The sequence below is a fragment of the Thamnophis elegans genome, chromosome 6 (assembly GCF_009769535.1).
Source record: "Thamnophis elegans isolate rThaEle1 chromosome 6, rThaEle1.pri, whole genome shotgun sequence".
Lineage (NCBI taxonomy): Eukaryota > Metazoa > Chordata > Lepidosauria > Squamata > Colubridae > Thamnophis > Thamnophis elegans.
In genome coordinates, this window is record NC_045546.1 from 50,933,960 (window position 1) to 51,055,315 (window position 121,356).

Genomic DNA, 121,356 nt, shown 5'->3' on the forward strand with positions numbered 1-121,356 from the left:
GAAAACTTATATGAAGAATGAGACATCAACAGTGGTTAATCTTTATAGCAGCATTAAATACCTATTTTAGGGAAGAAAAGTAAAAAGGGCTACAGTACTGTCTTGCTAGTGAATGTCCTAGATGCATTTGAACTGCCACTCATATCTTTAAGCTTTTCTTACATTCTTAATTGTATATATTAGACTACCCACAATAAGAAATACCACACCAGCATATGAAGTGCATTTCAGTTTGATATATCACACTTTTCATATGCTCACACAGGAATATTGTTTCTGTCAGATCAATACATTGGTATAAACTTAGTTTAAATATTTAAAAGCTCTTAAATTTTGTTGACTCTGAAATTGTCATGAAATATGAGAGCCAGAGTTATGTGTAATGTAGTGGTTAAGGCATCAGTTTAGAAACTAGGAGCCTTTTGATCTCTAGTTCTGCCTTAGACACAAAGTCACCTGGGTGACTTTGGGCTACTGACTTTTTCTCAGCTCTAGGAAGGTGGCAATGGCCAACTATTTCTGAAAACTGCAAGAACTTGTCCAGAATTGAACATGAATGAACTAAAGAAAAAAATATTGTTATTATACATTATACTCCAAAGTCAATACTGAACTATCTTGAATGGTTCCATGCTTAGAATGGACTCCCATTGAAATATAATAACTCTTTTCTTTTAAGCTGATTAAATACCTTATTGTAGTTACTTTATCAAAAACTATATCGTAAAGGTAAAGGTTCCCCTTGCACATCCATGCTAGTTGTTTCTGACTCTAGAGGGCAGTGCTCATCTCCTTTTCAAAGACGAAGAGCCAGTGCTGTCTGAAGACTTCTCCGTGGTCATATGGCTGGCATGACTAAATGCCGAAAGCATATGGAACACTGTTACCTTCCCACCAAAGGTGGTCCCTATTTTTCTAGTTGCATTTTTTACGTGCTTTCGAACTGCTAGGTTGGCAGAAGCTGGGATAAGCAACGGGAGCTCACTTCGTTATGCGACACTAGGGATTCGAATCACCAAACTGCAGACCTTTCTGATCGACAAGCTCAGTGTCTTAGCCACTGAGCCACCATGTTCCTAAACTATATGGTAGTCTTTTCATATTTTTTCAGATTCCACTTGCAGATTCCAAAAAGCCCCTCCTTTTTCTGGTTTGGCTCACGCTGGAAAAATGTTTACAAACCCTCTTTAAAGGAGTTACCATATGTGAAAGTATTTTCAGCAATGTCTGTGTGGCAACTGTAATGCTTTTGATTCAGTCTTTGGGATCACTCAACTGGAGGCAGATTTGTTGGATCCACAGATGTTCTCTTTTATTTTGTCTGGTATTAAATTGTTCTGACAGTTTCACATTTATTCATATTCTCCATTTTTATTTGTATAGAACAGTGTTTCTCAACCTTGGCAACTTGAAGATGTCTGGACTTCAACTCCCAGAATTCCCCAGCCAGCGAATGCATTCGCTGGCTGGGGAATTCTGGGAGTTGAAGTCCAGACATCTTCAAGTTGCCAAGGTTGAGAAACACTGGTATAGAAGTATGATGACCAAAGTACTCTAGAATGCTATACTTGCTATATTAGCAAGTTATTAAGCTAGGTTTAAGATAAAATACAAGATGTTGATAATGGAGACAAGTGCTCCAAATTAAAATAAAGTACAAGAAAAGGTGGGGCTTTTCTTTCAGCTGCTAGGAAAACTGCCATTTTCAGCTTCAAATCTTTATCCACAGAAAAGGGAGGCAAGAAGCATTATTCTTCTACTGGCAGAGCTGTCACGATTTGAGCTCAGAAGCTCATTTCACCCGCAGAAAACAGTAAAAACAAAGTGAAGTGCTTTTAAGCACAAAAGGTGTCATTAAAAAAAAAACATTGTCAGGATAAGAATAAAAGATCTTGAGAAAAATAAACTCTTTGATCGGGAAAAAGACATGCAAAGAGCCCAGGATACGGCTCGAATGTCCTAATTATAGAAATATGCAGCATCTTCGTGCATTTAAGGTAGCGCGTGTTAACGTTCTCTAGAAACGAGTTTCCTCGTGTTGTGGCTTAGCTTTAATACTGGAGACAAATCGCACTAAATAAAACGGCTCTGTGTGTGTGTGTGTGTGTTGTGTGTGTGTGCGCGCGCGCGCGCAGGGAATAACGGGGAGGACTCGCCCGAACTTCAAGATCTCGATCGTTGTCGAATGTCATTATTTCTTTTATTACATCTCTGTCCCTAACCGAGCGATCGGGTTACATTACGGCAAATCCAGCCTGAATGAAGTATTTGCTCCCTATTCCCCCTCCCTCTTCCCCAGCTGGAGGGGAAAGGAGCCCCAAGCAGCGGCATCGGGAGAGAGCGAGGCAGCTAGTCAGGCACGGTACAAGAGGGAGGGGACAAGTGATCGACAGATCCAATGAAGAAAAGGCAGCCAACTGGCTTCCAAGGAGGAGACAATTGATGTACGGGAGCTGGCTCGGATTCTCTCTTCAACGTGAGCAGCAGAAGGCTTTAGCGCTGTAGCTGTGCTACTCGCCCTAGCCGAGCCCGGAGCTTCGTGGTCGTCGCAGCTGCCCTGGAATCTCGGCCAAGCCAAGACTGGCCGCCCGGGGAAGCGGCTTCCTTGGGTTTTTTTCTTTTTCGGCGAGCCATCATTTCATTGACAAGAAGCAAAGCGCTTCAGTCCATCATTCAGCCGCCGGCAACTCCCCACGTGGACTCCCGGGTGCGGATCACATTGGCAAGCGGGTGCTGCAGACTTCAAGCAGCAGCAGCAGCAGAGAGAGAGGCGGCTTTGCAGAGGAGTTCGCCGGTGCCGCTGCGGCTTAGCGAGCGTGCAAGTTGCGGGAAGGGGCCAAGGGGAGAGGCGCAGCCCGAGCTTTTGATCCGGGACGCCGCGGTTGCAGCAAGAGCAGGATGCCGGCAGCTGCTGGCGACGGGCTTTTGAGCGAGCCCACAGCGGCGAGCTTCAGCGACGACGAACCCACATCGCCTCCCCTCAGTCCGGAGGGGACTTTCCTGGCCGCCTGGGTGAACGCTTCGGCCTCCCGGGAGCGCATCCGAGATTTTCAGCACACCAAACGGGTCGGCAACTTCCTTATCGGCCGGAAATTGGGAGAAGGCTCCTTCGCCAAAGTGCGGGAAGGGTTGCATGTTGTGACCGGAGAAAAGGTTAGCTTCTTAATCAACGCTTTCCATTCTTCTTCGCCGGGGCAATTTCCCGCCAAAGAACCCCAGGCAGTCTTTATTAGGAGGCATTGTGAGCCTCTAGCGCGGCTGCTTCCACTCCTCCCATTTTGGGAGGGAAGTGAGCCGGACGGGGTACAGTCCAGTTAGGTATCGCCCGGCTCCGAGCGTTTTGTAGCACCGCCTTTTCCACGGACTAAGTTGGGTCTTTTGTTTTTTTCAAAGTAGCCCGTAAAAAGGCCCGTTTTCCTAGCCCTCTAGCTAGTTGCTTTCAGCCGCCTCTTCCCATCCCGACGTCGCTGCCCATACCCCGTTCCTAATCCGCCTGCAAGGGCCGCTGTTCGCTGCCCCCCCCCCTCCGACGTCGCTGCTTTTACTTCACAATCGTTGAGGTGCTTCCAGACGAAGGGCGCCTGGCGCTTCCAGTCAAAAGATACTGCGTAGCCAGCTATTCTTCCCGTTGCTTCTTAACAAGGCTTCGGGGCGATCGCCACTTATGCAGTTATAGCTCACACGATATATTCCGGCTTCAAACCCTTGTGTCTTTTGCCATTCGTTCTTCATCTTTTTCCCCCAGTTAAGAAAGAAGAGTTGTTGCTGCACAATGGTCGTTGATTTGTAGTATTGGGGTTGCAATTCCGTGGGAAGCCCCCTCGAGGAGAAGAGAAAAAAAAGGTCAGAGGAAGCCGTGAGAACAGGAATGGTTACAAGTGGAAGGCTATGTTTTCACACAATCCTTTCATTGTTCCCAATATTTTACAGAAGGTCCAGATGCCATAATCTTTTGTTTGCAACCCTCCTGTCTTTCTCTGCTACTTGTTTATTTTTCTTTTTGGGATTAATTAAAAAAAGACTTTTAAAAAAGTCTACAATATATTTTAATTGGCAGAGCTAGAAACCTTCCCTGCTGAAGCCCTTAAATTTCCCCCTGAACACTTAGGAGTTCTCTATTTGACACAGGGTGCTTGCAAATCAAAGCCTTATTTGTAAACACCATCTGAAACATTTTAAATGAAGTAAGAATAGAAAGAGGGGGTGAGTATGTCAATATTAGGGAAACATTAGAAGACAAAGGATGCCTCCAGATATCTTTTACTGGTTCCAAACAATAGGTTCAGGATACCCATCCCATCTTTTGATCCTTCTCCAATCATCTCCTGCCCTCCCTTCCCCAAAACCTGGCAAATGTAGAAGTCTAAATTAAGAAAAAAACCTTGTTCTCCAGCATCCAAAACTATACAAGACACATGAGATATAATTCTAGGCCTGTGTACATAATAGTAAGACTTAGTGAATTTACTGAGGCTTAGTGGTAAAAAAATATGGATTTAATCTAAAATGTGATAGGCTATTACAGCCTTCCTCAACTTGTTTCTTTGGAATTTATTGGATGACATGCATAACTCCTACTCATTTCTTGTTGATTGGATTATGTGTTTCCAGAATATCTAGTTTGAGGAATCTAGTTTATTGCAGTAGAATTAATTAGGTGTGATCTCAGAGAAGCTTTTATTTTGCTGCCTTTCTGCCCCTTACTCATAATCTTGTGGCAGGGCAAAATTGCTAATTTATAATTGCTCTGCAGTTTTTCTATTCTTTTAATTTGTATGTATCAGGAAAAAAAAGAATAGTTTCATAGTTTATTTTAATTGACAGTGTAAAGGAGATATTTCATCTGAATACACCTTTCATGTTCTAAATCACCGGACTAGTTGCCTTTAGTCTGAAATTCAAGATAATAAATATATAATATTTAATAATCTGAAACTGTTCATTTTTTGGCTGTTGGAAACTCACTTATGGTTTTGTAACTTTTTGAGATCGTTAAATATATAGATTACTGTGTAAATGAGGTTACTCAAGAAATTTCCTATAATACTGTAAGAGGGCAGTAGGACTATTAAAGACAACTGAGATAAGTGAGTTGGTGATAGAAACTGTAAAACATTTTTTAAGTTATTTCTGTTACCTAATGTTGGAAAAATAATAACCAATTACAATACTAAATAATTGTTAAACCTTATTCAGTGTAGTTTTCTTGGCAATACTCTGGAAGTGGATTACCATTACCTTATTCTGCATGATTTTCAACTTCCTGATCTGGCATAGTTTTGGATTTAGGCTAACAGAGAAGTTGAAAAAAAGACAATTGCAAATAACTTTCCTGTTAGGTTAATTTATTTTTTTTAATCCAAGTACCTATCTAACATTTCATTGTTAATATTTTTTCAGGACTAATCTACTTCCTTTGAATTAATATTTAGGCCACATATTAAGTTTATGATTTACATAATTCTCATCTATGTCTGGAAAAAGTGGGCAAGGCCTCCTCACATCCAATCAGGTTACCATAATGCTTTAGATATTGCTTTGAAATCCATTGGTAATAATTTGTGGCAGTCAGATACTTTAATTATGCTGCATTTCCTATGCCTGTTACATTGAGTAATTAGTTTTAAGCTCTAAAATAATAGTCTGGAACATTGAAACCTTAAATCAAAGTAGTATAGCTCTGATGTATTCCTGAAGTAATAAAAAGTCTGTCTATATATATTTTGGCACAACAATAGTTTGATGATCCTAGAAGACAATATTTGTGCAGAAATTATCTAAGTCACATGTACCTCAGTAAATGTGCAGAATCTGATTTAGTTTTCTTATTTTCTATTTAACATTGTTGGTGGATACTGTATTTCTTAACAATTGCTCTAAAGCAGTGTTTCTCAACCTTGGCGACTTTAAGTCCTGTGGACTTCAACTCCCAGAATTCCCCAGCCAGTGCTGGCTGAGGGATTCTGGGAGTTGAAGTCCACAGGACTTAAAGTTGCCAAGGTTGAGAAACACTGCTCTAAAGAAATCTGAGCTTGTGCATACTTTCTAAAAACACCACTGGAGCTTATTCTAAATTAACTATGCATTAAGATTTTAGATGTGGAAGAGATCATTTCGGAATCCAGTTCCCTGCTCAGTGCAAGAATTGAAAGTAAAGGATCTTTAGCAGATAGCTGCTTGAATAGATTCAGTGAAGGAAAGCATACCATTGATTGATCCTACAGTGAGGAAGGTTTTTTTCTCCTAATGTTCTGTTGGAATTTTGCCTTTGTGTAACTTCTACATTATTCCATATCTATTACTCAGGTATCATAGCAAGCTAGTCTTGCTCTTCTACATGAGCTTCTTTGAGATATTTAAATAGTGTTCATCATATTTTCTCTTTTATCTTCTATGGGCTAAGCACATTCATCTCTCTATCTCCCCACTTTTCAAATTTTATATCTACGGTATGGTGAGATGTCTAAACAACATCCTGTCAAATCAGGAAATTGCGGCAAAGAATTACACTGTAATTCTTTTCAAAACACCAATATGTCTTAAAAGAGCTCTGAGAACTTTGGTCTAATACTGTAACAATGATAAATCAGAAAACCAAAATTATAGCTTTTGCCAAAAGGGCAAAGCTCCTCTGGAGCATTAATGGCAATGAAATAGAACAAGTGGCTAGCTTTATTTAGGATAGTCATGCATGCCACTGGATCAAGGAAGGCCCACTGTGTATATGCTGCTGTTACTGGACAAAGATCTTCCAATGCAATCCTCAAACTTTTTGATCCAAGGGAGGATATTATGTTCTACTACACTTAAGCATTTTTGGACTAAGTTACTAGTCCAGTTTCTCTATGGGACTCTGGTTGGCCCTCCTGCTTCTTGTTTCACCTCCTTGGAAGAGAATGCAATCTAAATTAATCATAGTAGCTCTCCAAATACTTCTCTGGATCTCAAATGCACATCTACGACTGGAGATAAGTATGATAAAAGTTGAGTCAAAAGTATGTCTAGATGCTATTAACCTTTGAAGCTTAATTTCTATCATTAATTTTTAAGGACAGTTTTCAGTCCACTTGGGTCAAGACTTTTGAATCTAATCTTTTCAATCTAGAATACCTCCTTCAGTTCTCAAGTGGAATCAGATCAGGCAAAACAAACCTTGAAGCAAGGGACAGAGGATACAGAATGGCAAGTAGTTATAGGGAAAATATTAGAGGTAGATTCCTACCTCTAATTAGTAGATAATCTGATCATCCAGAGTCAGTTTATGCCCAGATGCCTCATAAATGAACTACTTTTTGAACTGTTCATATAGCTAAGTCTTGTGCAGCATCATGGAAGATCCGTTGGACCCTAATGGACTAATCTTCTATAATGCACTCCGTATAACTATATTATTTATATTTTAGATATTACCATATGTAATATAATTTTAGTTTTTAAATTATAATTAAATATAGGATGCATTCTGAACCTAATTTTCAGATGGTAGGTATATATATATGTGTGTGTGTGTGTGTGTGTGTGTGTGTGTGTGTGTGTGTATAAAAATTAGATTTTTACAACCCCCGGTATGCCCAAATATGGGAGGAAGATCACTACTTCCATTCTCTGTCCTTCGGCTCGTCACAAGAGACCATCCAGGCAGAAACCCAATATTTTTACTGTTGCCTTTTTGTTACATTTTTGTTGTATTTGTGCTGATAAATAAATAAAGGGAGACTAGTATAGATGTATTTCAAGCTATTTAGCTCTCATCAGCTAGCCATACCCTTACTGGGATTTGAACCTGGGCTATATTACATACTAGGCAGACATCTTAGCCATTAGGCCACAGGCTAAGATGTCTGCCTAGTATGTAATATAGCCCAGGTTCAAATCCCAGTAAGGGTATGGCTAGCTGATGAGAGCTAAATAGCTTGAAATACATCTATACTAGTCTCCCTTTATTCATTTATCAGCAAAATTCAACAAAAAACATATATATATTCATATATATTCATATATATTCTCTTAAAAGCTTTTTGGAAAGTAGGCCACTCACTGGTGGTTCAGATTTGTGCAGCCTGATCTGGTAATCCTAATTATATCATGCTTCACTTATATAAACATCCAAACTTAGCATGTACAGTATATATTGGGACCAGGATATATTGGGACCAGGATAAGCTGTCCAATTCAGCACCACTCTTCATTTTTTTCTGAATTTTTCAGGGGCCTGTTCCCATTTGGAATGGGGCAAAAGAAATGATGTTAGGGTGATCAGAATTGGCCAGTAAAAATCTGGACAGCAGCAAATAGATTCAGCGGTTGCATTTTTGTAACCCTAATGTGGTTGCCCTAATTATATTTGAGGTGATTAACTAAGGACTAGGTTTGTAAACTTTTCCCGAGTCAACCCCTGTATCATGAATCTTTTTCTGTTAATGCATCTGATAAGACATTTTAGTTTTTGCCAGTACACAGTGAATGGAACCAAATCTTTGAATTATTATCATATGGCTACTAACAGATTGGGGAAAGTATGTAGAGAATGACTTCTGAATTTTTCCCACAATTCTAGGTTCAGCAGTTGCTGTGCAAATAATTTATATGCTCTTTTACAGTGGATTGAAAAGAATAACAAGCCGGAGAGTTCTTATAAACCTTATAGTTTCTATAATTCTTCCCCCCCTCCCTTACAATAGGCCTACTCTAGATACTCGACTGGAGAGGAGGAGAAAGGGGGGCTCAGAATGGAACAGTTGGCAATATTCCAAACTGCCTCTCTCATGGGGATTCATTGGGGAATTTTTTTCCTGGATTTTTTCCTTCTTTACAGCCTTTGTCTGGATGTAGCCCGTTTTCTTTTGTGAGTTCTCCAACAAAGTTTACTCCAGTTATGTTATGTTTTAGAGAGTTATCCTGATGCCAGAAAGACAGATAAATGGGATCCAATTACTTTATAGTTTCCCCCCTTTATTCCATGGTCTGAAAATAATTAAATGTAGGTGTTAATCCATAAACCTCTTTAATCTGAGAAAAGTCAAATTAGATCCAATTGGGCTTTTCAAAACTATTAGATAATCCAAAGTAGAATGGATAGCATTTCTCAATGAGAGTTCAGCATCTTTGTTTTGGATTGTATATGGATTAATGGCTAATCATAAATTAATGTGACTGTGAAATTCAGATTGTACTTTCCTAAATTCTGTTCACTTTTTAATTTGTGTCCCTAAATTATACCAAATGCTTCATTTATCTTTGAAGTAATCATTCTTAACAAATAAGATTAATGGCATTTCAATTTTGCATTATAAAGAAAAAAAGTTAACTAAAATAATCTAGTTTCTAAATTTTTTCCAACTGTATGACTAGTTTTTTCTAAAATGAATGTCATATTTCTTTAATTTTGTAAAATATATAATTGCTTCCATAGACTAATGAGAAAAGTTTCTTTAACAGATATTGCTATTTTAAAGTAGTGTTAATTTTTTAAAAATCCTTCCCAGGAGTATTTAAAAAATTGAGATGGTGACTGTGAATATATAATTAAAGTACTACTCCTTTTTTTATTAGTTGTATATAATGCACGTCAAGAAAAGCAGGGCCGAATGGAAGATGTTTTTATATGTGTTATGTTTGTTTATATTTGTTTAAAAAATAAAAACTTTTTTTTAAAAGAAAAGAAAAGCAGGGCTGCAGTCCCACCTGTTAGTTTGATCTTTTTTTTTTACATTGGTACTTATCAAATTTGTGTACCATCTAATCTAGTAGTTGAATGACAATTTAAAAAATCCCATTGTTACATGACAAAATGACTAGAATTGCTTACTATGTAGGATTGGATCCTGAGATTAAAGAATTACTGTGTTATTTGGAATATAAAACACACTTTTCCCCCCCTAAAAGAGGCTGAAAATTTGGGTACATCTTATACTCTGAATGTAGCCGTGCCCACCCACTGGCCCCCACCCTTTGGCCTCGGCCTCCCAGCAATTTGCCTCCTTACAGCAAACAGCTTCTTTCAGTTTCAGCTTCATCACAGCCTGATTAGCACAAGCAGCTGATTGTCGGTTGGATCAGCCTCCTGACTATCAGCTGTTTCAGGCTGCAGGGATTGCCTATTGCCGCCTCCGCATGCCCCATTTTCCGCCCTTTCTGATCCCTGCCGTCCAAAGCAGGCAGAAAATGGGGCGTGCAGAGGCTGAAAATGGGATGTGGAGGCCAGAAATGGGTCGCGCAAAGGCAGCAATAGGCTACAGCAATCCCTGCAGCCTGAAATAGCTGATCTTCAGGAGGCCAATCCAACGGACAATCAGCTGCTTGTGTTAATCAGGCTATGCGGAAACTGAAACTGGCTGTTTGCTGCAAGGAGACAAATTGCTGGGAGGTGGAGGCAGATTTTTGTTTCTTGTGCTAATCAGGCTGGGCTGAAATTGAAACTGAAACAGGCTGTTTGCTGTTTGGTGCAAGGAGGCAAATTGCTGGGAAGCAGAGGCAGATTTTTTTTTCTTGTCTTCCTCCCCAAAAAAGGTAGGTGCATCTTATAGCCTTATACTCCGAAAAATATGGTATACATTTCAGCCCATACTTTGGATTCTTTGATTTCAACTATTGAAAGATACGTTTCATTAATGCTTTCATTAATGTTTTTTTTAAATCAATTACTTGCTCTTTGGTATGAAATCAGATTTTGAAGTACACTACTTTGTAACTGCTAAAGATAATCAGGTTATGCTATAAAGACAGAATAATATTAGAAGGATCTTTTTGTGGAAAGGTCTTTTTATATTATTTTTTAAATGCAAACAGCTGCCATGCTCTGTATTTTAGAATCTTGGAAATGCAGAGGAGGCTTTTATAGGAAGAACAAGTACTGCTGAAAGCTGTAAATTCTTGTTAATCTTCCACAAATTCATAATGAAAGAAAAAACAGCTTTCTAAAAACAGCTGAGTACTGCATCTTTTTGAGTTTCTCAGTGGCTGATCATCTTCCATAGACGTTTTAAAAATGGCATACTACCATACTAAGTTTATTTTTTCAAACAATGTCTTGCTTTATATTTTGGTTATTTATAAATGTGGCATACAAAGAGTAATACAGTTTCAGATCTTTGCAGATGTAGAATTATCACCTATGTATCTGTTCCAGTGGACTTCATATATTTCATTCCTATAAATTATTTTAGCTAAACTGTATGGATGCTCCAAGAATAGGATTAAGTATAGGATTAACAACTATTTACATAGGGACTGCAAAAAATATTAGATTACATATGCAGGAAAATAAACATACTTTCCTTATTTGTTGAAGTTGCCATGGTAAATAGATTTCCAAAATATAATATTTATCACATCTGCTACTACATTCTTCTACATTTGTCATTTCAGAAGTATTTATAATATGTTTTACTTAATGTGTGGTATGTTTCTATGACAATATAACTACATTAAAATAGTTGCAATAGATCAGTGGTCCCCAACCCCTGGGCTGTGGCTTGCTCTCAGGCCATGCCTCTTTCTGAACTGGGCTACATAAGTGGTGGACGAGCACGTGCACATGCAAAGCTCCATATGTGTGAGCAGCAGGCATGCATGCAGATCAAGTTACACAAGCAGCGGGCGTGCACACACACTTGCACGTGGAGCTCCATTTTTGAGAGCAGTGGGTGTGCCCACCTGAATGGAGCTGTGCATACAACCATTCTCTGTCCCCCCAATCCTCACAAGAAAGAATAGGACAGCAGCAATAGATTACCATATTACTGATAATCTCTTCATTAGCTAGCATTCCTGGCCCATTCCAGGCAGCTGGGATTGCCGCCGCTGATCGCCATACATTGAGCAGCGATAGGCATGTGGCGGTGATAAGCAGTGGTGGCGATCCCCACGACCTGTAATGAGCCATAACGGATCACAGAGAGGCTGAAAATGGGGCATGCGGAGGCAGTGATAGGTAGCAGTGGTGATGGGTGGCAACAGTGGCGATGGGCGGCAGCAATCCCTGCAGCCTGGAACAGCTGGTTGGCAGTATTCTGGGAGGCCAATCCAAGCGGCAATCAGCTACTCGTGCTAAATCAGTCTATGCTGAAGCTGACCAGGCTGTTTCCTGTTTGTTGTAAGGAGGCAAATTGCTTGGTGACAGAGGCCGAAGAGTGGGCAGGGCTTCAACAACATTCACTCTATAAGATGCACAGACATTTTCACCCACTTTGGAGGAGGGAGGGGAATGCATCTTATTGACCGAAAATACGGCAACTTTGTTTAAACACTATTTTGAAGGTATTTATTCCAGTCATCATACAGATTTTTAGATTTTAGAAAAAGTCGGCATAGTCATACTCCACTCAGTATCAAGGTGGCAACTGTAGAGGTAGTCAACAGTATTAGATATCTGTGGGTGCAGATAATTAACAATCAGAACTGGTCTCTCCACATGTCATCCTTAGTGAAGCATGCAAACCAGCACTTGCATTTCCTACATCAGATAAGGAGAACATGCTTCTCCTTGTGTCCTGGCCACTTTTTACAGAGGCACAATTGAGAGTGTTTTAACAAACTGCATCACTCTTTGATTTGCTGGCTGCGGTGCCTCAGAGAGAAAGTCCATTTATAGAGTGATAAGGAGAGCAGAGACAATTATATAAAGCTTGCTTCCTGTCATTCAGGATACTGCTTATAAGTGCTATGTGCTTAAAGCTCAAAGGATTGTTAGAGACCCCCACACACTCACTTCACGGTCTTTTCTGTTGCTCCCCTCTGAGAGGAAGTTTCGAAGTAATTCTAGCAGGATTACCAGATTCTGTAACAGCTTTGTTCCTTATAGCAATAGCACTTAGACTTATATATCACTTCATAGTGCTTTTACAGCCCTCTCTAAGCGGTTTACAGAGCCAGCTTATTGCCACCAACAATCTGGATCCTCATTTTACCCATTTCGGAAGGATGGAAGCCTGAGTTAACCGTGAGCCAGTGAGAGTTGAACTGCTGAACTGCACCTAGCAGTCAGCTGACTTATGCCATCTGTCAAGTAAACTCACAAGGTTTGTTTATCTCACCATGTACATGTATACATCTGAACTTGACTGTGTTTTTTCTCCGTATCATATAATATATGTGGGTATATGCATAATTTTGTATTTATTTATTTTGTCATGTTTATGTAGTGTATATTGTTGGTGACCCTCTGAGAGCTGTATGCTACGAAATTTCATTTTAATGTACGCTGATGAGTGTAGATTCAAAGTGACAATAAAGTTATTCTAAGTCTAAGTCTTAAATAGAAATTCCCTAGTTTGAACGAGTAATTCTGTTAAAGATCATATTGTACCTTTCATTCCTTATCACTCCCATGTTTTTGTATACTGCTACTGTGATTGTGTTTGCCATGTACTTTAAAATGCAGCTTTTACATACCATTAAAAAAAAAGTTGGAACATTTGCTCCAGACCCTGCTTAATGCTGATGGGCAGTCTGATCACCAGATAACTTTGTTCCTTCAGATGAGGAAAGAGGTGCTTATTTTCAGTCAGAAATCCATTCTGTAATTCAGATGGGCTCAAATATTACTTTTCTTCACTTAAATTGAAAATCAAATGTCTAACTTGAAATCTACGTATTTTATCTTTCCTTTAACTTCATTAAAATGAAATGTTACTTATTAATCCAAAGCTTATAGCTACTTGATGTAAGAAAAATAATGCACCCCTAATTTTCAGATTTTGCTGTAAAGACCTAAAGAGCAACATCCGCATGCCCAAGTATTCTGCATTTGAAACAGTAGCACTCTTGTTCCCTGTTTTTTAAAGGAGGAGGTTTCTACTGAAGCAGAGCATTCTTAATTTTAGGTTCAACTTATCCAGCAGTTCTATAGTCAAAAGCAGAGTTCTTATAAAACTTTGGTGAATTTAAAACAATTCCCTGCTTCTTAACTCTACATGTAACCAGAGTACGTAGGAAGGTATAATTCTGAAGAATAAGTGCATAAATATTTTTCTACCCTGCCTGCCCTTTCACACTGTATTTAGTAGTTTCTGTCGCATTGATGTTGAATGGAAAACAAAATATACAGAGGTCTATTCATCAGCTGCTAATTTTTATTACTCTAGCTGAAAATCTGAGTGTTAAACATGAAAAAGATAGACCCTTTCAGCAAATGCGGGGTGGGAAAGAGTGGAATATCTGTGAAATAACTTGTTTTATTTTTTTAAAACAATTTTGTGTTACATTTTTGAAAAATGTAGTATTTCAATAGCAAATCCTATAGGTACAAAAAAGAATAAGAATTAAGCTTTGTTAGCAGAGCATGAAGTAAATTCATACCAAAGAATTTTAAGAGATTGAATACTTTGGATAAGTCCTGTACCATCTTTGTTAGAAGAGCTGTTTTCTTGGAAGAGCTGTATGAACCGAGTATATTTTAAATTGTTCTATTCCTACCACACTTCCTGGCTTTCTACATTGCAAATTTTGAAAAAGACAGATATTTTTTCTAAGGGACTCATTGATTGCTACTTTAAACTGACTAAATTCTACAAAATCCATATTTCTTTTCTAATCTTTTCTTGTGTTCTGCGTCAGGTTGACTTGATAAACACCTGGCAGAAAATCAACATTTAAGTTTACAGTTTTGGAAGTGTTTTAGCATTGCACTTTGGTGCAGAGCTCCTCCATATTTTCTTTTTTTCTTGTAGACTTTTTCTCCCCATAGAGGGCCAATAATTCTTTGCAATAACTTGCAAAGTTAGGTTAAAGAGATGCCAGGCGAGATCTTACATAAAAATGACATCTGGTTTTTTGTATGTGGTTTTTATTTTAACAGTTTTATGATGTGTAAAGTTATATATCTAGCCACGTTTTGTATATAAATGTCTATTTAATAGCATGACTTGCACACAATTTTGTTTATGGCAAAAGTTCTTTGAAAGGTAGTTGTGTTATGCTAGCCAACAGGTTCACTTATTTACTAATCAATCATGAACTATTGCTAATAATCCTTGTAAAATATTTATATTAAATATACTATTTGTACTATGTCAGGGGAGGAGTAGAACATTTTTATCTTCCTTTTATAGCTCATGTGGACAAAAGATACATTGAGGAATTTAGAATCGCTTAATATGCTTAGAATAGATTTTAACATTCTATGACTGTGATGGCGAACCTATAGCACATGTGCCCAAAGTGGCATGCAGAGCCATGTCGACTGGCATATATGGCATCGCCCATTCCTCTTCCGGGTTTTTGGCATACATGCGCGCATGATGATCAGCTGGGCTTCGTGTATGCGGCAGTGCTGGAAACTGGAAGAGCTGATCTTCCATTTTCCGGCATGCATGTCAGCCAGCTGATCGTTGCATGCGCATGCATGCTAGTAACCAGAAATCTAGCTGGCCACCGCATGTGCACGCCGGAAACCAGAAGTTCATTTTTCATCATGTGCATGCACCCTGGGCAGCTGCTCTTCCAGGTTGCATCCCAGATGAGTGTGCGCCACTCAGTGCCAAAAAGGTTTGCTATCACAGGGGTGTCAAACTCCAGGCCCGGGGGCCACATCCCACAGGGCTGCCATCCCGCAGGGCTGCCATCCTGCAGGGCTAACTTAACTCCAGCAACCTGCAACTTCCCCTGCAGGACTGTCCTGGAAACAGTGAAGAACCGGTGGCTCTGCCAGCAGAAATGGACTTAGGATGTGACCTTGCCAAGCTCCATTTTTGCTGGCAGAGGGTTGCAGGATACTGTTGCAACAGAAAAAGGAGCTTGGGAGCCCGTTTTCGCTGGCAAAGCACTCCACTGGGGTGCATGAAGGTGTGAATGGGTGCAGCAAAGCTTAGGAAGAGGCACAAGGATGTAAACAGTGTGAGGGAGATACAGCTAGGGTTGGGGAGTGTACATGGGGATGTGAAAGTGGTCTATGTGGCACAAGCACAGAGGGGCTTGGGGAGGGTGTGCAGGTGGGTAAGACTTAACTCCAGCAACCTGCAACTTCCCCTGCCAGATTCCCCATCGACTTTCTGGGGAAACTGGTAGGGAAAATTGCAAGTGGTAATCACATGATTTTGGGGCGCATCAGCCAGTCATAAGGGAAAGCCCAAAGACACCTTATTGGGGAGATGGGAAGCATATAAACTTAATAAATAAAATGTATAAATAAGTAAAGCCAGTTGTCAATTGTCCAGATTGTGACCCTACAACCATGGGAGTGCTGGGATGGGTGGAACACTGAGAACTAATTGTAACTCCAATTCATTCAATACCATCATAATTTTGAACAGTCACTGGTCATAACTCAAGGACTATCTGCATATCCATTTAGCTCTGTCAGTCATAGTTCAGTAGCCTTGTCTAATCTCCATTTAGCCAGTGTTCAAGCACTCCAAAGATGAATCAGATAGTGATATGAATAATAGTTTTTGTTGTTTTTTTTAAAAGTTACTTTCAACAAGTAGGAAAGCAATAACGTTCTTCCAGACACAGGGGAAAATTCAGCAAGTTCTGACAGGTTCTGGAGAACCGGTAGCGAAAATTATGAATAGTTTGGAAAACTGGCAAATACCACCTCTGGCTGGCCCCAGATTGGGGTGGGAATGGAGATTTTGCAATATCCTTCCCCTGGAGTGGGGAGAGAATGGAGATTTTGCAGTATCCTTCCCTTACCACACCCACCAAGCCATGCCCACAGAACTGGTAGTAAAAAAAATCTAATTTCACTACTGCCCGGACCATGTTCACTCCATCTACTTTTTCCTATAGAGTATAGTTATCTTCCTTTCATTGCATTACTTATGATAATTCCAATGATTAAAGAGGCTTATGGGCTTTTAAATGTACAGGTATGGAGCCCAGCATTAATAAATGTTTGGGCACTATTCTTCAGAAAAAAATGTTTCTGGAAAACTCACTAGCTTTTTTCACAGATTCTGTTTATGTTTCATGCTATTCCATACTTAGAATGACATTAAAACATTTCCTCCATAAATACTATCCACGCTTGAATTTCAGGGCTGCAATACTGTACTCACTGCTGCTGTGACAATGGCAAGCTAGTTTTTTTGTAATTCTCCAGCTTCAAACTCTTTGTCCTGGGATATAACATGTTGTAATATTTGTAAAAAGGGTGCTTGTTTTTTATTCCTGTGAATGAAATATATTTTAACAAAGTTATAAAGACTTTTTCAGGAAAAGTTTTAAATAATTTTTAGACACACAGATTTTTTTTAAGTAAAATGATCATTTTTCAATAATTTGTACGTCAGTGTAATTTGCAGTGAACATGTGCCTGCTTTTTAAAGTCCTTTTCTCTGTAATTATAGAAACCAGTGTTTTGTTTCCTACCAACAAGTTATTTTGCAAACACCATGACTTGAATTTTTTAATGGAACTGAAAATACTTTAGGCATAATGAATATAAGGAAAAGGCAGTTCTGACAGCATAAGGAACAAGTACTAAATTAGACAAGCTATTTCACTTCAGGATTTCTTTCCCCTACCTACTTGAACTTTATAACAAATGGTGAGGCAAATTAATTAGCTGTGTGCATTCCTTTTTTCTAACAAAAGTGGTACTTTATTTTCTATCTTTTGATACCAGAGAAAGAACAATTATTATACATATCAGTTAATAGTTATGGTCAAAATATATTACTAAGACACAACCGCATGTTTGAAAGTTGTACTCCATTAAAGATAGTAAATTGGACATCTAGAAAACCATTGAAGCGCCATTTGTAAAACTTGTAGAGGGAGAAACATACCTACATTCTGAATTGACCATACTGAAAAACATTTGCTTTGACTTTCATTACAACTGAGGCACTGTCAGTCGTGAAGGTCTGTGGCGCATCATGTCGAAGTTTGGGTGCCCTGATAGATTCATCCTGATGGTACATCAGTTCCACAACGGTATGACGACTCGTGTTCTGGATGATGGAGAAGCTTCAGAGGCCTTTCCTGTTACAAACGGCATCAAGTACATGTTGGCACCAACCTTGTTCAGCTTAATGTTTTCAGCCACGCTGTCAGGCGCCTTCCAGAACAGTTCCTTGGGAGTTAGCCTGCGATACAGGACTGATGGAAAACTGTTCAACCTGCAAAGTCTCCGGGTTGTCACAAAGATAAAGGAAACTTTCCTGAGACCTCCTTTTTGCTGACAACTGGGCCTTGAATGCTGGCTCAGAGCAGGAAATGCAAGCCAGTGTGGACAAATTCACAGCAGCATGCGACAACTTCGGCCTCCGCATCAACATAAAGAAGACATCAGCCAGCTCCAAAAGCCAAGAATCCACCATCACAATGAAGGGATAAAAGCTGCAACGAGTGGACCACTTTACATACCTTGGCAGCATCCTCTCCCGTGCAGTGACAATTGACATTGAGGACAACTCTAGAATCGCCAAGGCAAGCTCTGCATTTGGCAGACTACTGACCAATGTGTGGGACCACTATGGAATTAGCCTTGCTACAAAGCTCAAAGTCTATCTAGCAGTAGTGCTAACTACCCTGATGTATGCCAGTGAGACTTGGATTGTATACAGGAGGCTCGCTAGGCAATTGAACCACACGACCTGCTTCCATAGAATTCTGAGGATCCAGTGGCAGGGCAAGGTGCCAGGCACAGAAGTCCTCTCCAGAGCAGGTGTGCCAACAGTTCACACCCTGCTGATGAAAGCCCAGCCACCCTGGGCAGGCCATGTTGCAAGGATTCCAGACCATCGCATCCCTAAACATCTCCTCTATGGTGGGCTGTCTCAAGGAAAGCAATCACATGGGGACAATGGAAGCGATACAAAGACATGTTGAAAGCCTCCTTCAAGTTCCTGGGTATCGACACCACCTCCTGGGAAATCCTGGCACAAGATCAATCAACATGGCACACGCTGATCCACCAAGGCTGACAGACATCTGAGAGCAGAAGAACAACCATAGCACAGGAGAAGCAAGCACTCCACAATGCCAGAGTTGCAAATGCTATAACAATGGTGTCCACATGTCTGCCTGACATATGGCAGAACATTTCTTGTCCGTATAGGTCTTACCAGCCACCTGCGAACACATTGTGGACAGCCCAGAACCTATTAGATATAAAGGTCCTTTTCGAACACGATGGACGAACATCATCAAAACTGAGATAGTTAATATTATTTTGTAGCCTTTTTAGTTCAAAGAATTGTCCTCTGTTAAAGTAAAATGATGAGAAAGCGATGTATTGAAAAAAACATAGATCCTTAATGTAAGATAATCCTGTAAAAGAACAGTAGACAAAAATCAATCACCAATTTCTATTACCATATTTGTAAGCAAACTAAGATGACCTTCCCTTTTTAAAAAAATAAACTATGTACAGCATATAACTTGAGATCTTGATTACCTGGACATAGACTATGTCATATGGAAATTGTAATATGTAGCTGAACTTGTGAAAAATGAAACAAAAACCAGAATTTTCCAAGACTACAATTTTCAGTGCACAACATGCCATTTTTTGTTTAAAAGTATTTGTTGAATGTGATTTAAACATTTTTCTTAGCAAATATTGCGAAGGCCACCTTTCACTTAAAATGATTTTTAAAACTTTTAACAACTTTGTTTAATGCAAATAAGATGATCTGATAGATATTCAGCTATAAGAGAATATATCTGCCCACCATCTGTAAAACATCTCTCTCAACCTCCAATTGTTTAGGAGACCGTAGCTTTTAGAATTTTGGGTCTGGAGGATATTAAGTTAGAGGTAATTTTTTTAAAAATGCATCTAAATCATTTAATAAAGTAGAGAGTATTAAATTTGGAGATGAAATGGTTCACAAATCTTTTAAAATAATATTTATTTTTCTTCCTGTGGTGTTATAGTTCCTACTACTCTACTTCCACCTTCTGCCAACAAGGAACAGCTTCCCAGTATGCATAAATCGATTTGCTTTCAGCAGATGAATCCTTAAGAATAATCTCCTTAAATGAATGATGCTCAACTTCAAAAGCATATGCAAGGCCAGTTACTTGGTTAAGGCAGGATGGATTTATATGATAATTAACCATGTGGAACAGCTTCAAACTATTTTCTGTAACAGAGCTACTGCATGCTTAAATAGCTGTCTCGAGGTTTAATATAATTAGTTACCTAAATCCATCTTCTGTTTAAATACATGCGTATAAATTCTGATTTTCTTCCAAAATGTTTGTAAAATCATAAAAATTAGCTTGTGGAATCAATATTACAGTAATGTACTAGCATATTGCACAATTAAATTGCTAAACAGCTACTATGTTTAACAAATTTATTTTTATTATCAAATTTTTACAACTGCCTTCTCCCGCACAGAGCATTACTTTGATCTTTTCATTAAAAGTGAAGCTAGTTGCAGTATTGCTCTGTTCTTTACGTCTTGGCAGAAGATCAGCTTGTTGCCTCTCTCTCAGTAATGTTCCTTCCTCTCCCCCCCACCCCCAATCTAATCCAGGCACAACTTTTCACATTTGATCTGCAGAAATTTATCATTCATTTCAAACCCTTAGGACACCATTTGGAAGATGAGGTCAAACTGCACTGGCATTAGTAACTCATATTTTACCCCAGAAGTAGTTTACAACAATTACTTTCTGATGTAGATTAATTTTATTACTTTCATTATTTTGGCAAGTTCTTTCTTAGAAAGGAAGTAATCAGAATGCTAGTCACTGGTAGAAGCAATTTATACAAAGATAGTAATGGGCTTCATGCCAGGTTACATTTATGTAAATAAGATTATTGCTATTGAAGTTAAAGATAAATTAAATTCTATCTCCTATCCTGTCGCTTTATCACTTCCCTACCTCAAACAGTTCTAAGAGAGTTAGCTTATTCCAAGAAGGTTTGGAGTGCTTCCTATTCTACTTTGAACCTGGATACTTAAGTGATGGCTGCAGCTAGGAGTGCCCTTATGCTGAATAATCTGGTATGTCAATTGTTCCATGCTTATTCAAGATGGCTATAATGATAGAGGTCTTAGCAATGCTATATTAGTTTATTTCAGCTCTGCAATAAGATGATATGAGCTTTGAAGAGGCTTCAGATAGTGCCATTGTCCAAAGAGTAGCTTGCGTATGGTAAACATACATATAATAATATACATATTTTCATATGCTTCATTCAATCATATCAACTCCTGGAGACTGCTTTGATTACTCCCTGCAGCTTTCTTGGCAAGGCTTTTCAGAAGTGATTTGCTATTGCCTCCTTTCTTGATTTGAGAGAAAGTGACTAGCCCAGGGCCACCCAGCTGGCTTTGTGCTTAAGGTGGGACTAGAATTCACGGTCTCCCAGTTTTTAGCCTCAGTGATGCCTTAACCATTACACCAAACAGTTTCTCTATATATTATAATTCTGGAAAAATTGTAATTGTAACGGTTGGTTGCACATTCAAGACTATGTTTGGACTGGATTTGGAATTTTTATCCCTGTTGAATCCTTCCCCGCGACCTAAGATAGGCAGATGTTGTTTGATGGAGTTAAAAATATCACTGTTCTAAGTAAAGCTGCTGGTGATGACTTTCTCAATGCCGATTGCTGTTATCTGTTGACAACATTGTGAAGTCACTGCTGCCTTTAGCTGTTGACCTTTGTAGGCATCAAATTCTTTCCAGGAGCCTACAGTAGGATGTTGTAACGTATTGGTAAAATAAGCAGTATATACAGATCCAAGCAATATTTTTGAGTTAGTCTTTCTATTTCTATTTGCAACTCATTAATTTCTTATATTCTACTGTTCTTTCTCTTCTCTTCTGTCTCTGGGGAGCGCAACATCCACTGTCCATTTTTTTGCCTTTCTTATCTACACCTATTATGGAATGTTATGTGGCAGGTACTTGCCTGTTTGAATTATCATTTATTATAATATAAATTATTAGCTGATTTCTAGACATATTTATCTAGTAATATCATTTCTAACTTCTACATAAATTATGGCCATTTATGGTATACATTTGTACATATGCAAACATATTTTCCATAAACAGATTTGTTTTTGACTAAACCAATTATTACTATAAGTTTGTATAAACAAAGTCCCTCATGTAATATTTGGATACAACTCTATGGATACTTTCCAAGAAGAAAAAAAAAGAAAATGGAGATTTTGTTTAGAAATACACAAAATGACTCATTCAGAAACGTGTACTTTTGTCAGAGGTTTACTTTTACGTGAGGATGGGATGAATACTAGAATTTAAAAATAAATTTAAATATTACATTTTCAAATGTATTTTTCTATTGTGAATTAAGAAAATGCCATAATTTAAAATATCAATTTTTTGTTTCTTACTAGGTGGCAGTGAAAGTTATTGATAAAAAAAGAGCAAAAAAGGACACCTATGTGACCAAGAATCTGAGACGGGAAGGCCAGATCCAGCAAATGATTCGTCATCCTAACATTGCTCAACTGCTGGATATCTTGGAAACTGAAAATAGTTACTACCTTGTCATGGAACTATGCCCAGGAGGCAACTTAATGCACAAAATCTATGAGAAAAAAAGGTTGGAAGAACATGAAGCGCGCAAATACATCAGGCAGCTTATATTAGCAGTTGAGCATCTACATCGGGCAGGGGTTGTTCACAGGTAAGTTGAACATTTCCTGCTTCATATTTTCCTATTATCATCCATTTCCATGGTAAAAATATTTTTCTCTCTAGTTATTAGACTTCCACTGATGTCCTTCATATGTATCAGGATTGCAACTCTCAGAATTCCAACTCAGCATAGCTGTTTTTTTAACTTATTACTGGTGACTATGGTAAAACTCAATGAGATAAGAATTTATAACGAGAAATACAATATTGTATAAATCGAACATTTTTTTTCTTTTGTCACAGAGACTTTTATTCTTGTTCCTTTTAATCTGGTTTACCTAATCTGGTATGTCTTGAGGTTTGTTTGCTTTTAGAAGACGTAATTCTAGAAATGAGAAAAATAATTCCAGTAAGATTTGCAGTTTTCATTTTTTTTCTTTCTCTTAACAAAATAACACAATTGGAAGGGACCTTGGAGATCTTCTACTCCAACCCCTTCTCAAACAGGAAATCCTATAACATTTCAGACAAATGGTTGTCCAATCTCTTCTTAAAAACCTCCAGTGTTCAAGCAACTACAACCTTTGGAGGCAAGTCATTCCACTAATTAATTGTTCTGTCAGGAAATTTCTCCTTAGTTCTAGGTTGGTTCTTTCCCACTATTTTGCATCTATGAGTAGAAAAAAGATCCCATTTTTACCAATGTCTCTAAAATGAAATCTCAACCTGCAAAGTACTAGTGGAAGGTTGTCTCTGCCTAATAGCCAACTTCACCTCAGTCCAACAGTCTTCTGGAAGTAGAAGGGTAAGGATGAATATTTCAGAGCTCTGGTGCAGTGAGGTGAATTATTCAACATAGTAAGCAATAATGAAAATTGTTTATGATATAGTATATTCACCATGTTTCTGTTGGATAGCATGTAACATTAAATTCTAATTTAGTGTTGAATGCAAAGCAGACTAATATGAATTACCCTTTCTGTGGAATGATGGAGACTTAGAATTCCAGCAGAGATGATGTGTCGGGCGGGTTTTGAGGTGATGTTTTTTTTCTAAGCACTATAGTAGGGAAGGACATGGTTACTCGGGTGTTGTTGTAGTCTTAATTTCAATCTGGTATTGTCATAGGTAAGCAAGATAAATAGTGACTGATGATGGGAGCTTCAATCACACTTTAGGGTCACAAGATGTTTGCTTGAATCAGCAGGGGTTAGATTAAGCACACAAATGGAACAGTATATAATTTAACCCCAATTTGCTGAAGCAACTTGATGTCATAGGGATGTTTTGAAACCTAACTTTCAAGATTTCATTTAAATGTTATCAATTTGTATGTATTGGGAAGCATTTAGACCTTGACTTCATGAAATATTTCATGAAACACTCAGGCAGATTATGAGAATCTCTGCTGAATGTATGTTGTGCATACCTTTATGACAGAGACTCTACCTATAAAGTATGCCTTGGAATGTGATTGAATACTAACAAAAACTGCACATTCAAGTTTGAGAGACTATATTTTCTTTTTCTCTGGTAGAAGAAAACAATCTTGAAATCTCTTTTCAGAAGGCATTTCAGCAAACTTTTGTATTGTAAATGCCAGGATAAATATTTTCAATTTCTAAAGAAAGTAAAGATGACAAAGATAACAAACCTGAAGTTTTGCTTTAGCATCTTACAGGAAATTCTCACCAACTTTTAAAGTAATTTTAAAACTACAGATACTCAGTGTAATTACTGTCAAAACATCAATGAAAGGAATTTAATAATGTTTCAATAACAAAGACTGCTTCCTGTGTATCTGTTTTCTACTGTTTCTTCAATTAAGGATCTGTGCATATTATCTTCTCAAACTTAATTATTCAGATAACTAACAGATTTTGAGAAATAGGGCAATATATAATAGAGAACAGTCTTTTGCTTGTAAAGGCCTGAGTTGGATATGGGAGACAAAATTTAGTACTGTTCATGAAATGATCTCTGGCAGTAACATTGCAAGTATGTCCTAATTTACTGACCATTTGTTCAGCAACCGTTTGACATTACAATAGCACATTTACAATTATCACAGTATCCCATGGTCATCATTTCTGACCTTCACAGCTGACTTCTGACAAGCAAAGTCAATGAGAAAGCTGGCAAGAGGTCACAGGTTGTGGTCATGTGACATCACACTTAACAACTGCAGGTGACTCACTTGACAACCACAATCAAAACTGACATGTACTATAAGTCAGCACAGTTACATGACATTTCATTTTTCAACTTCATTGCTTTGTGATGGAGTGCCACTTGCAGTCAGTAACTGAAGACTACTTAAATGTACATAGAGGAACAGCCCAAAGATGAGCATGATACATTTATCAAAATAGTTGATTGTTTTTAATGTCTAACCAAAGAGACTAAAGAAACAACTTGCTATCATACATCTTTTAATTCCACATACAAGTGAAATAGTGCTTAGAGTCCATCCAATACAGATGATTTCCTACCTAGAAATGGAGAAACCAGTGTTCAAGATGGCTTTATAAAAGGCAAGAAACATGAGCTACTTCTGATGTATGCTGAATAATTGGGAAAGCCAAAGAATGCCAAGAAAAAGTATGTGCTTCCTTGATTGTAAAAAAATACACCACTGATTGTATAAATCAGGTTATGCTGTGTGTTTAGAATATGAGGATCGCTGGACATATAATTGTCTCCATGTGACTTTGAAGATGTGGGATAAATAGAGTATTGGTGCTTTTGAACTATGATGTTGAAGTTTCTTGAGAATATTGTGGATAGCCAAGAAATGCACAAATGGATCATCAAACAAATCAACCCATAGTTCTCACTGGCGGCTCAAATGATCTGGGTGAAATTATCATACTTGACATATTATATAATAAGACCTAGCTCTCCGGAAGAAGGCTCTAATGCTAGGAAAAGTGGAAGAAAGGTAAAGAAGAAGACAACCAATAGCAAGATGGAGGGATTCAGTTAATGTGGTGATGAGTAAGTATCATTGGAAGGCCTGGAGCACCAGCTTATGGAAAGATAATGAGAAAACGTATTGATGTGGGTGCTAAAATCTGATATTAGTTAGCTCACACATAATCAGATCACTTTTAGACTAGCAGCTTAACTTCTACTTTGTAGATTCTTTATCAGATACCTCAGTTGATAAGATACTCTCTTTATATTTATAGAGATGTCTACAGTATAGAAAGACATTTAGTAGCCTGCAAAAACAGTGGATTATAAACCATGTTTTTATAATTGCACATAATCAGTAGTAACTGCTGCAATGAGCCTGATGCATTTAGGTTGTAATGTGAATCTTTCATACATTATTTTCATCTTTTCTGAAATAATTTTTATTAGAAAGATTATCCTACTATCTTTGATTTTATACCAAGAATGTTAAAAGGTTCCCCAACAATCTTTCCAGTATATTTGTCTTATACCTGATTAGTTTTTTTCATTCAGGTTTTACCGTACAATCATGTTATGCAGCTCAACTTATTTCTTGATATATAAATCTAATTAATGCTTTGGTGTATATATTCTGGGTGTGATATTGCACTGTTTTCATTGTGATTAAAGACAATAGTTGCTATTAATGTGGCTTGCAGCATGTGGTTCCTAGTGTGTATTTAATAAGATTTTCCTTCAGTAGCATTTCCTTGGCTTTATCATTTTCAATAATAAATATGTGTCATGATTTGTTGTAAATTTTTATTGGGAACTCTTGAGTTACTGGAATTGTTCCATCCAGTTGACTCTGCTAAGTACTTTACTGTAATAAAGTACTTTTAACTATTGAAAGGTAGTTATTAAAACATATTATCATATTAGGAATATATTTAGACTAAGAGGCACTTCCTTTATTTTATTTCGTTATGACAAACAAGGAGAATGATCTCTTTCCTATCTTGCCATCCTGAGATAATTGCTCCTTGGTATTTGCTGTTTGTCTTAGGAGAAAAAAAATCCTGCTGGCACTGGTGCTTTTCTCTCTATTCAAACAGCTTCAAAAGGCATTTTTCAGTTTACCTAAAAGCTATCTGGTATATTGTTCTAAGAAAAAGGACATTTTCATTTCCTGTTTATTCTAATCCAAGTAATTATCCCATCCAATGACAGTTGTGTTAAATGTAAAATTTGTAATGAAGCATATTGAATACATAGACCGTGTTCTAAACATAAAGTCCCTAGAAACAGTTAAACAGTAATAAAACCAGTTAAGATGGCAGCTTTTAGTATAGGTGTTTGAAGCATCTTAGATTTGTTTCATGATATGCATTTCTTATCGAAGTATCACACTTCTCATTTTATTTTAGAGCAATACAGCTGCTAGAACTGGATTCATTGTCAGAAGTCTTGAAAACTGACTTAAAAAAATCAAAAATTAGCTTTTCTTCTGAACCTTTTTATTCATACTTTTTCATTTACATTATGGCAGTTCATGTATTTAAGTAAAGTATTGGCCATATTTTCTAGCATTTTGGTGGAGAAAACAATGAAGAAGTAGCAATGCAAATGAATGGAATATGCCTCTAACATGGGGCTGGAGCTGAGGAGCCTTAGAAGATATATAAAAAATGATTGCGGAATTGCATGGAACCATGGATCTCACATTGATCACTCTTAATAGAATAACAGAATATTTGATTCATAATTGATATTTTTGAGATGTATGTTAAAGCTGAACTAGCTTGTTTTATAAATTTTTACAGGGATGATTACATTTACTGCATTCTTTTTTAACACTTATACTTAATTTGATTTTATAGCATTAGCATAATGCCTGCATCAACTTCAAAATAACAGATCTATGTATTCATTTTTATGAAAATATAAACAAATGTATTTTACTTCATATTTATATAAAAAACAAGAATTATACCAATTTGTACAAAAAGGTAATCACGATTGTTAATGAAATTTCAATTTCATTGTATTTAAGTACAATGACAATAAAGATTATACTTAAATTTGAAAATATTGAAAGCTCAGTTGTTTGAAATTTTATGTAATATTTTTGTATATTGCAGAGATCTGAAGATAGAAAATCTTTTGCTAGATGAAGACAACAATATCAAGCTTATTGGTATGAAAGTCTTGTAGTAATTGTAGTCTTCAGTCACTAATCAGTATTTTTGTCATAAATTAACATTTAAAATATTGAACTTTTACTATTGGATTATGTATGTAATTCATGTGTTTCCTTACAAACACTCAGAAAATATAGTAAATTTTAAAATATATATTTTGTGAAGCACGCTGAATATTTGGAGAAGTAGAATAAACATCTTCCTTTGACATTTGGTTTCCTATTTTAAGTGACTTAAAGTTTAAGATCTTTTTGATGTTGCAATCAAGTGGGATCTTTGTTCACATAGTGTGAAGCAAACTTTAGTGTTCAATCAATACATTTGTCTGCAAAATTAAAATAACAAGTACCTTGAGAAAACTCAAAGGTTTCTTCATTGTACCTCTGTCTCTAAAAATGCAGTGTTTGCATTGATCATACACATTCTACAGAAATCATAAATGAGTCATCTTTTATTACTATCTGTGTAAAACTCCCATTAATGTTAGTTGAGGGCATTAAAAGGAAAATATCTCCTTTATAAAAGCATCTGCTTAGGGATTTAATTCTGCCGAGTCAACTCATTTTGTTGCAACAGTGAATGTGAATAAAGTGAGTTAAAAACAGGCATTACTACCTCTTAAGTGGGCCAGAAAATCTGTGAAACAGAGCTTTGTCTCACACGGCTTAAGGGCACTAATGAGGTGACAGCTTGGCAAAATAGCTTTGGGAAAAGGCACCAATTTGGGAAAGACCTATATAACATTTGTATGTAAGAAATAGCATTCACCAGTGTATTGAAAAATACATATTACCATCAGCCAGTCAACAACTTAGTTTAAAGCCTAGGTGACGACAGAAGTATTTTAAAATTGTATTAACATCTGGTAGCTTTTGTTCTTATAATGGGCTATTTGGTTACTCCAGAACATATAAAGCTGGCTTCTGAATGCAGTCACTGCCAAACAATATATACAGTATAAAACAAAAATAGAATATAAATATTTTGCATTTGCTTTAGTTGCCTAAATATTTCCTTACTGTAGACTGTGTAAGCAAATGTTGTAGAACAGTGTTTCTCAGCCTTGGCAACTTTCAGATGTGTGGACTTCAAGTCCCAGAATTCCCTAGCCAGCATGCCATAGAACATAAGAATGTACCATAGAAATTTCCTTGCTTTTATACAATTCTGACAGCCTCAAATGCAGCCGATTGTTATGTATCCAAGAGTAAAGTCTATTAGTACCTTTTATTAACAAAGGACCAATCTTAAAATGAGGATGAGAGTTATTTTCAAAGGAAATATTAATATTGGTATTTGGCAATAATACCTTTTAATGGAAAGGTGTAGGTTACTTGAGTATATTTAAGTAAATCACAATTCAAAATAGAAGAAAAGCACTGCCTATCTAGGGTTCTATTAGTGCTGCTTGCTTGTGATTAAATGTGCCTTTTTTATATTTAGCCCTGTTGTGTTTGTTATATCTTGCAGCTGAGTGTTTTGTCTGCATATGGACACAATTCCTATCAGGTTCCATTTAAGAATCTTAAGCTATTCATACCCAGTGGTATACTTAACTCTTTGTCATTTTCCAAGGTAGATCAGTATGTAAAAAACCTTGCTGATATTAAAATAAAATGCCCTTAGGGAACTATAAGGTATACACGGAATTGGGTGTTTCATAGAGGCAAGAAAATCAGAATTATATCCCAGGATATTATGTTTACTCTTTTGGAACATTATTTCCATTTTTTGGATAATTTAAGAAAAGCATTCAGATTACAACTCTGTAACCTACCTCTACACCCAACCAGGTGCTGTATAGATATGATGGACTACAAAAGCCAGGCTAGCTAGGAATGATGGTGATTGGGATCCATTATACAATTGAGGGAAGTTTCTGCTTTAGCTAAAACAAGATTTATAAAAAGAAAAAGAAAATCATATGAAGGTAATAAATGATAACTATTTAGAGACTACAGTCTTTCTAATGCAGGGTTTAAATATCTATTCTTTGTTTTTTCCTAACAGACTTTGGCTTGAGCAATTGTGCAAGTATCCTGGGCTACACTGATCCATTTAGCACCCAATGCGGCAGTCCTGCTTATGCAGCACCAGAGCTTCTTGCAAGGAAGAAATATGGTCCCAAAATAGATGTTTGGTCCATGTGAGTTAATATAGTTTAAAAGCAGCATATTCTCTCTGCACATCTTGTTTACACTAGCAAAAATAAAAAAAGTTCTGTTGAAAATGGAACTTTTTAACACAATATTCCACTTTGAAGATGAATAATTAATTTCATTCGCTAGCATTGACATAATTTTGGTGTTTCGTTCTGTCATCTAAACATAGGCTACTGCACTCCATCTCTTAAGTCAGAATTGAATAAATTGAAGCTCCAAGGGACTCCTCTGTCCCCTTGCTGTAGCCCTTGACCTCCAGCACAGTTGCCAAGAGATAGCACTGTTTCCCACCATTTTGATATGGAAAACAAATACATGCTGTAGGCTAATCCCTAAAATAGCCCTAATATAATTTTAAAACAAAGAAGAAAGCTTCCTTCCAAATCCAAAGCAAAAATAAAGAATACAAAAGAATCTTGGCCCCTAGACATATGCCTAGTATGGTACTGCATTCTTGTCCCTTATGGGCCTTGCTATTTCCCCTCTTCCACTAATATTAAAGTTCTCTACCCATATATAAATTTATCTAATGTATCTGTAGTACCTAATATATAATTGATCAAAAAGCCAGAGCTCTATATTCAAGGACCCTTTATAAAAGCACAAAAAGTATTTGTTAAAGAAAATTAGAAAAAAGTAATTTACTCTTATGGATATAAAATCTTCCATCGCAAACACAGGTGGTCCTTGCTTAACAACCAGTTGTTTAATGAGCATTCAAAAGTACAACAGACCTCCCAGAGCTACTTGCAACCTAATTTCAAAGTTTCCGCATACACACCCCATTGTTTTCAAAATGTTTTCATTTTGTCATTATGGAGATGGGCTACACTGTAATGAAATTAATGAGAGAAAAAATGAATTTCAACAACTATAGGATCAGGCTATAGCACAACAAAATTGACAAAAGTGAAGGAGGTCTGAATACTTTCTGAATGCACGGTAGCCACCTAGCAGATTCATATATTTTTTTCAATCCAGGTGAAAGTCATAATTCATGTTGGAAGAGATCATAAATCGGGGACAGAACATCTACTTTACATCTGTATGTTTTCAGGTTCAGGCATTGATTTTCAATTAATAGGATCTTAGGAGGCAGGCGAGATTGTTGTGGATTAAATACACCAAGAATGTCCTAACATGTTTTATTATGTTCCATTAATTAAGAGTTGCTTACCACTAAACTTAATATTTTTGCATCTTTTGTTTCATTTCCAGTAGAACTTTTTGCTTACCCCTTTTTTCCGCCCACCACTCTTATTTTGCAGTGGTGTAAATATGTATGCAATGTTGACTGGGACACTGCCATTTACTGTTGAGCCATTCAGTCTGAGAGCTTTGTACCAGAAGATGATTGACAAAGAAATGAATCCATACCCAACTCAGCTTTCCACAGGTAAATGCATTTAAGTGTTGCTGATTTTTTTTTAGCTTCTATTGCAAGTGGCCCTTAGTTAATAACAGTACTTGGGGTTGGAAATTCCATCGCTATGTGGTCATAAAGCACATGGCCACATGATTATGATGATTTACAGTGGTAATACCAATTGCCATTTTTAGTGAATCCCACATGGCTGTTAGGCACAACATCACATGATCACCATTTGAAACCTTCTGCTGGTTTCCCCATTGACTTTGTTTATCAGAAACTTGCATTGAAGGTCACAAACATTGATCATGTAACTGTGGAATGCTGTGATAACATAATTGCAAGCCAGTTGCCAAGCATTGAAATCATGATCGCATGAATGCTGCGACAATTGCAACTACAAGGACCTACAAGTCGTAAGTCTCCTCATTTAGCACCATTGTAATTTTGAATGGTTGCTGAACCAGAACTACCTGTATTCTCATAATTAAAGGTGGGCATTGCACTGTTAACTTCTTGTGGACAAGAGTTTGCACAAATTGCCAATGAAATTGTTAAAGAACCTGCTCCAGTGCAACTGAGCACATCAGGTATTGTTATTTTTTTATTAGTATATTAAAGAACTTTACTGCTCTCCCATAGAACAGGCTGCCCAAGAGTAAATTCTATTGATCTCAGTGGGACTTGTTCCAGCTTTATATCTAAAAATAATTCATCCCAAAGCACCATAGAAGTATGAAAATATTATTTGAACTTTTTCTCTGGTAGACCAATCCTTGTAGAATTATTTTTTTAGTTTTCACATACATTTAAAGATAATAAATAGAAGTAATATATCTGCGATTAAATTTCATTTCCACATTACTAAATATTTAAACAGTTGAATATTTAACTAAAGAAAACTTCCTGAAGAAGACTCCTCCTTCAAAGTATCTCTGTTTCTTTCCAACAATTTTCTTGATATTCCACACAATTAATGTATTTGATATTTTGTGCTAAAGATTTCCCAGAGACAGTCAGTAGTACTGGCTAGTTTATATTCATACTTCCAGTCCAATATTTATTTTAAGTGTCAGGTTAGACGATTGTATCTAAAGAAAGATTTTGTTTTTGAATTCTTGTTTGAAGTGGCAATTATGGGCAATTTGGAGCTATCTAATTGCATACCTATTTCTTTCATGAATCATTTATACTTTGATCAGTTACATTTTATAGTAGTTTTATCTTGTTTTGCTCCTGTGTGGAATTAATGTAATTCAACTAACCCAGTATTTCAAAATGCTCATGTGTACTAGTGTTTTCTGGGGCCAAAAGAAGTAAATAGAAACTTTCACTTTTGCTTGGGCAGTATTTGGAGGGGGTATTTGTTAATTTTTATAAGAACAGTATCATTATTGTGAAAAGTAAGATTATTATTATCAAATTTATTTACTATCCATCTTGATGTTCAAGGCAACCCTTAATATTTAAAAAAGCATACTCTATCTAGGCATATCTAGCATTAAAAAGTAGGCAGTTTTGATGAGTTAACAAATTGTAAATATTACCGTAGCGATTTAAATTATTTCAGTGTTATGCTACTTAAACTGTTGTGATTCTGTCTGTATACTGTAGTTCTGACAATATTAGCTACGTGTTTTCCAGAAACAGCAAATTATGGCATGCTGCATAAACATTATTGAGAGCTAGTTTGGTATGACGGTTACAGCATCAGGCAAGAAATGAGGAGATTTATGAGTTCTAGTCCTTCCTTAGGCACAAAACAAAGCCAGGTTGTTGCCCATGGCCTAGTTATTCTCTCTCAGTTCTAGCAATGGCAAAAACATTTCTGAAACTTGCTATGAAAACAGCAGGAACCTGTTCAAGCAATTGCCAGGAATCAGTACTGACTCAAAGGAACAAAAAACAACTGGAACAACTATAAACAGATACAGATCTCATGTACCAAATCTCACCAGTATGATTTTAAAGAATTAAAGGGACCATATGGGGACTGAGGAGCTTCATGTTATCCATGAGTTGTGAATTGCTTATCTCTAGTGTAAAACAAACAATTTCTGATTACTAGTCACGGAACTTGGCTATAACCTCAAACTTATTCATGTTCAAATATTTATTTCTTGTTTTATGACTGTTGAGCTTCGGATTTATCTAATCTACAACAGGAAAATGAAGTAAGGTTGGGAATGTCTCCAAAAGGTTGTTTGATAGACCACCAGAATTCTGTTTTTCTGTTTTTCCAACTTTATTTGGATCATCCTTCTTTCCTGTTTGACATAGCTACAATTGAAGATGCATCTACCATAGATTTATTCTTATAGAGTAGCTACTTATACCTTATTAAAAAGGAAGAGTAGCATGTTAGTGTATATGGCTCATAAGTCTGTTTCACAGTTCACTTAATTGTTGGCATTTGCAAGTGTTGATTATTTATTTATAATAAATATTTGTACATAATTTAAAAGAATTGTAATGGATCTTAGAGAAAACTAGTTACAAATGGAAGGGGTATTAATAAGTTAGATCAGTATTAAAATTCTCCCCAGGGATTTTTAGCATCTTAGGGAGTCATCCAACTATCGCTGGCTTGATATAACAGTAATTAAGACAAGATTTATAGTCACAACAATGGCTGTGTGATACTAAAAGACACTATAAATCATGAGTGGGGAAATGCATAGTCCTATATTTTGAGAAAAAGAAAAGGGGATGGGGGAAAAATAAGGCAGCAACATAATATTCAAGTTTAGTTGAAGGAATAACTTTTATATGCTGTGGGGTATGTAGTTCCTGAGAAAAGGATGAGGAAGAGAGGAAAACATCCTTGTTAACAAGCTATTGTTCTTTTCTGCTTAATGTCCAGTTTATGACTCTATTCTTCCTATATGACCAACTTAGCCATGGATTATGAAGGTAAATTTATAAGTGCTTTAGTTGCCATATATTAAAATAGTGATGGCGAACCTTTTTGTAAAAGCGTGCCAAAATTGTGTGTGCACATTCTATCGTGCGTGCACACGTCCCCACACCCACAATGCAGTGCATCTCCCCTCGTGCATGCGTGCATGACTTCCCCACATGCAGGGGGGAGTTTTCACCTCCCAGGCACCGGAGGCTTTCCTGAAGCCTGGGGAGGGTGAAAACGGCCCTCCAAGAAAGCTGACAATGCGCATGACGGAGCTGACGGCTCCGTGTGCCACCTGTCGCACACATGCCATAGGTTCGCCATCATGGTGTTAGAAAGTTGCTCAATGTTGACTAACGACTATATGTGATTTATAACGCCTGTAAGCTCCAGGTCACTTGATTATGGACTGCCAGTATAAGTTCAGCCCCACTTGTTTCTCCTGAGATTGTAGCTATGATCATGCCACCATCTGTGCAACTTGGGAAGGATAGCTTTTGCTTAACTTCTTTGTATCATAATGTTGGTGTGGGTAATAAAGTGCTGTTGTGGATTCTGGTTGAAAGCTCTGATGTTTTATTAGTGGAAAAACATCAGAAAAAATGTTAAAATTCCCATACACCAAATACCCACAAATTTAAAAATGATTATTTACAAATTCTTGATGTAAATATTCCAATGTATCATATGTGACATAGATCATATAATATCCAGGTCATCAGAAATAATGATTGCTGCAGGATGTTCACAACAGATGTAATATTGCCCAGAAAGTATCTAATCCTGATTTATTGGACAGCATCCTTTCTCTTCCTTGTCCTTGATCTATTGTGGAACATGAGCACATACTTCCTTTTCCTGATTTCATGTGGAAAAACCTTTGACATCATTGTTTGCTAGGATAGTGATTAAGCGAATCCCTTTGTACAGTTGTGAGAGGATAGGTGATAACCTGCTTATGAATGATATCCTTTTAACGACAAATTTGATGTCTTGTTACACAGATAGAAAACACAAATTCTGCACCTTATTCAGACATGTGAAATGCAGAAATATATACAGTTCTGTTCCTTTTAGTTGGATTGGTATTCTTAAGAGCAGAATATTGTTAGAATGTTTTCCAAACATTTACCAGTACTATTTTACTACAGATTTCAGACGTTTTCTCTAGTCATCGGATAATGGACCAGGTGGGCCACTCACACAATTGCAAGAGGTGATTCTTTTACCAGAAAGTTACATGAAGTAGAAATGCCAAGTGCAGTGCCTCATTAATTTATTGCTGACTATTTATTTAAATTATTATTAAACCATAATTCATTGCAATCATCCATGGTTGATATATACCAGGGGTATCAAACTCAAATCGTCACAGTGGAGTCACATGACGTATTAGGACTTTTTCCCCCTTCGCTTAACTGGGTATGGGCATCAACAGCACGTGACACATCCAGCCTCTGGGCCGGGAGTTTGACAGCCCTAATCTATACTGATCAATGCTGGAATCACTAAAGAGTTGAAAGCATATATTTGTCCTGATGCTAAACAATTAGTTTTTTTTATTGTAAGTTCCTTTTCTTTGTGTAGAAGACAATTCCCATGTGACTAAAGAAGGTTTAGTTGATATATTTAGTTGCTTCATACCTAAATGGGACACTATATTTAAATAAAATATTAGTTTCACCGCCTCTCAAACAACATCAATGCAATTAAGTCAAAAGGACTGTCACTGTCAATTATAATGATATTCTTACAACCTTATTTATTAAAATATAGAATTTAGTATTTCAGATTTAAATCTACATTTAAAAACTTAGCATAAAAAGTGGATAATTAGTCACTGAAACAGCAATCAGTCCAAATTCTGCCATAGCATTATTTATTAACTACACTAAGATGCAAGACTTGAATGTTACATTAAGCAATAAAGTTATTGGTTTGATTTTGCTTTGATGTATTCAGTCAATCTGGTGCCATCTTTTATAAACCATGAATTAAAATTGGGTGTAAATTTAGCCACTTTGGAATATTCAAGAAAACGTGAATAAAAGTAATCATTGTGTAATGCAGTCTGGAATATAGACATTTCAGTTTATAATTCAAAGCTACTCAAAACTTATTTAAAATACAACTGTTTATAAAGATTGAATTATCTATTTTATTTGGGGAGGGGTTATTTTCTTAACTACTAAAGTTATCTTTTTCACTACTGTATACCATAAGGGATTTCCTTAGTTTACCAGCTTACTCTTTTAAATATATAAAAGCAATGTGCAAATGCAGCGAGTATATTGCATTTCAGATGTTGAGAAAAAAACTATAATTCTACCGTAATACCTTATTTGGCTTCAAAAGAATAAATATAGTTGCAAAGAAAATAACACTTCCCTCTCCCTTTTTCCCTCAATGTCTTTGCAGCAGCTGTAAACTTCTTAAAAATTCTGCTAGAACCAGATCCTGCAAAGAGACCAAACATCCAACAAGCATTAGCAAATCGTTGGCTTAGTGAGAATGGGAGACCACTGAATAATGTCACGTATCCAAACAGGTAATGCACAAAAGACAGAATATGCTGGGTATTCTGCCAACATGATAAAATTCCACTGAAGACATTGAGGTGCCTCTGATCAGAAAGCTGGATTGGAGGTTGAGTTTCTTTCTTAATTTCTCTGCAACAATTCAGAAGTGGTTTAAGACCTCATGATAACCATATGCTTCTGCACTCACTTCTTAATTCCTTTGGTATTTCTAAGCTTGAAAATTATCTGGGGAAAAATCATAGTAGTAAAGAACAAAGTTACAAAATAATACATTTTTCAGCTAAGTTGCTCAAGTAATCAAAATGCTCTCCTACTATTATCTCAGCATTTAAAGGAAAAAATGTAAATGCAGAGAGCATAATTCCTTGGTTAGACAATCTTCTGGGTTGATAACTTCAGGGAGATTTGACCTGGATATTTCTCAGTTTCTTCACTCTCCTTCAACTTGACTGCTTTGCTGCTTCCTACTCTTGGGTTTCATTCTGCTCAGTCTTCATGGGTTCCTTAGGAAGAGGACAAAGTATGGCGCACTGATGATTATTCTGTGTTCTGATTTAGGATTGCTCTAATTAATTCCAAAAGCACTGATGGATCCTTTGGCTTGCCATATTGCTTTTTCACAGCTTGCTGTGGAAGTAAAGCCTTCCCAACCTAAATAAAGAGGGTTTTTTTAGGATAAAAACCCTTAATAGTTGTGAAATGCTAGTTACTATGGTAATGACGGTTATGTAACACATGGGTGGATATTAATACAGCAGGGAGGCTGGTACCTTTCTAAACATCTAGTTTAGCTTTTATATGATGGATACAAACATTACATTTATGTTCGGCTGCCTGGCTGCTGCTAGGCAGCAAGAATGAACAAAATATACTACAGTAAATGAACTGCAAGAAAAAATGACTGATTTGTATGGCAGAAAATGAGATCAATCATTATCCGAGCATTACTGTTTTGCTACCAGATCTCTAAAGCATCAAAGTCACATTTTATGAAGTCATACATGGGAATTGGTTCTGAGAATTATGATTAAATTGCATTTTTAAAAATAATTTATTTAAGCTTTTTTTATTCAAATCAAACATACAGTAGCAGCCATGGAAACAATAAAGCGAAACAAAATAAAATTCTGAAACACAACCTGGGGCGCAGTAAAATCTAAAAGTTTGTCTAACTAGATTTTAAATTGAAACTGATGAGTCAGTGTAAATCAGAGGTTTCTGACCAGTTCTGGAGAACCGCTAGCAGAGATTTTGAGTAGTTCAGAGATAAATACAACCTCTGACTGGCCCTGCCCCCATCTATTTTCTGCCTCCCGAGTCCCAGCTGATCAGGAGGGAATGGGGATCTTGCAGGAGGGAATGGGGATCTTGGAGTGGGGAGGGAATGGAGATTTTACAGTATCCTTCCCCTGCCATGCCCACCAAGCCACGCCCACCAAGTCATGCCATGCCCACCAAGCCACACTCACAGAGCTGGTAGTAAAAATTTTGAATCCCACCACTGGTGTAAGTGGCAGGTAATCTCTGATGGAAGGATGTTTCATAATTGCAGGCAGAATCTGTGAGCTGGATAAGTTATACTGTAAAACTGTCCATTAATTGGATATAAGAAAGAATGGGTCCTATCAGACCAACACTATAATTACAGTATATAAATGCTTACTCAGAAGTAAATATAGTTAACGTAATATCAAATGTGCTACTTTTGCTGGTATTTTTTCACTCTGTAGAACCTTAGGATTTGGGGAAGTGTTGAATTTGTGAAACCTGCCATTTCTAATAAAGTTTTATTCTGCATATCTAAAAGAAGCAGCAATGACAACTTGCTTTTATAAAATAAAGTTCTTTGAATCCTACAAGAGATAATTTCCAGTTACTTTTCAGTATTCCTTTGTGGGGGGGGAGGAACGTGCTGTAATATGTACAGGTAGTCCTCAATTTATGATTGTATTTGAGCCCGGAATTGTGGTCATAAGTCAAGCCAGTTGTTAAGTGGGTCATTACATAACTGACCAGATTTTACCACAGTGTTTTGCAGCAGTCATTAAGCAAATGTGGTGGTTGGCTCCTCTTTGGACTAATGTAACATTCTTTATGTGAAGATTTGAAAAATGTTTGGAATATTTGTTAATTCAGGCGCCTCATCCAGAAGGTTGGCAGCGCTTAGTTATAGTGAGCAAGTGGTCTCTCTTGTTAATATCTATGAATCTGATTCTGTTTATAATTTAAAGTACTGTCAACCCTATATAGCTTGGCATCAGGCTATGTAACAATTACATTGACCCTTATAACAGCAACCTTGTTTTTAATTTGGCCAACATCGAGAACAGATTTGGTGAGATTATGAAAAACAGAACAATGGTTCTTTGCAGGCTTTGGAAATCCCTGCCACAGAGAAAATATTTGAATCTTTTTCCTTAATTAAGCAGGCTTTTCACCTGAGTCTAGGTAGATGCTATCAGTTTTAACTTATATTCAATTATATTTGTTTGTGATTTCAATTATCTTTTTTTTTATAGCCACATTGGATACTGTCACTGGCAGAAAACAAAGCATAAATCCAATGTAAATTACCGCTTGGGGAACTTTATTAGTTTTGCTAATAATTTAAATCAGTACAGAGAAAATACAGTGGCATTTATTTTTTTCATAACAAATTTCACGTAGCTTTTTATAAGACATTATCATAAGCACACTTCTGAAAATAAATAATTACTGATCTTTAGTTGTATGTTTCAGAAAAAACAATTGCTTTTATTTTTACGACAAAATAAAATGCAGACATGTTGCAATGACAATGAACATTGTTTATCAATATCTGCATAATTGGAATCAGTAGTAATAAAATGAGAAATCTTTTGTAATCAGAATTTACACTTTTAGCCCTTGATTAGTCCTTGATTAAAAGTCAAGCACTTTTAATTTGCTTAATTTTAATTGGAGAATTTAGGAAGTTCTTAATTTTTTGCCACTGAATTGTTATTCATATTGAAGTTTTTAAAAAATAATTCATCTTAGTTGGGGTTGCTTTGAATATATTTATATAGAAGTCACATGCAACTTGTCTATTACCTATTGAGAATAAAGTTGCAAAAATAATCTGAAACAGAAACTGGACACTTTTAAGAACCTGGCACTGAATGATGGTCTGAATGAATTGAAAACTTCTTAATTGAATGCACGTATGACAATATTTTGAAGGCTCTGTTTTAAGAGTTTTATTGTATTCGTTTACAATAGGGGTGTCAAACTCGATTTCATTGAGGGCCACATCAGGGTTGTGTTTGACGCCAGTGGGGCCAGCTTGACACCACTCATATTGGGCTGCCTGTGGTAGCCTGAGTGCTCTGCCAGTGAAAATGGGCTCCTGAGCTCCGTTTTCAGTTGTGATGGCATCAGAGGTGGGTTCCTACCAGTTCGCACCAGTTCGGTAGAACCGGTTCATTAAATCTACCGAACCGGTTAGAAGAGGTTCCACCAGTGGACTCGGAAAGCAGGCCACACCTACAGAAGAGGTTCCAAAAATTTTTGAAACCCACCACTGTCTCACACACACACACACACACACACACAGACTCACAGAGAGAGAGAGAGAGAGAAAGAAAAGAAGAAATAAATAAAGAAAAAAAGAAAAAAGAAAGAAAAAGTGAGAGAGATGAAAGAAAAAAAGGAAAAAGGGACAGTGAGACAAAAGGAAGGAAAGAGAGGAAGGAAGGAAGGAAGGAAGGAAGGAAGGAAGGAAGGAAGGAAGGAAGGAAGAAACACATGGCCAGCAAGCCGCTCCCACCAGGTCACATGGCCGGCAAGCCACTCCCACAAAGGAGGCCACACCCACAGAGTAGGTTCGAAAATTTTTTGAAACCCACCACTGAATGGCATGCTGCAACCCTCTTCCCGTGAAAACAGAGCATGGGAGGGCCACGTGCAGGCATCATGAGCTGTGTTTTTGCTGGCAGAGGCACCATAGGATGGTCATTTACTGTTTCCAAAGCTGACAGAGGTCCCGCGGGCCAGATCTAAGTACCCCGTGGGCCGGATTCAGCTCCCGGGCCTTGAGTTTGACACCCCTGGTTTACAACTATCTGTATAGCTGAAGCTCTGTTCTAGCCTTTCACAAAGGGTACTCTCTGGACTAGCAGTTCAAGAATTCCTAGACAGATGGTAATGCTAACTAGGAGTTCAGGGAATGTCAGTCCATATCTAGAAGACACCAGATTTTAGAAGACCATTTAATTAATTGTTCCATTTTCTGTCATGCAATTAACTACTCTTCTTTATTATTTAAGTGTTTCTTGAGGTAGAGACCAAGACTGTGCCCATTGACTTTATTTCACCATTCTTTAGTAAAAAACACAGAAACATGTACACATAAAATTCTACAATAGAAGTGGAAATTATATACACGCTTAATAGTTCCAACATCAATCAGTCAATATTTCTTCAAAAATGAGGAGAACTGTATGATTAATGGTCCATTTCCCCACTAAGTAAATAATGATTCTTTTGAAATGTGGACAGCCCTCCCCAAACTGGGTTGTGACTAATCTACCATATTGATACATTTCAAGTATACATTTTTCTTTAAAAACATATTAGCTTGCTCTTTTCAACATAGCTTGAACACAGTAATCGCTCAATTAAATCTTTTAGTCATATTAACTAACATGGTGATTTTCAATAATGCCTTTAGGATTGCCGTCTTTCTCCTGAGAACCTTGGAGATAACCAACAGCTAATCCTTGAAATACAACCATAATGAACCCTGCCCATTACAGTTGCCTTTCACAATTGCTGTTGAGAGAAGCATTTTACTTAACAATCCCATCATCCTTAATATTCCCAGTGAATGTTAAACAAATGTTCAGGTTGTTAAATGGAGCATGGGGTACCTCAGGAGTGGGGGAGGCCTGTGGAGACCAAACACACGCCCAGGCCTGCATATCTTCTCCTTCCTGCCCCTTGGATCCTCACAGGCCTTTCCCTACTGCCAATAGGTTTCCCCAAACCTTAGATCTGATTCCCACCCCACCATGCCAAATACCCTCCTCCTCGTTTGAAAAGTTCTAAGGCCTTCCAGGGTGTAGGAACAGATTGCATTATCTCATGGCCATGTGCAGGGGGATAAGGCCAGCAGGAAGCAGTGGAAGAGGGAAATTGTAAGTAATTGTAATTGTAATTGTAAGTTTATTTATAGGCCGCCCTTTTCCCTGAGGGGACTCAGGGCGGCTTACAACTTGTGGGGAAGGGAATACAGACAGTGACATATAAAAACAGTACATAATTAAAAATAGAAACAACATTCATCATTCGGGTGGGGACGAGTTACAATCTAACCCCAGGCCTGACGGGATAGCCAGATCTTGAGGGCTGTGCGGAAGGTCTGGAGGGTGGTGAGGGTACGAATCTCCATGGGGAGATCGTTCCAAAGGGTCGGAGCTACTACTGAAAAGGCTCTCCTCCGCGTGGTTGCCAGTCGACACTGACTGGCGGATGGAACTCGGAGGAGGCCTAATCTGTGTGATCGGATAGGTCGCGAGGAGGTAATTGGCAGGAGGCGGTCTCTCAAGTACCCAGATCCACTACCATGAAGGGCTTTATGCGTGGTAAGTAGCACCTTGAAGCGCACCCGGAGATCAACAGGTAGCCAGCGCAGCTCGCGGAGGATAGGTGTTATGTGGGCGAACCGAGGTGCACCCACAATCACTCGCGCGGCCGCATTCTGGACTAGCTGAAGTCGCCGGATGCTCTTCAAGGGCAGCCCCATGTAGAGCACGTTGCAGTATTCCAGCCTAGAGGTCACAAGGGCACGAGTGACTGTTGTGAGAGCCTCCCGGTTCAGGTAGGGTCACAACTGGCGCACCAGGCGAACCTGGGCAAATGCCCCCCTGGTCACAGCCGACAGATGGTGGTCAAAGGTCAGCTGTGGGTCCAGGAGGACTCCCAAGTTGCGAACCCTGTCTGAGGGGTATAATATTTGGCCCCCCAGCCTGAGTGATGGAACACTAGCCAAATTATTGGGAGGGAAACACAACAGCCACTCGGTCTTATCCGGGTTGAGTACAAGCTTGTTAGCCCTCATCCAGTCCCTAACGGCTTCAAGACCCCGGTTCATCACGTCCACCGCTTCATTGAGTTGGCACGGGGCGGACAGATACAACTGGGTATCGTCCGCGTATTGGTGGTATCTTATTCCGTGCCTCCGAATGATCTCGCCCAGCGGTTTCATGTAGATGTTAAATAGTAGGGGGGATAAGACCGAACCCTGCGGCACCCCATATGTTAGGGGCCTAGGGGACGATCTCTGCCCCCCAACTAACACCGACTGCGACCTGTCCGAGAGGTAGGAGGAGAACCACTGCAAAACAGTGCCTCCCACCCCCACCTCCCGCAGTCGTCGCAGAAGGATACCATGGTCGATGGTATCGAAAGCCGCCGAGAGGTCAAGGAGAACTAGGATGGAGGCATGGCCTCCATCCTGGCTCTCCAGAGATCATCGGTCAATGCGACCAAAGCGGTTTCTGTGCTGTAACCAGGTCTGAAGCTGGACTGGAATGGGTCAAGGTAACTGGCTTCCTCCAAGGACCGCTGAAGCTGGGAGGCCACCACCTTCTCAACAACCTTCCCAACAAAGGGGAGGTTGGAGACTGGACGATAATTGTTAAGAATGGCTGGATCCAAGGATGGTTTCTTCAGGAGGGGTCTCACCACCACCGCTTTAAGTGCGGAGGGGAAGAATCCCTCCCGAAGGGAGGCGGTAACAACCGCCTGGATCCAGCCCCATGTCACCTCTCTGCTGTTGGCAACCAGCCAAGAGGGACACGGGTCCAGTACACAAGTGGAGGCACTCACAGCTCTCATGGCCTTGTCCACATCCCCAGGGGCAACATCCTGAAACTCAACCCAGTGATGGTCTGCTAAATTATCCTCCTGTGCCTCGGCTGGATCTGCAAAGGTGGAGTCCAAATCCGACCAAAACCGAGCAACTTTGTCCGCTAAGAACTGGACATAATCCTCAGCCCTACCCTGCAAGGGGTCCCTCGTATCCCTCCTATTTAGGAGGGAACGGGTTATCCTAAACGGAGCTGGGCGGGACTCAGCGGACGCGACCAAGGTGGCAATATACGATCTTTTTGCTGTCCTAAGTGCCCTGATGTACTCCTTGGTTGCAGGGATCCAATGGGGGGAATGCTTGCAGGGATCCAATGGGGGGAGAGTAAGATAGGTGGGAGCACTGCAATGTCCTGTGGATGAATGAACATGGGGACTGTAGTGGCCATACCAGGCCAGGACCAGGTTATAAGTAGCTTTTGGGAGATCCACCATAATTTCAAATGACCATTAAATTACCGATTATAAGTTATAATTAATATTTTTTGCAGAATTCATCTACAAGACATAAGTCAAAGCGTGCTGCTGTACATGACAGAAAAGCTTGGCTATAAGAATAGTGATGTGATCAACACTATCCTTTCAAACAGAGCTTGCCACATGCTCGCCATCTACATCCTTCTTAATAAGAAGCTAGAACGCTATACGGCAGGTGTAAAAGTAAGTATAATTTTGGATAATTGCTGAACCTAAGAAAGTTTAGTAGAATAACAGTAACCAAAAATGGAGATACTAAGAAATAAGTACAGTATGCATGGGGAAATTCTTCAACTTTGCAAAAATAGACGGGAAAAACATGAACCATCTCAAAATATGAAAAACTTTAAGGGAACAGACATTTTCACTGATCATAGATTGCTGAGCATCTCTTGGAAGGAAAATTAGGGAATTGAATATCTGGGGTGGAGATAAACGTAGCTGATTTGAATAATTAAGAATATCCTTGGGCAAAAACTACTTTCAAAGCCTCTTGTGAAAGCTTTCTCTGTACATAAAAGCCTTTTTCCACAGGTCTGTCTCACTCTGCCAACATTTCATTGTTCCTTATTATAACAAAGAAATTTACCTTAGCAAGGAATAGTTTGTTTTTTTCAAGTTACAGGGAAAAGTGAAGTTGTAGTCTACCAGGGTAAACTTTAATGGAAATAGAACCACTTTGATTCTACCTGCTTATTACATGTATATTTTCAAACAATTTAATCCAGTTAGAAAATAAATAGGTTTGAGCAGCACAATGAATTAATCAATAACTTATTAGATTGTGAAAAACACAGATATTTTTTCTCAGTATACAATGCTTTTTGTGATTTTGGAACCAAAAATAATTTAATTATGTAATACAAAAAATTTAGAACAACAGTATCGCTGTCCATAATTTTAATAAATTTTCTTAAAAACAAATTTCGTACAATCCTAAATGTGTTTCTTTTGAAATTCTGTTTATTTTAATGTAATTATTGATTTGTCTAGAAATGACTTAAGTCTGTGATGGTGAATCTATGGCACGTATGCCACAGGTGGCATGCGGAGCCATTTCTGAGGGCACGCGAGGTGTTGCCCCGTCACCTCTGCCAGCTGATTTTCAGCTGTTTTTCGCCTTCTGGAGGCTTCCCTGAAGTCTCTAGAGAGCGAAAAACTTCCCAACTCACAAACCAGAAGTCCATTCTTGAACTTCCAGTTTGTGCGTTAGGCCATTTTTCGCTCTCTGGAGGTTTCAGGAGGCTTCCCATTAAATGGACCATTTCCAGCCTCCAGAGGGCCTCCGGGGAGGTGGGAAAGGCCATTTTCACCCTCCCGGGCTCCTAGAAAGCCTCTGGAGCCCAGGGAGAGTGAAAAACGGGCCTTCTGGTCTGCCCAGAAGTCGGCAAACAGACCATTTTCAGCATCTGGAGGGCCTCCCAGGGGGATGAGGAAAGCCTTTTCCACCCTCCCCAGGCTCCTATAAAGAGTTCTTGGGTGTGATTTATTTGGAGTCAAATATGAGTTTAGTGCTTTTTACACTCACATAGAATATGTATTGTATAGATGTTTACAGTTAGTCCTCGACTTAATGTCCATAATTTCTGTTAATAATTTGCAAATAGATTTAGTAGTTTAAAAATGTTTTGAGCCAATTTCACAAAGGGATGGGAAACTAATATTGTAGTAATATATTAGACAGTATTCAACTAGGGGAATGATATTTTTATATGTGTTTGTGTGTGTATTCTTTAATGTACTTTTTAAATGTCTTGTTTGTTTGTTTTTTAATTTTTGGAGTTTTGCATTTTTTTAAAAATAAAATAAAATAAAAACCAAAAAAAGAAAGTAAAATAATAATCATAGATCAGTTCATGACTGATGCTTGCCCTTGCTATCCATAGTCTAATCCATTTAAACAAACAATTCTTACCTCTGACCTCATGCAACAAATCTTTTTTATTTGCCCTCCAGTATCACCAGTACAAGTACAGTATCTGTTCCATTCTTTACATTCCCTTTCTGTGCAATTTTTGGGGAAATTCCATAGTATGACAAACACGATTTACTGTTGCAATTGCAGTAGCTGGAATTTTCCTTGCAGCATTTTGCAGGATATCAGTACATCTATGTCAAATGCTTTCAGGCTTGATCTCTTCTAGGATATTTCAGACCAATTCTTCTTCCTTTTCTGCTTCTCTTTTCATGTTTATTTCTCTGACAAAGTGCCATTGTAATCCTTGGGTTTATTATTACTATCATCATTGATAAAAAATAAATAGTTAAATAAATCCTGCCATGGGTGCAAATTCCCACTGTCATTTCCTTTTATTTCTGTTATAACTCTTAATTTTATTTTAGTATTCAAAGGAATAGTACTTATCTTTCAGGGCTATTGTCCTACAAAATAAAATCAATCCATTGTATATCTTACATTTGAATACATGTCCATTGCAATAAATCAATAACAGTATCAATATTTTTTCTTAAATGATGTCTCTGTGTTAGAGCGGATATCTTACTATGTGATTGATTATGTGCTCTTAAGTGGGTGTTATTGCTTAGCAATGATAAAGATTTTCTCCAATATAATACATATTACATGAGCCAAGTTCTTTTTTAAAAAAAATACAAGTCATTCACATTTTGCAGTGGATGTTTTTTTAATAATGGGATATACCTTTTTAGTCCACCAAAAATGATTAAAAACCTCATCTAATCATTTAGTTGGAGAAATACTGCCAACTTCTTGGCCTTTGAATTGGCTTTTGATTTATTATATTTATTTTCGACAGTTTTTTTTTCTTCCGAAGGAAATCCTTAGAAATATCCCTTTTGTTCTGCATTAACTTCATGCCAAACTATGCTCACTAATTCCTGAAATAAATTTTATGTATCAAAAACTGGCGTAAAGTAAAGAACATCTTATCTTCAACATATGGTACATCATGAACTTCATGAGCTTAGTGAACCTATTTTGATAAGAACATAGAAAATTGCATAGCATATCACAGACTTGCACACTGCAATCTGGGTGAATCATTCAGCTGCTGGCCATGTTATTGGAAACCACAATAATTCTGATGCAGTCAAAACTAAACAAAGAACTATAAGTTGTCCTTCGACATGGTTTTTTAAATGTTCAATTCTGCTGCTTTGAATAATTTAAACTTTTTTTATTTTTTCCTTTCTCTACAAAATCTAAAATTCCACCATTGCTTCTTTGAAGTTAAATAAATATTAATTTGTGCATTTCATCATTAGCCTGTCCTTTGGGTTCACATGATGATTCTTTTTGTGAAATGTGAGAAATGAGAGCATTAATAAGGAAATTTATTATAACCTCTCTGCCCTTGGGATAGTTCCCATTAATCATGTTGGGAAAATTTTGAGGCTTTTTAATTTAAATATGAAAAAAATTGTCTGAACTAAGTTTTTGAAGTGCTATGTTGTACTTGCTTTCCAGTTTAATTGCATTGTCTAGTTTATAGGAATGGGAAAGTAATAAATATTATGTGTCAACTCATATAGTAAAATATTTAATATATAGTAATATATATTATATAGTAATACACTTAGTAATATAATTACTATATAGTAATATATAGTTATATATTACTAATAATTAGTAATTAATATATTTGGTAATATAATATATTTAGTTATTGAATTGTAGCAATTTTTAAATTGAAAAAAAAACTATTTGTTTTTAACTAATTTTGCTAATTTAACAAAGTGATTCATAGAATGAAAGTAATACATATTAAACATTTAAGTATATCTTTCCTAAAATTATATCTTAATTTACAGTTCAGATTTGTCTTCTTTTTCCATCTTTCTAGAAAACTGAAGCTTCTGATAATATGTGCACTAACCAATTGTGTCGGTTAGAAAAATACAAATCAAATAAGGATTCCTATGAGGTAAATCTTTTATTTTAGTCATTTGGAGCCAGACAGTATTTGCACTTCCCACTGGTTATTACTATAAACCAATAGACTTTTGATATAACAAAGAATACAAAAATAAATCTATTCCCAAATGTTTAGTGATTGTGTAAGAGTTGTTTTGAATTGATAGCCTTAGAAACTGAATGCATCAGCTTTATAAAATGTTTTGCTCCCAAAAATATCATATCATGTACTTTGAATCATCAATATCCACCATATTTGTAGACACTTTTTTTCCCATTGTATGCAAAATAGTGGATATTATCAAGATTTACAGGGCATAAATGTTTTAAAAGGGGATAATTGATGGGAGGGAAGACATTTATTCCAAAATAGTCCAATAGCAATTCAGTGACACACAATGTGAGGGGGCAATAAAGTGACAACTGTTGGAAACAGTTGGAGATAATGAGTAAGTAGCCAGTATTTTTAATGTTTGTGTGTCATTTTAAATTATATTGATGCAGATAGAAAACATCAGTTCATTGATAAAATATATATTTAAAATTATGATATATTATTTAAAAGTTAGTCTAAACTTTTGAATAAATTAGGAACTAACATAGTTTCTCTTTAGCAACAATCCAGAAGTGCAGTTCTCTTTCTGCTTCATTCTTCCTGAGGAGAAGAATTTAGGAGATCCTGCTCCTCTTTTCCTAGAGGCTCTCTTTCTCCTACCTTAATCTGGCTATTACCATTAAAATGCAGCTCCCAGCACTTGCAGAGAGAATAGATTTCAGATTGCTGCAATAGACCTAATAATATTGTGAAATTGCCAAAATTGATTTAAATACCCAAGCAATTAGACATTGTTGCTTTACCTTTTTCTGCGTATACTTGTCTCTGCCATAAAACAAAACAAAAATAACAGCACAGCCCTGGGTATTTAAAAAAAATCACAATTAATAGAACAACATAACAAAATTTAAAAAGTATTTTGTTCATTAAAGGATTGAATCCTTGTTCCTGAAAGAAAGTTTTCAGTGCATGTCATATCCTGCTTCAGTGACAATTTTGTTATTAGTGCACACTAACAAGTGGCTTTTAGGGTCCTAAGGTTCTTCCATTTATTCTGAAAAGAAACACATTTCAGTATTCAACCATTACACACAAAACATCCTTTTAACTTGCATTTATAGACATCCTGTTGTGATTTGTGAACAGCTATTCTGAACACAAGAGACGCTTGAAAGTGCATCTGTGTATTACCATGGAGATGGAGGCAGACACCATGTAGGGTTCAGCAGTACCTTGCCATAAAATAAAAAACTACAGAAAATGCAGAGGAAAACCCTTTTTAGTAGTTCTCACTGGGGAACTTAAAGGACTTTCTGGGTGAGCCATTATCTTTCTTTTCCCACATGCAAAAGGAATCGACCCCTATCACAAAGTGATCATGAGGATGAATTAGATAAAGAATATAAGTACACAATAGCAATACCATTTCATAGTGCTTTGCAGCCCTCTCTAAACTATGCTATTGAAGAGTGCATTGTAAAATACTGTTAATAAATCAAATGATCTATTTACTACTTTAAATATTATTTTTGAAATCTGTTCTCTGCACGGCAGCTTTCCAAAATTATTTGAAAATAAGTTTTTCTAGAAAATAGCAACTCCTTAATAATGTGATCATGTGATTCCATTGCAGTAGCAGACACACTAGCTCAACCAATTCAGAGCAATATTGGATAGTCAATACTGTTCCATTCAAAATATTTTGCTTGTTGAGAAATACTGCCCATACGTGCATGTGCATTTCAGATACTAAAAAAAGAGAGGACATAATAGCAATCTACAAATACTTAAAAGAGTATCAATGCAAGAGGTGATGACTCTTATGTTGAAACTAAAGGTAGGGTAGGAACCAAATTATTGATATGAAAAGGCTAAATATAAGCAGAATTTCCTGATGATTAAAGCTATTAAGTAGGAGAACAATCTACTTAGATCTGGAGTGGACTTAGGTATTTAGGTATTTTAGGTATTTATTGGGATTTATATGCCGCCCTTTTCCCTGAGGGGACTCAGGGCGGCTTACAACCACAGGGGAGGGGAAGTGCAAGGTCAAAACAAAACAATATGTGAACAACAGAAAAATAATAAAACCCAACTTTCATTCAGCAATCAAACAAACACTCGGGCGGGTAATTAGGAGCCTATCCCCAGGCCTGCTGGGAGAGCCAGATCTTGAGGGCTGCGCGGAAGGTCTGGATAGTGGTGAGGGTGCGGATCTCCATGGGGAGCTCGTTCCATAGGGTCGGGGCAGCAACAGAAAAGGCTCTCCTCCGTGTGGTCGCCAGTCGGCATTGACTGGCAGATGGAATTCGGAGGAGGCCCAGTCTGTGCGATCTAATTGGTCGATTTAGGGAGGTAATCGGCAGAAGGCGGTCTCTCAAGTACCCAGATCCACTACCATGGAGTGCTTTAAAGATGGTCATCAGTATCCTGAAGCGCACCCGGAGACCAACAGGTAGCCAGTGCAGCTCGCGGAGGACAGGTGTAACGTGGGCGAACCGCGGTGCGCCCACTATCACTCGCGCGGCTGCATTTTGGACTAGCTGTAGTCGCCGGATGCACTTCAGGGGCAACCCCATGTAGAGCCCATTGCAGTATTCCAGTCTAGAGATCACAAGGGCTCGAGCGACTGTTGTGAGAGCCCCCCGATCTAAATAGGGCCGCAACTGACGGACCAGGCGAACCTGGGCAAATGCCCCCCTGGTCACAGCCGACAGCTGGTGATCAAGAGTCAGCTGTGGATCCAGGAGGACTCCTAAGTTGCGGACCCTATCTGAGGGGTATAGAATTTGACCCCCCAGCCTAAGTGTTGGTATATTAGCCAAATTATTGGGGGGGAAACACAACAGCCACTCGGTCTTATCCGGGTTGAGTACCAGTTTGTTAACACTCATCCAGTTCTTAACGGCCTCCAGCCCCTGGTTCATCACGTCCACCGCTTCATTGAGTTGGCACGGGGCGGACAGATACAATTGTGTATCGTCCGCATATTGATGGTATTTTATACCGTGCCTCCGAATGATCTCGCCCAGCGGTTTCATGTATATGTTGAATAGTAGGGGTGATAGGACCGAACCCTGAGGTACCCCACATGTTAGGGGCCTCAGGGACGATCTCTGCCCCCCGACTAACACCGACTGCGACCTGTCCGAGAGGTAGGAGGAGAACCACCGCAGAACAGTGCCTCCCACTCCCACCTCCCGCAGTCGTCGCAGAAGGATACCATGGTCGATGGTATCGAAAGCCGCTGAGAGGTCAAGGAGAACCAGGATGGACGCATAGCCTCCATCTCTGGCCCTCCAGAGATCATCGGTCAATGCGACCAAAGCGGTTTCTGTGCTGTAACCAGGTCTGAAGCCGGACTGGAAGGGGTCAAGATAGCTAGCTTCCTCCAAGGTCCGTTGAAGCTGAAAGGCCACCACCTTCTCAACAACCTTCCCAATAAAGGGAAGGTTGGAGACAGGACGAAAGTTGTTTAAAATGGCTGGATCTAACGATGGTTTCTTCAGGAGGGGTCTCACCACCGCCGTTTTGAGTACGGCGGGGAAGTGCCCCTCCCGAAGGGAGGCGGTGACAACCGCCTGGATCCAGCCATGTGTCACCTCCCTGCTGTTAGCCACCAGCCAGGAGGGACACGGGTCCAAAATACAAGTGGAGGCGCTTACAGCTCGGATGGCCTTGTCCACATCCCCAGAGGCAACTTCCTGGAACTCAACCCAGAGCTGATGTGGCAAATAGTCCTCCTGTGTCTCAGCTGGATCTACTGCGGTGGAGTCCAGGTCCGATCGAAACCGAGCTACTTTGTCCGCCAAGAATTGAGCATAGTCCTCAGCCCTACCCTGCAAGGGGTTTCCCGCCTCCCTCCTATTAAGGAGGGAGCGGGTTATCCTAAACAGGGCGGCTGGGCGCGACTCGGCGGACGCAACCAGGGAAGAAATATATGATCTTTTTGCAGTTCTTAATGCTCGGACATAGTCCCTGGTGCAGGTAGTTAAGAGTGCTCGGTTTGCTTCGGACCTGTCGGACCTCCACTGGTGCTCTAGGCATCTCCTCCGGCGTTTCTTCTCCCGGAGTTCCTCGGTGAACCAGGGAACTCTCCGGGATCCACTGACCCGGAGGGGCCGTAGTGGCGCAATCCGGTCGAGAGACTCCGACGCCGCCGAGTGCCAAGCGGCGGCCAGAGTCTCCGCCGAACTGTGGGCGAGGGTATCAGGAATAACCCCAAGCTCCGTCTGGAACCTCAGAGGGTCCATAAGTCGCCTGGGGCGGAACCACCTGGTCGGTTCCTCCTCCCTACGGTGGGGGTTTGGCCTCCGGAAGTCAAGCCTCAGTAGGCAATGGTCTGACCACGACAGGGGTATGATCTCGTTACCCCTCAGACCAAGATCACACATCCACTGCTCCGAGAGGAATACGAGGTCGAGCATGTGACCCGCTGCGTGGGTTGGGCCCCGAATTACTTGGGTCAAGCCCATGGCTGTCATGGAAGCCATGAACTCCTGCGCCCCATCAGAGCGTTCACCGAGCGATGGCAAATTGAAGTCCCCCAGAACTATAAGCCTGGGGAACTCAACTGCCAGCTCGGCTACTGACTCGAGGAGCGAGGGGAGGGATGCTGCAACGCAGTTGGGAGGCAGGTACGTTAGCAGCAAACCCACTTGACCCTTGAGGTCCAACTTTATCAGCAGGGACTCACACCCGACAAGCTCCGGAGCAGGGACCCTACGAGGTAACAGAGATTCCCGGATTACAATAGCCACACCGCCACCCCTTCCCTGGGCTCTCGGCTGATGAAGCACCTGAAATCCCTCTGGGCACATCTCTACAAGGGGGACTCCTCCTTCTGTGCCCAGCCAGGTTTCAGTAATACATGCCAGGTCTGCCCTCTCGTCAACAATTAAGTCCCGGACGAGGGGAGCTTTGTGAACAACAGACCTGGCATTTAGCGACAACAGCCTGAGACCAGGGTCCTGACTACTCGCGCCATCTGGTCTTGGAGTGGGACTCCTAGGGCCGGAAGGAGGGATCTCTGTAATGTAGCGAACCCTCCTTCCCCGATAATGGCCAGCCCTAAGGTCCCCGCCGTATCTGCCTCTCCCTGTCACGACCGCTATGCTCCGACCCACTCCCATGTCCATGGTCCCCCCAACCACCCCGGTTCCTCCCGCCTTCCCCAGCAGGTCCTCCGAGTCAAACATTCTCATTTATCCACTCTAACAATTCCCACATAAAAATTTAAAACATATAAAATACAGAGGTAACAATTACTAAAAGTGGGCCATTCATTCAATTCCATTCAACTCCCATACACTCAACATTCTATTTAAAATTGCGCAGTTATAGTATATAATAATATGGAAACAGTGGAGGAAGCGATGGTCTGCTCCTCTCCCTTCTTATGTCCTGGGGAACTGTCCTTAGCCACCAAGTCAAAAGTACGTAGTATATAAGGTGGCTGTAGACAAACAAGATTGAGTATAGAGCTCCAAAGTTCGTAAACGGCATCCGTATAGTCTTGCCCCACTGGTGGAGGTTAGCGGGCTGTATATTCGAGAGTCTCTTTCCCAAAGATATATAAGGGCCCCAATGTAGGAGACCAGAGTTCGAGACTAACTTGCACCGCTCTTGCAAATGGAAGGAAAAATGCTGGTATTCTCGGGGTTCAGTTCTTATCCCTGCAGTCGCCATCCTCTATTTCTTTATTTCCTCCACTTTGAGTTTTCCCAACAGAACAGAATCAAATAAGAGTTGGAAGGGACCTTGGGAAGCCACCTCTCCACTCTGGTGCATGAGCAGAAAACTGGCTGAGAAATGTGGTGAACAAATTTTCTTGGCCACCATTTTGGTTCCTGGCACGACCCCTCCCTCCCTCTTCCCCTTCTCTGTTTTCTTGTTTCAATCCTGAACAACGCTGACACGAGGGCTTTTCCCTCTTGCCATTCCGGCTGCTGTTGCTGTGGCCATGGAGACCTCTGGCCACGCCGAGAGTCCTACGTTCTTGTCTGTGTTATACAATCTTCGCAGAAAGAGAAGGTGGGAGACAAGGAGGACATGGACAAGGAGCCTGCCCCTCCCTCAACCCCCTCAGCCACCTCAAACTTTCAGACCTTGTCCTCTCTCCTGGATTCCGCAGGGGAGAAGATTAAGAGCGCAAAGACCCCCTCTCTCAAATTATTACCAACTCTATCCATTTTAAATCTGCGCCAACCGCTTTTGCGGTTCAAGAACTGCGTCTATCTTGTCTGCTGAGTGAAGGAGTGAATGTATATATGAATGGGTGAGAGAGTGTTCCCACATGCTTTTAATTTAAATTAATTCATTTTTTATCTATTGTATTATTGTATATTTTAATATTAGTGGGGTATGCATGTGGAGAAAGTCTGGCCAGTATGTATGAGGGGATTGAGAGTGCGGCCTGGAGCCCCCTCCACTGAGTGCAGAAGCAGAAGTGGATGGGGGCCCGGATCCGCCTCTCGTCCCAGAGTGTATGATACGAATGGCCTGCTGGGGAGATCAGGGGCCGCGGGAGGGGAGGAGGGGTCTACGGGGAGGGGGACGGGCCGGAGCATCCCGGTCACGTTTGGGAGAGGTAGGTACGACGGGAGTTACAGGGCTAGCCATTACCGGGGAAGGAGGGTTCACTACGTCACAGCGATCCCACCTTCCGGCCCTGATAGCTCAACTCAAGGACCAGGTGGCAAGTGATATCAGGGCCCTGGTCTCAGGTTGCTGTTGCTAAATGCCAGGTCTGTGATTCATAAAGCTCCCCTCGTCCGGGACTTAATATTAAATGAGGGGGCAGACCTGGCATGTATTACTGAAACCTGGCTGGGCCACGAGGGAGGAGTTCCCTCTCAGAAATGTGCCCAGAAGGGTTTCAGGTACTCCACCAACCGCGACACCAGTAAGGGGTGGGGGAGTGGCAGCCATCATCCGAGAGTCATTAATCCCTCGTGGGATCCCTGCTCCGGAGACTGTCGGGTGTGAGTCCCTTCTGGTGAAGTTGGACCTAGGGGGTCAAGTGGGCTTGTTTCTAATGTACCTACCTCCCAGCTGTGTTACAACAGCCCTGCCTGCGCTCCTTGAGTCAGTAGACGGACTGGCGGTTGAGTTCCCAGACTGATACTACTGGGGGATTTCAACCTGCCATCTCTCGGCGAACGCTCGGATGGAGCACAGGATTTCATGGCTTCCATGACAACCATGGACTTGACCCAGGTAATTCAGGGTCCGACTCATACAGCGGGTCACACGCTCGACCTCGTGTTTCTCTCGGGACAGTGGAGACGTGATCTGGAATTGAAGGGCATTAAGATCTTGTCATGGTCAGATCACTTCCTACTGAGGCTTGATTTTCGGAAACTACTCCCCCATTGCAGGGAGGGGGAACCGATTAGGTGGTTCCGCCCCAGGCGCCTGATGGACCCTTTGGGATTTCAGACGGCGCTTGGAGAGATACCTGACTCCCTTGCCCACAATCCGGCAGAGTCCTTGGTCGCTGCTTGGAGTACAGCGGTGGCTGAGGCACTGGACCGGATTGCGCCTATGCAGCCTCTCTGCGGCAGTGGATCCAGGAGGGCCCCTTGGTTCACTGAGGAACTCCGGGAGATGAAGCGCCAAAAGAGACGCCTAGAGCGACGTTGGAGGGCCAGTAACTCCAAATCTGACCGAACACAACTAAGAGCCTTTATTAGGACTTATTTAGTGGCGACACGGGTGGCAAAATATGCTCATTTTTCCGCTCTTATTGCATCCGCAGAATCTCGCCCGTCCGCCCTGTTTAGGATAACCCGCTCCCTCCTGAAAGGGAGGGGTGCGGGAGAGCCCTTACAGGGAAGAGCTGAGGAATTTGTTCAGTTTCTGTCGGACACAGTCGTTCGAATTCGGACGGACCTGGACTCCTCTTGGACAGTACCAGCAGAGATGCCGGGGGAGGGCCTTGATCGGATTTCTTGGAGCGAGTTCCAGCTTGTCACCCCTGAGGAAGTGGACAAGGCCATGGGAGTGGTGAGTGCCTCCACCTGCTTACTGGACCCGTGTCCCTCCTGGCTGGTCTCGACCAGCAGGGAGGTAACACGAGGCTGGCTCCAGAGGATTGTTAACACCTCTCTACAGGAGGGATCTTTCCCACACCCTCTGAAGGATGCGGTGGTAAGACCCCTCCTTAAGAAGCCTTCTCTGGACCCAGCTATCCTTAATAACTACCGTCCAGTCTCCAACCTCCCTTTTGTAGGGAAGGTTGTTGAGAAGGTGGTGGCCTTTCAACTCCGACGGACCTTGGATGAAGCACACTATCTGGATCCCTTTCGGTCGGGTTTCAGGCCCGGTTACTGCACCGAAACTGCTTTGGTCGCGCTGACCGATGATCTCTGGTGGGCCAGGGATAGAGGACATTCCTCTATCCTGGTGCTTCTTGACCTCTCAGCGGCCTTCGATACCATCGACCATGATATCCTTCTGTGACAGTTGCGGGAGGTGGGAGTGGGAGGCACCGTTTTACGGTGGTTCTCCTCCTATCTCTTGGACAGGTCGGTGTTGGTTGGAGGACAGAGATCGACCCCTAGGCCCCTCAAATATGGGGTGCCACAGGGCTCGGTCCTGTCCCCCCTCCTATTTAATATCTACATGAAGCCACTGGGTGAGATCATACGCCGGCACAGGATTAAATACCATCAATATGCGGACTGTATCTGTCCGCCCCGTGCCAACTCAGCGAAGCTGTGGAAGTGGTATGCCAGTGCGTGGAGGCTGTCAGGGTCTGGATGGGAGCGAACAAGCTTGCACTCAATCCAGACAAGACTGAGTGGCTATTGATGTTGCCTCCCAAGGATAGATATTCCATCCCTTAGCCTGGGGGTGAAATCTTACACCCCTCAGATAGGGTCCGCAACTTGGGTGTCCTTCTGGATTCGCAGCTGACGTTAGAACACCATCTGTCGGCTGTGACCAGGGGGGCTTTTGCCCAGGTTCGCCTGGTGCACCAGTTGCATCCCTACCTGGACCGGGAGGCACTTCGAATGGTCACTCATGCCCTCGTCACCTCAAGGCTCGATTACTGTAATGCGCTCTACATGGGGCTGCCCCTGAAAAGTGTGCGGAGACTACAGTTGGTCCAGAATGCAGCCACGCGAGTGATATTGGGTGTACCTAGATTCACCCATGTTACACCCATCCTCCGCGTGCTGCACTGGCTTCCTATTGGTCTCCGAACGCGCTTCAAGGTGCTGGTCATCACCTTTAAAGCCCTACATGGCCTAGGACCTGGATATCTGAGAGACCGCCTCCTGCCACATACCTCCCAACGGCTGATAAGATCTCATAGGCTGGGCCTTCTCCGGGTGCCGTCGACCGGACAATGCCGGCTGGCGGCCCCTCGGGGGAGGGCCTTCTCTGTAGCTGCTCCTGCCCTGTGGAACGATTTACTCGTAGAGATCCGGACCCTTCCCACTCTCTCGGCCTTCCGAAAAGCCACTAAAACCTGGCTATTCCAGCAGGCCTGGGCTGTTGACCATGAACGAGGTCCAGCCCCACCTAGACGGAATGTTGTTTTTAAATTTGTTTTTCTTTTTCTATTTTTAACTTTTATCCTTTATCTTGTTTTTGTAAGCCGCCCAGAGTCCTACGGGATTGGGCGGCATATAAATTTATTAAATTACTAATTAATTGGCAAACTTGAAAAAGGGGAAAAATCTGAAAGAGGATAAAAATTGTTTTTGTTGTTTTATAATTTTGATTTACTAAGGACAATCCATGAGCAAACCCAAGAAAAGTTTTCCCAAAATACATATTTAAATAACAATTTCTAAAATTGCAGTGTATATATATTTATTTAAAAAACAGTTCAATTTCTATAATTTTCACATGAATATGAAAGACTGCATTAAATGGTATCATTAGTACAGTAAAAGTTAAATTCCCAAAATAATGGACAAAAGAGGTTTTAAGAAATATATCTAAAAGACAATTTTAAGAGGATCTTCAGTAAGTACTGTATATTTACTTGCTGTTCTAATTAGTTACAATTTTACTGTTTTATTATTGTTTTTGTAAATTTTGCCACTCTCAATTGTTGTGGGTCTCTTATCTAAAGTTTATATAACTTTAAAATATTTTAAAATAAATACAGTCAATGCCTGCAAATGAAAAATGTTCTTTCTAAATAAGGCTTTGAAAGATTCCTAAAATCATTTTGATGTGATCAAGAAAATTGCAGATATGATATATTTATCTCCATTGATCTGTTACTTTTTGAACTCTGGATAAAGCTTTTAAAAAGTTCTTAAAGATTCTGAAGTGCCTCTGGCAAACCAATTTTATGTGTGCTTTAATTTTGAAGGACAAAAAAAACAAGGAACAAGACGCAAAGGATGACCTTTCTCATCCATTCCTGAAGAAATCTGATAAAAGTCCACCAACATACAAAGAGCCTTCCTCCTGCCTTACAACACAGATGAAGTCTCTGTTAAGTGATCGAAGAGCAAGTCATGGAGGACTGCCTGAAAAAGGTATGTGAAAGTGTTATCTTTGTTGGTTGTAGCATTTCCCAGACTAATAGGGCTTTACTATTTGAAGAATAACTACTGTACTTTTACGAGTATAAGATACACTCCCCCCCACCAAAAAAGTGGGTGAAAATTGCGGTGTGTCTTATACACCAAATGTTGCCGAAGCCCCGCTCACCCGCTGGCCCCACCTTTTGTCTGTTTTCGGTCTCTGCACATTGCATTTTTGGCACATTGCTGCCTCCCGTGTTGCATTTTCAGCCTCCCTGTGCTGCGTTTTCAGCCTCCACACACTCCGTTTTTGGCCTCTGTACGTCACATTTTTGGCTGGTTCCAGGTGATGGGGATCGCTGCCTCCACCGATCCCTGCCACCTGGAACCAGCAGAAAATGAGATACGTAGTGGCCAAAAATGGGGTGCGTGGAGGCCAAAAATGTGATGCGCGGAGGCAGCAATCAGCGGCGATGTGCTATGGTGATCCCTGCAGTCTGGGACAGGTCTAAAACAGGGTGTGCAGAGGCTGAAAATACGACGTGTGTAGGCCAAAAATGCAATGCGCTGTGGCGATCCCCATAGCCTGGAACAGATGATTGGCGGTATTCCGGAAGGCCAATCCAACTGCCAATCAGCTGCTCATGCTGAATCAGGCACTGATAATGTGCTGAAGCTGACCAGGCTGTTTGCTGCAAGGAGACTAGCCAGATGAATACCGATGGATGCTGGTAGGCAGAGCAGATTTTTTTTTCTTGTTTTCCTCCCAACCTAATGTGCGTCTTACACTCCAGAGCGCCTTATACTCTGAAAAATACGGTACTTGTACTTTGTACAAAGTTCAGGTGTGTCTTCAGTCCGAAAATAATTACACACTTGTCATTGGGGAGTCATGCACAAAGGAGTAGTAGCACATTGTAAATTACATTTTTGTTATGGTAGTATATTTTCATATTTAGGAATTGGGCTTGGCCCAGCCCCAAGTCCTTACATAAAGCTTTTTTCTCACCCTTATTAAGCACGTTCTCGCTTAATTAAAGCTTGCATCCTGTGGGGGGAGGGTTTTTTAAAAAAAAAACCTAATCTCCCCTAGTTGTTTATCATTTGATGCTTTCTGCATTATATCATAGATTCTCCTAGTAATTTGAATCCTTTCCATGAAGCAGCAACAGGCAAGATGGGCTGTGTCACCTCCTACTCTCTGGAATACCTTGAAATTCAGCAACCAGTTCCAAGAACCCCAAGACTCGGGAAACGACAAGATTCACCTCAACAAGAGCCTTCAAGTCCTGGCAGTCAGAATTTGGATTCTCCTTTGATTCTGAACATTGTGCATTCTTTTGAAACTGGCGATCGAGAGGATCAGATAGACCAAGTCTCTCCATCTCATCAGTATCAAATGCTTAGCTCACCTGTAAATTTTGGTCGAAGAAGTTCCAGTGAAAGAACATTGTCTCCCCTCTTCCAGCCTGGGGGCACTTCTCCCAGTCCCACTAAAAGTCCAGGGAACCCCACTCAACTTTCATTTACCTATGACGAAAAAAGCAGCTCTTTCAAAGAGGAAGCTGTCTCTCCAACACAGCTGAATGTCTCCAATCCTTTGGGGAGCCCTAATTGTGTGAAAAGTAGAGGCCGATTCCCTATGATGGGCATTGGACAGATGATGAGGAAAAGGAATCAGTCAGTGGGATCTCCCACAGAAAAGTCTCTGGAAGCAAGAATGCCTCAGTTGCAACAAATGAGCCCCACGCAAATTTCATTCAGTATCACAGATCCTATAAATGGCCAGTGCTGAGCTGTTTTAAAAACCTCAAATTATTTAGTGCTGGTTTTGGGGACCCTCCCATTGAAACTTACATTCAATTTTTTTCTGTACAGTTTGTTATTGTATCTAATAAGATAATCAAAAGCCCAACTATTGTGGCATTTGCTCATGCAGTTGACAAAAAGATAAGTATGTCAAGTGATGTAAAGTGTTTTTTAAAAACTACATAATCTAATGTACGTAGCGTTTGCCTGTATTCTTATATTACCTATAAATATATGTAAACAAGAACATTCCAGGTTAACAACTTGACTAAATGGTGAAATATTAATTGGTTAGAATGCTACTGTTATTGCTGAAGCTATGATTCTGAATTTGTGCTTTTCTGACACCAGCATTATACACATCACACAGAGGAAGAAAAAATGTACCTCCCCCCGCCCTCCATTTCTCAGATACATTTGTCGTCTTAGGTACATCCAGGAGGAAAAAGAAATATAGCAGAAAGAACTTGGAATAAAAGCAAAAAGCTAGACAGAATGAAACAGGGAGGGAAAAAAACCCCTTTTTTCTGTATCTTTACTGTATCCTAAGTATTGCATCACTTAAAATCTGTATTTTTTCTAAAGGTAAGACTGAATTGCAAAGCTATGCTACCAAACAGAGATACAATCATCTTAAAATAAGGAAATCTGTTTTCAGATTTTATTTTCATCATGAGACTATACTTTTAAAAAGGCTTATCTTTTTTGTATAGTTGTACTATTTCTGTGAAACTGTCCATAGAAAAGCTTTATAATCTCCATTTTAGTAAAACAGTGTTGAATATACTTGAAGGTGTTGCTGGAAGTCTTTGCACTGTATTAAGAGGATGTGAACCATAAACAGATCAGCTAGCCATTTACAAAAGTAATGATTGGACATTTAGCTGAATATTTTAAAAAATCAACAATATCATAAACCAGAAGGATTAACATTTTTGAAAAGTAAATATCTTCTGTATTTTACAGTTCTTTTTATTTCACAGTAGTAAAAATGTCAACATAAAAAATAGGCTTCTTTTGTGCAAATATTTGGCTGAATTGTTGACCATAATAAAATTAGCCTGGCAGAACAACAGATTATTACTAATAATGTGTGCTTTCCCTCTTTTTTTTTAACATGCACAATATGGGGATGTTAATATCTTAGAAGACGAATCAGAACTAAGTACTTATTTTGATACTTGATACTTTCTGACATGTTAAGCTTCATGGAGAAAACAACTTATTTAGCTTCAAGACTGGACAAGCATTTAAAGTCATAGTACTTCTTTTAAGTCAGTTCTTATATGGATGAGCACTGGCTCATTTATTTATTTATTTATTTCAAAGGTGGTATTACTTTCATCCAGGAGTAAAAAGATATTCCCTTGTACAGGAAGATCTCCATAATTACTCTCATAGCTGTAGGCTAGCACTGTACCCAGCTGTAAGTCACTGGGATCAGCTTTCTTAAACAGCCAATTAATGATGATGCCTGTACTTTTGGGATTATACTACTGGCCACAAAGGGTAACTTAGATGATTAGATGTTTATCCATATGGAGAAAATTCGCTATAAAGAACAAAGTAGCAGTTGAGAAAAATGTAAGCTTAACTTTGTCCCTGATTGGCAAATTTTGTGACCATCAGAATATTTTCCCCCAATGAATACACTTATAATCCACCTTTTGTGTCCACACGCAGTCTACGGTTTTATTTATTTACTTATGTTCTCAATAAACCACACTTCACTGCTTTTGATTGTGTTTTAATTCACTGATAACTGATCTCACATAATGGGGAGCAGAAGGAATTTGAGGCTTTTTCATGCATTTGTTACTAATTTCAAAAATCAATTTTCTATTCAACTATTTTCTACTGTAAGGAACGTTGTGCAAGCTGCTAGACAATCAGTTCCTTGTGGACAAGTGCATGGAGGAGAGTCCTAAAACCTTAAACCTGTTTCTCATGAAGAAAGAGGTAAGACCTGTATTTCATAGAGGACTGGTAGCTGAAGGACATGGAGCAGGTGGGAAATTGGAAACAGAATGAATCGGAATTCTGTCTTCACCTATGCGTTTGCTTGGAGTGAGCAATAATTAGCTGAAAGTCTTCTCCCAATCACAAACACACAAGCAACATGATGCTAAAAGCATTTTGAGTTATGCAGTTTGTGAAAACCATGTATAGTTACAATGTAATATATAGTAATAGTAGACTTGTTTACTAACGTCATTATATTCTATTATAATGGGTGCCTAATGATACAGCAGAGCTCTATGACAAAAACTAAAAATTATATATCAGAATTCATTCTGGGAGTCACAATAGCAAAAAAGTTATATATAATACGTATTTTCATTAACTCCTATTGTATACTATTTCATAACTAACTTCAGTTGTACTTTCTGCTCTGATATGAAGGGATTTATTTATCTGGTTTATAGCAGCACTCAGGCCCATTCATGATCTTTTGGCAATATGATCATTTTGAGTCAGCTTCTCCTGGAAAGTCATCTATTTTTAAAGTTCCAGTTCTGACTCCTGCAGTTCAATTTAATTCATGCTATTAAACTTTCAATAAATCGAGTGTGTTGAAATGGATTCTTTATCACAAAGTTAGTCACTTTAAACAATCAGCTTACTATGTGTAGCAGCCATAGTCTGTTGTGATTAACATGGCCACTAATATGGAAGGGTGTACATATTACGGTAACTGGGCAAATAGGAAATTGAGTTAAATAAAAAAAATTACTCAATCTGTGGCAAAAAGAGAAATGTTCTTAATATCAATGCAGAAAATAAGCTGCTGCCCAGCCGTGACATTCAAGATATTTTTTTATCATGAACTAATTGGTTGTTCTTGGTTAATATTGCTTTTTCCAACATGGTTCCTCCCAAAAGCCTTATAGGTAGGGTTTATGGGATTTGTCACCTCAAAGGTATTAAAGAGGCTGCTTTAGTAACTTGCTGATATCTTCATGGTTTAGGAGAAAAACCTGGACTTCTGACTATTAATTAGTTTTTCTGTGGTTTAGGCTCATAAAGGCTCTAGAGCTTTGTAATTTGGGAAAATAGCTTTTTGAGGGCAACCAGGTTTCAGGAAGCCAACATCAGGGAGGGGGGAACAGCAACACTTAAAAGAACAGGAACATCTGTATTAGATCAGAACAAAGGGCTCTGGTCCAGCATTTAGTTTTCCACAAAGATAGGCTCACAAGGAAAGTACAAAGAGAAGAGATGTCTTTGCAGATGTTCCCTAATCAATGACATTCAGAGGTGGTGGTGGTGGTGGAGAATTTCTGACTAAAGACTGTTGTTAGCCATACTCCTTGTGAAGATTTTTAATCCTCTTTTCAGGTTTGTGCAAATCCTTTCCAGGAATGTCTTCTAGTAACAAATACCCCACTTAAATTATGTGGTGACATCATAAGACTTAGTCTTATTTATTCTGAATCTTCCATGTTAACATTTTGAAAGAAAACTGGATATGCATTTTACATAATTTCCTATACCTTTATTGTAGCTTTTGTAAATTTGAAAGTGGAAATATTGTTATCTCAAAAATTGCGGTGGTCTCTTTATGACTATTTATGACTATTGCTTGTTTCTGTATTTTTTCTTAATGTAACATCATTTTTTTAAAAGGTGGCAACTAAAACTATTCTTAATAATCACAATTACATCTATTAGCCACTGATACTTTTTATCACTGTATTATATTAAACAATGCACTAATAGAAAGACTTAAGATGTTCTTCCAACTCTGAAATAATCTGTCACTGACCTTTTCCCACCTCCTGCAAAAAGGTGAGCTTGCCCACCCACCCCATTGCAAAGCCCCCTTCTTCTAAGGCTAAATTTACCTGTAGTTGGGAAAGGAAACATTCTTTTTTCCTTTTCAGATAAGTTGCCTGCCTTCTATCGATCTAAGCAATGCCCTCTGAACCCAAGAACTTCAGCATTTAGTAAAGACAGGTTGCACAGTGGAGTCTGGTTACTAGAGATATGCAGGCATGGCTCCCTGGATCTCCCTGAGTAAGGGGGCTGACCAATTATAAGCTCTAGAAAATCTGTGTATTTTGAATGAACTCAGTCCTGTCAGGTAGAGACTGCTTGACTGTGAATCCAGTAAATCTTCAATTTAGTGGACTAATATGGGAAGGGTTGTCTTTTAAAAGCAAATCTCCGTTAAATCTAAATGGGATTTTATACATGTGTGTTTTATGTATTTTTACATTTTATGCACACATAAGGATGGGATTTTAAATATATACATCTATTAAATTAAAATGTACTTCAATGTCATTGTGTTATATATGTGGTGTATATATATATATATATGTATATGTATATGTATATATATGTATATATGTATTATAATAAAAAGTATGATTTCTGACTTGAAGGTCTGAAAAATACCAATATGGGTAAATTCTGCTCCCAGTAGTCCCATTTTCTTGACCTCAACAATCCCACCCTCAACAACAAAATACGGGTTGTATAATTGGCCATTGCAACCCTCATAGTCCACCTGACCAAGCCAGGGCCTAAATTTAGTCAGAAGACTAGTAAAACCCCTACCTTAATACAGTATTACAGAATTTTCAAAATGAAAGTCTTTATTACATGACCATTAACAGCTTTACATATTGCTGGACCCCTGCTGAACAAAACTACAGAAATTAAATTAGCTTTTCATGAATCATCTTAGTGAAAAAGAAAAATGGGGGGAGGCGAGATAATGCTATTTGTTGCTGTCACTCAGCAAGACACAAACTGCTATATTAATACACAGAATCAACATTCATATTCATTGCTGTAATGAGAAAAACAATCCATTACCTAGCAACAGGACTATTTAACATCTTACATATCAGAAAATATGTACCTCCATTTTGACTGAATATGTGCTACAGTAGGGTGATTTGCAAATTAGTGTCCAAAGAGCCTGTCTTAGAATAGCATGAGAGTTGTTTACATTTCAGCATATTAATTAAAAGGTGACAATCAGCAGTATTGTATTTACTTTAGACAAGGAATGTAAAACTATTTTTTGAAAAATATTATGCAATTTATTGGCCAAAGCAATTTTGGGTGATAGTCAATATCTTATATGGCATATGGAAGATTGAAACTCAAATGTAAAAAAAGTAGATGATAAACAGCATGAGATAATCTTGAAATATTATAAAAGAGCAAATGTAAAGAACATCAATTAGGCAGAGAAATTAAATAAAGAAAAGTGGATACATTATGTGTCTGTGAAACTAGATAAAATTGTAAAAAAACTGAAGGTTATGAAAGAATGAACGATGAGCATGTGTTTAGGAAAATGGCCTATAATTTTAAATAGATGGTGTGAACATAAGACTATCCATGGGTACACAAGGAAAGGAAAGGAAGTCTAAACATGTTTAATTATATGGTTTATATTGATGAAAGACAGAGAATTATTATGAAGATAATAAGAGATTTTGAATGCAGGACAGATTATTATTAAATGGTGTCAGGAATGTTGAAAATAAAGGATTTTTTAAAAGACGTGGAACCGGAGTGTCAAACTGGTGTCCTGTGGGCCTGATGATGTACAGGCCATGCCCACGCCAGCTCCACAAAGGGAAAAAACATCACAAAATGTCACGTGACGGCAACCTGATGATGACATGGGTGTCAAAAGTGTTCTCTTGACACCCATGATGTAGAAGAAGTGAAAAAATAGAATGATTGCATGAGGAGAAAATAAAAGTCAGTGAAAAAGTATTAGAAACTTCCAAAAGACTGAATGGAAAATGGATTTAAAGAAAATAGATATAGAAACAACAAAGATGATTAATACAATACAATAGCAGAGTTGGAAGGGACCTTGGAGGTCTTTTAGTCCAATCCCCTGCCTAGGCAGGAAACCCTATACCGTTTTAGACAGATGTCTATCCAACATTTTCTTAAAGACTTGCAGTGTTGGGGCATTCACATTCTGCTATTGTATTGTAAACTGCTTGGAGTGGAGAGAAAAAAATATATTACCAAGTGCCAAAGAAGTATATGAAATATACTAATAGGAAATATGAAAATGAATATTTGGGGAAATCATGAAGTGAAAGTATCTCTGGTGAGAAAAAATATATTTATTATATTGATTTACTGCCAAATCAATATAGACTTATGGCGATTTACAACATAGTTAACAGGAAACATCCATTGTTGGTAAAAATGTCAATAGTAAATATAAATGACATTGAAAACAAATGATTACTAATCAAAGTTACAAAAATATAAAAATACAGTCATGTGAAAAAGAAAGAACATCCTCTTTGAGTTCTATGGTTTTACATAACAGGACATAATAAAAATCATCTAGCCTTAGCAGTTCTTAAAAGTAGGTAAATACATCCTCAGATGAAAAACAATCCACGACATATTATATACCATGTCAACGTTTATTTTACAAAAATAAAGCTAACTGCTAAGGACCCTATTGGAAGCTAATTGGCATTTCAATAGGTAAGTATCACCTATGAGGTAGCAATCTGATGCATCAACAACATCCATCATTTTGAGATTAAACTGCCTAAGTTACCTCTTCTTTCCATTTGTTCAAGAGGTAAATGCTGAAATGAAAAAAATACCTCTAACAAGCTGAGGTCCTGGGTAGGGATCAATTAAACAATAGAGATTAGTTATCTCTGGTATGTAAAAAGGAGTGTTTCCCTTCAAATTACCTAATGGCTTTTGAATGATTTATGCTGCCTGCAAACTTTTTGTCCTCCATGACTGGTGTTGATGCAATCTTATATTTTATCATTTAGAAATATATTGTTATTATGTAGTCATAAAAGTCTAGAGGGCACTTTATTTTAGTGAACTGAGAGTTAAATAGCAATAGCAGTGAGACTTATATACCGCTTCATAGGGCTTTCAGCCCTCACTAAGCGGTTTACAGAGTCAACATATTGCCCCCAACAATCCAGGTCCTCATTTCACCCACCTCGGAAGGATGGAAGGCTGAGGCAACCCAGAGCTGGTGAGATTTGAACAGCCGAACTGCAGAACTGCAGTCAGCTGAAGTAGCCTGCAGTGCTGCATTTAACCACTGCACCACCTCGGCTCTAGGAGGAAAAAAACCACCCACAATTGAAACCTGCTAGAATATGTGCTTCATTCAAAACGGGGTAACAGGAAAGGAAATAAAGCTGTTCCCCAAAGTTGCAAAGCAACCTGGAACTGTTTGGTATGTGAAAAGTACCCTGGTTGGCTTCCAGCCAGCACTATGTGATTGAGAGAAATATATCCAGTAGATTACAGGGGGGTTAAACTGATGGCTCGCAGTCCAAATGTGTCATGTACAGGCCACGCCCACCCCAGCTCCGTGAAGGGGGAAAACATTGTGATACTCAAGTGACAACAACGTGACGCAGCGAGATTGACACCCGCGCAGTAGAAGATGCAAGAAATTTTTTTTGGCAAAACTTTGCAATTGTTATATGGTATGAAATATGGGAAATCCTCCGGCCTTGATTCTGAACATTTTACCTAAATAACTAAAAGGATATATACACCTTCACACACACATACACACATTGTTATGCAAACAAACTTTACCACACCTCCTTTCTCCCACTCCTTATGACACAGAGATCAGATTTCCCCACCCTCACCCTAACAATTCCAAAAATATATAAAACCAATCCTGACCATTGCCTTAATGCATCAGTTTTTATATTTCTCTTGTTTATGTCCCACAGATTTTCCTGATGGAGAATCATCAGAGGTTGGCACTGTGAGGTCAAAACCTGCTATCCCCATGGTAAGCTCAGTGGCCAAACTCTGGAACCCCCTGGATGTGCTCCTCTTCTCTTTATAAATGATGATGCCTGTTCAGTGAATTCCTTGGAGTAGGTGAACAAGGAGAAACAGCAGCTGTTTGGAATGCACCATCGATTGGGCTCAAAGGGAGAATCAAATGAATAGCAGCAAGGAAAGCGATCAGGAAGAAAGAATCTTTGGGGGGGGGGAGGCCCACTGAAATAATCTTTTCTCACACGTAGTCCTCCAAAATCTGGAAACAGTGATTTATTTAGTTTACTTCCAAGTACATGCAGGTATTCTTAACCATATTTGATCAATACTATCGGAAAGAATAATAAGATTTTTGAAGTTAACCCTATCTCCCATACACATACTTTATTCTTTGTTTCCAGATGCATAGCATATGGTTAGTACTATCTTTTATTTTAACTCCAGTTCAAAAGATTCAGTCATTTGGTTCCTCCTGCATGAATTCTAATCCATTTCTGACTTAACAATGTCTCCAAATGTTGCATCATCTGCAAATTTTATCAACCCATTCTTGCTTTTGTTCCCAAATCATTAAGAGAAAATCTGTTTGAAAGGGTTTTAGAACTAATTTTCCTTCACTGTTACTTACACGGTTATTCTTTCAAAGCTGCAGAATTTACACACAAGTGTACATACACAAAATATTTTATCTCTTTAATTTAACAAACTTTCTCTATTTTCCTGGGACTTTTCTTACCACATTAAATGACCCAGAATAAAATGTTTTCATGCTGGGCAATTTCCCCATTACTTCCAATAAAATGCACTCAGGCTTTGACGTACCAAAAAAAAGGATACATATGAGCTGTGAAAATATCTCTATTAAAATAAAGAGGTAAACTCGTTCTGAAGAGAACAATGTTTCTGATCTGCATTCTTTGCAATTTGCACATTTTTAAAAAGTATTATTATATAAGATCCAGTTAAGAAATAATGCTTCCCGGAGGAGGAGCTGATGTCGCAACGACATGACCTGTGATCTTTAAGTCCCGAGATCGCAGTCGATACTTTTGCCGCTGGACGGTATGGATCTAAACCATCCTGCAGAGTTGGTGATCCCCGCAAAATCCCTGATTGATCCAAGAGAAGTTCTTCTAGCCAGCGACAAAAGCGCAGCCACAAGCTGATGAAGTTGGGACGGCTCCAGAACAGAAGGAAACGGAAAGAAAAAGTGTGTACAGCTGAGGAAATTTTACTATTTTAAAAGAGACTGCCCTCCCAAAAAAACTTAAAGCTAAATTAAATTTGAGAACAGAAGAAATAAACAGTGAAACTAAGCTACATTGGATTGCATTGGATAATGTGTCATCTTTTTTTTAAATGCTATTTTATGGATGGAATTTGCGCAAAGCTTTTTAAAGTGAACAGATTAGTTTTTCTTCTACTTGTTTTATTTTGGTAACCTATGGATTGAAACCCTTTTTTATTTCTATATGAGTTTTTTCCCTTTTTCTAATTTGCCTCATTTAAGAATTTTACTTCTTTTAAACCTGGAATACAAAAAAGATACAAAAGGAGTACAAAGAGGCTTATAACATTAGGGGGAAAGGAAGCAACACTGCCACTTGGTGGCTGGCGGTTTGAGCCTTGGAAACATTGTACTTTCTCTTCTCTCTTTGATCATTTCGATTTTGCGCTTTAAGACCTTGTAGCTTGTTTACAGAGAGTGATAAGAAGAGCACAAAGTGTTTATGCAGGTGTTCTTTTGAACCTTATTGCCAGCTGGAGAAAAGTGAAAACAAGGTCTTATTGTGAGAGATTATAAATGAATTTGTGGTTAATCTAATAGAAAGCTTTGAAAGCCAGAGTGGCAGTGTTTACCAGTTGAAAGAATGGCACAATATCAACATCAAAAAGAAACTTTAATGTTGCAAGAGATAATGTTTGGAATTCAAAAACTACTAGAAGTATCAGAGAGAATTGAGGAGAAAGTGGAAAACATAGAGCATAAAACAGCAAAATAAGATGGAGAATCTCAATTGGAAAAAGTGGAGGCTAGAGTCCTAAAAATGGAAGAGAAAAATGAGCAAAAAGACAAGAAATATGTTGACATCTACGGTGAATGGAGTGTACAAAGCTTTTTGTAACCAATTGACACACTTTCTATAGTATGTAAAGAAAGATGATTCTTTGTGTTGTGTTTGTGTTTATGTAAAAATAAAAATTTTCAAAAAAAAAGATGCTTCCCATCTTAATAGAATGGGAATAAATAAATAAAATCAATTGCTAGATAAGGCTTGTGTACGGTAAGTGTAAATTGATAAATAACAGTGCTTCAATATATTTTCTTTGCTCCAAAGGGCCAGGATATTGTGTCCACATACTTTCAAATATGGAAACATGTATCCATATCACAATAGTACTTAAATGCATGCTTTAACATTAAAAGTGTTTGATTATTATCTTGGTTGATAGGACTGGACTAGACTAGAATAGACTAGAATAGACTAGAATAGAGTTGGAAGGGACCTTGGAGGTCTTCTAGTCCAACCCCCTGCTTTGGTATTTCAGATGAATGGTTATCCAATCTCTTCTTAAAAACTTCCAGTCTTGGAGCATTTACAACTTCTGGAGGAAAGTTGTTCCACTAATTAATTGTTCTAACTGTCAAGAAATTTCTCCTTAGTTCTAAGTTGCTTCTCTCCTTGATTAGTTTCCACCAACTACTTCTTGTCCTGCCCTCAGGTGCTTTGGAGAATAGCTTGACTCCCTCTTCTTTTTGGCAGCCCCTGAGATATTGGAACAGTACTATCATGCTATCCCTACTCGACTTCCGGGGAGGGACTTGCCGTCGTCGGCAGCTTAACTGAGCTGCCCCCAGATTTCTGGTTCGTTATCTACTTAATATCTAGTAGACATCTCTTTTTTCAGGCAAGAAAAAAGCAGAGGGGGACCCAGTCGGTAAGAGCCTTCTTTGAAGTTTGCAGTTGTTGTTTTTTTGGCTGTGAACGGAGGGGAGGATCAACCAAGGCTGAGTCATTTAACTCCGGACAGAATATCTCAGCTGTTTTTCACAGCACAAGGCAAGGAATCCCCCCCCCCCTCAGGACAATTTTTTGAAACTAGGTTATTGAAAATTAATACGAGCAGAGACCGAACCTGAGAACTTTATTTGTTTTTTCTATCAAAAATACTAGCTTCAATGTTATAAAAAACTCCTTTGTTTAATTGCTTTCAAGATGGCGATTTTATAGCTTCCGCATTTGTTATAATGATATATCTCCAACTTCCTGGCACAGAATCAAAGGAATAACTTCTCACAATTTAATTAGCTCCACTCCCTTGAAGAACTCTTCTTATCAACCTCTAAAAGTTTTCTGAAATTAATTTATCTGAAATCAAGGCGAGGAGAGACCGGACTTGAGAACTTTGTTTGTTTTTTCTAGGGAAAATACTAGCTTCCTTTCTGACATTTTTTGAAAACCTTCTACGAACAAATTAGGGGGGACATAATACTTTCTTCCCTCGCAAGCTAAATAACGGGCCAGCTGAGTTTGAATAACTGTTGAATAATTGTTTGAAGAAAAGATATAATGGCACCAAAATCAAAGTCGGGGAGACGTCCTTTTAGCAATACACCTCAGGCATTTGGCACAAAGTTGCAGCCCTTACCTTCTACGCCCCCTACTGGAGATATGTTAACGAAAGAATTTCTTTTTGAGACTCTTAAAGAATTTAGAGAGGAGATGAAGCAACTTATTACAGACTTATGTGACAAGCTTGATACCAGGATTGCTCAAACAAAGGATGATATGGTAGGACTAGTATCTGTATTGACAGACTACGTTGCTGGAATGGAAGATAAGCTTGAGCTTCTGGAGGAAGCCAACACCAACCTGACATCCAAAATTGAAGTGATGCAACAAAAAGTTGAAAATGCAGAAAAACAACTTGTCATGATAAATTATAAAAAGATGGAGCTTGCATTAAGAGTTAGGGGACTGCGCGAAAACGAACAGGAGAACTTGAAACAGATTTTTTCAGAGGCCTTCAGTCGTCTGGTGGGAAGTCCGGGAATCAATTTTGATTGGCAGATCGAGAAAATTTATCGTCATAATTCGTGGGCGGCAAAACAGAGACACCTTCCTAGAGATGTAATTATATACTTTGCTACAAGAGAATCCAGAAATGCGATACTACAAGAATTTTATAATACCAGACTACAAAATGACGGACAGGACCTGATTGTTTTCAAGGAAATACCACCCCAAATGTTAAGAGCCAGGAGAGATTACGCCTTTCTAGTTAAAGAACTCAGAAATCGTCAGATACAGTACAGATGGGATGTGCCATTCGGTATTATAATTACATTCGGTGAGCAAAAATATTGTCTCAACTCCATAGGGGAAGCCCGAGATTTCTATCATAAGATCCTGAAGGCGGGACATCCTGAATCACCTGGACTTGGAGAAAGACAAAGAGAAGGACAAGAGAAACAACAAAATACTCAATCACAAGACAGGAAGCATCGTTTTCCCCTTCCGGAAGGGCAGGAGACCAGAGAACAAGGACCTAGCCGTGCGTCTGCCAGACGAATGGGAAAATAAGGTGGATTGCAGCAACATCAATGATCATCGGCCATTGATTAAGGAGTTATGTCTGAACTCATTATAAAAGAGAAAGAAAATATTTTGCTATTTCAAACAGCTCAAAACGATATAACTTTTCTGTAAGAAAATTATATTAAATTAACTGATCCAAAATATTTGCTTAATTTTGAACTTGGTTAATATTTTATGACTTTCGCTTCGTAAAAAATGGTATAGTTGTATACTGAAGAAGAGACATTAAGGCTGAACGAACAGATGCGGATCTCTTTGGAAGATATATTGTATGGGATCTAAAAAGACTTGATGGATAACTTTGAATTTTTTGTATAAATTACTGATGATTTATTTTCCAGGGGGAAAAGGGCGGAGATTGCGGTGAGGGTTCTCTTGGATCGCGGCCCAGTTTGGATGGAGTTGGGAGGTGTGGTGTAGACGGGAGGGTAGTGAAGGTTGAAGGGGAGCTTATTTTGAGACGGAAAGTATATTGATGATTGTAAAAATTGTGATTTGAACACATTATTTGGAACATGAATAAGGATATATCCAGGGAGTTTGTAGGAGATCTAGGCGGGGCATATATGAGAGGAGTATCGATGAATATAAAATATATGTATGTGTATGTATATGTGTATGTGTGTGTGTGTGTGTATATATATATATGTGTGTGTGTGTGTGTGTGTGTGTGTGTTTTCTGAGGTTTTCGCGGGTGTTAGTATGTAGGTCTCTAGTTGTTCGGGTTTTCTCCCACTACTCCTGGAAACACCAAACCTGAAGTAGTCTGAAGCAGCCTGAAGATGACGAATGAGACTTCGTCGAAACGTCGCCAAGACATCTCCAATTCTACACGGGAGAAAACCCGAACAACTAGAGACCTACATATGTGTGTGTGTGTGTGTGTGTGTGTGTGTGTGTGTGTGTGTGTGTATGTGTATATATATGTATATGGATACAGACAGAGGCAGGGACAAGAAGAGTTGGAAGAGGAAACCGAGAGAAGAATTTGAGATGTGTCTAAATTGTGTTATAGAGGAAGGAGGTATAAAGGGGACAAATTAAGGGTTTGGAAACAGATGGATATTTAGATAAAGAGATAAGGCCCCTAGCTAGAGAAGAATTCTACTTGGCTAACTTACTTGGTTTTAATACATTTTGAAATCCTGCAGGTAATTAATTAATTAAGATTAGGAATGATGTAAACTGTTTAAGTTTGTGTAATGATAAGAAGCTGAGTTCAATGTAGAGAATTTACTGACTTTTTCTTTTTTATTCTTTTTTTCTTTTCCCTGTTTTTTTTTATTATTATTACCTCTTTTTTCTTTTAACTTACTTGGTTTTAATACATTCTACACTGTGTTTGATAAAAAGCTATACCGGGTACGGGCTCTGGGAAGTCGGAAGGGGGGAAGGGAGGTGGGATCAGAGGGGGGAGGGGGGAGGGGGGAAATATAGTTTGTGTCAGTTTTTAAAACAACATGAATGCACTTGTATACTGTTGCTTTTTTTTTCTTTTTTCTTTTTAGTATAAACTAAGAAGCTGAATATATCGATGAATAGTAGAAATACACCGAAGTGAGGAGTAGAGGGAAAGAAGAGAAAGGGGTGGAGAAGGAGCGAGAGGGGAATGGAAGGAGGGTGAGATGGAAGGGAGGGGGAGAAAGGAGCGTTAGAGGGGGAGGGGAAGTAGAAGAGGGGAATGTTGGAGGGGAGAAAGGAAAGTTGGAGCGGGGAGAAAGAAAGGGTGTATGGAGGGTTGAAGCGCTATGTTGGTTTTGTATTATGGGGAATACAAAGAGAGTTGTGTTTATTGCTCAATGTTATATAGCCTCAATCATGCACAGTATACATGTGACTGTATGAAATGAAAAATGAAAATGAAATAAAATTATTATGTGAAGCACATGCTATCCCTACTCAATTCTCATTCTTTATATGTTTTAGCCTCGAGTCTCCTAATCATCTTTGTTGCTCTTCTATGCACTCTTTCTAGAGTCTCAACATCTTTCTTACATTGTGGAGACCAAAACTGGATGCAGTATTCCAAGTGTGGCCTTACCAAGGCATTATAAAGTGGTAGTAACACTTCACATGATCTTGATTCTATCCCTCTGTTTATGCAGCCTAGAACCATGTTGGCTTTTTTGGCAGCTGCTGCACACTGCTGGCTCATATTTAAATGATTGTCCATTAGGACTCCAAACATCCCTCTCCCAGTTACTACTATTGAGCTGGATACCACATATATTGTACCTGTGCAAGAGAAATGTCCAGAAATTATTTCTGGATGTAAAATATGTTAATAGCAAGAGAAAATATAATGCTTAATATATATCTCTTAAATGTCACAACACACACTAGCCTTTTGTATGCAATTGGAAAAGCATTTCCGAAAGAGTATAAGATATTAAAGATATTTTACAGATAGTTTTCCTATTTCATCAAAAAAAAATCCAAACTATGGTTTTATACAATCAACATTGCATCAATTCTCAAAGGTTCTTTTTCCAAAAGCAACTGGAGTGTTTCTTTCCTTGAGGAAGACGAAGAAAACATTTTGCTTCTCATCTAAGAAGCTTTATCAGTTCTGATGGTGGGGGAATGGAAGGATAGGTTCTAATAGGATTTGGGGGGGGAGGTGATGCAGATGACTGCAAAGAAATACAATCCTTCCATCCCCCCAACATCTTATCAGAACCTATCCTTCCATCCCCCAACCATCAAAACTGATGAAGCTTCTTGGATGAGAAGCAAAATGTTTTGTTTTTCTTCCTCAAGGATAAAAACAGTCCAGTTGCCTTTTGAAAAAGGGCCTTCATGGTGCCTTCACCTATGATCTGGATGACTGAGAACTTGTATAGCCATTACATCAATTCTAATAAAGAGAATTTTCCTCCCAAAACTAAATCATGATTTGAGAATTATGGGTATAGGCTGGAATAGTCTCAGCAAAATCATCCTTCAGTCTATGAATAACTTCAGACATTAAGCTCAGTTGAAGTTGTTTGCAAGCTCAAGGCTCTTTCAGTTTAGAGGCACACGTGTTATGTTCTCTTCTTCCTTATCTTTTTCTCTTTCCCAGTATCATTCCCATTAGCATGGCACATTTAGCATTCCGTGTCTCATACATCTCAAAATAGTACCTTGCATGTTTTCCGTATAAAAGCAACAATATTTCAAGCATTTTTACAGTTGTCTTTAATGCATTTCTTTGCTCTATTTGATGACCCAAATTGAAGTTGACAGATGGATTACATAATGCTGCTGGCTCTTACTTGAGGTTTACTAGCACTATAATTTGTCTCACTGTGAACAGTCAGACAGCAAGGGGAGAGAAAAGTCACAGTCCTCTCGCCATCTTGTTAGGAGGCAAGTAAGCAGACATTTGTCTGGTTGGGTCCTACAACCACTTCCGTCCATGGCTGTATTAGGCTGTTCATTCTTGAAAGATACCTCAGTTGAGGCTCATGTCTTGAGTTTAATAAGGCCTTTTGTAGTATTTACTTGTTTCACAGCAAGTAAAATCCAGTGTTTTCTATAATGAAAAATATTAGGTCCACTGAATCATAGAAAGCCAAAGAAAATAAAGATGATCTTCCAAAAACACCAAATTAAGGAGAGAAAAAAAGGGCTAGAGCCATTAAGTAAATTTCACTGCTTCAAGTAGAATATCCAAAATGTTAAGATCTGAAAAGATTTAATTTAAATGTATGTGGTTAATTAACTTTCCATTTAATAATGAAGAATCTTGCAACAGTTCCTAATTGTTTGAAGTCTTCTAGATGTGTTGAACTACAATATCCAGAATTTTATTCAGCCAAAAGGAAAGTGCAGACTGCACTGCAGTCCCTATACATCCATTTGGAGAATGTTAATATATTCCATGTAGTTGGAAGAATTATTACGAATGCCTCTGGAACAGACTTTAGGGATCATCTTATTTTCTATGGCTGGCTAATAAAGACACGGACATTGCACACAAGCAATAATATTTCCCATGTGTCTCTCCGATGCTAAATAACTGGGTCAATTATTTTAATAGAGAAGCTACATCAGCCAATAGGAACCCTGTACTTGAAAGGGCTGGACAGCTTTTCTTATTCAGGGGGCAGCATTTCCTCTTTTTTTCTTCTGCCCTTCCTAGGACTGGCTCAGGAGCCAAGTCCAAGAAGCTTTAGAACAATGATGGCTCACCTTTTTGTCACTGCATGCCAAAAGCATGTGTGCACCCATAATGCAATGCGCGTGCAACCCCCGCATGCTCCACCCCACTGCACATTTGTGCGCACTCCCATGTGTGCCCCGATCCATGCATGCACACTCCCCCATGCTCCCCCACCCCCTGTGCATGCATGTGTGAACCCCTGTGCTCCCCACGCGTGTGCACATGTCTTCTGCATGCCCCCTGCACATGCATGGCAGAGACCTGAAAATCAGCTGGCTGACGTGAGGTGTGTGCATATGCTTGGTGGAGCTGAGCTGGGGTGACAGCGCAAGTGCCCACAGACAGGGCTCTGCATGCCATAGGTTTCCCATCACGGGCCACAGGTTTGCCATCACAACTTTAGAACATCTTTAGAGTGACTTGATCTTTTCCAATTTTCCCCTCTCTTTTTGTCTGCTAAGGACAAAGAGTTAAGGGGCAAAATGAAAGCCCTGAAGATTGTAGAATGTTTAGAAGCATCTTCCTCATTTCTCCTAAAATGGAAGGAATTACCCCTTTCCCCCCTTTTCCCCTGAATTTTAGTTCCCCCAAAGATCCAAAAGGCCTTAAGCTTTATGGGAGGAGGACTAAGGACCACAAAGGGTAGATTGGCTATCTGTCTCTAAAACAGGCTGCACAACTTTTTTCATACCGAAGGATGGGTTAAGAACAAGAGGGAAGTGGGGTCAGGAAAGAATGGTTTTAATTAAAATTAGATTAAATGGATGAATACTATTGTCCAGGATATGTAGTCTTTTATCATATTACTATTTAGATTTTGCTGAAGATAGAGAGAGACACAAGAACCTTCAGGTTGTACACAGACAGTAGCTCACAGACATAAAACCAAATGTACCTCTGCTTTTCTTTTCATATTGCAACCTCTTTTTTCTCACCCCATGTAAGTGAATGGAGTGAAAATTCCCTATCTTCTAAAGATAAAACACACACACACACACACACACACACACACACACACACACACACATACACCAATGAATTGGGTAAAGGAAAGGACCCCTGTGGGTTAATTCCATTTCCTAAGAATTGAGCCATCATCAGAAGTTCTATACAGCTATGGATATAATATTCTTCCATGTGGAAAAGCAATTTATTTTGCTGCCATAGCTGTCAAAATAACACGTTGGAGTAGGTTTCCTTTGCCAGATGTGGCACTAGCTCATTACAGATCTTTCTCCCTGGAAACAGTTACCTCATCCCATTGTTTTGTGGTTCTACTTCACACTATCTGGATGGGGGGGAAATTCTTAGACAGAAATGAAATGGAAGGTAGGATGAAGAGTGTCTGGATAGGCTCATTCCATCCCAATGAGGCTTCAGTCCAGTTTTTTTGGATTAAGTCTTAATGAATACTGGGAATTTGTCTCAGAGTAAACCTACCAAGTAGTGTGTTGTAATCTGTGTAATATATTGCAACACATATTTAAAGATCCCAAACATTTTTATATTTGTTCGATGTTCATGTTTAGTATCTCCCATAATATATGGAAGACTAGGAACTGGATTATACTATAAGCAGAATACGTATAAAGATAATCAATTAAATTAATGAAAAAAAAAGAAAAATAGTTATGTTGTATGTTTAGGAAGTTAGAGAAAGAGAGAAAAACTAGTAGCTCAAGTGGCCTGATGTTATGAAATGGGATTGTTAAAGATATGTTGAGAAGTGTACATTTAACTATGAACAAAAAAATGGCTAACATTCATGTTAAAAATATTAATTGGTGATGGTGATGATGATGATGATGATACCATAGAACTCCTTAGTTTACCAAGATCCTGAAGGAGATGAAATGATGTAAGAGATGCCTAAAGTACCACTGGTGAAAAACAAAGAGTAAAACTGACAGAGTATAAGTAAGAGTCTTTATTAGGACTAATCTTGCGGCAATAAGAGCTGCAAAGCATGCTTACTACTTATTAGACAGCAATTTCTCAGTAATGGCCCCTGACCGTTGCACCATCCTTCTTCTTGAAATTCAGCAGGACTTTATTCTCTTAGCCTTCCAAAAATTTGAGAAGACCTGCTTTTCCCTAAAAGCCTTGGAATACTATGAGGCTGAGACCCTAAAGCTCTATTTTTTTCTGAATGTCCAGAGATGTATTATGTTTGGAGGCACTGGGACATTCTTTATTGGCTTTTATCTTTTTTTACTGCTTTTGTTGTTTTACTATTTCTTATAAGTCACTCAGGAATATACTGCATAAGATGGATGGCTATACAAATCGAATAAACAAGCAAACAAATACATAAATAAATAGGATTCTGAGGCTGAGCATAGCTCAATTTCCAACTACAAGATCTCACATGTTGTATCTCCACGAAACCTATGACAGAATTTGTGGACATTTTGAACCAATGTGTGTTACAACATCTAAATTTTATATGGCAAAATTTGAGGCTTTGGGGGCTCTTCCGGGTTGAAAACTTGTTCCATCTTGCAGATCCAATGTGAAATTGACAAATCAATATAATATGTTTTATTTTAGTACTGGATTGTAGGTTAAAATTTTTAGATGTTAAAATATAAACAGGCAAATGCTATAGCAAACCACCAATCCTATAAGAGCTTCACTGATATGTAAGGAAATGTTATGAAATGCCAGATTGTCACATATATTCTTTCAGATACAATTGAACAGTATATTATATACTACACATTGCCTTAAGCCTTACTATCACTAAAAACTTTAACATGTCTTTCCTCTGGATCAAGATGGATTACTAAACATATCTAGTTTCTGCAATCCTTCTTCATATGTTTTAGCCTCCAGTCCCCTAATTATCTTTGTTGCTCTTCTCTGCACTCTTTCTAGAGTCTCAACATCTTTTTTACATCGTGGCGACTAAAACTGGAGGCAGTATTCCAAGTGTGGCCTTACCAAGGCATTATAGAGTGGTATTAACACTTCACATGATCTTGATTCTATCCCTAAACTGAGTATAATTGAAAAAATCAGGAAAAACAAGCCTATTGACTCATTGAGAACCCAGGATGGTGACATATGATTTTTTTTTTAGTAAGGTCTTAATAAACCTAAGAAATGTTTTATAAGAATTTATAAAGCCCCCAAAGTTCAAACATTTGTTTATTTGTTTGTTTTAAAAGCTTTGTACGATATATCTTTGGAGACTATCTGGGCTCCTATTCAAGTTGTATTGTACCACAACAAAGGGAGATCATTGTTAAGATCCCTGCAAAAATTAAGATCTCAATAAACATAAAGAATGCTTCTTAGGAATTAACAAAGAATTAGTTTCTTGGTTTGTTTCCTTCATACATGATTGAGAGAATTTTTTTACAAGGGTGTAATGGAGAGAAATACTTGATTAATCAACCTTTCTGTTGTGTTATCTTGGGATGAATGACAATGCCAGAAAAACCTGGAAAGAATATCAAGAGGCAAGGAGGATTAAACTAGCTGAACTATAAGAAACCAACAGGTAGTCCTTGACTTACAATTCATTTATTGACCATTGAAAATTACAAAGGGCACTGAAAAAAGTGACCTAAGACAGCTTTTCAAACTTACGACCATTCCAGCATTCCCATGGTCATGTGATCAAAAGTCATGTGATCTAGAGGCTTGGCAACAGACTCATATTTATGGCAGTTGCAATGTCCCGAGTCATGTGATCACCTTTAGCAACCTTCTGACAAGCAAAATCAATAGGTAATCCAGATTCACTTAACAACCATGTTATTAACTTAATAAATGCAATGATTCACTTAACAACCATGGCAATAAAGGTAGTAAAATGGGGCAAAACTCACTTAACAAGCATTTCTCTTAGTAACAGACAGTTTGGGCCTTGAGGACTACCTGTACCCCAAATCTGTGGATACTTTATCAAACAAGAAAAAACTCTCTAAAGCAGAGATTGTCTTCCCAGTTGGTGCCTGTTCAGTGACTCCTGTCGCTGTCTGGAAAATCCCGTGAAGCCTCCAAGTTGTGGAATTCATTGTCTAGTTTGGAAATAAACAATCACCAGCCAAAACTTCCAAGAGAAAACAATAGTAATTTTATTCTTCACTATGCAAAGCGGGTGAATCACGCATACTTAGGTATAGTGGACACACCCTAAATCATCAATACATTTGCATTGTATTCCCTAGTACCGTTACAAATTTACCTCACACCTCTTCTTCACTGGCTTAGTAATAATGATGTCACAACCTATCCAAAGTGTCTAAAACGAATACATTAGCTCTGCCACCGATTACATCTCCCACTATCTAATTCTATCCCACGTTGCCTTTATTTACGGATTTCCTTTTATGGCCCTAGTTCCTAGGGGTTGTCTCTAGAGTAACTATCATATCAGTAAATTCTGGTTATGGCTGGTTTCTAGCATAGCAAGGGCCTCTAATCCTAGTTCCTATGTACAATTCTCAGCCTTCAGCCTAGCTTGAGGGAGGGATTTGGTTGGGGAAGGATATTTTCTTTCTCTCCCTCTCTTGGACTTGAACTTTGTTGTGCAGAAGAAAAATGAGGGTGCCTTTAAGCAAACAGAAAGAATTGAGAGGGTGGAGCTGTGATGTGCACCAAAGTACAAAAACTACTGGCAGAGAGCTATCATAATGGTTTAACAGAACTTCCATACTAAGGGGCAGTCTATCGGCCTGTTGGAAAAAAAGGAAAGATCTGATCTTTTGGCTCTCTTAAGAACCTGATGCCTCAATATTGGAACTAGTCTAAAAGAGAGTCATGTGATTTGGGACCCAGCATCATTAAGCTTTGAAGGTAGAATCTTTTCCATCAATACATTTTCTTTCTGGCCTGAATTGCTGTATGAGAAATGATGTCTGAAGTTCAAAAGCTCAGGAGAGAATTTCTATGCTCTCTTTCTCTGTCCTTAAACTCTGCTTTGGAGAATAGCTTGACTTCCTCTTCTTTGTGGCAGCCCCTGATATATTGGAACACTGCTATCATGTCTCCCCTAGTCCTTCTTTTTATTGAATTAGATGAATCTAGCCAGGTCCCATGATCCTTGCACAAAAGATCCTGAACCTTTCAAAAGTTTGTGTAACCTTGAACAGAATGCAGTCAAGGCAAACACACACCTGGAGTTCCATGACTTGAGACAAGGACAATACCAATTAACTGATATAAAACAGAACATACAACAACTTAACTAGAGACATTACTTGGTGTTGAACCAAAATGTCTGCAAAACTAATAGTTTTTGAAAATAAATAACATCACAAAAATGTTTATGATCTGGAGATATTCCATAACACACTGCTTTAAAAGACCACAAACCTTTTGACAAAAGCATAGAGTAGATATACAACAGGGACATGCAGTCAGGGGAGGCAGGGGAGGCGGGGCCTCACCAGTCTCATGAGGAAAAGAAAAGAATTTTTAAAATAATTAAAAAGGCCAAGGTAGTTGCTGCCAGACTCCAAGTCACAGTGGCTCTGAGTCTGCTTAGTGCTAACTGTAGGGGGAGGCTATGGACCTCCTTTGCATAAGGAACTATGGATCTCCTTTGCATAAGGAATTTTTCGCCTTTTAACCATTGCTCAGAGTTAACCAAGAGTTAAAAGGCAAAAAATTCCTTATCCAAAGGAGGCACGTGATTCTCCCGCCTCCTCCTGCAGGGGGAACTTTGTTCAGAGGCTTTTTTTAAACAGTTAAGCAGTCATTCATGTGGTGACTCTAACAGCAACTATCCTAGCCTGCCTGGCCCTGGCTAGACCAAATCTTGCATTTTTGATGCAGCTGGAAGGTATGTGGGTCAGAGGGAGGGGGCAGGGGGGAGGAATTCAAAATTATTTGTAATATAAGTAATTGTAATTTGTTTTTATTATGTTTGTGTGTGTGTGTGTGTGTTTTACCCGCCTCTGCTGGCGCAGCTGGCACATTTTTTTTATTTTTTATTTTTTAAAGCCATGCCGCCTCGGCCCGCCATAGAGCGAAACATGTCCTGGTTTGTGGCCGGGAGGCACGCTGGCACTTTAAAGTGCATGTCACCACCCCGCTGTATGGCCGGGGTGGCGGCATGCACTTTAAAGTGCCAGCATACCTCCTGGCCACAAACCAGGACATGTTTCGCTCTATGGCGGGCCGAGGCAACATGCACTTTAAAGTGCTGGCATGCCTTCCGGGCTGGCCATTCAGCAGGACATGCTTGATGTGCTCCCCGGCGATCTCCACCGCTTTCTCCCTGAAATCCACGCCGATGGTGGCCTCGGTGCTGCAGGGAAGGTGCTGCCGCAGAAGCGGACCATCAGGCAGGTCTTGCCCATGTTGGAGTCCCCGATGACTATGATCTTGAAGATGCGCGCCTGCACCGACTGCTCCAGCGAGGCTTCCAGCTCCATCCCAGTGGGCAAAGAGGGCGAGGGAGGACTGGAGGCAACGGGCGGGTGGGTGGGCTCAGCAGTGCCGCTGCACCGGCAGAGCCAGCCTGAGGGACGAGAGATGGCCAAGCCTCAGCCACCCGAGCAGCCTCGTTCGCCGCTGGCCATGAGCCACCCCTGGGGCCGCTCGGCCATTGGCTGTCGGGCGCCAGCTGGCTTCCAGCGCCCAGCCTGGCTAAAGGCGGAGCTACAGCCTGCAGCTGGAGACCGACACGCTTGGCCCAGAGGGCGGCGGTCCTCTCCTCTCCTCTCTCCCCTCTGTCAGCAATCGGTTCGTGAAGGCTGGGTGAGCCACAGAAGGGAGGACCCGGTCCCACTCTATGGCGGATGGCGCTGGGACTTTAAAGCCCTGCCGCCGGGGCCCTGCCGCCACGGAGGCTCTGCTGCCCCTTGTCCCTCAGGCTGGTTCTGCTGGTGCAGTGGCACTGCTGAGCCCGCCTGCCCGCCCGTCGCCTCCAGTCCTCCCTCACCCTCTCCGCCCGCTGGGATGGAGCTGGAAGCCTCGCTGGAGCAGTCGGTGCACGGGGGCATGGTTTAAAAGTGGCGGCAGGGCCCCGGCGGCAGGACTTTAAAGTCCCAGCGTCTTCTACCATAGAGCGGGTCCCGGTCCCGCTCTATGGCGGACGTGGCGCCAGGGCTTCAGCGCGGCTTTCATGCTTGCCTCACCGGCCATGAAGCTCACCGCACATCACTGTTATACAACTAGGAATTAGTTCTTAGCTGAGATCTTAGAGATAGAATGTTAGATAGAGATAGGGATAGAGATGTTTAAATATTAAGTACAAGTTCTTTGAGAAATGTTTTCTTGCCAAAAGGTAATACACCAAGTTTTTAAAAAATGCAAAAATTTAACTGGTATACTGATTTTTTTTTGTTAGACTTTCATCATGAAATGTGGAATGACATAGTGACAAGCCATTAATACAATGTTTTTTAAAAGCCTAGGAGCTGCCATTCTTTTTATCAAAAAGAGACAAATTTGAGATAATGGGTGTACAGAGGAAACAAATCTACGGTAATCCTTTTTACGTTGGCAGCATCTGGTTTAATAGCTGAAAAATGTTTTAATGTATTTTAGAGTATGCTGTACATTTCTCTTCAATTTGGATTGCTAAATCTTCAGCAAAAGTAGTGCACTTGCCTTTGAGGCAGTCACTAAGGAGGCAGTCACTACGTTGACCCTTTCCCTGACCTACTGTTCTTTCTCATGCATTCTGCTCGCTTCTATGAGTAGAAGGCAATCACCTAACAGCAGGATGAAAATCATAGCAAATGTACTGCCCACTAGTTTTAGGGCTTGTAAACAAAATAGGCATGGGAATGATAAAAAATGTGTTGCTAAAGGAAATTTTATTTATTTATTTGTGTATATATATAAATAAAATTTCTACATTGCTCATCTCACCTTAGTGACTGGACAGTTTACAATAAACCCATTAAAACAGTTAAAATAATATTAAAAATGTTTAAAAGAGGGAATTGATGGCATTGATGATGTCTGTTTGATTACATTTCATTGAGAGCCTAATTATACTTTTCCAAAAATTTAACATATTTGATGTAAGATGCCTGCTGAAAAAAGTGCAGACTCAATAATAGGTTCAAAAAATAATGATTCTTCACTATTACTACAAGAAATTGCTCCTGTGAACTTAGTTCAGGCTAGGAACTAAGGTTGGCAACAGGAGTACAACAGCAGGAAAATGGGCTCAACGTTCACAGCGTGGGACAACCCTGAGCATTTCACTTCTGACTTTTATGGGGCCTTCTTCCCACTTCCTGTACACAACAGGGCTGTAGAAGAAGGTAACCATAGCTGTTCAATACTGAAATATGATGACAGCTATTAAAATTTCTATATCCCATTCCAACTGCAAGAAGAGTACAATTGCAAGTAGCAGCAGTAGAAGAAGAAGAAATCTTCTCCACTTTATTCATCGGGGAGCAAGAAAAGCTTGAAAGATTAAAGATAATACTGAGCTAATACATCAGACTAATGTTTGCCTGGGACTTGACTTACTTGTTTGTGAACAGTCACGTCAAATCAATGTTTTTGGTACCTCTTAGGAACCCACAAGTCCACGGAAAGATCAAAGGGACAGGGTGGGCTGCAGCAATTGTTCCAAACCCCCCCCCCTATCAATTTGGCACTAGCATTTAATTTTTCTAGAGTGGCCAGCCAGAATGTTTCCTTCCTCATCAGTACATGAAACAGTTCTTCAGAGGCTAAAGTGAGATTGAATAAGAGCATCATTTCCATTCTCACTTTTAGCTTAAGAATGACAGGAGATCATTTCGCCTTCCCTTCCTCAATTGCTATAAACTATTAATTCTACTTTGCACTATATTTCATAGCTGATATTTTGGTAACTCTTCTAGGCTACAGCTTCTAGGCTATCCATTCTGCTTTCTGTTTCTAGTTCTTCACTCTCTGAGTCTGCAGCCTGGAAAAACTTTCCCATATAAGTAGAAACATAGGGAAGAATTCCTTGAAGACCAAATATGTGCATACTGTCAATCTACTTACCACTTAGAAAACAAATCTACATCCATAATTTAAAAAAACACATTATATAGAGAGTCAAAAGAATAGAACCAAAATATACATATTGGAATATTTGTATACTTATAGTAGTCTTTTCCAGTGTTTGATTGTGGAATTTTATCCTTCATTCAAGCATATCATTTTTTTTAGGTCAAGATGGCCTCCTATCTGCTTTCATTGCTCCTCTGAGTATATTGTATTTAATATTAAAGTATATTACTTTGATGGCTTGTTCATAATTTATGATGACCAACTAATGCCTCATCAGTGAAAACTAATGGGACATTCCCTTCCTCACTAGGAATCTCTTTACTGCTTTTACAATCTAGTTATACTTCATATACTCTTCATATTTGGAATATCAGGGGACTGTGTGGAACTGCTTTCAGATGTTTAAGAGCGTCTGCCAAATTCAGCAGCCAGTTAGGGTACAAGGAATGCATCACAGTTAGGGTTACTCCTAGATATCTGAACAAATAAAGGACATGAGCAATTGGGAAGGAGGACAAATGCTTAATTTTCTTGGCATCTGTCACAAAAATTACAGCAAAAAATAAATAAATAAATCCTTTAGGCCTAGATATATACAAGGTAACTTTTTCCAGGCTCAGAACAGCTTATTTTTCAATCACAGTTTTTTTCCAATCAATCTTTATTTTCAAAGACATATTCTAGTGGAAATATATTTCTCATTGCACTATAGAAATCTACAATGAGTAAATATCACAGGGCGACTGACGATAGTTTGAGCGGGCGCGGCCGGCAAAAACTACCATCAGTCGCCCCGCACTCATCAAAACAAGTCTGGGGAGAGTAGGAATTGGGCAGGAAGGCTTCTGGCGGCTCCCGGGCAGTGATCCCACCGCCATCCGCCCACTCACTCGCTACGCTACCCCGCCCATGCGGGGGATGGGTGGGGGAGCGAGCAATCAAAGAAGACGCCAAAATTAAAAAGCGGGATCTTTTGAGAACAGCCCGGGACGCAGGAAAAATTATGAAAAAGCGTGCCTGTCCCACCAAATGCGGGACATCTGGTCACCTTACAAAGAGAGGACATGTCCACCTTACTCACTTTTATTCCCGGGGGAAAAAAAACTAGCCTCCGCCGTTGTCCAATCCTCACGTTTCCTGGCAAGAAATCCGTCCCCCATTGTGATGAGGTACGCCGGCTGTTGATTGGTTAAGGGCCCTGTCCTTCTCCCATGTCTCTTGCTGGTAGAGCCGGGTTAGCGGGGTCGCGGATGGAGAGGTGCTTTCTGCCAGGTGAAGACCTGGGTTGGGGAGAGCCGTCATCTTCTTCCCCCCATTCGCTTTCCTCAATGGCTCGTGGGGACTCGGGCAGAGGGCTAGAGGCATTCTTCCTGCTGTTTCGTCCTGCCGCTTGCTTAGTTTCTTTAATCTGAGGGGAACTGAGGTAGGCTTTTTTTATTTAAGGGGCACCGCCCCTTTTTCTGGTGGTCATGAGATTCACAGGCGGGCAGAATGAGGAACCTCGCTCACTTCACTAGTCTCGCGACAAGCTTTTTAAATGAGAAAGAAGAAAAAATATATCGCCTCAGCTGGGAGATGGTGGGGAGACCTGTGGAGCCTAACACTCACTTGTGTGACGACAAACAAACACACTGCAAAAGGAAAGAGAAACCTTTAACGCTGCTGCTTCCCCGAAGCCTCTCTCACCTGGCTCTTTAGCCTTCAAGCACCCCTTTTACTTTCCTTCCTCACACGAGGTTATTTGTGTCTGTGTGGATGCACCATCATTGACCTTGGTCGTTTTTACCTCTCTTTCCGTGCTTCCTTTTTCTTCGTCCTTTAAAAAAAAAGATTAAAACCCTATACAGGAATAGCTGGCTAACCGGTCTCCACCTACGGTATTTCTATTTAATGTTCGGTTTAATTATACTCGGTGGAAATAGTCACAACCCTCTTTTAATTTGAAACTGGTTCCACTTGCGTGACTACACTCTTGCTGGGTGAATAAAATGTTGTCTAAGACCTTTTGGAGAACAGCAACCTTGAGAATTGAGACCTTATAAAGTCCTTCTTCATGCGCTCTTCCCTCCCAACCGCACCCCTCTCGCGTTCTTCGGCCCACTGGACCAATGGGGGCCCGGGGTAGGCAGAGCCCGGCGAGCCTCCCGGGCCAAGAAATTGGAAGGAGCGAAGTTGCAAATGCTCCGAGGAGTGAGTAAAGCGCCGCGCTCGGAGGAAGTAGCGGCGCATGATTGGAGCAGGAAGAGGGGCTGAGTTGGGGCATCCTCGGCATCCCCCGGGTGATCTCCGGGCCCCCGGCTTCCCCATCTCCTCTCCTATGGGGAGACGTGCATCATAATGTTGTAAGCTGCCCGGAGTTACCTGTGTGTGAGGTGGGCTGCCCTATGCATTTGCATGTGTGCGCTGAAGAGAGAGTGAAAAAGAGAGGGACAAATAATTATATTAATTAGATAGATCAGTGTTTCTCCACCTTGGAGACTTGAAAGTGTGTGGACTTCAACTCCCAGAAAGGGAGTTGGGAGAAAGGAGGAGAGAATGAAAGGAAGATGGGGGAAAGAAGAAAGAGGTAAGGAGAGGAGGATGGAAAGGAGAGAAAGAGGAGGAGAGAGGGTAGAAAGGGGAAGAGGAATAGCAGAAGTAGGAGAAAGGTACGGGAAGAAGGAAGGGGAAGGAGAGGGAAGGAGGAAAGTAGAGAAGGGAGGAAGGGAGAAAGAAAGGGAAAATAAGGTGGTGTTATAACAGAAGGAAGGGATGGTAAACAAAGCAACCCAAACTGTATATTATAACCTATTAAATGAAAAAATAAATGTATAAGAATGATAAATGTTAAAACACTTGTAATCAAACGACATGCTATATGTGATGATGGGTTTTTTCTTTTTCTTTTTTGTTTTTTTTATTGTTGTGGGTATGTGTCGTCTATATAACAAAAAAAAATAAAAAAATATTTTTAAAAAAAGGTGGAGAAACACTGAGATAGATGATAATGAGATGAGGGAGGGAGAGGGAGAGAGAGAGGGAGGGAGGGAGACCATAACTAGATAGACAGATAGGCAGGGAGATAGAAGGATGGATAGAGAGAAAGAGAGAGAGATAGGTAGGCAGGCAGATAGATGGATGGAGAAAGAGAGGGGGAAAGAGGGAGAGGGATACCATAACTAGATAGGCAGGCAGATAGACAGACAGATGGATGGATGGATAGAGAGAGGATGTGTATAATTAAGGTGACCAGAAGTCCCTAGCGAGGCCGCGGGCTGGCAGTAACCGCCGCGGCCTAGCCCCCCCCCCCCCCCGGTCAGTGGTGTCCCTCTTTACCAATCTGAAAATCTGGTCACATCCTTTTGAGATATCTGATAACCCTAATCACAGAGACCTTAATTACACTACAGTAACTGCTAGTTGACTGCTGAGCAGCTTTAAAAGCATGTATCAATCATTGATCTCCCTTAACTTACTTTAAAACCCATCCTGTCTGTCTGCTTGTTAACTTCTTGTCCAAGGAATGTTCTCTGGAATCCCATTAATGTGGTGATGAGGGGAAGGACCCTCTTGATGGTGACATCCAGACTTAGACTTTCTCTTCCTACCTGTTATAGAATTCAATATCTTTCAGCACCAGGTGAGGCTGTTTTTAGAGTTTTCCCATGCCATTTAGAGGATTCTGTTGATTGATTTTCTTTGCTTTTTCCTTGTATGTTCTGCTACTTAATCGTGTTTTGCTTTTATTTTATTTTGTTTTATAAATTCATAAAATAGTGGTAAATGACACAGTCTAATCCAACTATAAGATAAACTGCTAGCCATCATGATGCCACTGGTATAGAAATCATTTTTTTAATTATTATTTTTGAAACCTTGAATTCAAGGAGAGAAAAAATGTAATAGCCCTGAAAATCCTTGGCATGGCGATTTATAGCTGAAAATAATTGAAAAACAGAAAGAAATCACTGCACATTCAATTTGCACAAACAAACACATAGCATATCTATGGAATTAGTGGGAGAAAAGAGATGGAGTGAGACTGAGAACAGTCTTTATTCCATTCATGAAAATATCTCCTTCCCTCTGTTTGCCCTGAATGAGTCATAATGGATAAATTCCAAAACATCACTCCAGTGTGAAATGCAGTTTCCCCTAGGCAGATACTGAAGTACACCAATTCCATCAGCTGAGGACAAAGTGAGCTGTAATACTGTTCATTACTCTCTTCAAATAAGGAAATAGGCCCCCTACATAGCCCTGGTTGTTCTTCAAACTGGCTAACTAAGAGTTAACATTATTCTGGCACATCAGGGAAAACACCAGCTTAATTTGAAGACACATGTGGAAGAATAAAAATGGCTGCTATTAAAAATTGTACTGGCAAAAGACTCTTGTCCTTAAACTAAGTTTCCACTATGCTTGTGATCTACAGCCCAGTGCACTTTTTATTTCTATTCCATTGCACAACAGAAACCTATCCAAATCTAGCTAGCCAGAATTGTTGCTAATGGATTGCATTCAATTTGTTGGGGAACCAATTGTGTAGCTGTTTTGGACCATTAAATATGCTGTCTTTGGATAGCTATTTTTAGCATTCCGATCCCCTCAAGTGTCCAGCAGACTAGACACTCTGGAATCCTTCCGTGACAGCTGCATTGTAATGATCTGCTTTCTCCTGCTCACAGATCCCCTGGGAGACAGAGGTGGGGAGAACTTCAAATCAAATACGTGATATCGTATGTATTTTCCCACATTTTAAACTGGCATTTAGCTCACTCTTATTTAAGTGCTGATCTAAGATTGCCATTTGCAAAAAGAATTTGTTCTTTATTTAGCTGGCATTAAGCCAATGGGGATTGCATCTTACGATGGAGACGTGACACTCTGGTTGAACATGCTGTAGTTACAAAACAAAGCTGCTGGAGATCTACTCATGAATTTATGAGGAGGATTTTGACACTTCCTTCTCTGATTGTGCTAGATTGTGCCCCCCCCCCCCTCTGTGTGTGTTTGTACTCACTATTGTATAAAAATAGTTCTGAGAAAAAAATCATTTAAAGGAAAAGGACATCCAACAGCTCAAAAATGTTTATGGCTTAATATAGAATTGGAATAAAATATTGCTGAGATCTACATAGTTTGCCTTGCCAAGCAATATGTGGATTTAATACACTTCCATCAGTAAAACTGAGTACATAAAATCCTGAAAATACGCAGGAGATTCTATATCCAACAATGTATTATCTTCTCCTTTTGCATTGCACTTAAAAAAACAAAGCTTCAATCATACCATACTCACTATCTCAACTTCTTTTTTTAACCAAACTGTTCAGACAACCTTGTCTAGAATGCCTGTTGCTAAGTATTAGCAAGAAATCTAATTGGGATTTTGATATAGTAATATCAACATACTCACTTTGCTGCCCCTTTTACCATATCCAAAAAGGCAAAAGGTAAGTTATTCCGTCTTGATGAAAAATTTTCTGAAACCTGCTTTTATTTCCATAATCAGAATTTAAATTTTAAATACCAGCAGAGGAGGGAAACTCAACATAGGAGAACAGTACACAGTTGCAGAATTAGAATTTTCTCTGCATGCTTGCTAGTAAGTATATTTCATGGACTGTACTTTCACTCTTTCTCAATATGAACAAAGAGGAAGATTTAAACCTAGCACCAACAGCAATACCTTCCTGTTGAGTTCATATTGGGATAATGCACGTGGAAATATACTTTTATCATTTCATTTGGTTGCCTCAAGATAGCTCACCATAAAGCAGACCACATAAATTGCCTCCAATTCCCATGGATGGTAGACTATGCAGAGACATTTTTAAAAAGGATCTATTGGTCCTCAGCAGGGGCCTGTAGTTCAGGGATAGTTCATATAATTTCATGCAAAACATACCAATAGCACTTATACACTGTCCCTTAGTGCTTTACAGCCCTCTTTAAGTAGTTTACAAAGTCAGCATATTGCCCCCAATAATCTGGTTTCTCATTTTACCGACCTTGGAAGGATGAAAGGCTGAGTCAATCTTGAGCCAATGAGGATCGAACTCCTGGTAGTGGGCAGAATTAGCCTGCAGTACTGCATTCTAACCACTGTGCCACCATGGCTCCTGTCATCTCACATTCATTCTCTGTCATCTTCAGCTAACAGGAAGGAATAGGAAAGGCTGACTAAATTTTGGGTTTGGCACTAACTACCACTTCATGGCACAGAGTGTAGAATAGTTATTGTTATTCAGGAGGCATTTATAGCATCTAAAGGCACTCCACTGCAGATCAGATGTAACACCCTCTCTTAGCGAACTGCTGACAAGCTTGATGCTGTTGCCAGGCTGGAGATTGGATCCTCTCATCCTGATGGTTTCCATGGTTCTCAGAAGAGGTTGGGGAAATGAAATGGCAGTAGAGATGCTAGCAGTCCAATTGGAAAAAGCCCCCCAAATAGTCTAATTGTACACTTATATATGTCCAAGTTATGGCCTACATAGTAATAATAAGGGCAGCAAAATGTGTTTATTTTCCATCCTTACTGCATCCATATGGGGACTAAGAAACAGAAGGAATATCTTAAAAGCTATACATTAAATTCCAGGCATTTCATGGAAGAGTCCTTTGGATTCTTTCAGAGTTGGACTGGCTAGGCAAATCTTATGGGAGGAACTTACTCTAACAAAGGAGGGACTTACTCTATTATCTAGAAAGAATTTTAGCCTAGGAAGCCCAAGGAAATGGACAGGATCTTCAGGAATGTTAAACTGCCAGCAATATATAAGATCATCCTGAAAAGTTAAGAACACCTGGTGGGTGTCTTGTACAATTAAGCATAATTATTAAGGTAATTAATTCATCCTTGAATGAGGAGGTTGTGCCACCAGCACTAAAGGAAGTGGTGGTATGGTCTATCCTATTACTGGATCCAGCAGGGTTGATATCAAATCTGTCTCCAACTTTTCCTTTTTAAGTGAGGTTTTCTTTGATCTTTCAGAGATATTTGATATCAGTCATTGTATTCTTCTGGACCATGGGTGAAATTCAGTAGGTTCTAACAGGTTCTGGAGAAGCAGTAGCAGAAATTTTGAGTAGTTCAGAGAACCGGCTGGCCCCAGAGTGGGGTGGGAATGGAGATTTTGCGACATTCTTCCTCCAGAATTGGGAGGGAATGGGGATTTCACAATATCCTTCCCCCAGGAGTGGGGAGAGAATGGAGATTTTGCAGTATCCTTCCCTTGCCATGCCCACCAAGCCTGGTAGTAAAAAAAAATTTGAATTTCACCACTGTTCTGCACCACCTCTGTGTGGGAGCAGAATTCTTATTGGCTCTTTTTGCTAGTGGTTGCTTATTAATTTGATTTTTATAAGTTTTAAAGTGCTAAATTGCTGTAAGATCACCTTTATATGAAGTACTAATCTAATATTGCTTTGAAAATTCTTGTTCAATTTTATACAGTTCGTAATTCTTATTTCTATTTTCTTGGTGATTATATGTTGTTCCTTTATGTCTCACAGGAAAATATAATTCTTTCTTTCTTTCTTTCTTTCTTTCTCCTCCTCCTCCTCCTCCTCCTCCTCCTCCTCCTCCTCCTCCTCCTCCTCCTCCCATTGTCTATCCACTGCAGGATGAAGGCCTCTTCCACATGTTTCCAACCAATAAGGTCCTCAGCTTTCTTGTGCAAATTGGGCCCACAATATCTGCTGATGTCGTTGATCCATCTTGTTTTAGGTCTCTTTCATGGCTGCTTTTTATCAAGTGGGATCCATTCTTGGTCCACATCATCAGTTCTTCCTGCTATGTGACCAGCCCATTTCCATTTCTTTTACTCTCTTAATGATATTGTATACCTTTGTTTCTTCTCTAATCCATGTGCCTGTCTTTCTACCTTGTCTTGTAATGTTGAGCATGTATCTTTCCATGGGTCTTTGCACCACTCTTGCCTTTTGTATCGATTGTGAGATTAGTGAATCTTTAATTGCTTCTAAATGGTCCCAAGAACAAGTTTCAATTATTATTTTTTAAGTCATATCAATCTGTTGTTCTATTCCTGTTATCGCTAATTCTTCCTTCCAACCCCTTTTTTGCTTTGCTTCATCTCAATGAGATATCCAACTATCTCTGTGGTGATAGAAACTCACTGTATTAAAGCACTATTTAGTGCTCTAATACAATATTAGTAACTGGATAACTCTGAAAATTTCCAGTGCAGAAATGTTCACAATCTACCAGTCCTCAAAAGAGCTGGTGTTTGCCAAATAAGCCATAGCAGCTTAACTGGAGTTTACTGCAAGAGACATGTGCACACTAATCCTTAGAGTTTTCCCCCATAGCTACTGTTATAAATGTTTCTAAATTAAAATGGATTAACTGGCCTTCAAAAAGTTACAGCAATGACGAAGCATTTATTTCTCCTAGGAAAAAAATGAGCTGTAGTCAGCTAAGCAGAATTTACTTCTTAATGAAGGTGGCATCACCCAGCTGACTTCAGTAAAAGTAAAAAAGTTGAAAGTTAAGCAGAGATGGACGTGGTTATTTCTTGGACAGGAAGTTGTGTCTATTTGATCAGGCAGCTGGTGGGGGGGGGGACAGAACCTCACAGAACGATGGCAATGCACTTTTGTATTGTTCCTAGAAAACTGATAGATTTGTCATGAGAATTCAAACTCTTTGGAAGGGAATTTTCACATTTTAGCTCCCTCTCCTATGAGATCACTTGTTTGTTTTTATCTTATTTATATAGATAAGTGCAATGTACTTGTGAACCTACAGACAAAGTGTGCATGCAGTCCTCGGCTTATGATCAAAATTGAGCCCAAATTTTTTGTTGCTGAGACATTTCTTAAGTGAATTTTGCCCCATTTTATGACCTTTCTTGCAGCAGTTGTTAAGTGAATCACCACAGCTGTTAATTTAGTAACACAGTTGTTAAGGGAATCTGGCTTCCCCATTGACTTTGCTTGTCAGAAGGTCGTAAAAGGGGATCACATGATCTCTGAACACTGCAACGGTCATAAATGTGAGTCAGTTCCCAAGCGCCTGAATTTTGATCATGTGACCATGGGGATGCCCCAAAGGTCATCAGCGTGAAAAACGGTCATAAGTCACTTTGTTCAGTGCCATTGTAACTTCAAACGGTCACTAAATGAACTTTTATAAGTTGAAGACTGGAAATGGTTCTCTTGTGGAAAGTATTTTTTTATTTGTTTTTATCCAGTTCGCTTTAGGTGCAGTCCGACTCCATGCAAACATTGGGCAGCTCACAATATAATAAACAATAAAAACACAATTTTGGAATTAGGTGTAATTAGAAGCCAAACTTGTAGAAACCTGTAGTTTCCTCTGGCACTCCAAACAAACTATATGTGCCCAACTCCAGCTTCAGTTCAGCTGCTACATCCAGCCTTTGGTTTTCCAAGGAGGGGCTGAAGTGGTTTTAATGCTCCCTCAGTGGTTTTCCGGGTGTAGAAATCAAATGAGTTTTATGTACTTTTAGTTCAGGAAATGAAAATGGGCAGGCTTGAAAAAATAAGAGATACAAATTCAATTAAACCAAAGACAAACTAACTGTTTCATTTCCAGCTTCCTCAAGAGACTAACATAAATACCTAATTGCTGTGATTAAGGGCCTTGGGGAAAAGATGCAGGAAGGTCTTGGAAATTTCTGCTTGACATGTATGCTTCTAATTGGAGAGGCCCACATTATCTCATAATTTCACTGAGATCTGTCTCTTGGCTTAAAGTTCTTGAAGGCCAGATCATGGGAAAGTAGGCCGAGCACATGAAAATAGGTAACTATAACTTTTTTAACATATCTATGCTCTATAAATGCTCATGATTAAATCAGAACATCTTATTGCATACATGACAGCGTGTGAAGATACAGGAAATGGTCTCATCTGAAGAGGAAAAACACCGTCCAGTTCTTTACATGATTGTGTAAAAATAAATTACAGGTAGCCCTTGACTTACCATCACAGTTGGGACAACAATTTCCTATGCAAAGCTGTTGCTCTTTGAGTTGCACCTGATTTTTATAAGCTTTTTTGCCACAATTGTTAAGTGAATCAATCCGATCTTAAGAGAATCCCGCATCTGCCAATTTTGCTTCTCAGGAGAACAACTGGGAAGGAAAATGGTGATCATATGACCCCAAAATATCGCAATCATTGTAAATAGATGTGGGTTGCCAACTACCCAAATTTGAATCATGTGACTGTGGGTATGCTGCAACAATCGTAAGTGCAAGGACCAATTGGAAGTCACTTTTTTCAGTGATGTTGTAATTTCAAAAGTCACTAGTGAATGATTGCAAATTAAGGACTGCCTCTACTAAGAAGAGCATGCAGGGTTGCAGTGTCATGTTTACTGATTCATACTGGTAGTCCTCGACTTACAACAGTTCAGTTTCAAAGTTACAATAGCACTGAAAAATGTGACGTATGAACGTTTTAACAGTACGACCTTTCCAGGATCTCCATGATCATGTGCCCAAAATTCAGATGCTTGGCAACTGGTTCATATTTATGATCGTTGCTGTGTCCTAAGGTCATGTGATCATCTTTTGTGACCTTCTAACAAGCAAAGTCATTGGGGAAACCAAATTCACTTAGCAACCATGTTACTTACCTTATCAACTGCAGTGATTCACTTAACAACTGTGGCAAGAAAACCTGTATGATGGAAAAATCTCACTTAACTAATGTTTCACAACTACAGAAATTTGAGGCTCAATTGTGGTCGTAAGTCAAGGACTACCTGTACTCATATAGGATAATGCAAAATCTAGTGACATTATAGACATTGTTATTTTTTAACAACAGTACCGAAATGATTTATATGTAAATGTTGCTTTAGCAGTCCTCATTTTTTGTAAACTGTCCAGAGTCACTGACAGTGTTTTGACAGCCATATAAAATTTCTAAATAAATAAATCCTGAGATTTTGGAATGTTCTCAAATCCACATACTAACCAGGTTGACCTTGCTTAACTTTTCAATATAAGATTGGCTAGATGTTTGAAATATTGGAATAGCATGAATAGAGGTCATTGATGGAACTCTTAAACATGGAGATGTTATATTAATGTAACAGTAACAGATCATCAAGATAGTGAGCAAATGTACTGGAGGCACAATGTATTTGTTAAATGGGGTATTCACTTCACCTGAACTTACAGCAGCCCAGGACTGCTGTGGTAACAGCTATATGAAATTGAAAGAATGTATTATGTATATTTTTCTAGAATATAAAATATAATAGTTACACTAAAAATATTCAGTTGTAAGTAAAATTGGTGGAACTAATTATAAATGTAAAACTCTCACTTACTGCTCTTCAATACTTATGTATATATTCTGAGATCATAAAATCAAATATCACTGGCGGTTTTTAAGAAGAGATAGGACAACCATTGTTTGAAATGGTTAAGCAGTGTTCCTGCTTAAGGAGAGGGTTGGACTAGAACAGAGCTGTCAAACGCCCGGTCCACAGGCCAGATGTGTCACATGTTGGCCACACCCATGCCCAGTTTAGTGAAGGGGGAAAGTCCCAATACATCATGTGACACCGCCATGATGACATGGGTTTGACACCCCTGGACTAGAAGACCTGCAAAGCCCTTCCAAGTCTTTCATTCTGTTATTCTCATATTTTGAAAAGCTTAGTAAGAAAAAAAATAGGGTTGTTTGTGAAAGCAATCTGAGCAACTGTTCTTACAACTGCAGTTCTTACACTTGCGTGTAAATCCAGGGGATGGGAGAGCAGGAGAAATACTAGACTGAAGAAGGAGGGGTTCTCCATTTGAAAAGGTGCCATAAGCTCTATAAACACCATTTGGACACCAAATAGGGTCTAATCAACCACAAGAGACTTTGGTTTATGCCTTATATGTAAAGATTAAAAGCATGCTGGAACAAAAGAGCTATTTAAACCATTCAAACTTTAATACCTTAAATCTTAAGCACCGTTAATTCATTTGTTAACATGTCTAGAAATTGCCTAGCTATAAAAACAAAATAATGGTTTTACTTCCAAAACAGCTATGCATAAAGTGAAGTCATCAATCCCAACATACATATGAGGTATTACCCCAAGGTTATATTTTAGGTCAGAAAAACCAAACTACAACAATATTTCTAACTCTGGCTAGGTTATAATTAAATGTTTAACGTTGAATATAAGCATTTAAAATACTCTTCAGGCTTGCTCTCTGACATGCGAAATTGGCACAGTCTGCCAGACTTTGATATTATTAAGCTTTGAAAGATTTTACTAAGGTTTTTTTTTAACTTTACCTTTAAAGCTTCTGGTTAGTCCAGACATATCTCACCAATGAGAAAAAGAAATCCTGACCACACAGTTATGTTCACTATTTTCTTTTTCCCTCTCTCAGCCATTCTTCTTGGTGGTAACTCCATGAGCAAAAATACCCCCACATTTCAGTGGGATTTCTGTGTTTCTTGTCACTGTGGTCACCCCCTCTCTTAAATTCCTGCCTTTATATGGTTGTTTCATTCAGACAACTGAAGTATAAATATTATATATTTAAAAGTGTTATGTTCCTTCATTAGCTTGTAAGAACTTCCAGGGTGGGCTATAGTACAGATTATAAACATATGCAACAAAATCACAATAGTAGAAATAAAATACAAAGAGGCAGAGATAAAAGCAGCAAGGGGGAAAGTTAAGAAGAACCTCAAAGCCTAAAAATGGGACTGCTTTGATTTATAATCCAATAATAAATATTAGGGTAGATACCATCCAAATTGTGGAAGAAGAGGATTCCACAGGGACAGCAACGACACTTTCTCTTATTTTTATCACGACAACAATCCTGTGAGATGGAACCTGTCAAAATGTTCAAGTCATGGAAAAGCTGCAAGTTCCTGCCTTCCACACTAAAGAAGAAAACCTTGTGTGTTTAACAACATAAGCAGTCAATATGTTCATAAATTGCAAAGCTATGTACGAGATGTAAAATCCACTGCAACCCACAAGTGAAGGGAACCACAGAAAAATGACAGAGATCAAAATGGTTGCAACAAAATGCAACCAAAGTCACTTGTGGCTAGGGCGGAGCAATGCAATCTTCTAAAAATACCCCAATTTTTAATCCTAGCCTCTGATTTTAAAGATGAGCTGGACGGTTATTTTTGTGCTAATGACAACAGAAGTCTACCATCAAAAGTGCTTTTGACAACAATTGTGCATATTTGTTTGATAATTCGGGTTTCTCTTTTCTCTGCAAGATTCTTAGATAAAACCTTTGCTGTTTGAAGAGATTTTAGAACTAAATCAGACTCCAGCTTGGAAAACCTAGGCCTAAAATGGCTTGAATAGTCACAGAAATATTTACTGAAATCGGAGCAATGCCCCGGCATCCCTTCCTCCTATAGTTCTGTCTAAAATTATTGTTTCATTTAAGTTGGTATTTGCTTGGCATCTGAAATGTCACTGACTAAGGCAATGTTTTTAAAACTTTAAGATGTGTGGATTTCAACTCATAAAATTCTGGGAGTTGAATTCCATACATCTTGAAGTGACCAAGTTTTTAAAACAATGTGGTAAAGTATGGCGGGAAGAATAAAATCCCCTCTACGTGTGGAACCTCATTATGTTATTCAGGGCCAATCACTCATTCTAAGTTACTTCAGAATAACGGAGTACTACTTGTTATTTCAACAAAATGTTTTTTCAAAATTTTGGTTTGTCAGACAATGACACTAATAGCACCAATCCTCAAACTACGGCCTGCAGCCCAGATACGGCCTGCCAATGCAAAGTATCCAGCGCATGGAGTGGTGGGATTCAGCCCCGCCTCCTCACCCTGTCCCTCACTGTCAGCATTATCTTCCAGCGAGCATCCACTCCAGCTGCGCTTCTGGTTAGTTATTTCATCTGTTGAGCTGCACTTCTGATCACACCGCTGCTGCCGAAGGTAAGGCCGAAGGGTGTTGGGGAGGACCAGCTGACTGAGGGGTGATCTCGCCAGTGCAGCCATGTGATCCAGGGCCAGTGGGTGAGTAGGGGAGGGGCTGCTGCTGGCTTGAAAAGCAGCTCTGCTGTCAGCTTGTAAAGTAGTGCTTTAAAAGTCTTTAAAAATGCTTTAAAAACAGGCTTTCAGGATGTTTTTCACAGCTATATGATCCAGGGTCGGTGGATAGGTAGGGGATGGGAAAGTACAGCAAGGACAAAGGCAAAGTGGACTGCTAAATTGGCCACGCCGAATCAAGTCACATGGCCACCTAGCCACGGCCACCCAGCCAGTCCAGACCCCCAACAATCTGAGGGAGCGTGAATCGGCCCCCTGTTTAAAAAGTTTGAGGACCCCTGCTAATAGAGGCTTTTTGTTCTGTCACACTTCTTGGGCTCTGAGTGTGTGTGCATGCTAATTTTTTTGTGAGATGCAGTGAAGACAAGGGAGATTTTGTTGCTTTAGAACTGCATGTCTTCCACTAATATCTACAGAACCTATTCCTTCTTCAAATGTAATTCGAGATGCATCTCATTATGTCTTCAACTCCAACCACTGCGAGAATAGGCAACCATTCTTACAACCATAGAAAAGAAACTGCTTTTGGCAAAATGATGTCCCATAATTCATCCTAGCAATCTCCTTTGAAGTGCAGTGGAGAAATTATGGATTGGTGGTAGCTTTTCAGCTATACCTTTATAGCAGTGGTTCAAAAGGTACACAGTCTGTTCCAGATGTGTGAACGGGGAGGAGCCCTAGCATTTCATTTAGTTTTATTTCACTTCATGCCATATCATGTCATTCCATACTATTCTGTTTAATTAAAATTAATTAAAAATTTTGGAGTAAGGAGTAAAGGGTGAAATATTTGAAATTGGTCTTTGACTGAATGAATTTTTGCACTTTCTTTTTGGCTAACTGGAGGGGACTAATTCCACTCCCGATTCTCTGCATTCCAAGAATTTGCAGCAATGAAGAGATTCACATGGTTGTTCAAGTGATTATGTTCCATCAAGTCACTCCTGACTCTTAGATTCCACACGAAATAGTATTTCTCTATTGAGATCTGTCCCTAACCTCTCAGCAGTGCACTCATTGCCATTGCAACAGAGTCTGTCCACCTTACTGCTGGTTGCCCTCTTCTTCTGTTTCCTTCCACTTTTCTGAGCATTACAGTCTTTTCCAGATAGCTATGTCTTCATATAATGTGCTCAAGCTAGGATAATTTCAGCCTGGTTATTTGTGACTTGAGTGAGGTTCTCATGGGAGGCTTCAAAATGGATTCACGGGACTAGTCATACAGTGAGGAAATATCCACAGTGTCTCAATATTCCAACAGAAGGACAAATATCAGGCTCATCATTTCTAATAGGACTAACATGACTATGGGTATCCAGAGGTGGAGGGGAAGGGATGATGAAACAAGGACAGGTAGTCCTTGACTTACAACCACAATTGAGCCCAAAATTTCTGCTACTAGCTAAACAGTTGTTAAATATGTTTTGTCCTATTGTGCGACCTTTCTTGACACAGTTGTTAAGTGAATAACTGCAGTTAGTAATACAGTTGTTAAATAAATCTGGCTCCCCCATTGACTTTGCTTGTCAGAAGATCGCAAAAGGTTCTCATATGATCCTGGGCCAAACATCCAAATTTTGATCACATGACTATGGGGATGCTATAACAGTTATAAGTGTGAAAAATGATCGCAAGTCACTTTTTTCACTATGATTGTAACTTTAAATGGTCACTAAACTAATGGGAGCAGAGCTTCTGACAGTGCAACACTGCTTAGTCATTTGGACAATATCAGATACTTCTAGTGGAAACCCATTATTTTGAGACCTGTTTCTGAGACTATCCTGCTCAAAATTCATCTAGAGATAAGAAGAGTTTTGTAGGCACCCAGTATCGATTCTTTATTTGTTTTGGATGTTTTCATTCTAAGCACCATCAAAAATATTAGTAATAGAAAAAATTGTCTGTAGGTCTTTTTCACTGATGCAAAATATTCTATGCGATAAACAAATGCACTAGATGGGGATGACAATTGTAGGACTCTTGGTTGGCAAAGAGTCTCAAGTTGCATTGGTGGGTGGCCCATGCTATTTGAGCACAGTGGATATTAAGTTGCATTCAGTGGCAGGCATCTAATCTTCAGCAATTGTGTTAGGAGAAAAACCACAACCACAAAGCCCTACAGAGAGAAAGGTTTAGGAGTGATATACTCTTGCCTCCATATGCCAGGCTGCCAATATTACAATTCTAATATGGAACATAGAGATTAGTTTCAGACAAGCAGATTAATAACCCCATAATAAGACTTAATCAAAACTCACTGACAACATGAGAAATATAATGTGGCACATTAATATCCTTTGGCAGGTCTGAAATAAATGAAATAACGCATCTGGCACTTGAAATGGGACCAGCTGGAGAAGGACAACTTGGTTTCTACATATTTAAGCATTTGGCATTTAATAGCTAAAAGAGAACACTGTTCAGTGATAATAAATAACAACCTAACACTTACAAATTGCAGATATAATTTCTTATGGCCCGGTTAATCCTTAAAATCATCAACATTTTCAAAACCATCTGTCCTGCAACTTATTTTCTTTCTCAAGTCTTGTGTTTATATGTATCTTTTCAGTTTCATAAGCATATGGATGCAACATTTCTGAGGACCATTTCTAACATCATTATTTTAAAATGATTGTTCTAAGATAATAGAATTTTGATATTAGCGGTTGAATGACACCAAGAGGTGTCACGCATAAACACATTCACTGGCATCCTCAAACAATGAGGCTAGAAATTATTTTTAGATAGGTCATATTCATTTATTAATGAAATCAAGTTATTGAAAATAAATACTAAATTGAAGAGCTAAGTTGCTGTATATTATATACCAGTCTTATTGATTCCAATTGACCATTTTCTCTGCTTAGTCCCCTTATATAACGGTAAGCAGTATTTCTGAATAAATGAGTAGGATTATATCAAGAGCATGCAATTCTGAACAATTTGTTAAGGAGTAATCCAAAGACCAGGTTATGAATTCTATGCAAAACAGAAATGTCTTCTGTTTAATTTTAAAAAATGCATTGTTAACTGCATTAATCAGAGTTCAAACTATTATGTCAAAGGAGTAATGAAAAAAGGCAAATAGTTAGGCTACTTATTATGGCAAATGGGCATGTTAGATAACCATAACTGACTGGTGAGCATTACTTAATCGGAATTGATAATGATTAAATTACATGCAAGAGAAAAAATACACAAATTATCTGTGTGGTACTAATTTAACAGAATTTTAATGAAGACACTGAATATAATCAAGAAATATACCTAACCTATAAAACTTATGAAATATTGCTGTCTTCTACTTAATAATATGAAATTCCAAACCTGTTATGTACCGATCTGTGTGAGGAATTTTGCATCACATAAGAATATGATCATTTTTTTAAAGGCTTTAAAGGGCTTTAAGATGATAGAAAAACATTATCTTTTCTCTTGAGATCCATTAAATTGGGAAACAGCCAGGTCACCTACTACATGTTTTCCAATCAGCTGTGAAAATTTCCAGAGCCATCACAGCTTCATTACGTTCAGCTCAGACCAACAGGAAGACTTCTTTAGTTTATACCAAGGTATCCTTAAATCAGGCATTTTGTGCTGTTTCCTGTTAATGTATTCTAATCAGAGTCCTAAGTGGACACTAACCATATTCCCACCGTACCAGTTACGGCCAAACTGTTTTTCTGCTCTGTATAGGAAACTGACACTGACACTCCTTCCACTCCCCAAACCCTCAAAAGCAGTTTGATTTATGACTGCTTTCAAATCTGCTGACCTTACAGTGCTGAAAGCAAGGAACAAAACTTAAGGCCCCACCCAAAACTGCTGCAGGCCATCTGGTAACAAAAACCAATTCACCTCTGTTCCCTACAAAAGGGAAATAAAATAAATCTTGTATGCAAAGAGAAAAAGAGAAAGAAAACTCTCCCTAGGGGAAAGTTAATAAGCCAACTTTTCCTTGAACCTCAGGAATCAGGAGGGATATTGGGAGAGGAAATCCAAACTATTTTTAAAGAATCTGAATTTATTATGGTTGCAAATACAGTGAAACTACTGGAATCAAGAGAGATCTGAGTAGTTTTTAGACTGGCTCAGAGTCCTTGATTCTTTTAGTCTTGAGTTACAAATCAGTATCAATAATTCTTGCCCTGCAACCATTTGTTTAGTGCAGTGTTTCTCAACCTTGGCAACTTGAAGATGTCCGGACTTCAACTCCCAGAATTCCCCAGCCAGCGAATGCTGGCTGGGGAATTCTGGGAGTTGAAGTCCAGACATCTTCAAATTGCCAAGGTTGAGAAACACTGGTTTAGTGACCATTCAAAATTACAATGGTCATGCGTAAAGTGACGTATGACCATTTTCACACTTACGACTGTTGCAGCATTCCCGTGGTCATTGAAGTGTGCATGTATTTATGACAGCTGCAGTGTCCTTGGGTCATGTGATCCCATTTTTTGAGGCCTTTTGACAAAAAAAGTCAATGGGGAAGCGAGTTTCCCTTAACAACCGTGTCAATAACTTAACAACTGCAATGATTCACTTACATACTGTGGTTTATTTAAAAAATTGCCCACACATTGAAGAACATAATAAATATTTTAATAGCCATTGTCTTATTTGGCTTGGCTTTATTATCAGGTGCTGTTATTCCCGTATTTTATGTCACTGATAACATTTCTCATTCTAAATAATTCCATACCGGATAATGGAAGAAAAGACTCTTCCTAGCAATTGTCCGTTGACTCACTCCTTCCCGAAGGTGAATATTAGTTCAGGAAATTCCATTTCCATTGCTCCTCTGTTCCTAGTTAGATATAACAAATCTCCTCTTGATTTTTAAAGCTGGAATTCTGAGGAGATTTGCACTGTCTATTAAAATAAAACATCTCACGTGTTATTTGTTCATTATTTTAACATCTTGTATCACTTGGATTGCTAACCAGTAGAAGGTTCAATTCAAGAACATTAAGTTGGAAGCACAATTTTAATAAATAAATGTAGGAAATATTCAAAACCTATATATATATATATATATATATATATATATATATATATATATATATATATATATATATATATATATATATATATATATAAATTTATGTTGGCTTTAAGAAATAACACTGAAAACAATTTTGTTGTGAAATAATTTTGCAAACTAGTTTGCAACTTGATTTCTAGAACATTTTAAAAGATTCTATTCTGGCCACATTCTACTTGTGAATCTTAATGCATTTTTATGATATACAGAAAGTAATTTCTCAGGAAAAGTACATTAATAGAAATATAACATCATAATACAGTGTAACTTCTACTTTTGTAGAGAAAAATAAAATTTAAAGTTTTCATATTCTTTGGGCTACCATGTTCATTTTAGACTGGATTGCCTCAAGATTCCAAGACCTGCAGGCCCCCATTAAGGGCAAAGAGCCATTGGAGGCAGTAGTATAGATACCTCAAGTTACAACATGTAAACTTCAACTAGAGAGGATACTGCATGTGGCAGATTATCTGGTTCCTTTTCAGCCTGGACCTTGAATGGGAAATATGCTGATCACTCAGGTGGATGACATGATGGGACATGATCGAGCTAGCACACTTCTTATCTCAATAGAACTTTTAGCTGCATCCATTGATTATGCTATTCTTTTGAGAGGGGATTGGATGACGCAGGTTCCTACAATGGTTTCATTCATTTCTATATGTACAGTTCCAACTAATTCAATATGCTAATGATACTCAACTTTAGATCACAATCCACTTAGAGTCAGGTTGAACTGGAATGTCTTATAACCCTTGTAAATAAAGCAATAAAAATAAATAACTCCAGGCTAGTCACACAGACTGGAGATTGCGAGGGACTAGGATCCAGTGAAACAGAATACAAGTAGTCCTCGACTTACAATAGTTCATTTAATGACTGACTGAACTAACAGCAGCACTGAAAAAATAACATGACTGTTTTTCACATTTGCAACCATTGTAGCATCCCCTTGTTCACATGATCAGAATTCAAACTAACTCATATTTATGACGGTTGCAGTGTCCTGGGGCCATGTGATCAGCGCCTGCAACCTTCTGAAAAGCAAAGTCAGTGGAGAAGCCAGATTCACTTAACAACCATGTTATTAATTAAAGAATCACAGTGATTCACTTAACAACTGTGGAAAGGAAGGTTGTAAAATGGGGCAAAACTCACTTAACAGATGTCTCACTTAGCAACAGAAATTTTGGGCTCACTTGTGATCATAAGTTGAAAACTACCTATATTGCTGAATCCCAGCAAGCTGGAATTATATATATAGGCTCTTTTGTTCAATCAGGGAGCTCTCCTGGCTTCCTTCTGCTGCTGGAATAGCAGGTAGGAGCACAGCCAGAAGAGCTTCACTATGCCTTTCTTGGTTCAGGACATAACCAGTGGCATAAATGGTGGCTCTTCCAATTTGTCAGCTATGACACTGTAATTGATTCACATGGTGCTGCTCTTCGAGTTGACTTGGAAGCCGACAGAGACTATGGAAGTCTGCTTGTTGACCAGCATGAGGTAGAGTAACACTATTCTACAAGAGATGCATTGGTTACCAGTAGGCTTCCATGCCCCATTCAAGATGATTGTCATCACATATCACAACTTGATAACTTGGGGCCTTGTCACTTTCAAGACCATCTTTAGGAAGATCTGTTTACTACACATGGTCTAGCTGGGAAAGAATTCTCCAGATGCCCATCCAGAGAGACATTCAGGGTTAGGAGCTGGAGATCAGCAACTTCCTCTCTCTGGCACAGCTGATCCCCAAGGTCGAATGAGATACTTAATGTCTTTTAGAAAAATGGTGAAGACACTAAAATATTCTTCTAACTGTAATAGTAGGTTTTTTTTTACTAATTGCTTATTATTTTAATGAATATTTTATGAATGTTTCTAGTTTTATATACTATAAATCAGCGTTTCTCAATCTTTGCAACTTGAAGATGTGTGGGCTTCAACTCCCAGAATTCCCCAGCCAGCAAAGCTGGGAGTTGAAGTCCACACATCTTCAAGTTGCAAAGGTTGAGAAACACTGCTATAAATCTAAAGTTAATAGAATAGGTAGCATCAGAGGTGGGATTCTACTGGTTTGGCCCACGTCGGGCGAACCAGTAGCTCCGAAGATCAGCTCAGAACAAACCGGTTCACTCCAACCTTCAGGTAGGCCTGCCCGCCTGCCCCCTGGATTATAATCACCTATATTTTCTTGTTTTTTAGCCCAGCTGATAGGTGCGGCAGAGTTAATTGCTGAGCCTCAGCTGTTTTCCTGTGAACTGTGCACGTACATGCAGTGCACGTCAGGTATGTTTGGTGCTCGCGCACACAAAGCGAGCTTACACGCGTGCAAAGCATGTGCTCAGCGAACCGGTTGCTAAATGTAAAAAAATAATTAGAGCAATTCTGTCTCTTTATAGTTTAACTGGTAGAGAGGGAGGAAGCAGAGTCCTTGGCAGAATCCATCCTTACATCCAACATTTTTAACATGTGAATGAACATTGTGATATAAAAACAGTTTCATAAAAAGGCAGCCTTATGTCTATGAGAACTAATTATCCTGCCTGAATCTTTTAATATAGAAAAATCAATTCATCTAAAAGCATAAAAATACATTTTTTCTAGACAGCTGTAAAAAGAAAGAGAGATGTTGACTAGAAAAGAAGGGACATACACATCGAATAAATAATGACATATGAGCAATTCTTTTGCAAAATTAAGATGGAAAAATACTTGGAAATGTTTAGAGAAATCGGTTTAATACATTTACAGCAGTAAACAATATATTAAATTTTCAAACTCCTTAAACATTTCTAAACATTTCTTCATTCTTTTTAATGGAAAAAATATCCATTATATCAAGGCTTTATATGGACCACCTGCTATGGATCAAAATGCAGTCCCTTCCAACTCTACGTCATCTCTCTAATGTAGCATGTGAGATTTCAGATCTTAAAGAGAAATTATTGTGAAGGCTCTTTTGCGTTTTCCATTTTTTCCACATCTTCCAGTAATGCATCATGATTGTGCAAGTAATATTTTAAGCTTGAAAGAGCGCTGCCTTTTATTTGTAATGAGTGCAGTGAATTAAATGGACTTTTAAAATGTTTTCAAAAGAGTAGGATTAAAGAAGCTGATTGTTTGCTCACCGTCAATTACTATCCTGTACTGTAGGTTTTTGACAAAGCTTTCATTACAAAGCTGGATTTCAATTTTCTTCTTTAAAACTTCATCTCACTAATGCTAAGTTCTATTTGGCTTAAAATGTTATTTGTATGTTCAGTCCAACATTTCATTTATAATAATAAAAAGCATGGAAAATTTAAGTGAATAAAAAATGGTAATCTTAACATTTATTGAAGTTTTGTCTAGTAGCAAGATAGCGTAGTTAAACTGCAGCCAGGAGTGCACAGTAAACAGTGGCGCATTTTCCCTGTCCATATCTGCCATTTCAATTATATTTTCATTTTTCTCACAAGTGAAAGAAAACAGAACAAGCCACATCTCTCTCTCTCTCTGTTAAGGCTAACTTGTTGTTCTTGATTCCCATTGTGACCACAAACCAGTTTCATAGGGATTGGACATAAAGCAGAACTGTGTTTTATTCAAAAACAAAACCAGAAATATCAATCACACATCTGAAGAAAAAGAAGAGGAATGGGGAACCCACAGAAGAGTGCAACGTACACAGAGCCATTCTCATAAGCGGCATCTATGATTTCTGAATAAAACCATTACATTCTCTAACTGCTTTGTTTGTGTGCCTTGTTTGCCACAGGATAGTCAAGAGCAGATAATACTTGGCCAATATATGTTATGACCATCTGGAACTGTATTAATAGAAGTGAGTAGGTGAGTAGGTGAGTAGGCTAATACCCAGGATGTCAAAGAGTAAATATGGAGAACATTTCCTTTAGGCCAGTGTTTCTCAACCTTGGCAACTTGAAGATGTCTGGACTTCAACTCGACAAGATGTCCAGACATCTTCAAGTTGCCAAGGTTGAGAAACACTGCTTTAGGCTTTCAAGTAACTGCTTTTATAACATTTTGGTTTCACATATTTTTTATCATAATATATTCTGCCCACATGGCTCTCATGTGTCATCTTAGGTCTCTTCATAGCTCCATGGTTTAACATGTACTGTCTTTCACGTATGTTTCCTGAGGCTTTTTTATTCTTATAATGGTATCATTTTAACTAAGCTATAGAACAGAAAATGTGAAAAAAATGCATAATGCTACTGCATAGCATTACAATATTTGTTGTAATGCATCATTTGTTATTTAGAAAGAGATTTTAAATTTATCTAATAACAGCTGCATGGAACAATTTAATGCCATACTATTAATAAGAGGAAACATGTTGTTAGTTATGCATAATATTCATACCAACCACCAGCAATGACTTAGAATGGGGAAAATGGGGTCACTAAAATACATGGAATGGTTTGCAAGCTTTTTATTAAGAGGAATTTACCACCTGTCAAATTCTCTTCTTAGCTCTGGTCAGTTGCTCAGTTTTGCACAATATACGGCATGAATGAGATTCAGAAAATTGCATAGGAATGTCCTTAAATAATTTTATACCAAAACATTTTACAGCATTATATTGCTCATTTAATCTCTAAATAGAATACTATTCATAATATCAGTCACCAAGCCACTCTTAATCATGGGAACATTGGGATTTCCATCTGAATTTCCATCTTTTACTAAATTTAAATCTATATAGCTGTCCATTCACAGTGGCAGATGAAAACTTTTTTTTCTTCAGGAAAGCAACGTACCACTTATACTTTATTATATTTACAGATACTCATAAAATAGAATTTATTTCCATTTAAATTCTACTCATGAAAACTTCATGGCTGATATACTAGCATTCTTTGCAAAGTATAGAAATGGTTGCCATTGCTTCTTTTAAAAAAAAATATTCCAGTTTATCTTACAGGATTGACATTCTCTGGAGATTTTCATTAAGTTCTAACCAGGTCCTGATCCTGTCTAGTTTATGAGCTAAGAAAAGATTCATTAAGTTCTCCCAATTTGCAAGACACAGACATCCATACGTCTATAAAATATATTTGAATTGTATGTAGCATGTACTATGCTTTCATTCCAGTTTATAGAGACAATCATAATTCTTAATTAGGATAATTAGGATAAGAATACATTCATGTTTTCATATTTGCCCAGTATAAAAGTATGTTTTTCTATATATAATCATATACATTAAAAAATTATCTCAGCTTGCAAAATGATTATCCTGCTCAAAAGATGACATCACACAAAACAAGCACTATATGATAAATATTTGCGAAAATCATACACATTAGACCTGTGATGGCGAACCTATGGCACGCATGCCCAAAGTGGCACGCAAAGCCATGTCGCCCAGCGACCTTGCCTGTTTATCTTCTGGGTTTCTGGTGTGTATTATGCGCACACGATGATCAGGTGTCTTTCACGCACACGGCAGTGCTGAAAACTGGCCTGCGCATGCACGCTGGCCAGCTGATTGTTGGGTAGGCATCCACGCAAGAACCCAGAAGTTTGGCTTTTCCAGAGCTCGGCCCCGATGAGTGCGCATAAGCATGTTTGATGTTTCCACACAACCTTTTCAGCACTCGGTGTGGAAAAGGTTTGTCATCACTGCATTAGATAAACTTCATCCAAACTTCATTTTTGAGAACTGTGCTTCAAACTATAAACAACTGATAATGCAAGTTTAAACATTCTCATTAAGCAAATTCATTAAGTAGTCTTTTCAAAAAAGAGAAATAGAAGGAAACCCCTCCCCCTCTTTCTCCAATTTGATAGATTCTTGAAAAACAGAACATCCAGAATGGTCAGGTTGTTTCATTTCTAAAAGGGAGCAAGATTAGCAAAGTTTCATTGTTCTATCAAATATATAAGTAAAAACTGGAGCTGTGTCCTGTGATATGAGATACAGACAAATGAAAGCATACGTTATTTTCAGCATTTTAGCTCTATGAGAAATAAGACAAACAGGAGTCACTATCCAAACTTAACTAACTGACCTCTCAACGGCCCAGCCCTCCACAAATCATTTGGTTTAGAATCATCACCAAGTGCATATTTCTTCATCTCCCTCTGCTTGGCAGAGACATCTAACTTTTTCCATATGAGTGCTATTTATTTAGCTTATTGATTCCACCAGCTGCTTCGGTTTATATATATGCGCCTCTAAAGTTAGGATGGAGAAAAAGGTTCTTTCTGCTTTCCAGAACACAAAACACTCTTTGTTGAATGGGCTAGCCTGCATTACACTATAAAGCCACAGAAATGTGCATCTTAAAAGGAAATAAAAGTGAGTTATTCTTAGAAGGGATTTCTGTAGGATGTTGTTTTAAACATGGAATTATTATCCATTGTAGGAGAAAATAACAGATAGGGTATTATTGCTTCACTAGCCACATTTATTTGGAGGAAATATAAGATTTGTAGAAATAAATAAAAATTATGTACTATATTGATGGCTAATCGTGTTCCATAAAACTTTGGGAGAATGTATCTTCCAAAGAACTTCACATTTATAACTTTAAAAAATTGCATAATTTCAGCTGTAAGCTTACACAGAGATAGAGGAAGCCCTTACCAAAAAACAGATCAAACAATGGATGGTCTTTATCAGCTCATTACAGATCAACGTGGATACTATCCAGAGGGATTCAAGATGGGGGGGTCTATGATGGAAACCAATTCAGAAATAGCTTTAGATGACTCAAGTAATAAGCCAAACCACAACATTAGAAATAATTACTGTAAATCACAAAGCAAATGGTACCATATTGATTAGGACACTTAAATCAGGGGTGAAATTCAGCAGATTCCAACAGGTTCTGGAGAACTACCGTGTTTTCCTGAAAATAAGACGGAGTCTTATTTTTTTTTTGCCCCTCTAAATATAGCCTTGGGCTTATTATAGAGGAAGGGCTTATTGTTTTGGGGTTGCCGGGCAGCTTCCCTCTTGTGAACTGGCTCTCGAAGAACCGGGCATAACTTCAGGGGCAAAGCAACCATGAGGTGACCACGCTCACGAGCAGCCGCCCGGCAAACCCCCTCTCCAGCTGGGCAGAGCACCATTCACTGACCATTCACTGACCAAGGGGTTATCCCTAAGGCGCCAAGCCACGTGGCGCTCTGTCCACCCCCCAACTCCCATGGCTTGGCACATTCGGGATACCTCCTAGGTCAGCGCATGGAGCTCTGCTCGGCTGCTCTAGGAGTGCACTCTATGGTTGTGGGTCAGCTGCCGGAGAGAGTCTTCCAAAAAGAGAGTCTTCCAGCAGCCAACCCACAACCATAGAGTGCACACCTTGAGTGGCTGATGCTGGAAGACTTGGCAGCTGAGTTTTGGAGTTTGGAAGCCAGAGAAGAAGTTATGCTTGGAGCACGGTGGGGGTGGAACAAGCACTCACGCAACCCCTTCTCCAGCCGGGCAGAGCTCCATGCACTGAACTAGGGGGTATCCCAAATGTGCCAAGCTGCAGGAGCTGGGGGATGGGCAGAGCACCATGTGGCTTGGTGCCTTAGGGATATCCCCTAGGTCAATGAATGGCGCTCTGCCCGGCTGGAGAGGAGGTTTGCTGGGCAGCTGCTCATGAGCATGGTCACCTCATTGCTGCTTCGCCCCTGAGGATGTGCCTGGCTCTTCAAGAGCCTGCTCGCAAGGGAGCAGCTGCCCCACAACTCCCCCCTCTGGCCAGGCAGAATGCCATTCCCCAACCTAGTGATATCCCAAAGGCACCAAGCAACATGATCGCCTTTCCCCCCTGCTCCCGCAGCTTGGCGCCTTCGGGATATCGCTAGGTCGGTGAGCGGTGCTCTGCCTGGCCAGAGGTGTGTGTGTGTCCAGGGGGCTTATTTTGGGGGGTAGGCTTATAGTTTTGCCCACACACAAAAATGTGGCAAGGTGTTAGTTTCAGGACAGGTCGTATTTTCGGGGAAACACGGTAGTAGCGAAAATTTTGAGTAGTTCGGAGAACCGGCAAATACCACCTCCGGCTGGTCTCAGAGTGGGGTGGGAATGGAGATTTTGCAATATCCTTCCCACAGGCGTAAGGAGGGAATGGAGATTTTGCAGTAAACTTCCCCTAGGGTGGGGATAGAGATTTTGCAGTATCCTTCCCCTGCCACGGCCACTAAGCCACACCCACAGAACCCATATTTTAAAAAATTGAATTTCACCACTGACTTAAATACAGCATACTGAGAGAGACAATGCCTTCAAAGATAGTTATGATTATAAAATACACCAGAGTGAAGGGTTTCCATGCCCAAAAGAGACCGAACTGTGTCTTCACAGGGTAAAACACAACTGAGAGATTTATGATAGGACATTATTTGATTCTTACTTGTGCATTTAAAGCAGAGCAAATGTACCTGTGTACATTGGAGAAATGATGTAAGGAAAAAAAAGTCAAACCCTCCTCTTTCAATTAGTAAAGTATGGAACTCTCAGGAGTTGGGTATCTCTTATTTTATATTGGTTGATCCTAATCCTGGCTGGAGAATTCTAGGAGTTGAAGTCCACAAGTCTTAAAGTTGCCAAGTTTGAAGACCTCTGTACTAATCACTAGGTAGATACATATGAAAGCTAATTCTCATTTAATAGGACAAAACTAAATTGTAACTTTTTTCATTTTTATTAAACTGGAAATTTCATTCAGTGCTAGATTAAAGTAGGGTGACCAGACGTCCCGCATCTGGCAGGACAGGCATGCCTTTTCATAATTTTTCCCGCATCCCGGGCCATTCTAGAAAAACCCTGCTTTATTTTGGGGCTCGCTCGCTCCCCCGCCCATCAGCTGCCGCTAGCTCGCTCGTTAGTTCCCCCATCTATTTCTAAAAATCTAAGCCAGCCCAGCCTTCCGCTCTCTGATTGGCCTGGACTCCAGCCAATTAGTGAGCTGGCTGGGATGGAAAACGCAGCGTGCTTAAAGTTTTCTATCCCAGCCAGCTCACTGATTGGCTGGAGTCCGCTTAGCACACCGCATGAGTCGCAGGAGTTTCCATTTCATTTCGCCTTCGCGGCCGTTTGCTTTGTTTTTCTGCTTCACTGGTGAGTAAACCGGGAATTAGTAACCTGCGCGGGGTTAGTGAAACAGCCACCGCCACCCTCCTCCCCTTCCCTGTGTGCGAGAAAGGTGTCCACTCGCCAAGCGCCGCCACGCTGGTTCCTTCGCACCCCTCCCACCCCTCTGCCTCCTCAGACCTCCACGCAAGAGCGGCAGAGCGAACGAGCAGCCACGGCCGTCGTTTTAAACGAGGCTCCACTCGCTGCTCATCCTGCTCCGAGCTGGGAAAGGGGCGCTTTGGCAGGGCTTCCACAGCGCCCCCAAGGACCATCGCGCGAGGTCAGCGGCGGCGGTGGCTGCTGCTGCTGCTGCTGAGGCCTTTAGTAACCTGTGTGGGGTTAGTGAAACAGACGCCGTCGCCCTCCTCCCCTTCCCTGTGTGCAAGAAAGGCGCCCGCTCGCCAACCCACCCACCCACCCTTGGGCTCCAGGGGCGGACTGGCGAGCGGGCGCCTTTCCCTGTGTCTCCCAGGGTGCGCCCGTCCTGTGTGCGAGAAAGCCATCCGGGGCGGCTTTCCCAGCCTCCTTTCTGTGCCCCCGCCCCGGTTCCACCTCCTCCGGCTGGTGGCCAACGGGAGGGAAAGGCGGGAGAAAGAGCGAAGGCGACGATGGCGCTGCTCTTCTCCGCCCTCTGCATGGTATTGGGCCTTTTTTTCACCATCAGCGGGGGATCGCCGGAGACGCCCACCGGCAGATGGTGAGTGGGGCACCTCCGAGGCAGGAGGGGAAACTTGTCCAGGTGCAGAAGTAGGGAAGGGAGGGAGGGCAGCGCTAATGGATGCTCTTTCTCTGTCGCGATCTCCTCTTTTGATCTGTGACCACGAGCCGTTTCTTGTATGCTGCAAGGAGAGGCAGAAGCCAAGAAGAGCCGGGCCTGCCTTCTCACTACCCCCGCTCCACCCCGGTCACCGGGGATGGGGACAGCTCTCCGCTAGACTCGCTGCCAAAATGGACGGGGAAAGGAGAAAGCTGTTCCCACCAGCCGAAGTCAGAACCATGCTGTGACCAAAGTTTGGAGAAAAATGGGTGTGTGTGTGTGTGTGTGTGTGTGTGTGTGTGTTTGATTGAGCAAGGGATCCGGTAAGGGAACTGCGCCTATTTAGAAAAGGTAAATTATTGCAAACATGATCAGTCAAAGATAAGTATGGGGACAGGTTGGGTGGTAGAGAGAAAGTGATAAAAGAGTGGGAGAGAGGAAGAAAAAAGAGGGGAGAGAGACAGAGACAGAGAAGGAGAGAGAAAGTGACAGAAGAATGGGAAAGAAGGAGAGAGAAAGAAAGAAAAAGAGAAAGAGGGTGAGGGAGAGAAAGAGACAAAGAGGAGAGAGAAGGGAGAAGGAGAGAGAAAGTGATAGAAGAATGGAAAAGGAGGAAAAAGAGAAGAGAGACAAAGAGAAAGAGGGTGAGAGACAGAAAGAGACAAAGAGGAGAGAGAAGGGAGAAGGAGAGAGAAAGTGACAGAAGAATGGAAAAGAAGGAGAGAGAAAGAGAAGAGAGGCAAAGAGAAAGAGGATGAGACAGAAAGAGACAAAGAGGAGAGAGAAGGGAGAAAGAAAGAATAAGTTAAGGAAGAATGGAAAAGAAGGAGAAAGAGAAGAGAGACAAAGAGAAAGAGGATGAGAGAGACAGAGAGAGAAGATAGGAAGAGGAAAGAGTAGGAGAGAACATCTCATTTCAACCCTGAGGTGCAAATATTCTCTTTGATTGGTAATTTTATTTGCCCATTTACTATCCAATACTCTCATTTCTCCTTAAGTTCATGAAGAATTCCCTTTTTGAAAGAATGTTGGTTTCTTTCCTTTGAAGTCAATGTTCACAATGATTTGTTGGAATGTTGATTGAACATTCATTAGCAGTCACTCTGGGTACCCAATCTTTATCTGGGTAGATAATAAAGTTGAATAGTAAAACTAATTAGAATCCAGAAGGATATTTTTAAAATGTATACCAAGGCCACCATTTTTATTATTATTAAAAGGAATGTACTTTATTATTAACAGGAATGTATTGAGGCAGAAGACTAAAACTGTATATATATGCCAGGGGTTGCTACATCCCTTCTTTATAATGTTTATAATCTTTAAAAAGTGACATAATACAAAATTGTTTTTAACATATATTTTAACAAATTAGTTTGGTTAATTTCTGCTTACAGAAAAAATGATTAATATTTGTTTTAGAATCTATTAAAAAATTTTAAAAAATCAAAATAATAAAGAAGTAGATATTGGAAAAAATGATTAGTTTGGGAGGCTTAATCTACAGCCATAAATACACATAGATCATTCACACCTACAAGTAGTTTTGCATCTATATTGAAGATAGCGGTCATAAGAACAATATTATAATCAATTTGTTACACTGCTCTTTAGCCTGAGAGGTATCATCACACTATATCTATACTAGTAGTAAGCGGAAATTGATACAAAACTTCAAAAAAGTATTCAGTTATTTTTACTTAAGATACAAACTGAAAATATTTTTATAAGGAAAATATATGCTTCTTCTATAACATTAGTTACCTTGTGGTAAGATGGTCCAATACATTTTAAATAAATAAATGTATATTGCATTGGGTTACATTTTGTAACCTGATACCATCTGGGGACACTGAGTGACAGTTGCAGCCCACCCGGTCAGGAAATCAACACATCTACAGAACACTAGTTTGCATTAGAAAGGCTTGGTTAAGCTAAATGGAATAGTTTATCAAGCTGTACAGTTTCTGATCCTTTTAATATAGGGGCTTTCAAGTGAGACATGTGTCACATGAGGATTGATTTGTTGTGGGAATCAACATGAAGCCCAAGTTGTAATTGTGATGTCTCCTTTGGACGACTCCTCAGATTCTTCCTTGGAAGTCAGCTCAAGGGAGGATGAGCTCATTCCTGGCACTTCAGAAACTGCATTAATTGATGACTCTGAATGGTTGGCCAAAAGAGATTACAGGAGGCTTCTGCTGGGGACAACTTACAGGGGTGAATCGTCAATGAAGAGGAGGAGGAGGAGCTGTCTTCCATGATGGATCCGAGAGCATGCAGGGCAGAGAAGGAACAAGAGCAATGGAGATCTGCCAGATTACTCAGGAGAAGACCCCATCCATCTTGATGGGCTGCACCGGAAAGTTATTTATTGCAGAAGGCAGATGGAGGCGTTGCTGGCAAAACGTGTTTGGTTTCTGGCTATGTGTTTGTTTCTCTTGCTTTCTGCTTGACTTTGTGCCTTGGAAACTCTGAACTTCTCTTGCCGAATAAGCTCCTGTGGATGTATTTCAGTTTGGCCTGGTGGATTTAAGTTTGTTTGACTGACTTATTTTTTGGAGCAACTTTCCATTGTTTTATGGACTATTGGCCATTGCCTTGGTCTGCTTGTGCCTGGATCTATTTGGGACAGTTCTGAGGCTGGTTGAAGGGAATTGTTGGGGAACATTATTGACTGGCATTCTTTCTTCCCCAAATAAAGTGGCATTATATCAAAAAGGAGAATATAGAAAATAAATTGACTAGTAAAAACTTGTTTTTACTAAGTGAAAAAATGAATACAATTTAATTGAACATAAATGTCTCACAAAGCATTTCCAGTTAAGTAGTGGGTTGTTAGAAATATTTTTTTATTTATTTCGATTTAGCTATAAATTTGAGGAACCAATGGCAAGTTAATGGGCCTTGTATTAGACCTGAAATAATGAAGCCATAACAAAACTAAAAAGGACAGAAATAACAGCTAGAGGGTAAACATGCCACCTTGTGGTAGAATAGAATACACACTAGACAAATATAAAATTGCTGTTTTAGTGACCATATCAAGATCAGTGTAATATGCTCTTAATCAGTCACACTAAAATAATGATCTTCCTTCCTGTTTCAGAATTTGAATCCTTATGCTCAACATTTTTGTTTCCAGAAGCTCAGCCATGGAGCAGACTTCTCCAGCCTGGGTGTCTTATATATTAGAATTATAATCTGCATAAATCCATGCTGTGCAGAGAGAGATTTTAATCATGTTACCATATTCAGGCTGCAATCCCATTAGCATTTACCTTGAGAGAGTTCTACTAAACTTATAATATTTGAAAATTTAAGAACATGGATGGTACTGACCAAAAAATAATCCCTACAGTACATACGGGCTAATTACATACATTCTGAAAATCCATCAGCAGGATTTGACAGCCAATATGTTCCTTACCATATGGGATAGTAAAATTCATTTCATACTAATATTCATATAAGGCAGTGATGGCTAACCTTTTCTGGACTGAATGCCCCAAACCCCAAAATACAATCTTGCAATGTGCCCTGCCACCTGTGCATGCACGCCCCCCTCATGCCCCCTGCGTATGCACACACACCATCTCCCTATCCCCTGTGCATGTGCATGTCCCGCCTCCTGTGCATGTATAGCAGAGACCTGAAGACCAGCTGGCTGGCAGGAGGAGTGCACGCATGCACGGCAGAGCTGAACTGGGGTGACGGCTCATGTGCACACAGAGAGGGCACTGTGTGCCATTTCTGGCACATGTGCCATAGGTTCTCCATCATGGATATAAGGGAACCTAAATTTGTGGAAGCAATATTACTTTCAGACATTATATTTGTGTATTATAATTACTGTAGCTTAGTGGTTAGGATTTGAAATCACTGAAATGATGTCCTATTGAAATCCTACCATGTTTCCCCGAAAATATGACATGTTCTGAAAATAAGCCCATCCTGATTTTAGGGGTGGGCCTAAATATACACCCTTTCATGCCGGGCTGCCCTTCCCTTTGCCCTTTGCCACCTTTCTGCTCCAGCTGCCACCTCTCTGCCCCAGAGTCTTCTGGCAGCTGGGGCAGAAAGGTGGCAAAGGGAGCCACAGCCTGGCATGGAGCTGGAACCATAGAGCGGGAAGGCCAGAGCGGTCACTCCTGCAAGATTCTGCCCGGCTCCTGAAAGACTTGGAAGCAGGTGGCTGGCCCGACCGGCCTCTTCTCTGTTTCCAGCAGTTTCCAGCTGGGGTGGTGAGGACTGGGAGGTGCTTAAGTGGTGGGGGGAACAGGTACTCATGCGGCTTGGCACCTTTGGGCCACTCACGGTCCACTCTCCACCCCCAACGGGAGGGACAGGGCTTGATGGCAGCGCATGGAGGGAGTCTCTCTCTGCCAGACTCCCAGCTGTGAGTGTTCAGGCCACCCGGGGCCTCCTGATGGGCTCTCTAGAGGGAAGGTTCAGTTGGCCTTGGAGTCGTTGTTGGGCAATCCCGTTCGTGTGCTACCAAAAGGTCATGATCCTGGGATACCGCTCAGTCAGTGAGTGGCGCTCTGCTCAGCTGGAGGGTTGGGGTTGTCCGTTGGGTGGGCACTACGTGGCAAGAGGGGTCAGCCGCTGCTCTCTTGCAAGCAGGCTCCCAAAGACCTGGGCGCAGGGAGGGGGGAATGCCGGCATGGCCTTAGGGGCAAACAGCTGACAAGCGGCTGTGTCCTGCACCCCCAAAATAATAAGACAACCCCCCCCAAAAAAATAAGGCCAAGCCCTTATTTTGGGGTTCAAAAAATATAAAGACAGGGTCTTATTTTTGGGAAAACACAGTATGTATCCTTATTTGGGAATAAAATCCTTAGGGTACAGAACTTCCTTTGAAGAAAGTAAACACAAGATTGGGTAGTAAAGCCTTTAGCAGGATACCTGCATCCATCACAGTTCCCCTCTCTCCTTAGATCCGCCATGTTTTTGGCCTATCATCTTGTAGTATTCAACGTAAGTTATTCTACTCCTGAACCAACATTTCCTCCTGCAAATTCACATTAGCTATATCTTTTAGGAACCATTCTCTTACAGCATTGTTTTCATCTCATTCTTTGAGCAATTTTTTAAAATCAGTTTCTAACTAGTATTTATTTAAAAATATTGTTGGTGGGATTTAACAATATTAAGAAGGTTCCAACTCTAAATTTTGCCCTATTTGCCATATTTTACCAAATATGTTTGGCCTTTTTTGCAATTTTGGCAACAGTGTATAGATGAGAAAAACAACAAAAAATGTCTGGAAGTCATTTTGATCCTATCAATGAACCCACCCAACATTTAATTAAACAGCCTAAAGTTATGGTTTTTTTAAACCTTCTGCTGTCAAGTAATGTGAGGGTATTTTTAAAAAAAGAGAATAGACGTAGTTTCCTGCTGGAGACTTCCTGTTACAATTTCCACTTTTAATTTGCAGTGGAAGGAATGAAAGAAGTATGTAACTGAAAACCAGCTACTTTTCCACTGATTGAAAGTGATGGTTGGATGAGGTTTATCCTAGAGTCTCTGTAAAGGGGACCGCAAAGGAGTATGTGATTCAGAGACACTACTGAGCCATCTCCACATGGGCTTAGGCACCGGTGCACTCATGGGCTTAGGCACCGGTGCACTGGAATATTTTTATAGCCTGGCTAATATAAAAGTCCTATGAAATTTCAGTATTATAATAGATGGTAAATAGGCAGTTGATACAAAATCTTTTGGGAGAATTTCCCCAAATTATAGGAGTGGACAATAGGCTGTTTAAATTGAAGATCTGTACCCCAGATCCATCGCTTGAGAGTGGATCTGGTATTTTTAAAGCCTACGTATAGTACATAAGCTGAAGGATAGCTTTGGCCACAAATACCTTATATTAGTCACCCAATTCCAATGGACATTGGGGAGCATACAAAATAAGGGGAAACATAAACCCAGCTAAAAACATACTCCGACTGGATGGTGGGGAATGGCAGTATTTGCACTCCTTGCAGAGTCATTTGTATTCTTTTTAGCAAGGACGTCCGAATGCACCCCAATATCTTCTTAAGAAACCTTTTACAATGATTGCTGTTTAAATAGGAAATTCTTTTATAACCTTTCAAAACTAACATGGCTGTTGTTATCATACATTAGGGATAAAAAACAAAAATATTATCCCCATGGGATATTATCACTTCTGTGTAAATTTTAAAAAGTCTTCAGCAGTCAGTACATCCTAGCAATTGACACAGATTTACAGTTAATCTTTGGGCTGCAAGGGGAAAAAAGAAACTAAAACCAGCCATTCTCTAAAAGTCTATGCTATTAATCCATGAAAACAATTAAAATTCATGCATGGTTACCCTTGACGATTTCTGCCCACACATCTTGGAATTTATATTAACATACTTAAAATGCATTTGTGTCTCTTTCTAGATCTATTTTTAAACTGAACTGATATATTCCAATCATTAGATTTAAAAATGGTTCAGTGTATGCTAATTATTACAATTTACTCAGTGCAATCAGGCTCATTCCAATGGAGCAGTAAGACTGCACTTCTAATTTAACAGATAGAACAGTAACAATGGGAAGCATGTTGAAAATTCCAAACCCCTGCTAGTAACAGGCTTTTAAGGTACCAAGCTTTTGCTACCTTTAAAAAATATGAGTTTATAAGATACCCTTTGTATTGTTCCCTGAGATACTGTTAGACTACCTCTAATAGCAAATAAGATCAGGGATG

The 121,356-nt window shown here is 39.5% G+C and overlaps 1 protein-coding gene across 2 annotated transcripts; it reads left to right on the forward strand.

Moving 5' to 3' along the window:
* The first annotated feature begins 2,898 nt into the window (after positions 1-2,898).
* On the forward strand, positions 2,899-60,196 carry HUNK (hormonally up-regulated Neu-associated kinase). Of its 2 annotated transcripts, XM_032220179.1 has the most exons (12): positions 2,899-3,153; positions 22,275-22,567; positions 27,558-27,613; positions 29,628-29,763; positions 31,048-31,175; positions 36,472-36,601; positions 43,973-44,135; positions 47,783-47,867; positions 55,885-55,915; positions 56,622-56,634; positions 58,245-58,413; positions 59,532-60,196. In XM_032220179.1, exons 1-12 carry the CDS (start codon positions 2,899-2,901, stop codon positions 60,194-60,196), a joined length of 2,124 nt encoding a protein of 707 aa, XP_032076070.1. The 2 variants fall into 2 exon arrangements, with proteins under 2 accessions (XP_032076070.1, XP_032076069.1); XM_032220178.1 differs by lacking the exons at positions 55,885-55,915; positions 56,622-56,634 and having other exon boundaries at positions 47,783-47,863; positions 58,194-58,413.
* The last annotated feature ends 61,160 nt before the right edge of the window (positions 60,197-121,356 follow it).

Bases quoted from the DNA above. Each gene is read 5' to 3' on its own strand.
- HUNK (XM_032220178.1), top strand. From the start codon at position 2,899: ATGCCGGCAGCTGCTGGCGACGGGCTTTTGAGCGAGCCCACAGCGGCG. The intron at 22,568-27,557 runs GTAAGTTGAACA...TGTATATTGCAG, and splicing joins CGGGCAGGGGTTGTTCACAG to AGATCTGAAGATAGAAAATC. The intron at 44,136-47,782 runs GTAAAAGTAAGT...CCATCTTTCTAG, and splicing joins TAGAACGCTATACGGCAGGT to AAAACTGAAGCTTCTGATAA.